Source organism: Mustela nivalis, assembly GCF_964662115.1.
Source record: "Mustela nivalis genome assembly, chromosome: 4".
In the NCBI taxonomy this organism is placed as follows: Eukaryota; Metazoa; Chordata; class Mammalia; order Carnivora; family Mustelidae; genus Mustela; species Mustela nivalis.
Window position 1 is genome coordinate 151942421 of NC_139023.1, and position 118063 is coordinate 152060483.

General features: G+C 46.6%; 2 protein-coding genes across 9 annotated transcripts; both read left to right on the forward strand.

The window, feature by feature from the left end:
* The first annotated feature begins 4255 nt into the window (after window positions 1-4255).
* Window positions 4256-86981, forward strand: GATA4 (GATA binding protein 4). Of its 6 annotated transcripts, none has more exons than XM_082726923.1 (8): window positions 4263-4375; window positions 21272-21387; window positions 36405-37509; window positions 76421-76590; window positions 77992-78117; window positions 81781-81868; window positions 83515-83663; window positions 85149-86981. In XM_082726923.1, exons 3-8 carry the CDS (start codon window positions 36894-36896, stop codon window positions 85329-85331), a joined length of 1332 nt encoding a protein of 443 aa, XP_082583049.1. In that variant the 5' UTR covers window positions 4263-4375; window positions 21272-21387; window positions 36405-36893; the 3' UTR covers window positions 85332-86981. The 6 variants fall into 6 exon arrangements, with proteins under 6 accessions (XP_082583051.1, XP_082583049.1, XP_082583050.1 ...); XM_082726924.1 differs by lacking the exon at window positions 4263-4375 and adding an exon at window positions 20008-20089; XM_082726925.1 differs by lacking the exon at window positions 21272-21387 and having other exon boundaries at window positions 4256-4375.
* An 8653-nt stretch (window positions 86982-95634) lies between these two features.
* NEIL2 (nei like DNA glycosylase 2) lies at window positions 95635-112537 on the forward strand. 3 transcript variants are annotated; one of them, XM_082726930.1, is made up of 5 exons: window positions 95635-95830; window positions 97399-97538; window positions 102967-103322; window positions 109098-109294; window positions 111466-112537. In XM_082726930.1, the coding sequence occupies exons 2-5, from the start codon at window positions 97401-97403 to the stop codon at window positions 111777-111779; spliced, it is 1005 nt and encodes a 334-aa protein (XP_082583056.1). In that variant the 5' UTR covers window positions 95635-95830; window positions 97399-97400; the 3' UTR covers window positions 111780-112537. The 3 variants fall into 3 exon arrangements, with proteins under 3 accessions (XP_082583056.1, XP_082583057.1, XP_082583058.1); XM_082726931.1 differs by lacking the exon at window positions 95635-95830 and adding an exon at window positions 95837-96371; XM_082726932.1 differs by lacking the exon at window positions 95635-95830 and adding an exon at window positions 95837-96064.
* Window positions 112538-118063: the final 5526 nt, after the last annotated feature.

Here is a 118063-nt window from a genome sequence, read left to right on the forward strand (position 1 = left end):
ATTGGGCTCCTTGCTCGGAGGGAAGCCTGCTTCTCCTTCTCCCACTCCCCCTGCTTGTGTTCCCTCTCTCACTGTGACTCTGTCATATAAATAAATAAAATCTTTTTTTAAAAAAAAGAAAATATTTTTTGAAACCCTCATAGAAACCCTACAAGATAAGAACCGCTATCATGCCCATTGTATAGATTTGAAAACAGAGGCTTAAAGATGTTAATTAATTTACTCATGCAAGAGGAAGAAATGTAATTTCTGGAGATTGTCTCTTCATCATAAGTTCACTGTCAAATACCCCAGAGAAAGAACAGTCTTTAGAAGGGAAGTCAGAATTTAAGAGTTATTTGGTGAGAAAAGAGGGGCAGGTAGGTGGTAAGAAAGACTATCGCTTTCCACCTTCTAGAGTACTTTTATTTTTTTTAAGATTTTATTTCTTTATTTGTCAGAAAGAGGGAGAGAACAAGCAGGGCAAGCAGCAGAAAGAAGGAGAAGCCGACTCCTCTCTGAGCAGGGACTCTGATGCAGGGCTCCATTCCAGGACGTGAGCCGAAGACAGACGCTTAACCGCCTGAGCCACCCAGGCGTCCCTACTGTCTATAGTACTTTCAATTTTAGCAATAAATATGTAACACTGATAATAAAAAGCTAATGAAAACTCTGTGTGTGTGTTTGCGTGTGTGTGTGTGTGTGTGTTTTGAAGAATAGGGAAAGCAGATCTAAAAACAGATGTTCCAGGCGCCTGGGTGGCTCAGTGGGTTAAGCCGCTGCCTTCGGCTCAGGTCATGATCTCAGGGTCCTGGGATCGAGCCCCACATCGGGCTCTCTGCTCAGCAGGGAGCCTGCTTCCTCCTCTCTCTCTGCCTGCCTCTCTGCCTACTTGTGATCTCTGTCTGTCAAATAAATAAATAAATAATCTTTAAAAAAATAATAAAAATAAAAAAATAAATAAAAACAGGTGTTCCTGAGATCCTCGGAAAGTCCGTCTCAGGCTCTCTCCCTGGTGTAGGTCTTGAGTGATTTTTAGAGAGTTCTGGCTGCTCTGATTAGTAGTTCTGTCATCTTCTTCTCTGGGGTTACCTTCTGACTGAATAGGACAAGCACATGAGCATGTCTGATACTCTGCTTTTTTCCAGATGTGCACACTGAGTAGTAGCTGGCAGGAGGCTTTGCTAATTCTGAGCCCAAAGCATAGCTGACTTCCCTGGTCCTGTCTCACCACGTCACCCTTCACCATTCTGGTCAGTGAGGGGCCAAGGACTCCTACCTCTTCCAGGAAAGGCCTGTGGTAGCCTGGACAGAGCCCCAAAGCAAGTCTCAGGACGGTGAAGTTTCAGGTTCCCCCAAATACATAAAAACCTTTGGAAAGTTTGAAACCACAGGGGACTAAAATGGGCTTTCCTCCACCTCACGCACACACACAGAAAAAAATCAGAAATGGAGGGAGAAATGAAAACATGTGAAGTTTCATGAACTATCCCATGATTGTTTTTATTTTTAAAATTTCTGAACACACACAAAAATGTGCAGTCTATAGCTTGCATTTCCTGGGCATTGCTGGCCCCAGCGGTTATGCTGGGAGGCTCCTGGGTTCCTGTGGTCACGTGTAGAAAATCAAGGCAAAAAGATGTCAGAGCTGGAATTCAAGCCCAGATGCTGTGGTCACTGCACCTTGATGTCAGAAGGCACATCCCTTAATCTTTTAATAAAGAGGTAAGTGTTCTCTCTGCTGCAGTGTAATTCACAAGAGAATCGAATCTCATGCGCTACCTCCTTCTGTACTGCAAAATCCTTCCCTTTGACAAACTTCTGAGCAAGCAGGGCAGTCTGCCCCTGGACAGAACCCTAACTAGGATAAGTGGAAGTTGCTGCTTCCAGGTCTTTGCTGCTTAAAAGGATGGATAGCTCCTCTCCAAATTTTAGATCAGAACTCCATAAGGAGTGGGAAACAGTATAGCAGTTCCTCCAGAAATTAAACATAGACTGTTTTATGGTCCAGCAATTCCACTTCTGATGATATGCCCATAAGAATTGAAAACAGGTATTTGCATACCCATGCTCAGAGCGGCATTATTCACAACAGCCAAAATGTCCATCCATGGATGAATGGGTGAACAAAAGCCATCTATTTATATGATGGAATTTTCTTCAGTCTTAAAAAAGGAAGAAAATTCTGGCACATGCTACAACACGATGAACCTTGAAGACATTATACTAAATGAAATAAGCCATTTATAAAAGGATAAATTCTTTATGATTTCACTTATCTTCCACATAGAATACTCAAATTCATAGAGACACACAGGAGAATGGGGGTTATGGGAGGGGCTGGAGAAAGGGGAATGGGGAGTTAAATGTTCCATGAAGACAGAGTTTCAGCTTGGGAAGAGGATACATACTTAAAAATGGTTCTGATGGTAAATTCTATGTTATGTATATTTTACCATGATGATTTTTTGAAAGTCCATTAAGGGAAGTCACGTGGGAACAAGGCAATCCTCTCGCACAGACACCCTGCCCCAGGAGAAAGAAGGTGGACCCAAGCTTCTGCATCTCAGCCTTATACTCTACAGCTCACTCTTTAGGAATTTTAATAATCTGACACCACAGAGAGTTTTACACTAAAATCTTCCTGTGGCGTAGTTTCTACAAGCTATTTGGCGGGGGAAGAGTGTAAAGACAGATAACAATAATAGACACCTTATTCATCACTTACGAAAACATTCATAACTGAAAATTCTTAGAAGAGAAAAATATTCATTTTCCCCTTATGTTTTCCCTTTTTTTCCCAGGCGTTCATCTCCCTTATTTCTTTTCCACCGTACATGTGCTTTTTAACTTCTGGCAGTTCACTTCCCTTTTCTGTTTCAGGTTCCCTGGTCTCCATGTGGAAAAAAAAATCATTGCTTGCACGTTCTCTCCTCACTTTGCAGAGGATTGTTGTAAAGATTCTGAGAGTCTGGGAAGTGGGAAATAGGCTAAAATATAAAGGTGCTGTGTTTCTCCTTCTTATTAAGAATTGCCTTTGGGGGCGCCTGGGTGGCTCAGTGGGTTAAGCCTCTGCCTTGGGCTCAGGTCATGATCCCAGGGTCCTGGGGGTCCTGGGGGTCCTGAGATGGAGCCCCGCATCAGGTTCTCTGCTCAGCAGGAAGTCTGTTTCCCCCTCTCTCTCTGCCTGCCTCTCTGCCTACTTGTGATCTCTCTCTGTCAAATAAATAAATAAAATATTTTTTTTTAAAAGGAATTCTTAAAAAAAAAAAAAAAAAAAGAACTGCCTTTGGGAGATACCAACTCCACAGATGAAACTCACTCTAACTCATGCAAGGCCTGAGTGGGTAGAATTCTCACCTGGTTGCCTGATGTCTCCAATCAGGCCACAGCCACCACTTCATTTCTTCTTGTGTGACCGGCACAGCCCTGAAATCTTGCATCATTTGGGGGACTGGGAAGTGTGGCAGCCAATAGAGCTGTACCTCCATGCAATATAGAGTGATGAGCTCCCCATACCGGGAGTATTCAAACAGAGTACAGATAATCACCTCACTGGGGATTCCTGCTCTGGATAGGAGACTGGAATTCTGAGGATTCTTCCAACTCTAAAAACGTAGTGATTTCTTTATGGCCAGGTGAGGAATCAATGAATCACATACCCCTTCCTTGCCGGGTGACTGGGCCACGGTCCCATTTCTAACCTCTCTGAGTTCAATTGTCTCAATTCTCTCTTACTGTTACATGATCTGCCCACCTGCTCCTGTTGTGAGGAGCTCTGGAAATTCTACAGGAACTAGGGCTTTGAAAATCTGTTACTTTGGATTGCCATACTAGGAAGAACAGTACTGCCTTTATTGTGATTTTGACCCTCAGGGGTCGGTGGCACCAAAGCTGGCCATGGGAAGCAGTCAGCATATACCTCAGGAAGGCAGGAGAAGCCTCTGAGAGAGACTTGGGGTGAAGAAGCCTCCTGCTGTGAAGCCAGCACTTTTCCCCACAAATGGTGATTCCTTAAGTTTGCTTCCTGCCCGTCTCAGTCCTTCTGAGTGACCTTCCGGAAGCATCTCTGGAACCTTGTGAACATTGACTTTTTAAAAAATGTCCTACTAGGAACATGTTCCCTAACAGGGTTTCCTTCCACTTGTATACAAACCACCCCTCCCCCCCCCCAAAAAAAATGCTTGCTGAATTAATGAACCACTTCTCTTATCTATTTTTCCTGTTATCTAATTCCGAGGGGAAAGCTGGGAGCTCCGAGGGAGCTGGGAGACGCAGCTCACAACGCCTCCCTCCCACCGGCTGAGAGCAGCCTGGAATCCCTGAGACTGAGGGAGGGAGACCGCTCCTGAGAGTCTGCCTTGCACTCGGCGGCGGGGAGCCTCTCCCACCGTGGGTAAGTCCTTTCCTGGCCTTCCTGGGGGGACCCTCCCTCGGGGGAGAGAGGGAGATACAGGCTACCAGGAGGCCACCAGGAGGGCCCAGAGCCGCTAAGCGGAAGGAATAGATGGTCGGTGGGAGCGCCGAGTCGGAGACTGTGGGGAAAGGGGAGGTGGAGGAAAGGGGGAGAGAAAGGACCTACCAGTGCGTGCCTGAGGATGAGCAAGAAGCCCTCAGACTTTCGAGGACAGGAAGAAAGGAGGAGAATATTGGCGGGCCTGGCCGTGGAGGCAAAGGCAAGGCTTCCTTTCCCACTTTTTCTCTTTCTCTTTCTCACAACCTGGTAGCATTTTAGTTTCTCCATTTCCGGGTTCAGCCTCCCACTCCAACAACCAGAAATCGATGGGAATGGTCCATCTCCTAAGAAAAAGTAAACAAATACATACCACACAATGAAACGCATTTGACCAGGTGCTGGGGGTGGGGGGGGGGGGGACTCTTGCCTTTGCTTCCCCGGACACACCCAGATCACTAGGCTTCCCCCTCACCCAGGGGGCTGTGCTGCTGATGCTTGGTCTTGAGAACCCCTGAGAAAACTAAGGCAAACCTTCCTGACCCATGTCAGACCTGTCCAGTATGCTTTCAGGGCAGAAAGTCTCACCAGTGTTTCCTGTTGGCTTCATTGGCTAGATCGTGAATAGGCCTCAGAAGTTGACACTTTGCTTTGCCTCTTTATAGGCCAAGGGTCAGCCAGGATAGGTGTAGGGTTTAATTTTTCATTTATCCTGGAGCCAAGTATGTAATGGGGAGGAGGAGGAGTGGTGGGTTTTGCAAGTGAACCGCAATGATTGTACAAAGCCCACATCATGCTTTGAAGAGCTTGGCTGCATATGCTTTTGCTCCCAAGTCAAAATTACCTCTGCTTCCTCTAAATCCAGAGCTGGGGCAAAGGAGCTTTGAATTCTATCTGGCAGAGGAAAGGGCTGAGTCCAAAAGAAAAGGACAGATGAGGGTAAAGACAAGAGGAGCAGCTTTGAGAAGACACAGTGGAGAAGGAGAAGACTGGGAGTCACAGTGAAGCATTACCTGACAGCTAAGGCTCTGGCAGAGTTCAAAATCAACTGCTTGTCTGATAGTCCTCCCCTTGCCCAAAGACTATGGCATATTTTAACTCTATAGGACTAAGCAAATGCTATTTTGGAATTGGATAGGATTTAGTGCAAAGCTTCTTGGTGTCTGTGCACTGACTACAAATACTAGCAGAGAATCGAAAATTGTTCCTTCATGTTTCCCTCTCCCGAAGCCTTGCTTCCAGCAGGATGAATTAAAAAGCTGTTTCAAAATTTACACTCATCTGCTTTACTTATCTTCCCCCGACATAGCTCCTGTTCCCCCTCCCTCTCCCCCCACTTCTCTTTTCTTCCCATGCAGACATTCTCACTCTTCTGCATATTCGCCAAAATTAAACGAAATTGAAAGGTCTTTAGCTGTGCAAGATTAAGGAAGTGCTGATCTGAAAATAAGGGAAAACCTTACTGTGAAAGGCTGCTAGAATCTCACACTCTATCATCACAAAATCGGTTAGGTTTGTTTATTCGTAGTAGTGATAATTGTTTTGTTTCTATTATTCTTATTTTGATAAATCGGCCTGTAGTAAATGGATATTTTTAAATCCCAGTTTATGAATTTTTTTACAGAATACATTGCAGGTCATTTTTAGTGACATAGACATTCCCTCTGTCTTCTAAAGAATTTGTCTGTAAAAGTGATTTTGCATTGGCCCGTTCAATGCAGGGGGGAGGTAAGAGTTTTGTGAGGTTGGTATTGAGGAAATGGTAGTACATTGCTCTTTATCCTTGTTCTATTTTTCAAGCCCAATAAAATATCCATTTCAAATGACTTTCTAATGCCTAGTTATATTTGCCAAGCGATTTAAAAGACGTAAATTTACAGTCTGTATGTCTAAGCCCAGAGATGTTTTAGGGCTGGGGATAGTAGAAAAGAGGGTGTTGAGGGCTGAGGTAGGACAGATACTGAAGAAATTCAAGCGATCAATCTCCAACTGTCTAAACACAGCACCAAGTGGAGATTCGAGACAATTATCCGAATAATTGGGAGGGAGGGAGGCACTTTCACCTGCCTTATCTAGATAAAAGGGCGACACGGGAAAATGTCCGTGGCCCTCAAAGCTCTGCCTCGGTTCTCTTCAGGATCACAAGAATCAGGCGATTTTTCTGTGGGTTCTGGGAACGGAGTCGGGATGGGGCGGCAAGGACAGGTTTCTAGAAAAACTTAAGAAGGTCTCCCACCGTGCCTCTGGGGGTTGGGGGGTAGAGGGTGGTGGGTCGTGCGCCGCGGGACGCTCGGCCGAGGTTGATAAGCCCCGCAGCCGATCTAAGGTCAATAAACCCGGCGGCGTCAGGCTCTGGCGGAGGGTAGGAAAGGGAACAGCCCTCTTAAGGCTGCCGGCGGAATGAAAAGCAACCCCGGACTGCTGAGTTCCAAGTCTGGGCGCCAGCATCGGGCGCGCAAGGCAGGAGCCCTGGGCCACAGTACGGGAGGCAGCCGGAGCTGGGGAGAGGGACCCGGTCCAGCGGACTGGGTGGGATCCTCGTGGCGCGGCCTAGAGGGAATAACGACCTTGAAAATGTCCCGAGCAGGCCTTAATGGGCCGGGTCTGGGACGACCAGTCCTAACCGCGTCAAAAGTTTGGAGAGGAATTGAAAAATAACTTTTTTTAAGGGACAGAAGAGCGGGGAGTGGGTAATGGACACTCCCAAATAAGGTGAACACTCAATAAAGCTTCAGGGACCCCTCAAAGAGGCGGAGAATTGCCCCTAAAGCCAAAAAAAAAAAAAAAAAAAGAAAAAGAAAAAAAAAGAAAGAAAGAAAGAAAGGCGATGGCCGTATTAATCAGTGATCAGTTTTAAGCCCTTTTGGATGGTGCTTCAAAGTTTACAAATTCATTTCACATCGAGGTGGTGTTTCTCCCACACCTCGTTTGACGGGAGAAGTTACTCTGCCCAAAGTTACATTGCTGGGGTGTCCCGCAAAGGGCCTCAAATCAAGGACCCCTGATCAGAGACGACCTTGCCAAGAGCAAGCCCCAATGAGAAGTATGCAGCCTGGGATGGAAGCCCCAAAGAACGCTACCGTCCCGTCGGGTGCGTTTAACTTCCCTGAGCCTCTGGTCCCTCCGGCTGAGCCTTCCGTACAAAGCCCGAGTGACCAGATGGAGAAAGAGGCGGTGGTGGTGGAGAGGGCTCTTGGAATAACAGGAGGCTCAGAGGAAACCCTGAGTGCGCGACACTACCTTCTTGAACCAGCGGATCTTTGCAAATAAACAACTAGACCGTTTGAGTTCTTTGCCACTTAGCAGCGGAACTTCCTCTTATCATTTCTATTCCTGGCGAGGCCGACGTTACATTGGTTTGAATGCCTTCAACCATTATGGCGCCGCATAGGTCAGGTCACCTCGGACGGGGATCGCTCCAGCTGTCTCCAGGGTCTCGTCTTGGATCCAACGTCCCCGAACAGGGCTAATGGCTGAGAAAGCCCAGGCCGCAGACTGCAGAGTCCAGGTCTCGATCAGTCTTGTGACCTCGGGCCTGGCCCTGATACTGCTCAAAACGCGTCCGGGATCGCCCTATCCGTGGGAGCCCTTTGGCGGAGCTCAGAGCCCGGGGGATGCTCAACGTGGAGAGGGAACCGGGAGCTGCGGAGAAGGGGGACAGAGCATCCACCCGCCGCCTGCACGCGCCTTTCCAAGTGCGGGGGCTGGAGCGACCCTGGACCCGCTTGCCCCAACGTTGTTGCCCCCATTCGGTCAGGGCAGCAAGGAGGGAGCGAAGCCGCGTCCCTCTGCTGTCTTTCCAGGCGCTACCGCCCACGTAAGGTTCCAGAAGAGGCCAAGAATTACAACAGGAGTTTCATCTAAACGGGAATTCCTTACACACGCGCGCGCGCGCACACACACACACACACACACACACTCCCCACGACTTAGGCTGCTCTACATTTCAACATCCCTGTGCAGAGAAACAGCTCCTTCCCATCCTAGTCGAGGGTCACAGCGAATCCGACTCCAGTCCGCAAGGCACTGGTTCAGTCCTTTCTCGGAGGACTACTAAGGGGCATGGATGGCTCCCCGAGCAAGAGGGCTTAGTGGCTACAGACACAGAGTTCAGAGATTCTCCCTCAGCCCGGTTCAAAGAGCCTTAATATTTTCGGTTCGTCCCTGGCCGGTGCGGAGGCCGGAAGTAGCGATTCTCGACGCTTCGGGACCTGGGGCTTGTGCAGAAGCCACTGCATTCCCAGGCCCGGGCAAGCTGGAGTTCTGGGGAAGGACACTGTCTTTTTTTTTTTTTATCATTTCTCGGCCGCAAACTCGACAGTTCTCCAGCACCCGTCCTCCCGGTCTTAGAAAAGACTGTCCGCAGACCCTTCCCAAACCACACAGTTCGCTAAGCCCAGGGGCAGGGGCGGCAATCCCTGGAGCAGATGCCCGCGCGGGGGGCCGGGTGTCCAGGCGCCGGGTGAGGCGTTCGCAGGGGTCGGTGTTCCGCAGCGCGGAGTTTGGAATGGCTGCGGCTTTTTTTTTTTTTTTTTTTTTAGATACTGTGTTGTGTTGTTCTCTCTCATCCAGCCTACGCAAGGGTCTTAGGGATTTTCTTTATTCGTTTAGTATTGTCTTAACTTTCCTTGTTTTCTCCTTACCTTCGTTCATCCTCACCCACCCCCGCCTCCCTCTAGGATTCTCGTTCTTCTCCCTCTAATTCAATTCCTGCGTTTCCTTTCCTAGCTGAATCAAAATCCTTCCCCTTGACTTTGTTCTTTATCTATAAAATTTGCCCGCTCTTTCTTTCTTTCTTTCTTTCTTTCTTTCTTTCTTTCTTTCTTTCTTTCTTTCAACCTGAGTGCCTTTCCGTTGCGCCCGGTCCTTGTCGGCTGCAGACCCTGCTGATTTTAGCGACTGCGGGATGATTCCGGACACAAGTTCCACCTTTAAAATTTCCAGTGTCTCGTTGGTTCTTTTCTCATCCTAATTCTAGATGATTACTCCTCATGGTAAATTCGTTTTTATTAATTTGGATGTGCTGCTTCCATGTAGAACTTACTGGATATAGATGTCTTGTTGGGTGAATGAGAAGCCGTCCTGTTGGCGAGTTATTTTAATTTCTGGATATTGAACTAAACAGTAGCTGTGGGTTTGCCCTTAAGAAATTTCTTAAATTTCCACCTCTAAATAAATAGCACACTATAAAATCATTTTCCTATGACTAGGTGGGGTGCCACTGATTCACAAAAAAAAAAAAGAAAAAAGAAAAAAAAAACCCACGATGCAGGGTTTTTTCTTTTAATGTAGAAACATTACATACTGAGCCAGAAGATTTGTCCTGCCACACCATTTATTATGGCTTTTCACTAACTGCAAGATTTAACAGGAAATTGATATGGTATAAATAGATAACTTTCCCTTGTTCACCAGCTAAGATTTTATTTGCTTTCTGTTATATCACAGTAATTCTATCTTAGTAACGATAGAACAATTAGTATATCCTTGTAGATAAATAATGATTTTGAGCATTTGTCATTGTTTTATGTAGAATTTGTTGTTAGAGCATACATGAAATTTTCTTTTTATAAGTGTTAATAAATAGATCTTTTTTTTACTTTTAGATAATAACTGGAGACAGAAAAAAAATAACTCATAAGAAAAAAAACTTAAGGTTTCTTTAAGACACATAAAACTAAAGAAACTTTTCCTTAAGAAACAGTCATTAACAGGTAAAAACTTGAGCACAGAGAATTAGGAAGGGAGATCAGAAAGGCAGCTATGCTTCCTCTGGGGTAATTTAAAAACAACAAAAAATTTAGGAGAGATACAGCCCTCCTGATGTAGTAGTCGCTGTGCAAATGCGCCTCTCTGATATCAAGGGTGGGGGGGATGTCTTCCAAGTGTTCCTAGCTTCTTGAAAGTTGACAAGCAGAATTCAGGAGTTACTGTCTTAGTACTCCCTAGAATTCAGATAGTAACTACTGACCACATCAGATATTTGCTTCCTTAAATGCTATGGGAGTGGGTACAGGATCCAGGGTCCTGGGCAAGTTCTGAGAAGAGGCTCTATGTGGAAACAGCCTTGGGGCCCCAGGATTTGTCAGCAGCTCTCTGCTCTCCTTTGGCCTCTGGATTCCCCCCCAGGCTTCTCAGGGCTGCCTTAGAAAGCTCTCATCGTAGTGGCCGCCGGGGTTTGCTCCAGCCACGATAACGAAGGGGCTTGCTATCTAATCTGGACAGCGGCTTGAACAATCCATTAGACCTCGGCATTTATCGGGGCGGGGGTAGAGGGAGGGATGCGGTCTGGCTGCCCCACCCTGTTCTAGGAGGCTTTGAGTTGCCCCATTTGGCGACAGAAAGGATTAATGAAGTAGAGAATTTTGTGTGGACTCAAAACTGACAGCTGCATGGTATGCTTCTTGACACTGGTAAATAAAATTCTACCCATTGTCAGTATAAAGATGAATTAGAATCCCTTTGGGTTCAGGGGATCGCGTTTCCTTTTAAGAAGTTCAATATATTTTATACTGTCTCTTTCAAACTCCACACCAGTCAAAGGGCACTGGAAGAAACCAATATTCACCAGTATTCCTCGGGACTTGAGAGACTTAAATCCATCCACCATTCTTTCGTTCATTCATTCAGCAAACATTTACAGAGCTTTCCTCTGCGCCAGGCATTGTGCCTTGTACTGACAGGTTAAATTATTTGCCCAAGATGAGAACTCCACTGGCGACTGGGGTGGGACCCTAAATCAACTATTCCAGTCCCGTGACTGCTCACTTCTTTACTCCAACACATACAAATCAGAGACGTCGGGAGCTAGAAGGGCCCCAGAGGTTATCTGCTTCAGCCTTCCATTCAATGCAGGAATCCCCTCCCCAGAAGGCCGGCAACAGTCTCTACCCTCAACTGGCTCAGTAATAATCACTCCTGCCTGGGTTTTCCACTTGAAAGTGACTCACTGGACTGGCAGATCTTTCCCCGAGAGAAGACCATCACTGCCTGCCCACACCTAAGCTCACAGTGCTAAGTCTCCCAAGCTGCTGCAACCCACAATACCCCAAGAACCCAGCTGTGCCACTTACCCTTCAGACTTCTCTTGGGAAGGGAGATCCCAGGTTCTGGACACCATCCCCGTGAAACTTTAAGGCTCTATGGGCCTTAGTTAATCCTCATTTGTCCAATAGAGGATATCTGTTAGCATGGAAAACACTATAGGCAGTAGCCAAAGAATCACCAGAGTCTGTTTCTGGTCCCGATGCAACCACCTGCAAACTGGGTGACATCAAGAGAGTTATTTCTCTTCTATTTCTGGCATATGCAAGAAATAAGATGTATGAATGTGCTTTTCAAAGTTGAGAGCCACCTTCTTCAAAGATAAACACTCCCTTTGTAGATAATCCGAGATTATTCTCATTTGCTGGTTAAAAACATAAAGTCTATAAAAGGCAATTTCTGGACAATACGATCATGACAAAGAATGTCCTGGAAACTTTAGATCTGATGAAACACTAAGTGCAAATTGTCCCTGGGTCAGAGGTAAAAGTTTGGACTCCAGTGTTACAATAATATGATTTGAATCCCATCTGTACTACTTACTGGCTGTGTTATCTTCTGTAAATTTCTTAACATTTCTTTTTCATTTATGAATTCCTTATAAACTTTACAGTACAGGGCACGTGGGTGGCTCAGTCCTTTAACATCTGCCTTCAGCTCAGTCTGTCCTGGGACCAAGCCCTTGATCAGACCCCCTGCTCAGCAGAGATTCTGCTTCTCCCTCTCCCTCTCCCTCTGCCCTTTCTCCACTCAGGCAGGCTCTTGCTCTCTTAGTCTCTCTCTCTCTCAAATAAGTAAATAAAGTCTTAAAACAACAACAACAACAACAACAAAAAAAAACTTCACAGGACAGGCAGAACATCCCTGGTCCCTGAAATAATCTTCATAGTGGGATTTATTCATCTAGGCACCACTATCCCCCTTGGTTTCATGTGGTTTTGTTTGTTTTGTTTCTTGCACATAGTCTCAAAGCCCTTCAGAAATTAAATTTGTCTGGTAAAGGATGGAAATTTGCCTGACAAATTGATAAGTATATTTTTAAGGTATCTTACACAAAATTGAGTGCTGCTGGTGGTACTGGAAATTTTGGAAGCAACATTTCTAGAAGGCAAGTTTGCAATATGGATCCAAAACCTAATAAGTGTTCATATTCTTTGACCCACTTTTCCAGCAATAGAAATTTACCCCAAGGAAATAATCAGAGGCTTATAAGGTGCTCTACTTACCAAAATTTATATCAGTTTGACAAGGATACCTCAACCTTCTATTTATTGTAGCAAAAAGCAGAAAATAACATGAACTCTCAATAGTAAGAGCTTGTTTACATAAGGCAAAACCCATAGTTAGCCATCATACTGTTTCCTTAAAATACTTAATGACATGAAGGGACACTTGGGTGCCTCAGTCGGTTGAGCCAACCTTGGGTTCTCAGTTTCAGCTCAGGTCATGATGTCACGGTTGTGAGATATAGTCCTTCATGGCAGTGGGCTCCATGTTCAGCGCTCAGTCTGCTTGTGCCTCTCCCCCTGTATTCCTGAGCACAATCTCTCTCAATCTCTCTCTCTCAAATAAATAAGTAAACAAAATCTATAAAAAATAGTTAACAGTATAGAAATGTTACATATTTAAAAAAAATAAAGGGGCACCTGGGTGGCTCAGTGGATTAAGCCGCTGCCTTCGGCTCAGGTCATGATCTCAGGGTCCTGGGATCGAGTCCCGCATCGGGCTCTCTGCACAGAAAGGAGCCTGCTTCCCTCTCTCTCTCTCTCTCTCTGCCTGCCTCTCCATCTACTTGTGATCTCTCTCTGTCAAATAAATAAATAGAATCTTTAAAAAAATAAAAATAAAAAAATAAAAATAATTAAAAGAAGATTGCAAAAACACTATGCAGTGTGAAACTGGTGGAAAGAGGTGGGGGAAGGGAAAACACTATTGTCAGTGGGTGAGTGGTGAGGGATAGTTTTTCTTGTTCTTAATATGCTTTCCTGTAATTTCCAAATGAACTACAATGAGTTCCTGTTTCTTTGAAATTAGAGAAAGAAATGTTTTGAGAGGGGTGGGGAGGATTGATCAGATTCAACATATGTCTCTTTCTAAGATTTCATGACTATTGTGCTTACAACATAAGTTTATCTATTTTAGAAAATTCAGGGTTCACTTTCCTAAAACTCAATGGACTCAAACTCCAAGAATAGTTCTCCACACTTGATTCCTGGCTGAAGACATTTACAATTGGTAGGAGTGATTTTTCCACAAAGAGATCTCCCCTCCCCCCTTTAGAAAATGTTTTCACAGCCATCCAGATTGTCTCAGAATTTCACTTGTAACCTTGAGTGTTTCTGAAATTGAAAACATAGTCTAAGTTCTTGTAACTTTTTGTCTTCTCAAAACTCCCTTTGCTGGCAGAAGGATGTGCAGGAATGTAAGGCCAGGTGCTGGTCCAGCTGCAAATAAAAGCTGATTATTCTGGAAGAAAGGGAGGAGAGTTTGAACAGGGGAGGGAAGTCCGACCTTTAGGGGTGGCCCAAAAGCTGGAGAGGGTATTCAAAAAGAAGACCTTTGTGGAAGCAAAGTTAGCCGCTAAGAATGAGACTGAAGACCAAATGAGTTACAAGACAAGTTTTAATGAATGTCAGGTGCCTCTATTGAACTGAAATAGTTTTAATTTGTAGGTAAAGGAGTAGTTTATAAAGGAGCAGTTTATAAAGATGAAGGCTGCTTTCCTCCCGCTTTATAAGCAGAGTGTGAAATGGAGTTGGGGGAAGGATGGTAACAAAATAAATTTAAACTTAAGGAACCATAAACTTACGGAACCTTCTGGATGTCTGGGAGGCTCAGTGGATGGAGCACGGAACTCTAGATCTTGGGGTAGTAAGTTTGAGCCCCATGCTGGGTATATAGAGTTTCCTTAAAAATAATAATTATAAAAAACTTCAAAAGATCTTTTACTGAGATTTTTAATTGAATGTAACACATTTGGTCAACAGAAGATAAACGTTACATCAAACTAGAGGTCTGTTTCATTGTTGTTAGTTAGCCAATAAACATTTAGCAACTAAAAATTGTAGTCTGAGTACAGCAGGAAATATAGACTTGAAATACCACTCCTATTCTCTTTCTCCACACTTTTTTTTTTTAACACCGATGTCAGCCTTTGTGTGTAGGTTTAGTTGGCTGGTTGGTGGTAAGGGAATATAAATAGAATTTTGGTGGAACCACCAAAATTAGTTTTTGTAGAATTACACTTTCACAGACTATTCATCTCTTCCCTTCTCCTCTACAAGGCAGCAGAACCCAGTCAGTCACCATATTTATCTTCATGTCACATTTGCTAGCCCCTGCACATTACAGACATGGTGGTAGTTCTGTCTTGAAGAATAATTCTCAGAGGAGGGATGTTCCAGGCACTTTTGCTGACTGAATTCACTATAACAAAAATCTTCCACAGTTACTGTCTTCTCCACACTTGTCTCTGAAGGAAATCAAACCCAAATCCTTGGGCAGAACTTATGTACTCTTGACATGGCCAGGGTGCATCCCAGACCAAAGGGTAGGAGATGTGAGGAGAACCAGAGCTGGGAAGGGCACATATTTTCAAAACCTTTGGAACATGCTTTATTTTCTACTAGCTGGGAGTTCCTAAGTCTCTAGGCCAGTAAGATATTGACTGATTTTCTTACCACTATGACTATCCCAGAAATTTCCCATCAGACACCAGTTTTTCTTAAAGACTCAACCTTTCTATATTTTTTATATAAAGATTACATAATCTCCATATAATTTTTAAATAATTTCAATATGTAATCAAAGTAGAATAAAAGAAGTCAAACAGTTTTTCCCTTGACCCTGCTACAGACCAAACGGTACCTCAAATGGTTCTCTCATATGTAAATTTGGGGAGAGTGAATAACATCTATCAAAGTGCTTTCACACACAGGTCACACTTATCTTCACAGTTGATTGCTCTCTGGAGTAATCCATGTGTTATTGAAGTATTGTGTCCGTTTTATAGATGAGGTCACTGAGACTCAGAAGTGTTGCATTGCCAAAGGTCACAGCACTAATAAGTAACAGAATGCAACTGAAAATGCCCTGCTCTAACTACCAAGCGCTGCCTCCCACACCCACCAGGGATATGCCAAGGATTCATGGGATAGTCCATATAAACTGATTTGTAATTGCTCTAATAGGTGTTCCCAGGATCCCTTAATTTCCTCATTTGAAAATCATGGAATAAAGGAATAAGAGAGCTGCACGTCTCTTAAAGCTGATCTAGCACATTGCCCCCCCTTGCTGCCGCACCCCCCCCCCCCGCCTTCATTCTGCAGGTGAGCCCCAAGGAGGTTAAGTGATTTGCCAAAGGTCATCCCATGAGTTAGTGGAAAGTGACCAATGTAATTTTTAAAAATTAGTTTAAAAAACTGCCTACCAAGCCCATTTTTATGGCTTATTTTAAGCAGGTTAATAAGTATACCAGACATAGCTTTAAACCCAACTGAGTAAATGCTGACACTAGTTTATAGATTTAGCAGATAAGTAGCAATAAGGAATTATTCATCTCTCATTTATCATCCAGCCTCTCCAAGGTGCAAGGTATAAAGTGAAGCAAATAGCATTTTAAGAGCCCCCACACACGTGAGATCAAAACAGTAAAAAATAAAGTGGTTTACAAAGTCCTATGTTTACAATGTGGCTCTGCCTGAAATGTGAAAAAAAAAAAGAAAGAAATTGAGGCAAATTTTTGCATTTCACAAAAAGGCAATTTCTTATACAGAACTCCAGATTCGGACTCTAGATTTCCTCAAGCATTAATTCCTTCTTTTACGCATGTACTGAGTACCTACTATGTGCAGGGCATTGTGGGAGATCTGGAGAATTACTAGATACTCTTCCAGCCATCAAGGACTTCTTAAGCTTAATGAATGACAAAATAAAGCACACACACACTTGAATTTCGAAGGGAAGAGTCAGTGGGTGTAAGGGGAATGTTTATATGGGAAAAGGAGGAAAGGGGAGACTGCTGACTGCTGGGGTAGCCACAACAAGGAGCACACTGAGGTGGCCTTGCCACAATCTTGTCCCCAACACCATTTCTTTATCATGAAAACGGGGTTGTGAAACCACATGGGCAGGGGAAAAAAAAACAAAAAACAAAAAACAAAAAACAAAATATGAGACAGTGAATTGACTACCCCAATTAAGAACCAAATCAGAAAATCCTGTCTCTTCCCTTTAGCTGGATATTAAATACAAACAAACTGGTAGGGCAATGGAAGAAGGACTCACAGGGGGCCGAGAGCAATTATAATATTTGTAACATATGCCAAAAGTAAATGAAATTAACATGATTTGTTCCTTCAGAAAGTGAGCTCTAATGAATTCTCACAAATTATTCAGAAGAGCTGGTTTATTTTATTATTTTTAGTCAATCCCAGGTTGTCAATGGTGAACCTGAAGCCCAAAGTTCAATGTCAATAACAGCAATCACCAATCCATAGGTGACTTTGCTCTCAGCTGCCCAGACAAAAGAAGCTAGGAGGGTTCTTTTGAGCTCCACAGTCATACAATTGAAGCATTTTCCAATGAAAAGAAAACAAAAGATATTTACTCAAAACCCTTTACTTTGTAGATGGGGAACTGAGGCTCAGAGAGTTCAAGTGACAAACTGATTATGTATGCTACTAATAACTGCTCAGGATAGCTGGCATAAAGTGGAACACAGGATCACTCTGTGAAATGATGAGACTCAAAACTTGATCCTTGGATCAAGTCCAGAACCCTGCCCATTACATGGCCTCCAACATTGCTATCTTATTTTCTTTATTGTGAAGCCTGGAATATTTGTAAGTCCACAGGGTATTTGGAAGATATTCAGTTTGGAAATGTAATATGTATTGAGAGCCCCTTTTGTCTTGATTTATCCTCAGTCAAAAAGAGGCTTGGAATGACTGGAGTTTGAATATCTATGATTCCTTGAGACCCTGGACCACATCCTCATACCCCCTTCTCTCCCCACTGCAGCTAGGCCAGACTCACTCCCCTTTCCAGCAAAGGGCAAGCCCAGCAGTGCTACCCCAGAGCTCAGGGCTGCCTTATCGCTAATCTTCTCACCCAGGTGATTATATCAGGATGAGGAAAGTGTGGCCTTGGGGTTCAGATTTATAGAAAGGGCAGACAGCAATTCCTGCAGCAGCATGTTGAAATGGAAGAACAGGGCACACGACCTGGGTTTCAGAACTCCTGTTTCCAGCCCTGCCGTGAATTGAATGAGTGGTTTAGACCAGAATCCCTGAGGTCGCCTGCAACTCCAGCACACCACCTCAATGTTAGTGTCAGAGAGAGGCTGTCCTGTGACCAATAAGTGAACCAAGGGTATACACGTGGAGCCATAGTCACCCTACCAACAGGTACACTGGGCATCTCCTGCACGTGAGCTTTTTTAATGTTTTCACTCAGTTGCTCTTCATCAGTCATAAAGGAGAGGGATTTTACACTATGGAACAACAGTTTTCCCAGTTTAACTCAACAGACCTCTTAAAACATCAGCTACCTGTTAGGAACTATGGAAAATACAAAGATATCAAATATAAGCTTTCTGTCCTCAAGAAGAGTGAAATTTGGGGGAGGGGGGATGTGGAGGCAGGCCAACATGTGGAGATAGTAAACTGAAATGCAGTATGTAAAAGGTTGTGAAACCAGAGGGAAGAAAGGGATTGATTCTGGGAATAGACGTTTAAACTATTTAGAAAAAAAAAATTTTTTTTAAGATTTTATTTATTTATTTATTTGACAGAGATCACAAGTAGACAGAGAGGCAGGTGGGGGGGTGGGAAGCAGGCTCCCCACCGAGCAGAGAGCCTGATGCGGGGCTCCATCCCAGGACCCTGAGATCATGACCTGAGCCGAAGGCAGAGGCTCAACCCACTGAACCACCCAGGCGCCCCATAGAAAAAATTTTAAGAAGGATATATAAGGAGGAAGCCCTTGCTTTTTGCCTTCTGTGTCCCTCACAGTACCAGTGCCTTGTTCATATTGACGGTGTTTGAATTCTGAAGGCAAATTACTTGCCTTTGAATCTTGGCTCTGTTATCTATCAAGCTGGATGAGTTAATAGCTTTGTGCCTCAGTTTCTTCATCTATAAAATGGGGGAAATAGAGTGATCGTGTGGATAAAAGAGCTAATCAATCCATGCAACAGACTTGGCACCATGCCTGGCATATAGTAACAGCACAGTGTTAGCTGTTACTCAATAAATGTCTGCCTAGTAAATGGATTGAAGTTTTCCTCTGCAGTCCAAGCCTTTTATCATACACACTCAGACGGGTCTCATATTTTGGGTTCCTTGCTCAACATGCTCATTATCTGTGGCTAAGATTAGGTTTAGCCTTAGAGGCCTGGCATACTCACCCTTCTCCTGTGCAGGATCAAGAATGAGCCTCCTGGTATCAAATCTTTGGGGGGCACAGAAGGGAATGTTTTGGTGATCTCTACTCCAGAAGCCTTTTATGTTACAAATGTTGATGTAGGAAGGGGTTCAGTCTCTTCATCTTACAGACAGGAAATTAAAGCTTGGACAAGTTATGTGATTTGCCTGCAGTCTGGCTGCTCACTAGGTGGCAGTTGCCCTATTTGAACTCAAACCTCAGGACTCCCAGAGCAATGAGCTTCCACTACCTGCTGCCTCGACTTTGCTTGACCCTGGCCTAAGGGGCATACTCCAGTGAGTTTCTTGGGCCACATCAACCTCTGCTCTCTCTACTCTCCCGCAGAGAAAAGACTACCAGTTTTCCAGTTCTTAGGTCACATCTAATCTGGAATTCGGGCCATTCACCTGTCAGCCTAGTCCTGCCTCAAGGTGGGGAAGACAACAACTTGTGCCCTTTAGTTCTTCAGGTTAAGTTGTCTCCAGTGTTGACTGACTTCTTTAATTCCCATTAGCTGAAGGTGCTTTGCAGGTAGCCTGTCCATGATCCTCACCTTCCAGACAGAGAAGGTGGCCTTGGGCGCTTTCACTAGAAAGCCAAGGGGCTAGGGCAACCTGCCCCTGTTCTGCAGCCTGTCAGGCGCCCACCCAAGAGCCTGGCAACCTTTCTTCTCTTCTGAAAGGGCAGTGGGAAGAAAAGGAGGCAGAGCAAGATGGAATAAGGAGGAACTGGGAGAAATGAAGCCGTTGGCCTGAGAATGAACGAAGCTCGGTCGTATCACAAGGAGAGCCAGGGAAACGTCTTTGCTATTGTAAAAGAATATTTGCTCAATTAGAAAATACGTGTACAAAACATGGGGGGGGGTGCCATGTGGGAACATTACCGTCTTTACGTGTAGATGTACTTACTTTTATTTATCTCTGTATCTTCTTATCTATCACTGTATGAGTGTCTAATGAGCTCTTGGAATATTCGCCGGCGTCCTGACTTCTCTCCACCCACGCACGGCTTCATTGCCATGAAACTGACTACTCGCCTCCTAAATTGTGTCGCCTTTGAGACGTGTGGCGGCGGCCGAGTCCCGCCTCGCTGGGCGCGGCCCCTCCGCTTAGGGAAAGCACTCTTCTCCCCGGGCCGCGCCGGCGGTAACCGCGGCCTCAGACGCCAGCACCGGCCTCGCCGCCCGGGGTAAGAGCGGAGGTCCGGGCGCGGGCCGAGCCGGAGAGGGGGCTCCGCCCGGGAGGTGCCGGCACCCCGACGAGGCTGCGGCCGCGGCCCCCGAAGAAAGGCTCGCGGGCGAGCGGGGGGCGGGAAGCGAGGTGACCGCGGGGAGGAAGCGGGCCCCGCGCACCGGGGCGCCAGGCCCCGGGAGGCGCTTCCGCACTGGCCGCCCCCTCCGCGGAGCCGGGCCGGGGCGCGCCGGAGGGGCGGGCGCGGCCGGCCGGGGGCTGACCCCGAGCGCCGCCGAGTCTGCGGCCGCCGGCCGCCCCGCGCTCGCCTCCTGCCGCCTCGGGTTACGCGGCGGCCGTCAGCGCGCACCTCATCAATAAGGCCTGACAGGCCGCCGGCTCCGCGGCCATCCATCACGCCCGCCCCGCGCGGGCTGCGCGGGCGGAGGCGCAGGGCACCCCGCGCGGGGGGAGGGGGCGGGGAGGCGGTGCGCGCGGCCCGGGAGCTGGCGACCCCCTTGGAAGAGCGAGACCCGGGAGAGGCTTGCGTTCACCAGGGGGCCGGGCCACTCTCTGTGCGCCCCCGAACAGCCCCGCGTGGCTCGGAGGAAGCATTTTTCTATCAATCAACAAATATTTGACTTTATTCCACCTCTTAATCCTAGTGTCTTTTAAGGATGTGTTCATTTGTTTTTAAAGAGCTGCAAGGGAGCTTAGAAATGATCTAGCACAACATAGGACATTTCACAGATGAGGAAACTGAGAGCCAGATGGGAAGTGTTGGGGGGACATGTCTGAGGTCACACTACCAGGTGGTGATGGAACCTAGAGCCCACATCTTGGGACCCCGACTCCCAGCCCTTGCGCTGGGGACACTGGCACTGTGCAGGAACCATGTCGATAAGCATGTTTGACGTCAAATGTATGAAATGGGCGAAGTCGTGCAACTTGGAAGTTTTGGATGTGCCTGTCAGTGCATGAATTGTGCTGGGTCCTCATAATCCCTACTCCCAATTCAGGACACCGCGTCCCTAGGTCTGGAAAGACAGTAATTAATAAGGAAAAGTATGGGGGGAGGGGAGAGACACCTACACAGACAAATAATACAGTTCCTTGATTCATTCACTTCCTCCTCCCACCTCCTTTCCTCCCACCTACAAAGAGTTTACATGGTTTCTCTCCATGCACTTATCTGTTTCAGAACTTTCTCCCGTTGCCTGTTTGCTGGACTGTTTCTCACTGATCTGAATATTTCGAATATAGAGGCTTGTGTTCATCCTTACATCTCTCCAAAGTTTGCAGGGTGCCTGGCACATAGTAAGTATTCAAAAAATGTTTGCTCTATGAATTGCAACATTTGTAAGAAAATTCAAATAATTAAGATGCAGAAAACATCGAGGCTGAATGCACTATCAGATCATGGTGTCCAATTTCATTTCATAAGAGGAAGACTGTGACCCACAGCCCAGTCCTTGATTTACCCAAGGCCTCCCAGGGGGTAAGGTCAGATCCTTGGTGGTCCCCAGGGTTCCTTTCCTTGTTTCTCAGGATGCTGCCTGCCCTCATGCTCTTCTAGTTGTGATTCCTGCATCCATTTCACATCTGTCTTTCCCTTCCCACCTTTTGGTTCTTCCACTGATTAATTAGCAAGCTCTGCAAGGATGGGGATGAGAGTAACAGGGAAATCGACAAAGCCAAACTGTTTGCTTTGTTTCTAACAGGAAACACGGTATTTTGTGGGGTTTTGTTCTGTTTTTGTTTATGATGGTATTTTGTTAGTGTTGGTATTTTGGTTTTTTAATTCAAGTGAAAAGGATAAGATTAAAGCTAATGACCAATTGGTGCCTGTTAACCTTAACATTCATTTTCCTTCCATGACCACAGTGGTTTGGGAGTTGGAAACAATGATATTATCAACAACTCTGGGAAAGGGTAGAAATCAACACACACACACACACACACACACGCGCGCACGCGCTCTCTCTCTCTCTCTCTCTCTCTTATATTGAGCAGAAAAGGTAGCAGAGCCATCCTATGGCCCAGGAAATCAGTGGCTTTTGGGCTCCCCTGTGATGACCACTAGACTATGATTTCTATAAAATACATGTCCAAAGTGTGGTTTTATCTGCCACAGGCCACACTGTCTTCCCATCACCACCCACTCAATGGTTGCCCATCCCTGCGCACTTCCCAAACTGCAGCTGGGTGTAATGACAATGGATGTAAGAATCAGAGTCAGTATCACTTACTCCGCAGAACTGTTGTGTGGGTTGGGTAGAATCGTGTACCAGAAAGGCCATGTTTCAGCAAATACTTTTTCTTTAGTCCATTCAGAAATATAGTCCCACTCTCAGGGGTAAATTCATTTTTTTCCAAGGCCATGCCTTGGCTTATTCTTGCCTCATGGGAACCGCTGGACAAAACCCAGTCTCCCTAGAAAGACTGGGTTCTGGCCAGCTGGGTTTTTTGCTCTCCATCCTCCACGTCTGCAGGTTCCCTGGGGAATGGTGGTGTTGCTGAAAGTGACTTAGCAGTTTCTGAGCTTCTGATACCTAGCTCCAGGACTCTCCAGATGAGAGAACAGAATAACCCTCCCTCACATATCACCTTCCCTGCAGCCCATGGTGAAACATGAATGCTCGCATGGGACATGTGTGAAACAGGCCTCGGAGCTGTGTCCAGGAGAGACTGCTGTAGAATTTCCTGCTGGCCTCCAGGAAGGATGAGCAATAGGGAGAACCAGCCTTGGAAACTGGATCCTTCTGAAAAAGATGCAAAGCTTTCTTTTGTATATAAATCACTCTTCTGAAGTATTTTAGGTGGGAGTTGAACATGTACCAGGGATGCAGAGTCTCGCTAAGGACTGGGGATGGGTGCATGCACAAGAGTGGGTGGGGGGTGGGGAGAGAGAGAGAGAGAGTATAGGGCTGAACAATCTTATCCTACCCCAGCAATACTCGATTTTGCCCCTGCTTTTGAAAAATCTGATTTATTGAGATGAACTTTCCTTACAGTAAATTCACCCTTTTTAGTGTACAGTTCTTTGAGTTTTGACACACATGCAAATGATGTAACTACCTTCACACTCCAAATATAGAATAGCTCTAGCATGCCCCCACGTTCCCTCCTCCTCCTTTGTAGTCACCCTTCCCCCCACCCCCTGCCCCTGGCAACAACCTCTGATCTGTTTTCCATCCCTATGGTTTTACCTTTGTGGCAATGTCATATAAATGGATTCATTTAGTCTTTTGAGTCTGATCTCTTTCGCACAGCCCTAGTGTGTTTGAGATTCATGTGTTTGCTGTGTGCATTGGCATTTCATTATCTTCTGTTCCTGAGTAGTATTCTGTTGTATGGACATATACCCTTTTATCTATTTCTTAGTTGAGGATCGAAGGTCCTGAGATCAGTCTCATATTTCCCAGTTGAGAATCATTTGTGTGGTTGCAAGTTTGGGTCAGTTTTTGTAGGTTTTGAAGATACCAGCAATTCTCTTTTATAGATTAAAACACAACTTCTGTTGAGCTTTTTCTTATCCTGAAGCAAACTGCAAAGAATACATCTCCTGAGCAACCACATTCAAAGAGTTTGGGGTGAAGATATCGGAGTCCCTGACAATAGTCGTATATGGAGGTTGGGGGGAAAGAGGGGGGGAAAGGTATGAATGAATGAATCTGGGGAAGAATGAGTGTGTGCTAGCTGCTGAACCAGAGAGGGGTAGAGAGAAAGGTGGTGGGGGAAGATGATAATTTAGGGCTTTTGAAGTGGAGTGAAGACACTTCTCACAAAAGGGTTGAGAAATTGATCACTCTTGACTGATGAGGCTCTGTCTTATACTATCTGCTCTCAGCCCTCCAAGCAGAGTGTGGGCTTCTCTGCAGACTTTCTGGAGGGTGAGTGGGAGATTCTTCCCCTGCCCAGGGAAAGGCTCCAGCTCTGGAGGCGAGGTGGCATGAGATGGGCGGAGGGAGGGTAGGAGAAGGTTAGCAGAAACTCCTGGAGTTAGCTCCACACCTTCATGAGTGAAAAGCTCCCCTTTATCTAGGTGCTGATTATTCATTACATTTCATTCAGACCTTGGCTTCTGGCTTTGCCTCCCAGTACTTCCTTGCCATGTGGCAATTTGCTGTTTATTAGCACCTCTGCAGAAGAGGCCCTGGGGTTTTGGAAGAAAGCAAACTTTAAAGGTAGAGCACCCCTGTCTTTCAAACACACAGATACTCAGCTGAAGACGCAGGAAAGTTGAAACTGGTGGGAAAGAATTGGAATGCCAGGGATCTTTCGTTCTTCTTTTTCTCTCAGGTCAAGGTTTAGAACTTACCCTTGGAGAGAAATATGTCCCTCTAGTTGTTGCAAGCTCCATGCACTCCTTTCCTCCAGCTGGTGCAAGAAACCAATTATTCCCAAACAATAAATACCTCCAAGCCCTGATGGGTGTTAGAATGAACAAGCCACTCTCTATGGGCACCTGCTACAACTGTGGGGTGGTGGCGTGTGAAGCGAACTTTTGTCCGTTACAGGAAAACCCAGGCCTGTGTGGAGTGGGTCCTCACAGGCGTTAAGGACCTCAAGGCCTCCAGCCGCCAGCACCCCCTGCCGTCCCTGCCCCCTCCCGGTACCCGCCCCCCTCCCCGCGCTGTTTTCGCACTTGGGCTTCTGCTTCCTTGACACTTTCCTGTCTCTCGCTCTGCCGCGCCAGGTCGCGGCGCCTGCCTGGGCGTCTTCTCCAGCTCCGGGTCACCTCGGGCTCCGTGGCCAGGGGAAGGGTGCCGGGGCTGGCGGAGGAGGGGGCAGCCTGGGCGGAAACGCGCGGGAGCTGGCGATGGGAACATCATGTGTCCTGGTGGCCCCACAAGTCCCCCGATATGTGTGTCGGGGTCTGACGACTGGAAGCGCTCCAGCCGCTGGTGTCCTCGTCACCACCACCGCCCGCCCCGGGAACTGGGCAGGGTGGGGGTGGGGGAGCCCTCGACTCCGGATTGACCTCGTCCCTATCTGGTCCCTCCCCCCCACCTCCAATCGAGCTCTGGCGCTTTCCTGCCCCTTTTTCTTGCTGGCTTTCTCCTCTCCCTGGGGGTCTCGATCTCTTTCTGTTTCTGTTGCCCTGTCTCCTGACTCCTATCTCGATTCTTTCTCTGAATTTGTGTTTTTCTCTCCTATCTTCCCCTCTTTCTTTCCTCTGGTCTCCGTCCCTAATTTCTCTCTCTGCATGTCCATTCCCTGCTGTGTTCTTCCCATAAGACTTCACCATTTAACACTACAGATTTGACTTTTTTTTATTGTCTGGCTTCCTCTTCTAGAATGGAATCTCCTGGAGACAGAATTTTCTCTATTTTGTTCCATGTCAAATCCAAGCTTCTGGAAAGTTCGAGGGCACAGAGTAGGTGCTCAATAAATAGAGAAGGAACGAAGGAAGGAACACATGAATGATTCTGTCCCTCTCCGGCTTTCTCAGGCCTGTCTCACTCTCTACCTGCTCCCTAGGTTTTTCCTCTGTCCTCCTTCTTCTTGTTTCTGTCTCTCTCCATAAACCCTCTCCTTCGTTTTTTCTCAGTCCTAGTGTTTGACTGACTTCCTCCATCTTTTCAGAATTTATGGGTCTGGGCTTTCCGTGCCTCGGGAGACGCTGCACCTGGCGTCCTTTGTCAGTCCTTGGTCTCTGTTCTGGGGAGCCCCGTGTCTCCCTTGCCAGCTGCCGCAGTCTCAGTGCCTAATCCGGGTTGTCTAGGCCAATTTAGCTTCCAAAATCCTGACTGCATGCCCGCGCCCGGAAATCCCTTCTTCTGCACACCCCAGAGTCCGGGGACTCCGGGGTCTCCTTAGAGGCAACGTAGATATGGACAGGAGATTTGCAGTCCGTCTCGGTGGGGCTGAGCCGTGCAGATAAAAGCTCTTGAGTGGCCCAAATCTTGGTGTCTAGCCTGGGCCTCCGTGTCCTGGTGGTGACCCTGGGCACCCACTGTGTGCCAGGAGACCTATTCCCCTTGGAGGGGAGTGTTCCATTCTCCAACTCCCATTACCCTTGAGAAATGCCATTAGCAATCCCTTTTGTAATTTTAATCCTTCAACAAACATTTATTGAGTCTCTACTAGGTGCCAGCCACAGTTGCTGCCCTTCTGGAGCTTACCTTCTGGGGAGTGAAGTGTATAACCAACCACAGATAAACGAATTTATAATTCCAGGGAACATAAGGACTGTGGGTAAAGCAAATTAACATGTTATGGATGCCCAGAACATTTATCGAGTTCTTGCTCTAGACCCAGCATGGCCAGAGCTGCAACTTCTAAAAGTCCCTGACAGGGAAGGAGGAGGGAGGACCCACAAGTGAACATACTCTGGCCCAGATCACCAAGAGATATCCCGGAGGTGACAGTTTTTGTCCCCAAAGAGTAGGTGCCCTCGTGACACTTCGGAGAGTCTGCAGGCCAGGAGTCGGTTTCCCCACAGCTTGGAGAGCAGCGGCAGGAAGCTCCCGTTTGCTGCGGGTTTCTTAAGGTTCTTGGGTGAGGAGGGAGAGAGGGAGCCAGGCTGGGAAGGGGGAAAGGGGCATGTACTAGAGTGTCAGTATGGCCACAGCAAGCTGACATTTCCCTGCTCCGCACCCGCTGGCCCAAGTGTCCGGACTTGCGGGCGCGCCAGGGCTGGGTTTCAGTTCTGTCCTCTGCTGCCCCGGGACTGAGGAGCATGCTCCCCATTTTAAAAGCCTCTGGCATCCTTCCCAAATTTAATGAAAATGTGGAGCCTCCTTTTTGCTTTTCTTTTTTTTCTCTCGGGCTCTTAGATTATGAGACACGACCTGCATTATTTTAAATGGATTTTAATATTTTTTAAATAGGGAACAGAATAGCTTTGGGATGTATTTTTTAAATATTTTATTTATTTTGACAGAGAGAGATCCCAAGTAGGCAGAGAGGCAGGCAGAAAGAGGGGGGGAAGCAGGCTTCCTGCCTAGCACAGAGCCCGATGCAGGGCTCCATCCCAGCACCCTGAGATCATGACCTGAGCCAAAGGCAGAGGCTTAACCCACTGAGCCACCCAGGCGCCCCATGTATGGGCTTAAAAAAAAAAAAAAAAAAAAAAAGATTTTATTTATTTATTTAACAGAGAGAGACAAGGAAAGAGGGAACACTAGCAGTTCTGTTAGGCATCCTCATTAAAGGGAATTTAGAGATATTTGAAAAACAAAAGGCAGGTTTAAAAAAGTGTTTCAGGGGCCCCTGGGTGGCTCAGTTGGTTAAGCTCTTGATCTCAGCTCAGGTCTTGAGTTCGAGCCTCACACTGGGCTCCATGCTAGGCATGGAACCTACTTTTTTTTATTTTTTTAAGATTTTATTTATTTATTTGACAGACAGATCACAAGTAGGCAGAGAGGCAGGCAGAGAGAGAAGGGGAAGCAGGCTCCCCGCTGAGCAGAGAGCCCGACGCGCTGGATCCCAGGACTGGAGATCATGACCTGAGCTGAAGGCAGAAGCTTTAACCCACTGAGCCACCTAGGTGCCCCGGAACCTACTTTTAAAAAAATTAGAGAGGCACCTGTGTGGCTCAGCCGTTAAGCTTTTGCCTTTGGCTCAGGTCATGATCTCAGGGTCCTGGGATCCAGCCCCGAATCAGGCTCCCTGCTCAGGGAGCCTGCTTCTCCCTCTCCCACTCTTCCTGCTGTGTTCCTGCTCTCACCATCTCTTTCTCTGTCAAATAAATAAACAAAATCTTTAAAACAAAATAAAATTTAAAAAATAGAAAAAGCATTTCATTATAGAAACTCAATATTAAATAAGAATGGAAAAAAGAACTAAGACTCAGGAATCTAAATCTGAGACCTACTGTCCAATGCACTGGATTTGCCACCTCAGAAAACTGTCTTAACCTTTCTGGGTCTCTGAATTTTTGTTCCTGTGAGATGGTAACACCTCTCTTCCTTCTTCTAGCTCCCCAATGTTGTTGTTTCCTCAAAAAAAAAAAAAAATGGAGTTTGAGAGTGGTAATTTGGAAATGACTATAAAATATTAAGGGGTGTGTCAAAAACTCGGATCCTTAGGGCCAGAAGCACCGAGGAGGCTTTAAAGGAGGTCTGTGAGCAAGACTTTGGCTTCACTTTGCAACACCGAATAGTATTTTTAAATTATTTTTAGAGAGGAGGAGGGGCGGAGGGACGGGAGCGAGAGAATATTTAGTGGGCTCCACGCCCAGCCCGAAGCGGAAGAGGGACTCAATCTCAGGACTCTGTGATCAAGACCTGAGCCGAAATCACGAGTCCCAGGCTTAACCAACTGAGCCACCCAGGCGCCCTATGGAATAGTATTTTTAAAAACAAGACGGAGTAAAAGAGCGTTACTGCCTTCTCTCCTCACATCTGCCAGCGGGAGGCTGATTATCACTTCCTGGGGTGCTGAGCTCATTTGGGTGGTAGGGGGAGGGTGTTTTTATGTCCTCGATACCCCCAGCCCCACGCCACAAAAAATTCTGGGTGTTGAAACGCCAGGCACAAGGAGGGAAAAAAGGTCTACGTAGTCGAGCAGCTCAATTCATTCTCCAACTTTGCGTCAGCGGGGACTAGCCCGGCTCCGCAATTTGGTTCTCCCAGCTCCGCCCAAGGCGGGGGTGGCACAGGGGGCAGGGTGGGTCACGCGAGTGAGGATTAGGAGTGGCAGAGAAGGAAAGCCCAGGCCCGGTGGGGAAATTCGAGGGCCGTGTGGGGGCCAGACCCAGCCTACGTTCAGCGCGGGTCACTCTGCATGTCTGTCATGAGTCCTTGCGCTCAAGTCCACAGAGAAGCGTCTACATCTCGGAGAATTCGTTACGAAAGACTTCCTAGTCCCTAGGAGGGACTTCCTAGTCCCCTCTCTGGTTCTCCCTCTCTCTCTCCGAGGGTCTCTTGTTCCGATTATAAGACTGAGCGAGCCCCATGTTTTTCCAGGCGTTGTTGGCTTTTGTAAAGGCGGCCACGGAGGCTGATTTCCGCGTGGTGCTGAATGGCTTTACCAACCCAGATCTGAGATTCTGACACCTAAGGTTGCGCTGCGTTTACAATAAGCTGGCTCGGGTCCCGCCAGGAAATCCGGTTACCCCGCAGGGGAGACCCTGGCTGGTGTCTTCGTGGTTTCCATCGTCCACAGTTTATTAACTCTTTTGTTCAGGGAACTAGAGTTCAGATTCCTCTGTACACCAAGTCCAGTCTACAGTTGGGATTTTACTAGGGTATGGACCAGCTCAAGTCCCCGAGGCCTTAAGGGAGCAAGAAAATGCAGTTTATTCTTGTATCCTGGGGAGTTTTTTAAAAAGTGTGCAATGAATCTATGTAATTCTTATTTGTCTAAAATTTCATGCCATGACTCTTCATTAGCCCAGGCCCTTAGTAAAAAGAGATCAAAGATTTTTACAGTATTAAAATTTCCCTGTTGACTATGGGAAAGAAAAGAGGAAAGAGGACGTGAGTGGGGTTGGGCCACCATCCCAGGCCAGCCCAGGGACACGTCCTTAAAAATAGCCAAGAATCCGAACCTAAAAGCACCCCCCTCCCCCGTTTCCCAGCGGCCTCCTGAGCGAGAGAGAAGCCTGGGAACTTAGCGGCAGCCGATAAACCTCCTCCAGCCGGCGGGCCAGGGAGGCCTTGAAATGCTCCGTGCTCCTGGCAACAGCGCGGCAGACGTGGGGGCTACTGCCTTGCCCGAGCGAGGGAGGGGGCCGACCGAAAGACGGAGGGAGGGAGCGAGGAAAAATCAAACACCCGAAGAGAACAGACCGCTCGCCAATCACCTTCTGGACAGTCTTTGAGCTAAACGCTTTGGGAAGAAAGTTGGGGCGCTGGGCCCAGAGAAAAGAGCCGCAAGAAAGAAGACACAAATTTCTCTATCCCCGGCGCATTCCTAGAAGGAGCGAATCTCTCAAGGCTCCCAGGCCTCAGCCCACCTGAACTGCTCCAGAGTGGGGCGTGGATAAAAGGGCTCTGTCGGGTCCCTTGCCAGAAGAGGACTCCCGGTGAATATGGGGTTCCTAACAAGCGAGCTCATAGAAAAACCAGGCTCTTCCATCAGGGGTCTCACAACATCCACTTAGAGCAGGCAGGGCCCGTTCTGCGCCCCCCCTCCCAACCCCCTTCACGGAGGAGGAGACTAAGGTTCCGGGAGGCCTTGTGGGGGAGCAGTAGACGGGGGAGGCTCGTCCCAGGGCACCCAGCTAAAGCAAACCTCAGCACACGCGCTCTCGCGCCGTGGGCCATCCAGCACTGCTAATAGAAGCCCGCCTGGGAGTGGTCTGTGTCCTTGGCTTTGGTGAGGACGCTTGGATGGCCACTCCATCAGATGCTAAGCCCCAAGCCCTTGGTGTGTTGCTAAGAACATCCTCAGGGCACAGGCTCAGCTCTGAGGGTCTCGGGTGCAAGGCGGATCTGAGACCTAGGGCTTCGCTGGAGCCACAAATCCCCACCGAAAACAGAGAGGCTACAACATCTTGCCGCTTGTCCAAGCCCACACGTTTAATTCTCCAGAAAGTCCTCATAGGCCAATGGGGATGTCCTTTTAGACCAAGCAGGGGTCGCGTACTCTTAGCCGCCATTCCTCTGAAAGTGCGCCAGCTGAGTGTCCTCTACAAACCTCTCCAGTCTCCCGGGTCCCCAGGACACCTTCCCTCTTAAGTTCCCAGACTTCTGGGATCTGCCAGGGCTAAAATCTGCAGAGGCGCTGGCGAGGAGTTGAAGGAAGCTGGAGCAGGGTCCCTAAACAGACCATTCCAAGTTTCCGGGGCGCGAAGGGGCCTAGGTGAGCAGGTGCCTGGGGGCCGGGTGGGGGCGGCGAGGGTGCGTCCAGCCCCGACGCAGACCTTCGGCAGCTCCGCGGGGCGCGCCTCAGTTTTCTCTCCTGCCCTCGGGCCCCTCTGATCCTCCGCACATTTCGCTCAGGAAAAAGAACTCCCCGCGCAGCCGCGATCAGTTCTTCCTCCGGGATTTTCCTGAGAATCCCCACGAGTTGGCCACGATCCCTTTGGGGTTTTCCTTCCAATCAGCCCCGCGTACTAGTCTTGTCCTCTGCGCCCGGGTTGCCCTCGAGCAGGCCAGGAATACACTGCTGATTACCAAAAGCGGAAGCTGGCGTAACCCCTTACCCTTCCTTCGCAGCTGCACCGGTTTCGTGTAGGGTGGTATCCCGGCCCCCTCCCGACCCCTCTAATCCGGTATGAAAAACCTGCTCTTGAGAGAAAATTCGGCTTTAGGAGAGGGAAAAAAGGTTTAACCGAAAGCGTGAGAGCCACCGGCCGGCTGTTATCTGGGGCTGAAGGCTGCGGTAATCGATGGGTTATTTTTACGCGGTAATAGGGCCCTGTGATTGCTCTATTAACCTTTAGACCTGTCTGAGGGACTCTCCGGCTCGCAGCCCCGCTGCGCGGGGGCCTCTAGGCACTGACGCTGACTCCAGACTCAGGCCTACCACCCTTGCCGCCCCCAACTCTGGGTGTGTTGGGGCGGGGAGGGGGGGGTTGCTGAGCTGCCTGGAAGACTCCTGGTTTCCTGGGGCACTGCCAAGCTCCCCAAGCCCCTGCCACGTCCTTTGGATTGGTGCAGCTGCGCGGCAGGCTGCAGGGAAAACGGAAAGGTCTGAAACTTAGAGGCCATACGAGATGGGAAGCGTCGACAGGAAAGGGTGAACGTTTTGCATAGATACATAAAATTGAGGGCTGCAGAGGCCGCCTCGCGGACTCCCCAGGCTGCTGAGAAGGCGAAAGGGAAGCTTCCTTCACTGCGTTCTGACTTCAGTGGGCCAGTCCCAGGTTTTGTGTCTTTTCCCCTAGCAGTCCGAGGCTAGCAGGATCCCCGCTGTCCACTACCTCCCGGAGACTCGCAGCCAGCCGGGTTCTCCTGGTGACCCGGTGCTCCACAGCCAATATTAGGGGTCTCTCTCAAGAGGTCACCTTTCCTTCTATCAGCCCCGCCCCTTGTCCCGCGAGTCCAGGGCTGCGGCAAGACCCGGACCACCCGGAGGCGCGGGTGGGGGATGGGGTGGAGGGAGGAGGTAGGAGGTAGGAGAAGGGAGCTCCTGAATAAAGCTGACCCTGAGCAAAACTGCAAACCGAATCGACCTCAGGCACGGCGGTGGGTGAAGCCCCGCGCCCCGGCAGTGGCGCTTTAGCATTTTCCGAGATCCGTGCGCCTGGACTTTGCCTGCTGGGGGAGTTTTTTGTACAGCCCCGCAGCCGGGCGCCGAGCGGAGGTGCAGCCTCTGCGGCGCACCCCCGCCCCTCGCCCTTGCACGTGACTCCCACAGGCCAGTCAGCGCCCGGGAACGCGAGCGCAGGGGCGAGGGGACCCGCGCTGGGAGCTGGGGGAAGCGGAGGCGGCCGGCACAGTGGCTGCGAGAAGCACCGCTGCTGCGGTAGCTCCCGGGGCGCCCAGGGGAGCGCGCGCCCGCCCTCCAGGAGGCTCAGGTCCCGGCAGGTACGGCTTTTTCTTCCGTCGCCATGCTCTCTCCCGCAGTCCGCGAATCCAGGGCTCCTCTGCGCTGTTTGCCTAGGAGTAGAGAGGTAACTGGTGGATGGAAAGGAGACATTGGTCACCCCCTCCGCCCCCCAATTGGTCAAAGACTGCTCAACTTCGGGCATTGGCTTAATAGCGTCTTTAAATCAAAGTAAGATTTGGAGGGAAAGCGAAGAGGGGTGTTCGAAGTGCTTTGGGGTGTGTGTGTGTGTGTGTGTGAACTTGAACGTTTTTAATCCCCGCCACCGCGTGTATACTCCAGCCCTTGTTTCTGCACCTCTCAGGCAGGTCCTGGATGGGGATGATGGCCGTGCGAAATCACACTAACCACCTGATCCGGGACAGGCCTCACGGAGGGGCTCAGACGGAGCTGCGTGGCCCGTCGGGACTCCCGGGACTCTATAGAGTGGTGGTGGGAGGCAGCGCGACTGGGCCTCGGGCCCCAGGGAGGCGCTTCCAAGTCGGGAACGGCTACTGAGCGCCTGGACCTTTTTTGCCCTTCTGGTCAGCCTCCTAGCCCTCCCGACTGGGGTCCAGGGAGTCAAACACCACCCACGAAGCTAACAACCCCACCCACTCACACTACTTCTGGGCGAAAGTAGCGGAGGGCCGGAACCCGAGAGGAAAGCAGTGACGGACGTCCCTCCTCCAGCCACGGCTAGCTGCCGAGTCGCTTGGCTTTGAGCTGGGAGTCAGGGGGTCCTTCAGGGAGAGCAGGATGCCTGGGTGGTAAACTGCCACCAGGCTGAGGGAAAGAAGAGACCTTTCGGTTGGGAAACGGTGGAGAGGGACCGAGGGCTGGTAGGATTTGGGGCAGCGCTGTGACCCTGAGGGGAAGGTTGGGGAAGCGCTGCAGGAGAGTATTTCCTGGGTTCCTCAGAAGAGGAATAGACAGCCAGGAGCAGGTTTCAGGCTTTTAAAGAAAGGTTCCATTGGGATACCACCCCCCCGCCAACTTCTGAGTCTCCACCTTCCCCAGCAGCGGCCAATTTTATTATTGCTGGCGAGTGTGTTGCGTTGGTGTGTGACAGTTTTCTGCACAACAGGCCGAGAACCGAGACGCGAGCTGAGCTGAAAGAGCTGGAGTGACTTGTATATAGACGGGGACATTAGGGCAAGCTTTCAGTCCTCCCGCAATCAGAAATAAATCGGGAAAGGGCTGTCAGCTAAATCACTAAGAAAGCATTTCCTGTTTGGTCTGTGATTTTGAGGTGACTGGAATGCGTGGCCAGAAAGGGAAGAAAAACCGGGGAGCAGGCCTGAGCCCCCATGGCGAGGCCCGACCTGCCATTCTCAGTGGCTGGCGCTGCTACCTCCGTGGATGCCTGAACCCAGGCTTAATAATAGAAACAGGCAGAATGATTTCTTGTCTTTCTAGAAAGATATTGAGGGGTATTTTCTCCACCTTCTGTTGTTCAGTAATCCAACGCCCAGGTAATGTACCAGCCATTTAAAAAAGGCAGAGCATGTAATAAAGACAAATGCTAGATTTATGGCATTTTTAGCATTTACATTTTAAAGCTTGTAAATTAGCGTCTGTATGTATATTGGAAGTTGTCTTACAAAATTATAAATCTTCCTTTCCTGCAGTTATGTGAGAAACAATTATGATGTTATGTTTTAGAACTGCAGAAGTTGAATATTAGAGAAAATACAATGAAATAGAAAAACTATTTGATGTAAAAATTAAATACTGAATATTTTATCAAAATAAGCCTATGTATTTACTTATTGAAGCCCAGAGATTTTTATAAGTTACTATTTTTTATCTTCATTTTCAAAGAATGAAGTTAGTTTAAAAAGTTAGTTAGTTAAAAAAATTTTTTTTTAACATTTTATTTTTAAGTAAACTCTACACCCAACCGTGGGGCTTGAACTCACAAATAGGAGATCAAGAGTCACATCTACGGGAGCGCCTGGGTGGCTCAGTGTGTTAAAGCCTCTACCTTCCGCTCAGATCATGATCCCAGGGTCCTGAGATCCAGCCCGGCATCGGGCTCTCTGCTGGGCAGGGAGCCTGCTTCCTCCTCTCTGCCTGCCTCTCTGCCTACTTGTGATCTCTGTCAAATAAGTAAATAAAATTTTTAAAAAAAGAGTCATATCCATGGACTAATACGGGTACTCCTCAGATCAAATTTTTTTGTATCCACTGTCTAGCCAGACTTCTTACTGGAAAGAAATGTCCAACAAACCAATAATTTGTTTATAGTTTTGAAAGCAAAAGACAAATTATCTAGGAGTTAACATGTGACTATAGAATACAGTGCTATTAACTCCATTATCATTAGTGATGTTGCAAAAATGGTTAAAAACATTATACAGTGTGTATTAGAAATTCCATTTTCAGAATTTTTTACAATAATTAAGATGCCCATTTATTATAGTATGATTATATCTGAGGCACTGTCTTCTGGCACACTAGAAATCTGTAATAATAATAGCCAACAATTGTATAGAACTTTGTGCCTGTTATAACTTTTATAAAAACCCTGTTATAAGTGCTTAATATATAATAATCCTCACAATCCTCAAGTGACTCTACAAGATAGATGCCTTTAACATTTGCATTTTTGCAAATGAGAAAACTGAGGCACAGAGGTTAACTAATGTGTCTAAAGTCATCCATTCAGTAAGTGATGGAGCCTGGATTTAGTGTAATAAGGGTCAATTAATATCTTTAATTCTACTATTGCAGTGAAAAAGAAACTACTGCTAAAAGTGACTACCTCATCTTAAGGAGTAAAGTGGGAGTGTCTCAGTCAGGCTCAAACCCTGGAGGCCCACACATTCTGTCCCTCACCCCCCTTAATTGTATTTTGATCTTTTGACAAGTTTCAAAACTCTCTAATGATGCTTCAGTTCTATCTTTTGTAAATGGAGGTGACACACTTTTCCTTAGTGAAGCTGTGACAATAAGGACCTGGAACAAAGCAGGTGCTTCAGAAAGTAAAGCCCTTATTTTATCAGAAAAAAATGGCCTGGGAAAATAAAAACACAGGATATAAGGATATAACCAAGTCCCATGAATGGTTCTTCCCCCTCAAGCAGTGTCATTGGTGTTCTGATTCCCTATGTGGGTGAACCAGGAATTCTATATGGAAAAACCCATTCAGTAAATCCAGATGACCCAGGGAGTAGTTCTGTAAAGTGAACTTGGACATTCCTTTCACTTTTCTAGTTTGGAAACCCAATCTGCAACATTGCTAAAATATTGTTTGCAGGAAAAATATCTTGTCTGATTTGACTTCCACATGGTAAAGTGTGTGGATGGATAAGAATTTTCACAATCCTTTTCACAGAAATTCACCAGACACTGTGCTCATATATAAACATTTAGACTCTACCTCTACTTAAGGAAAAAAAAAAAAGATTACAAAGAAAATTTTCCTTGGTTGCTGGTTTTTATAGAGTTTGTCTTTGTCTTTCACGGGCAATCTAAAGTTTTTTTCACGCCCGGGACACTTGGGGTTAGGTGGGACAGAGATATTTCTTGGGTCCCAGGAACTGCCCTGGAAACCTGAAACCCTTGAACTTATAAAATACAGTGACTAGAATATGCTTGAAAAATAAGGCAAAATTAAAGACGTTCCTGACAAGCAATACAAAAAAAAAAAAAAATGACCTGGGTCACTACCCATAATTACAGGTCCAATAACCATGAAGCCCCATGTCCCTAAAACTGCCCTCCCTAGGCTTCCACGAAGCAGCCAGATTCCCGGGCCTCCGCACGACAAAGACCGCAGCTTCCTTGGGAGCCGCAGGCTTCTTTGAGAGAGAGTGCTGTTTTCTTGGGTTAGCAGTTCGAAAGAAGCAACCTCGAGCATAACGAGGCTCCTAATGAACTTCCTCTTTTTGTTGTTCCCCTTTTAGGACCTGTAGAAGGACGCAGCCGGTCCCTCTGCATTGGAACCAGACTATTGCACCCAACGCCACCGGAGTCTGCGGTGTCCGGAGGACTGTGCGCGGCGACAGCCGCCGGCGTGACCCGAAGGCCCGTGCCCCACGCAGGCGCCCAGGCACCATCCCGCGTCTTCTGCCACTCATAGGCGCTCGGGACCTCTAGGCCCAGGGGTAGATTCAGCCTCTCCTCCAGCACCTCCAGGAAGAACCAAAATTTCAATTTGGGATTTTCCTATAAACAAGAGCCTAGAGTCGGTTTTGCTCGATGCTGGATTTAATACGTGTATGTTTTTGAGAGATTGGTTTTTCTTTACTTTTGATTTTTGATCTGCGTTTATGTGACAGACTCTCACCTGTACCTTATTATTATTTTTTCTATCATTATTATTATTGTGTCTTGCTGCATCGCGCCTTGACTCGCGAGTGACGGGACTCCGAAGCGTAGAGCTCGCGGGGGCGATGTACCAGAGCTTGGCCATGGCGGCCAACCACGGCCCCCCTCCCGGGGCCTACGAGGCGGGCGGCCCCGGCGCCTTCATGCACAGCGCGGGCGCTGCGTCCTCGCCAGTCTACGTGCCCACGCCGCGGGTGCCCTCATCTGTGCTGGGCCTGTCTTATCTCCAGGGCGGAGGCGGGGGCGCCGCGTCCGGAGCCACCTCTGGCGGCAGCTCCGGTGGGGCCCCGTCGGGTGCCGGGCCCGGAACCCAGCAGGGCAGTCCGGGCTGGAGCCAGGCGGGAGCCGAGGGAGCCGCCTACACGCCCCCGCCGGTGTCGCCGCGCTTCTCCTTCCCGGGAACCACTGGGTCCCTGGCGGCCGCCGCCGCCGCCGCCGCGGCCCGGGAAGCCGCGGCCTACAGCAGTGGTAGCGGAGCTGCGGGTGCGGGCCTGACGGGCCGCGAGCAGTACGGGCGTGCGGGCTTCGCAGGCTCCTACTCGAGCCCCTACCCCGCCTACATGGCCGACGTGGGCGCGTCCTGGGCCGCGGCCGCCGCCGCCTCCGCCGGTCCCTTCGACAGCCCGGTCCTGCACAGCTTGCCCGGGAGGGCGAACCCCGCTGCCCGACACCCCAATCTCGGTGAGTACTGAGCGCAAGCACCCGGGCTGGGTACTGGAGCAGGCTGTCGTGAGCACTGTTGGAAACATTGAATTTTTCACAAGTGTGCGTGTAGGGTGGCGGGCGGTAGGGAAGGGACAGACGCGTGAGTTTCCAAGGAAGACCCAAGCTGGAGGCTCCGAACGCTGGCGGCAGTGAAAGTCACAGCCCCTGAGAGCCCAGATTCTGTTAAGCGGGAGGGAGCCTACTCTCTGGTGCTTTTCTGAAAGAGAGAGGACTGCAGGGTGGCAGGGTCTGAGTGTGTCCCCGTTAAGCCCCAAACGTCGGGTTCGTATGACCCCGCCAAGCCCATCTATAGGTGACTGCGGGAGGGTGACAGGCTCACTGGAGAGCTGGGAGGGGCAGCTCCGAGAGCCCTTGGTGGACAGCGTTCGCGATCGTGGGGTTTCTGCTCCCATTTCCTCTCGGCCCTCCCTTGGTGTCCCCAGCAGGGAACTGATTACATTGGCGAGGGCCCAAGATCTTTTGGGCCATTTGTCGGCCCAGTTGGAGGATCCTTCCAAGTGGCAGATGATTCTCCTTTCGGGATTTCACACCTGGTACAAAGGAGGGACTGGAGCAATGGAGATGGGTTGAACTGAAGCTGGCACCTTGTGGGTGCCCCGGGGCCAGAGCGCACTGCGCCCTGCGCGGGTCTGCGGGGGCACGTGTGCTGGGTGTATCGAAAGCGCATACCTGATCAGCGTCCAAGGGAGCCACCGGAAGCCCAGAAGGGCTTCTCTATAATATCTGACTTAAATGGAGATTTTGCAGCAGTTTCCCTAAGTTGAGCGTCCTCTTGTCCTGAGGGCTGAGGTTAGAAATAACAATCCTAATGGGCACCATTGAATATTTTCTGTGAAATGGCAAAACTGGGAATTATGGCAAACGTGGGCACTCTGGCTCCAATTTATAGACTGAACAAAATGAAATCTGAGAAAGGGTCTGCTTGCTTTGGAAAGGCAAGTAAGGGAAGTGGGAACCACTAGTTCAAAATGCAGACGACCTATGGCCTGTGGAATTTCAGGAAGGGCCAGTATTGGGTTTGGTTGGAGATGGTTTTTGCGGGGGAGGGGAAGCGCAGACCTGAGAAACAAAGTTAACATTTATTGACTACCTACTAAGTGCTAAATCCTTTCACATTTGTTCTCACTTTGAAGAGTAAAGCTTGTCCCTCCCAGGTTTCCAGTCTTAGGCTGGCTCTGAGAAGGGCCCTGGCTTTGAAGAGCTTTTAAATTATCCTCTGACCCTGGGTGGCCAGGGAAGGTCCCCAGGGGGGTCCAGCCAAATACACATCCCAGGTAAACTGATTAACCATGGAAGTGGCGCCGGGGCTGGGTCTGTGGCTCCTAGTTTCCCCCTCCCCTTCTCAGGGGAGCCAGACGGCACCCCCCAGGGGAGGAGGGGCAACTGGCTCTGGAGCCTCTCTTAGGGCCTGAGCCAGATAGCTTGCTTGAAGCATCTCCATACAATGGCAGCTGGGAGTGGGTAGTTGGGTGTGTGTGTGTTGGGGTTGGGGGTGGGGCATGAGTTTTGGCTCTGTTTTCTCAGAACTCCCCGTTGCCTCTAGAACTCTCTCCCTGGACATTATGTTTTAAAATAGGGAGAAATGGCCCCAGAGTTCCATTTCTTGTAACTTGTGGTGGGAGTGGAAAGGTTGCTTCCTAACCCCTGTAACCTGGAATGAGAATTTGGTGTTTGGTTAGGGAAAAAAAAGTTCAAAGTCCAAAAATGGAGCATATGCTTTTCTGGTCATCAGAATTACAACCACAACAATGTTTAAAAAAAAAAAAAAAAGTGCTGGGTGAGTACACACAGTATTTAAATTCTAACATGTAACCCATACTATTTAAGAGGATGCTGGAGTAAGTAATGTTTCCCAAATTTCAGGGTCAGCAGATGACAAGCTAAACTCCAAGGGGCATCTCTGTGCTGAGAAGTGTGGCCTGTCTTCCCAGTACTCTGCTCTGTTCCACTAGTTCAGGAAGTCCCACCTGGCGTAGCAGCTGGATTATCTCCTCTATAGAGAGCCAAGTGTGTTAAATGGTCTTCATGAAAGCTTCCATGTTATCTTTGTGAGAGAACTTGGGACATGTGGAACCTGCTGGCATTCCCATCCTCAGCATGTTCTGTAGGTGGCACTTACCTAAAAGCAAGTTAATTACAAAAACAGTGCATGTAAATAAATATATATTTTTTAATCTTTTCATCCTATCCCTTGACCCCTCCTATAAATGCCTGCTAACTTTATCGAGGACCAGCTCCGACATATTAGCTGATGCTGAGGGATAGAAACATGATGACAAGTGATTACTGATTCCATGATATTTACTGAGAGCCTGTTGTTTGGAGTGGCCACTGGGCCCCCAGATGGCAAGAGAGCATGGTAGAATGACAGGCAAATGTTCATTCAATCTCAGTAACCCTGTGATCTTGGGCAAATTACTTACCTCTCAGTCTCCCCTCTTTTTCTGTGAAATGGTATAACCCTAACTACCTTCAGTGTTGTCTTATATTAGAAAAATAATGCAGTGTTTGTGAAGTAGTTGGTTTGGGCCCATAAAAGATGGCTATTTTGTTAAGCAGCTACTCATGGTCATGTAGAGTGATCTATTTTTTTCTGATTTTCTCAGGACTGAAGGGTTTCCCAGGACTTGGGATTTTTAGTGCTAAACCTAGGGCAATCCCAAATACACAGGGATGGTTGGTGACCCTAAACAGACATGAAAATGGGTAGATGACCCAGTAGCATGCTGCAGTAATGAGCTGAGAGGAAAAGAGAGAAAACAGAAGTGGTTCTTTCTTCTGCCCAGGAATCTGGAAGTCTTCACCTAAGTGGTGTCATCTGCATTTGGTCTGGAAGGGTAAGTAGCAGGAGTTGGCCAGGGAAAGCATAGCACCTACAATTTAAAAAAAAGGAAAAAAAAAAGAAAGAAAGAAAAAAGACAGGAAAAGTTAAACTCTCATTTGCCATCACATTTTGTGGTACTGTGAAATGGTACAACACAGCTTGGCTTTCGTGTAAATAATATATTTACAGCCATAGGTAAAACCACACAGACTAACACACTCTTCATCTCAGAAACTAGTTTCAATTTCAGTGAGAAGAAAGAAGAGAACAGCTTTATTTTTTTATGAAGTATTAACTACCTTGTTTTTAACAATAGTTAATATCTTGCCAGAGTTCTTATGTTGGTTATTGGAAAAGACAAAAATCAAAGTACAGGAAGCTAACAAGGGCCTCTGTAAGGCCGTGCACTTAGGTTGGAAGGAGTTATTCCACCTTGACTGCAATGTATATGAACTTAAGTTCATTCCAAGTTCAATATGAGCCTGACCCTGAAACAACCATTGACATCATTAATTAGGCTGCATTAGTGGAATTATGTGACCTTACTGAGGGCAGGTAGAGTCTTAGTCATATTTAAGTGCCAGGCACATGCTGGGCACTTGGCAAATATTTGAGTAGAGATCTAGGAGGTAATTGCCACAGTACTCTGCCCAGGTCAAAACACACAGAGTGGCTGCTTTAAAGGCCCACTGGGGAGCCTGGGGACAGAGGGAGCAGGATGGGAGAGCATTCTGGAACCCTTGAGAAACCACCGAAGTTGTTTTAGGTTGGTTAAGAAGGAGAGAGAATGACTGTGTAAAAATAACTGATGGGGTGTCTGGGTGGCTCAGTAGGTTAAGCATCCAACTCTTGGTTTTGGCTCAGATCATGGTATCAGGGTCATGAGATTGAGCCCCATGTCCAGCTCTGAGCTAAGTGGGGCGTCTGATGGAAACTCCCTCTACCTCTCCTTTTGCCCTTTTCTCTTAAGTCAATCAATCAATCAATCAATCAGTCTTTAAAAAAACATCTGAAAGGCAAAAGCCTACGTCCTTTCAACGTTGTGTTGCTCCAGGTGAGCGAATATTAGGTTTGGCAAGAACGCTTTCTCATACATGATTATAGTTGTTGAGTTGGAATATGGAATATGGCTTCTCTTAATAATAACCTCCTGGGCACTGAGAGTGCTTAAGGGGATGTGGGTTATCCTCTGCCCGAGGAGCTGGGCAGGGGATTCTTGCATTTCAAGGGCTAGAGCCCATGTTTGTATGCCCAGGAGATAGCTAGAGGGGGGTAGGAGAGCTGTGTCTCCTTGTGAAGGAACCAATCAGAATGGTTACAAAGGTATATCAGTTTGTCAAAACTCATGGAAATGTACTTTTAAAACAGGAGTCTTTGACTGTATGTATGTATAGCACGATAAAGTTGATTTTTGTTTTAATTAGTGCCTGCAAATACTTAAAGCAGAAAAGGAGGCAGTGGAAATGATGTATGCATATGCCATGAAGGAAATAGTATTGTAACAGATGTGACTGGAAAAGCAAAGAAAATATGCTTTATGATGCAATAACAATTCTTTTTAGGTAACAGAGAAACAAGCAATTATAATGCTGTCAAAGGATCTCAAATTTTTAAAATAATTTTAAGGGTTGATTAAAAAAAATAACGCAGTCAAATACATGTATATTATCCAGGGTCAGCGGGGTGATCTCTTTAAAAGCTTTGCTTCATTCGTGGGGTCATGGGAGTTTGTTTATGGTACAGGTCAGTGGAAAACTCTCTCAAGTGTTTTCTGGATCTTTGGGGAACTGCTTATCAATGAAGCCGTTTTCTTTCAGAGCCGGTTCATTTATATAGGGAACTTTGCGAGATCAGCTCTGAAGTAGCTTGTTTGGCTAGAGAATGATTTGTCAGTCTCCGAGAAAACCAAAGTTGTTTGACTTTCCGGTTACCACCCTAAGCAGGTCAGTCAGAGCTGGGGCTGGTCTGTGGTGCTAGATTGAGAACCAATGAAGTGGGGCAGGCGTGTGCAGGGTGGCCAGGGGTGTGTCACTGCTTCCAGTGAAATCTGTCACCAGCCCAATTGTGTCCCATCAAAAGGTCAGGCTACATTTGCTAGGCACTTTCTAAGCACTCAGGTAGAATGATGCACAGGAGACAGTTTTAGATAACACTTTCTTCTGTATCCCTTTCCATTTTTTTTTTGTTTTGTTTTGTTTTCCTAACTTAAATGAGCTAAGAAAACAAACATACTCTGAAATGTGGGGAAACAGGAACTTTGATACCTGTTGGGGGGAGTGTACATTGTTACAAACTTTACAGACGGCCCTCAGTGATATCCAACAAATTATAAAGTGGCTATCCTTGATCCAGAAATTTAACTTCTAGGAATTAATTCTGGCCCAGTTGTGGCCCAGTTTGTAATAACAAAAATTGGGAATAATCTAAATGTTTATTATCAGGGGACTGTTTGTATACACATCAGACATACAATAGGATATCACATAGGCTTAAAAAATCGGGAAATTCAGGGGCTCCGGGGTGGCCCAGTCATTAAGCATCTACCTTCAGCTTAGGTCATGATCACAGGGTCCTGGCAATGAGTCTCTCATCAGGCTCCTTACTAAGTGGGGAGTCTGCTTCTCCCTCTCCCACTCCCCCTGCTTGTGTTCTCTCTCTGTCAAATAAAGAAATAAAATCCTTAGGAAATTCATTATATGATGGTATAGAGTCCTCTCCAAAGATACTTATAAGTACAGGATATGTATATTGCAAGTTACTTGTGTTGAAAGAAAGGAAGGAAGGAAGGAAGGAATGAGCAGGGCACGTGGGTGGCTCATTTGGTTAGGGGTGTGACTCTTGATCTCAGGGTCCTGAGTTCAAGTTCTGTGTTGGGTTGTATGCTGGAGCCTACTTAAAAAAAAAAAAAAAAGAAGAGAGAGAGAGAAGCGTATATGTATTTGAAAATGTTTAATCTATCTCTGGAAATACAAGGAATTTGTATTGTCAGTTACCCATGGAGAGGATAACTGGATAGGTGAGAATAAGGATGGGGAAATGCCTTGGAACCTTTTGATTTTTTTTTTTTTTTAAATATTTATGTATTTTCATTTAGAGGGAGAGCAAACAGCGGGAGGGGCAGAGGCTGAGAGAGAATCTCAAAGGGGAGGGGCAGAGGGAGAGAGAATTTCTTTTTTTTAAAGATTTTATTTATTTATTAATTTGTCAGAGAGACAGAGAGCACACAAGCAAGCAGAGTGGCCGGCAGAGGCAGAGAGAGAAGCAGGCTCTCTGCCAAGCAAGGAGCCTGATTCCGGACTTGATCCCAGGACTCCGAGATCATGACCTGATCTTAAGGCATTGGCTTAACCGACTGAGCCACCCAGGTGTCCTGGGAGAGAGAATTTCAAGCAGACTTTATGCAGAGCTGGAAGCCTAGTGTGGGGCTTAATCCCATGACCCTGAGATCATGACCTGAGCCAAAACCAAGAGTCAGACGCTCAACCGCCTATGCCACCCAGGAGGCCCTGTAGAACCTTTTGAATTTTTAAGCAACTCAGCATTTTTAATTTTAATTTTTTAAAAAGATTATTTATGTATTTATTTATTTGAGAGAGAGTGCAAGCACAGGAGAGCACAAACAGTGGAGAGGGAGAAGCAGGCTGCCCATCCAGTAGGGAGCCGGATGCGGGACTCGATCCTAGAACACTGGGATCATGACCCAAGCTGAAGGCAGCTGCTTAATGGAATGAGCCACCGAGGCACCCCTTAACCATTTTTTTTCCCCCTTAACCATTTTTTAAATAGTCACTTCTATGCTTCTTTATTAGCCCATTAAATCATAAAATACTTTTAAAATATAAGGAGGTTAAGGTTAAGTTTTATTCAATTTTACTCTTTACCATCTTAGCCATTTTTAAGTGTATAGTTCAGTAGTGTTAAATATATTCATATCAGGGGCGTCTGGGTGGCTCAGTGGGTGAAAGCCTCTGCCTTTGGCTCAGGTCATGATCCCAGAGTCCTGCTCAGCAGGGAGCCTGCTTCCCTTCCTCTCTCTCTGCCTGCCTCTCTGCCTACTTGTGATCTCTGTCTGTCAAATAAATATTAAATAAATAAATAAATATTTAAAAGATTTTATGTATATAATATATATATAAATAAAGTATAATAAATAATATATAGTATAATAAATAAATAAAATAAAATAATATATATTTTCATATCATTGTGAAACAGGTTTCCAGAACTTTTCATTTTGCAAAACTGAAACTCTGTACCAATCAAACAATAGCTATTTCCTCCTCCCCAACCCGTGGTAACTGCCATTTTAATTTCTGTCTGTGTGAATTTGACTACTTAGGTACCTCAGGTAGGTGAAATCGTATAGTAGTTATCTTTTTGTGACCAGCTTATTTCACTTAGTATAATGTTCTCAAGGTTCATCCATATGAACCTTGAGGTGATATGTCATATGACTTCCTTCCTTTCTAACACTGAGTAATATTCCATTGTATGTATATATCATATTTTTAAAATCCATGCATCCATCATGAATAGTTGAGTTGTTTCCACCTCTTGTGAATAATGTTGCTGAGAAAATTGGTGTGCAAAGGGAACCTTTTGAATTTTGAACCGTATGAATATATTACCAATTAAAAAAAACACATTGAACCAATTAAGTTATTAAAGAGACATACAGCACTCATGAAGTAACTTCCTGAGATTCTCCCTCCCTCTTTTTGCTTAGAACAGGGTTCTATATTTAGAGTTATGGATGCACAGGAAAAGTACTTTGTAGTATAAATTGTTGTTTATTGAATTTAGCTTTTGGTTTTTGCTTATTTAACAGGAGATTGCTTTACCAAGGGGACAAAAAACCCTTATCCTGTGCTCAGTAATGTCTGTGGGTAGCACATCTCAGCAATTGTCAAATTGCTGGCGTTGGGGGCACAGACACAGGTGCCCTAGTGTGGCTGTTGTCCCTCAGGTTATACTGGGGCTAGAACCAGAAAAAAAGGCAGTGAAAGGATGACGTTAGAAAAACAAATTATCTTCCGCCAAGGCAAAGTAAGTCTTTTAACCAATTTTTTTCAGCCTGTCCTTTTTTTGTTGTTGTTTTGTTTTTTAAGTTTTTATTTGTTTGAGAAGAGAGAGTGCGAGCAGGAGCAGGGGGAGAGGGAGAAGCAGGCTCTCTCCACTGAGCAAGGAGCCCCATGTGGGGCTTAGTGTGGGGCTGAATCCTGGGAGGATGAGATCTGGACCTGAGCCAAAGGCAGCCCTTTATCCACTGAGCCCCCCAGGAGCCCCTCAGCCTGTCCTTTTAAGGCAATTGAGTTGTACCGAATTTAGAGCTGAAGCCTGTGGCAAATATTGCTGCTTTTGTTTGCATACGAAAGAGGAAGGACTGCGGGTTTTTCCATTGCCTTGCTCTAGAGCAATTCTTGGAGGCCCCTGGATGCTGCTGCTTTAAGAACTTGAAGGACAAGGGGAGTTAGAGAGGAGAAGGGAGTTGGGGGAAATTGGAAGGGGAGGTGAACCATGAGAGACTATGGAGTCTGAAAAACAATCTGAGGGGTTTGAAGTGCGGGGGGGGGGGGGGGGGGGGGCGGGGGGGGAGTTTGGAGGAACCAGGTGGTGGGAATTAGAGAGGGCATGGATTGCATGGAGCACTGGGTGTGGTGCAAAAATAATGAATACTGTTATGCTGAAAAAAAAAATTAAAAAAAAAAAGAGAACTTGAAGGAGCCTTTTTGCCATCTGAAAGTATTTGTCCGCTGGTGACTTTTTTGATCTGCACATCCTGAATAAGGTGCAGGTGACAAAGCCCTCTCATGGTTTGGGAATAGGTATTCCATTCTACTGACTTTCTATGGTTGATGACATGGTCTCATGTAGCACAGTCCCTGAAGGATAATTTTTTTTTAAAGATTATTTATTTATTTGACAGAGATCACAAGTAGGCAGAGAGGCAGGCAGAGAGAGGAAGGGAAGCAGGCTCCCAGCTGAGCAGAGAGCCCGACGCGGGGCTCGATCCCAGGACCCTGAGATCATGACCTGAGCCGAAGGCAGAGGCTTAACCCACTGAGCCACCCAGGCGCCCCCCTGAAGGATAATTTAAACATTTTATTGGCTATCTGTAGAGCTATTTCTTTGTCTCCTTCTAAAAAACGTAGGAATGATAATATGGGTGGGATTATAATAGGAGTAACTTCTGATCTGTTTTAGTTTGCACAAGATATATTTACAAGTTTGGATACATTCGTGTTGGGAAACTAGCTAACAACTTTTTAGGGACATGAGCTTCTATCTTGTGCTATATATGTGCCTGTATCTTGCTCTCTGTAATGTAATTTATATATAGTAAGTTAGATCCTTTATCAAGGGTCAATGGGGAAGTTGTCAGGTGATAGGGACTTTTAAGTCCTTCTGGAGAGGCAGATATGATCTCCATTTTGCCGAAGACGTAACTGAGCCTCAGAAAGATTAAGTAGTCTGCCCAAGTTGCCAGTAAGCAACAGCTCTGGCTTAGAACTCAGGTTAAGTTCAATTTCCAGGACTTCCATGCTTTCCTTTCATTTACCTTCTTTTGCCTTTGCCAAGCTTAAGATGAGGATGCTTATCCCTTTAGGACCATAAGGTGCAGGGTGTTTGAAAGATTCAAACTTTAGGATTTTTTTTTTAAAGATTTTATTTATTTATTTGACAGACAGAGATCACAAGTAGGCAGAGAGGGAGTCAGAGAGAGAGGGAAGCAGGCTCCCCACTGAGCAGAGATTCTGATGTGGGGCTCCATCCTAGGACCTCGAGATCATGACCTGAGCTGAAGGCAGAGGCTTAAACCCACTAAACCACCCAGGTGCCCCAAGGATTTTTTTTTTTTTTTTTAAGATTTTATTTACTTGAGAGAGAGCATGGGGCAGAGGCAGAAGGAGAGGGAGAAGCGCACAGCCTGGTGAGCAAGGGGCCTGCTGCTGGCTCCATCCCAGGACCCTGGGATCATGACCTGAGCCTAGGGCAGATGCTTAATGTCTGAGCCACCCAGGTGCCCCTTAAGCTTTAGGATTTTCTATTACTTGGTCTCCACCCGCTCCTTCTCCCCAGTGGAGTTTTCCCTCTGTGTTCCTACTTCCCACCAATGCTTCTTCAGGTGCCCTATTCTCTCTAGTGGTCTTCCATCTCATTCTGATTTTGCCCTCCCTGTACTCCGTGAGTAGGACATTAGGAATCCCTGCCTTGCTTTCAGCCTCCGGATTCTGCTGTGCAGAGAATTAAAGAGAGGCTTCCCAGAATTCAGACCCTCCAAGCTAGAGGATTCTTTCATTCTGGGGGGATTGCTGGCTGCAAAAGAAGGGCGAAACCATATGGCTCTATCAAAAAATCCCTTTCCTCTGAAAATCCTTTCCTCTGAAAATTCATATGTATCTGAGGTAGGAGCCGAGAAAGGAGGGGAGAAAAGCATTGTAGTAATTATGGTTTTAATGAAGATGAGAATAGGGGTGTGGATGTGTGTAATGAGGATAGTGACTGAGCCCCATGGAGTTGAGCTGAGCTGAACACAGAAGCCATGGATGGAAGCTTTCTTGTTTCTGGCAGGGGGCCTATGGTTTTATCTATTACTGCTCTGTAATCAGAATTGAGCCAGGATATTCAAACCTCTTATCTGAATGAAGGGAATTTGGTTTTCTGGCCTTCAGCATTTTGCAGAAGTCTCCAGACTGACTTCATGGCTCTAAGTATCCTTTTTTCCACCAAAGGAGGAATATAATCGAGACAGGTAAGCCATTCCATACCTTTAAAATCATGGAAAAGCCTCTGCAAGTGGAACGTGAGGCTGTCTTTCACTCTGCCTGCATCGAGTAGTCACAGATGTGCTTTGTTTCGGGAGGATGAGAAATGAAGGCGAAACCACCACAGTTTGGTAGATTATTTAAACCAGAGGCTTTGGGATTCCCTCATTGCAGATCTTCAAATGGAATTTGATTGCTAAATTACTTTTGTAGCCTTCCTTTTTCCCTTCCGGTTTAAAGCTCCATTTTTACTTCTAGAAATCCAGTCAAACTTTATCACCTCTATTCAGAATTGATCAATAGCAACTGGTGAGCAGGTTAATTATAATCGCAGAATAAACGCCGAAGTCTCAAAGTTCACCACTTCTGCAGTGTTTCCAAACCCCTCGGGGACCGTGCCAAGAGACTCTCATTGACCCATTCAGAGCAGGTGTGGGAGTTTGAACCAGGGGCAGACAATCGGATCTGATTCAAGACAGCTCACTTTGGTTTCTTATCTGCAGCTTTTCCTATCTTACGATGTCTGTCATTTCAGATAAAAAAAGTTCAGTCAATTGAGCTGGGAAATGGCAAGTTACGTGTTCTTCTGATAAAAGTTTTCAAGTTGTTGTTTTATCGGATTGGGTTGAAATTGTATGTTTCTGTCAAGGTCTGCAATGACCTTTTCAGATATTTTATCAGGTATTAGGTGGGGAGATCTTTTTTTTTTTTTCGTTCTCTCTTCGACCTAGCAAAGAATGACCTGACTTCCAAGATCATAAATCAAACCAGGTAAAGAGAGGCAATAATACAAGTTACCCCTTGAAATTGACTAGGTGGGGGGAAAACAAACAACAAATAAAACCTTTCCCTAGCCCATAGAAAGAACTTAACTTGACCCTAAATAAAGAATGTGGTTCTCATAGAGTACACACTTAATAGGAAAATACTGCTTATTTGAAAAAAGAAAATGTTTTCCAGGTCAAAGATGGCTTCAGAAAAGCAAATAGTATTTTTTTTTCAAATAGTATCAGTAACACTTAATTATCCTTCTTTTATTAAACTCCACGTATGTTTAATATGGAAAAAATAAAACTCATATACACCAGTACACAAATAGTTGGTAATCTTACCACCAAAGATAACCATGGTTAGGCATTAATCCTTGACTTCTTGGTTACCATACATATAGAGGCATGCATATATGTATGTATTTAAACAGTCGTAAAAGATTGTTTAGTTATTTCAGCACTGAAGAAAGTTTTTAAAGATCAGTGACCCAGGCTGGCTCCTGAAGTTAGATCCCTTAAGTAGAGCAATGATGGGGAATTGGCAGGAGGAACTGCCCATAAAAAATAGCCAATCAGATGGGAGAGTTGTATATAAAAACTCAGTTTTCCTGCCTTTCAGTTTATTGTGTATATAGCCTATTTAAGGCTAGAACATATGTGCGTTTGACGTGGTTCCCCCTCAAAGTGAGGCAGCCAGTTGCAGGGTATGTTGGTTTGTGAGCCCTGAGCAGTAGCTTTCAGCCCACTTTTCAGAAAGGGAAGTCAATGAGGTGAAGGACCCTGTGCTCTCCTTTTCCTGCTGCATGACTTTGGACACCTTAGCATGCCTCTCTTGGGTCCAGGGCAAGCATTTGTAAGGTTCAGATGCCCATCCAGGAGCAGAAATGGTAAGAAGGGGAAGGGCTGCTCCCTATAAGGCCCTTTGGGGTATTTAAAATCCAGGGTATTATACATCTTCCAGGATAATAGTTCATGTTGGCTTTGTCTTCCCTCATACCAAAGCTATCATAGTAACTTATAACCTTTCTGGGCTTGCCTGAGTATCAGACTCAAATTTGTGCAGTCTCTGTAATGTTGGTTTCCATGGCCACCTGCCTCATTTGAAGCAATGGTGTCTGTGAGATTCGGGGTTTGATGGGCAGTTTTATTTTTTATTAGACATAATAAATTACTTAGCTCCTAATATGTAAGAACAACTTTTGGAAACCTTGGGTTGTGTTACCTCAGAGCTGGTCTCAGTTTATTGTTCCTTTGGTTTTGCTTTTCTGTTATTACCAAATCCATTTGGTGTCTGAGTTTCTAGGAGCCCGTGGAGCTCCATTCCAAACACCAGACCCAGACACACCATTTGTTTTGTCAGTCAACCAGCCAACAGGTATTTTTGCCTGCCTCCTGTGAGCTGTGTACTTGTTAGGCTTTGGAGATCAAAAATGAACAAGATGGCCTCTCTATCCCAGCAGCTTACAGCGTGGGAGGGGAGATAAAAAGTGAATGTGCCCTCTTGGCGCTGGCAGGGTAAATCTGGGTTCCACGGGAGCCCTTAGCATACTTACACCGGCCTGCCACCCCAGACCAGGCTTCCTGGTGGAGGAAATTCCTATGTTGTGTCCACAAGGTGATGCCTGCCTCCCCGCTGTATTTTCACACCCATTTTCCCCAGTCAGAGAAAGAACTTGGATGGAAAGGAGGCCGCATGCTAGAAGGATATTTGGGAGGAGTTAGCGTATGTGTGTTAGCAGTAAGGCACCACATGGCTGTGTGGTTTGCCTCTAGGCTGAGGTGGAAAGAAGGTGCAAAATTCTAGGCCAACCCTAGTTCCCACACCAGATCTCTGCCCTAGGAAAAAGAGAGACCTGGTTAATCCAGGAGGTGGGGTCCTACCCTGTTTTGTAATCCCACCTGCTTCTGGCACTGCCTCTCAAGGTGAGGTGGGTGCTGGGAGTGGCCTCTATGAGGAATATAGATAATTACGGGGGGAATTATGGGGGGAAAATACTGTTTATGCAGGTGTGCATCCCTAGACCCAGAAGATGGATTAGCCAGAGCATCTACCTCCCAGGAAGTTTGGAGGTGAAAATAAAGATTTTAAGGTCAATACTCTTCATTCCCTAGCTTCAACAAATAGCAACTCATGACAAGCTGTTTTCATCTATATGCTCCCTTCTGCCATACTATGTTATTTTGAAGGAAATTCCAGAGAACTTATCATTTCATCTATAAATATTTCTGTATGAAAAGATACAAGGACACTTAAAAATATATATAGCTTCAATGCCAATGTCACTGTTATGAATTATCACTCCTTAATATCATTAAATGTCCTCAGTGTTCAGATTTTCTACTTGTCTAATTTTCTTAGATTGTTTGTCTAAACCAGGTCCATATTTTGCCTCTGTAGAGTCATATTTGCCTTTGTTAACGTGTCTCTCAATTTTTTTTTTAATCTATAGGTTCCCTTTTTACCCTTCTTTTTTTGTTGCAATATATTTGCTAAAGATAAACTAGGCTTCTCCTGTAGACTTTTCCTATCCTTCAGCCTAGATTCTGTTGATTGCATTTCCTGCATGATATTTAACATGTTATTCTGCCCTATTTTTTTTTAATGTAAATCTATATTTGGAAAGATAGAATTAATCACATTGAGCAGTCAATGATGGACGTTGCCCAAATCTATTATTCCATTAGGGGTTGCAAATGGTGATATTCTAATGATCTCATTTATTAGCTGAAATATATCCATAACAGTAAAAAATACTTCAGTTACCAAATATTTGGTTACCCTGAGATACAGTTTGTAAAGGAAAGGCAAGGTGAATGCTTGCTGCCTTCACCTTACTTTCCAAAATAATGAATTCGTTCCCTGACATCCTTCAAATATTACCAATGACATTTTTTTTAGTATTGTTAAGAACTCAGAGATTTAAACATATATGATGTGTTATAATCCATGTAGCTATTATCCTGTTTGAAGCTCAGATTGTTCTGTCTTTGCCAGTAGGAACCTGTCCAAGTTGGCTCCTGTGTTCTTTTGACAAAAATCTAAGTCTGATCCTTTCCGGCTTTCCACATGACAAAATATTCCAAGCTCTTCTTAGCATCTTCTCCTCCCAGAAGCTAACTCTGCTAGCTGTGCTTTTTGCTCTCGAGTTAGTCATTCCATGTAGAGTGAGGGAAAACTTCCCCATCCCACCCAAAGATAAGATAAAAGACTGCATGTGACGATACCACACTTCCCATTGAAATTTAGGACTCAAATGCTTTTACTTTCCTTTATGCATCTTTTTCTTTTTAACTGTGCTAAGATATACACAACAGAAGATTAACCAAATAACTATTTTAAGTGTACAGCTCAATGACATTGAGTGTGTCCGAATTATTGTACAACCATCACCCACCATTCCTCTCCAGAACTTCTTCCCCATCTGAAACTGGGTATCCATTCCCCCTCTCCCTAGCCCCTGTCAGCTACCCTTCTCTTCTCTGTCTCCATGAATTTGATACTATTTATTTCACGTAAGTGAAGTCATACAGTATCTGTCCTTTTGTGTCTGGATTATTTCATTTAGCATAGTGTTCTCCACGTTCATCCGTGTTGTGGAGTGTGCCAGAATGTTCTTCCTGTAAAGGCTGAATAATATCCCATTGTATGTGTAGACCACATTTTGTTGATCCATTCATCTGTGATGGACCCTTGGGTTGCTTCTGCCTTTTGGCAATTGTAAACAAGGCTACTGTGAACAGGGGTCTCCTCAAAATCTGTTTGAGCCCCTGCTTTTTGTTCTTTGGGGCATATACCTGCAAGTGGAAGTAGAACTGGATCATATGGTAATTCTGTGTGGTTTTGAGGAACCACTTTACTGTTTTCCGTGAAAGCTGCACCTTTTTACATCTTTCATGCATCTTTGCAGCTATAAATCTTTCATCCACACCCAAAATTACATTCTCAACAGCCCCATCATAATTTCACATTTGCTATATGCCATAACATCCATAGAGTCTCCAAGAAACAACATCAACACTTTGACGAACAGTCTGTTCCTGAAACCAGTTTTGTGTGTTTGTTTTGGTCATTCCTTGCCTTTTGATTTTGGGGTTACTGCCAATGTTTCTGGCTCTTGGCTTTGTACCCCTCTTCTACGACATGAGCTGGGCTACTCCTAGTGGACAACCCCTGCCTCTTGCCTCTTGATGTGGTGCTCCCCCTCTGACGGCCACATTGGGCATTTTGGATGTTATCACCCGTTTCTCAAAACTTTTCCCAGCACACCAGCAGCCTTGTTCCATTTCAGGGATTGACAAAATTGACATGGCTGGGGACAGATATGCAGGGCCTTGAAATTGGGCAGAGGAGTTTGGGGCTTTATGAATAAAGGGCAAACATATTGAATCAGTAAATTGGGAATATGTACACCCAGAGAGGTAGGGGTGTGTGTGTGTGTGTGTGTGTGTGTGTGTGTGTGTTTTGGCTGCCTGGCATGGAGACAGAAAGCAGTGGCTCAGCGATAGGCTGTCAGAAGTATTTTCTAGTCTGGAGAATGAGTAAATAAAGTAAAAGGCATGGAAGGAAAGGCAAGAGAAAATCACCAGGACAGATTGGCCAAAGAAGGGCATGGGTGAAAACCATGGTCATTACCTTTCTTTTGAGTCTCTGCAGCCTTCATTTGAGGACAAAGTGGTGTGGGAGGTATGTGGATGACTACTTTCATATACCTCTCATTCCCCCAGTTTACACAGGCCCAGAGGTGGTCATTCTGAAGCTGCCCACCAGGAAATTGCATTCAGTTTGCTTCATTTTTTTTTTGGATTTTCAGCTGTTCTTCCATGTTGTCATGGAGAGTGAGTCCTATTGTATAGCTCTCCTGCTTACCTGATAATCTCCTGGTGGCCGCGGAGGTGGGAAGGAGGGGACACACAGTAGCAAATGGGACGCAAGATCAAGGCAGGAACCCAGGGTTGGAGGCCTCACATCACCGTCCACTCACGTGGACCAAACCAAGTCATTTCTTCATTCTGTGGGATTCCACTTCCTATCAGGAGCTCATAACCAACCCCCCCTTTTTTCCTTTTGGTCCACTACCTTAATTTCCTGGATTGAAAGAATCTGGAGTAACTTTTGAATATGGAATGAGTAAATTGGAAAGTCATTTACTTACCCCACATTCCCTCCATGGCCTAGGGATTAGGGAATTTGATTAATCACTTTCCCCTTCTGCCTGGCAGCCTCTGACTGCTGGGTCAGCCTGGAAAATAAATGGCGCTTCTAGGAAGGGCACCAGGCAGGAACTGGGAGTCTCTTATTTGACTGCTTTCCTATGGAGGGAAGAGCACATTCTGTATTTCTGGAAAGTCCCTTGGGTTTTACCGTTTAGGCTCAGTGGGTCTTGGTCTTTGACAGGAAGGCCAGGGTAATTGGAGCTTCCGAATCTAGCTGTTGACTCCAGAGGGGAGAGTTGCTGCTGTCTGTTATGGTGGTGAGGAGCGTGGGCCCTGGAACCCTGCACACTGAGTACCTCCTGATTATTACCAAGCACCTTGGCAAACTATCTAATATCTGATAGTCTCAGTTTTTTTCTTAATACCTTGATAATTCCATAATGGCCTTTTTATGCAGATAGCTTTTTTCCTCTTGTTCTCGCTCACTTGACTGTAGAAGAATTGGAAACAGACAAGGAAGAATCAAAGAATACACGATCACACTGCCTCTTGGTATCAAAGAGGGCGCAGAAGGTGGATCTTGTGAAAGCAGGAAAGTTGGAAATGGGATCTTTCATTGGAATCTCGGCGGTGGGCTTATCTCTGCAGGCAGCCTTTGACATAACTCCAGGCAGAACTCCTGAGAATCAAACAGGGCCAATGTTCTCACTGTATCTTAAGGTGCTATCTTTTTCTTGTAGTTCCAGTAGACTGGAAGTGTTTTCAGGGTATACCTCATTCATTTTGGGGTTCGAGATATGCTTACATGGTAAATACTAAATAGATGTTCATTATCTGAAAAGATAAGGCCTGGAGTTCATACTAAAGTATATGTATATGGGTCCTTGGGCTCCTGTACTCATACCTGCGGTCTGGCCCGGTGGTCTGGCCCTGCTGAGACATTGAGGGGGAGGAGAGGATGCATCCTTGTAAGAGGACAAACCAAGAGACAGAAGTCGAGGGATGACTGTGTCCCCATCCATGACTGGTTGTACAGGGAGAGGGACCCAGCATGGGTTGGGGGGAGAAATGAGGAGATTGAGGGGTTGTAAGAATCTCGAAAAGGCAGCCCAAACTTAGAAGGCAGGAGGAGAGAGAAGAGCATGGAAGACCCCAGGGGTCTTCTCAAAGGTGACAACAAGGAAAGAGGCAGCTAAGGGTGAGGGACATGCAGGTGAAGTTTCCAGGGCACAGGTGGCATGGGCTTGAGTCTGTAGGCTCATCACCCTGATAGAAGCCTTGGGAACAGGAGAGAGCCCCTGGTGTATGGGGGAGAGTGATAGGGGCAGAGGAACTCTGCAGAGCTGGCCTCTGCTGAAGGTGGAGGGGTGGGTGTGGGGCAGTCCAGGTAATAGAAGCTGGGTAAGAGGAGCCAGGAGAGGAAGCTAAAAAAAATGGTTAGGTGCCCTCCAAGTTCTACCTTGTGAAAATCACCTGGGCTCATTCCATGATCCTATGGCGCTCTGCTGGGCCCTGATGACACACCCTTGGGCTTCCTAAGCACCACGCACAGTCTTCACATCCTATCAATGTTCTGGCCTCAGAGCCAGATCGATTATAATCTTTCCCTACTGGTTTACAGAAATTTGTGGAATTTTGCTCATCGAGTTTGTCCTTTCCTACCTATGGAGTGCCCAAATCCACTGTTTTCCTTCCTCCACACTTTGAACAGATTCCCAAGATCCATCTTAGAGAGCCTCTTGAGGCACCAGGGAGAGTTTTGTGTATGCGAGTTACTGCCTCTCAACCTCATCATAACAGACAGGCTCAGGAACTCCAAGAGTCTCTGTAGAAACAAACTCTCCCGTCAGACTCTGTTTAAAGGGTGTAAGTGCCTTTTGATTTGGGTAGGAGGCTGGTCCCCCCCTGCCTGAAGTGCTTCACAGAGGTGACAAGACACTCTCCTTCAGGGAATGTTGATATTAAGTTTCCTGCCCTGTGTAAACACAGCTCCAGGAATGGCATTAATAAAGGGGACCCTTTCCCCAGGGCTAGGCAGAAGGGGCCGTCAGGGGGAGAAGGACAAAGAAGACGGATCTGCTGGGGAGGGGAGAGCTGGCCATCTCACCAGCTGTTCATGGTGAAGGCAGAGCGCATTAGCCAGACTTTCTTCCATCATTTTCAAAACTTTTGCTTCTGTTCCTTGTTGGGACCTCCAACTTTTTACTATCAGGCAGCTGATAGTCGGAGGCGCAGAAGAATCTCATGGTTGAGGTCTGGAGTCAGCACCTGATTTATACTTCTAGCTCTTCTTGTGGTGTTCCCCAGTTACCATGTGCACATGATTGACCAGAGCCTACTTCATAACATTAGTGTGAGTAATAGGAAATAATGTTCATCAACCATTGTATTTGACATGCTGGGAGTATCTTTAAATATTAGCCATTAGTCCCCTGTTGATAAATGTTCGCTATTACCATTAAAGGGATCAAATAGGATCTGTTTGGTCCCACTAATAAAGGGTTAGCTTGCACAGGGTTAGGTTGCTACCAAGTTGAATTGAATGAGGGTTTTAGAATTTGCCCTCATTCCATTATCAATCTACATTTAAGGACAGAGACCCCACATCCAAGTTAGGTGTGTCTATAATTCCTTCCACGTAGGGGGGCATTTTACATAAACAGAGGCTAATTGGGGTTGTAGATACCCAAAGAGTGACTTTTGTCATAACTTTGGAATATTTTAAAAATCTTCGTAAGGGGGTTGGAAGCAGTTGTCTGCCTCCAATGAGATCCAAACAAAATGAAAAAACAAAACAAAACAAAACAAAACAACAACAACATTGAGTTGTGCTCAGAAATAAAAGGTTGTGTGTGGCTATAGCCACGGAGGGGAGTGTGTGTCCTCTGGGAAAGCCGTCATGGGGTCTGTTTCTGGGAATCTCCAAGAATAAGGGAGACCCCCCCCCCTTCCACTGTGAACTGCCTCCTGGAGTCTCTTCTAGGGTCTGAATCAGATAGTATTATGGTTAATGTGACCATGGCGCTACTCTGTGTTTGCTGAGAAGCAGGGGGGCCAGTCGCTTGGATTGTGGATTTCTGCCAGGAAATGCATCGAACCCATGGGGGCTGCCAGACTGTGAGGGTTTGGAGAAAGATATGAAGAAAAGGAGGAGTTGCTTATTCTTCCATTTTGCAGTTGCTCTAATAACCCAGTGTATACCCCTGCCTGTGCATTTGTCTCTGACGGATACTATGGGCTGGAGTCGGGACCTCGGTCTCTTTGTGCCTTTGCCTCTCCGAGAGGAGTGATGTGGACGTGGTGTCGCATCCTGCCTGTCTTCCCAGGAGTGCTGGCAGAAGCTGCACACTGTCCAAATGGGCTTTCTGGGCTTCCAGTTCTTTGGCAAAAATGAATGAATGGAAACAGGAGGGTGAAGACTTGTGGGAGTGTTTTAATGACTCTGCTGAAAACAGAAGAAGGTGAAAAATAGGAACTAGTGAATTACTTGTGCTACAGTAATCAGGAGCAGGGCCTTCTGTCTGGCCCTCCGTTTTGGACTGAGGACAGCAACTGGTTAGAAGCATAGGCCGCGAAGAGGAGCAGGGAGCCTGGGTCTGCACTCACAGCCATGCTCAGCCTGGCTAGTTGCCAGGCACTTCAGAGAGATTTGGTGGCAGCACTGAGGCCCGGCAGGCACTCTGAGAGCATACAGTGTCACTGCTCTCTTCTATCATTGTTTCATTATTCCCAATGCCTGTCCTGCGGGCAGGAGTTGCAGTGTCCGTTAGCAGGGGAGGAGACTGAGGCTGCAGGATGCCTAAGGCCACAAAGGGGCTGAGGCTGGCGGCCCTTGGGGGCCCTCCGGGGCCACTGCCTATCCATTCCTGGTGGCGTTGGCCACACTGATGGCGCACGCCCTCCCATTTCAAGGAATTGTCCATGCTGAGGCCACCACAAGTGCTCCCAAGCCCCTCTAGCAGGGCTGAGCCACTTGGGTGGTCTTCCTTTCCTCAGGATCTCACTGCCACAGGATCTTCCTCTCATCCTGGCTTTTCTGTGGCTACTGCTGCCTCTGAGTTTCTTCCGGGAAGAGTTAGGGAGACCCTGTCATGAGGACTGTCTCTCCCCAGCGGGTTCCTCTTTTTTGTAAAGATGAATACATTACTGACTAAAAAGAGTGAGACACAGTAGCCAAAAGGTGGGAGCAACTCAGGTGTCCCTAGATGGGTAAATGGGTGAACAGAACGTGGTATAGACATACAGTGGAATATTTGTTCAGAAAGGAAGAGGATTCTGACATAGTCTACAACATAGTTGAACCGTGAGAACATTATGCCAAGTGAAATAATCCAGCCACAGAAAGACAAGTTCTGGGGCACCTGGGTGGCTCGGTTGGTTAAGTGTCTGATTCTTGATTTCGGCTCCGGTCATGATCCCAGGGTCATGAGATTGAGCTTCATGTCGAACTCCACTTTCAGCACCAAAGTCGGCGTGAGATTGTCTCCCTCTGCCCCTCCCCACCCCAGCTCACACACTCCCTCTTTCTAAAATAAGAAAAAAAAAAAAAAGACAAATTCCATATGATTCCACTTATATGAAGTGCCTAGAGTAGTCAAATTCGAAGAGACAAGATGTAGAATGGGGGCTACTGGGGCTACTAGAGGGAAGGGAGTTCTCTAATGGGTACAGTTTCAGTTTAGTAAGATTAAAGAGTTCTGGAGGTGGGTTGCACAGCAGTATGAATATACTTAACACTATTGAACTGTACACTTAAAAATGGTTAAGTGGTACTTCTACGTATGTTTTACTGTAATTGAAAATAAAAAATAAAGAGACGATGTGTAAGCTTAGCAAATAGAGAATAAACTGTAGAGCTTCTCTCTTCTCAAGACCACATTCTGTGTCCTTCTCCAAAGGCGTGAGCAGTATGAATGTCTTAGTTTGTAGTCCTTCCTGAGTTTGCTGTATCATACTGCTGTTCCGTAGCAGCTTCACACTTTCCCCTAGATGTCTGCCAAGTAAGCGAAAGTTGTGAAAGGATGCATTGAACGACTAGGTCTTTGTCATCAAATATGCTTCCGGAGTGCTGGGACTCAGCCGTGGTGTTTTGGATGGGAGGAAAAAAGGCCCAGAGCTGAGGTCTCCACAGCCTCCATGCAAGGAATCTATCTCAACTTCTAGACTAGAGTACAAAAGGAGAGAGAAGATAAAACCTACCCAATAAACAAGGTGTGAAATATATCCTGATCTCTATGTGCTTATAATCTGGCTTAGGATCAAAATGTAGTTTGGTAGAAAAGAATAAAATAATGCTGAATGATCTAGACGATACTCCATGACAAGGATAAAATAGGTAATTCAGTATCAATGTGATTAATGGTCATGGAAACCCTGGGTTAGTCTAGGAAGTCTAGTGAGTGGAAGAGACCCAGTGATAGGACTTGAGAAGGATGTATTGTGAAAAAAGGAGTGGACACTTCATGTGAAAGAAGCTGAGGAAAGGTTTCCCAGGCCTCCCTGAATACCAATAAATCAGGTTAAAAAAAAAACAAACTGAACCCCCAAAAGTAAAAATTTCATCCCCAGTGAGAGTAGGAAACAACAACTACCCCATCTACAGAAATACTATCAAATACAATGGAAATGCAGACCCCTTTGAGGATCCATACCTCTCAGCTCTCCAGCAGCTTGTAAATTTCCCAGGTAAGAAATTTCCCAGGTAAGCGGGATTGGAAGGAAAGAGCCAAAGATTTCATTATCTGCAAATGAGAGAATGGTCAGCTCTGGTAAACAGATCTGCAAGATTGCTATGGAGAAAGCTATCAAAACTTTGATAAAGGATGTCAAAGAAGACATGACAGAATGGAAAAAGACACTTTGTTCTTGGATGGAAAATAGAGCAGTTTTCTTTCTTCCAAACGCCGCTAGCAAATCCAAGAATTTAATGCAGTCTCAGCAAACATCCCAACAGGATTTGATTTCTTTCTTTCTTTCTTTCCTTCCTTCCTTCTTTCTTTCTTTTTTTAATTTTATGTATTTATTTGAGAGAGAGCAATAGAGCAAGCAGGAGTAGGAGAAAGGGGCAGAGGGAGAAGCAGACTCCTCGAGTAGCAGGACACCCTACCAGGGCTTGATCCCAGGACCCCAAGATCACGACCTGAGATCATAACCTGAGCCTAATGCAGCTGCTTAACCAACTGAGCCACCCAGGTGCTCCTCAGCAGGATTTCTTAAATGCAGCCTGTCAAGCTGATTGTCAGATTTATATGGAAAAGTTATTGTACAAGAATAGGCAAAATAATTTTTTTTAAAAAAAGATTAGTTATTTATTTGACAGAGATCACAAGTAGGCAGAGAGACAGGCAGAGAGAGAGGAGAAAGCAGGCTCCCTGCCGAGCAGAGAGCCCAATGCGGGGCTCAATCCCAGGACCCCGGCACCATGACCCGAGCTGAAGGCAGAGGCCCCAACCCACTGAGCTACCCAGATGCCCCTAGCCAACATAATTTTTATAAAAAAGACAAGAAGCTAGAAGTTGCCTTATCAGAAATCAACAGGTGAATATATCCTGGGGCAGGAATTGATGCAGGGATGTTCATTACAGCCTTCTGTGTGCAGTAGTGAAAAACTACCTGCCAAAATAGGCCAAGGCATAAGAAATGGGGAAGCTGTGGCATAAAAAGACGGCCATTGATCACTGGATTCTTTCAGATACCAAAAGTACAGTGAAACAACTGTGGGAAGTAGGGAATAGAATTTAAGCGGCATGTACCTTGTTTTGTTGTATTTTTTAAGTGAAGTCTACACCCAGCGTGGGGCTCTAACTCACAATCACAAGATTAAGAGTTGCATGCATCACTGACTGAGCCAGCCCTGTAAGCATCATTCACTTTAAAATGTAACTAATAAATCTTCTTAAAAGAGTGGGGTAGATCTGTTTGATATGGGAGGATGTCTAAATGTGCTTCCCTGAAGAAACTAAGCTGCAGAAGAGTTCTTATGGTATGATCTTATTTGTGTTTAGGCAAATAACACTGTTCTTCCCAGAAGTCCCTTCCTGGGGGAGGGTTTTATCCTCCACCCTGATCACACAAGCTTGCCTATGGTACCTGCTTTGATTAATGACATGGGACTAGAAGTCACTTGTACAGCATCCAAGCAGAGGTTTCAAAAGCCATCATGACATAACTTTTTTGCCCCCTGCCATGAGGCTGGCAAGACCCAGATAGAGGTTGGACCTTTAGCCTGGATCTCAGGGTGAAGCACACACATCTGATAGAACTTCAGCCAATTTGCAGCTGACCTGTCCTGTGGAACAGCAAAATGTAAATCTTTAATATAGTAAGCCAGTGAGATTTGCAGGGTAATTTGTTTTAGCATAACTCACCAGAAGCTGACACATATGTTGTTAAACAGAACCAAAACCAAACATAAGTGTTTTGTAAATTTTAAAGCTTTTATTTATTTACTTGACACAGAGAGAGAGACACACAGCGAGAGAGAGAGAGAGAGAGCCAGCACAAGCATGGGGAGTGAGAGAGGGAGAAGCAGACTCTCCACTGAGCAGGGAGCCCAATGAGGGGTTTGATCCCAGGACCCTGGGATCATGACCTGAGCCGAAGGCAGATGCTTAACAAATGAGCCTCCCAGGCACCCTGTAAATGTATTTTTGAGCATGTCTATAGCATGTCTAATATATCCTAGAGAAACTTTTCTTAAGTATATAAACAGATATGAACAGGGATGCCTACTGCAGCATTTACTGCAACAAAAATTGAAATCAACCTGAATATACATCAATAAGGAAATGAAAAATTAAATGATGTTTAATGGAAACATTAGTGGAAAACTATAAAAGCAACTCAAAGTACCTCCCATGTTTATCAACATAATTAAAACTCAGAAACATAATAATAGGCAAAAATAAAACTTGCATGTTATTTCTATGAAGTTTAAAACACAAAAATATTACATATTGTTTAAAAAATACATATATTGCAAGAATAAAAACGTTCACATGAATCATAAACATGACATTCAAAATAGAGGTTATTTCCACTGAAGGAAGGAAGAGGCTGGGTTGGTGGGATGCACAGAGGAATGAACTGTATTCGCAATGTTTTTTGTTTTTTTCTTTAAAAATATCTGAAGCAAGTGTGGTAAAATATTAAGATTGACAAAGCTAGGTGGTGAGTTTAAGGGTTTTATTATTTTTTTCTGAGTTAGTGACACACTTCATAATTTTTAAAAAGTGAATTTGTAAATGTGATGGACAAGTGTGAAGGCTTTCAAGTAAACTTAAAAAACACAAAATCAGACTTACGATGTTCAGAGGTGCAGATAAATGTGTGTAAAAATACAAAAATGAATTGGAAGGATATAGTCTAAGTTCAAAATAGTGACTGGATAAGAGATGGTGACAGAATGCAATGGATAATTATTTTATTCTTGGTACTTTTATGTAATTTCTAAATTTCTAAAATACAAATTATAATTAATAAGATACAAAATGTCTGAAAAGATAGAAAAATTATTAGCCACCATTGCCTATAAGGGAGTGTGATATTGGAGTGCCTGGGTGGCTCAGTGGGTTAAAGCTTCTGCCTTCGGCTCAGACCATGATCCCAGGGTCCTGGAATGGAGCCCACATCCGGCTCTCTGCTCAGCAGGGAGCCTGCTTCCCCCTCTCTCTCTGTCTGCCTCTCTGCCTACTTGTGATCTCTCTGTCTGTCAAATAAATAAATAAAATCTTAAAAAAAGGGGGGGGGGCGCCTGGGTGGCTCAGTGGGTTAAGCCTCTGCCTTTGGCTCAGGTCATGATCTCAGGGTCCTGGGATCCAGCCCTGCATCGGGCTCTCTGCTCAGTGGGGAGCCTGCTTCCTCCACCTTCTCTGTCTGCCTCTCTGCTTACTTCTGATCTCTGTCTGTCAAATAAATAAATAAAATCTTAAAAAAAAAAAAAAAGGGAGTGTGATATTAGTAATGGGGAGACTTTTTCTTTTTCATGTGACATCCTTCTGTACTGCTTCAATTTTCATAGCAGTTAAACTTAAATTAAGGGGGAAGTTTTTTTAAATACATAAATGAGAAGGGTGACAAAGTGCCAAATTGGATGATTTCAAAAGTAGGGAGCTGGAAATCATCTTTTCCAAATACTCCTCTTTTGAGTTGTGGAGACCAGAGCAAGAGAGGTAGAATTACTATTGGTAAACATTTCCACCCCTGCGTGCTTGTGGAATTGGTTCTCACTGTTCCCAGCCTTTATATTTGGTAAATGTGATATTGAAGAAATGGACGGACCCCAGTCACATAACTGGTAAGTCCTGAGTGACGCTCCAGCAGCTATGCTCCTGCGCCCTCTAGTGGTTGGAGGACTTTCCTCAGGGCCATTAGAGGTGCGACTAACAGTATGCAGAGGGGCATTTGAGAAGAGTCTGGGACTTTGTTTCACCTCATTCGCTTTATTCTTCCGTTGTTTTATGTCAGACTTCCTCAAATAAAATTTTCTTTGAAGAAAGGGTTCCACAGCTCAAAAAAGCAACTGACAGAAAAATCACTGGAGCAGAGTAATTCATACATTTGATCTGACATTAATCTGGGTAATTTTCAAACTAGGAAGGACCTAGATTATCTGGTCTCACACCCTCATTTACAAAGCCGATCCTAGGCATAGACAGGTAAAATGAAGATAGCCCAGGCCCGTTGCTAGGGAGGCATAGTTTCCTAGCATGGCTGTACGCGGTCTTCATCCTGGTTTTCTGTTGTTTGTCTTAACTGAATTCAAAGCAGATCCCTCCTGATTCTCCTTCGACTCCACACTTCATGCAAAAAGCTTGTAGGAAAACTAGGTGGATTAGCAGAAGATGTAAAGTGGTGGTGACTAAATTGAACACTGGTTTGATCAAGTAATCCTCAAGAAACCCCCAGAGGGGAAAATAGCCCTCTGTATATGTTTCTACACCTTGGCTCCCCTCCCCTTCTAAAAGGCGTAAATCTCCCCTGAAATGCCTCCCTAGCATTCAGAGCAATAAAGAGGTCACATTATAACTCCATAAATCTCCCTGGCTGGCTGGCTGGCTGGCTGCTGCCATTCCAGGAGGCGAAGGGGAAGTTGTTTCCTCTTGACAGCCGCTGGGCTGGAAGGAAAAGCCTTTTCCCTCCAGACCCATTGTCTTGGTCCCTGAGGGAGCTCGTCTGGCAATTTGTTCAGTGTTTCCTTTTTATCCTGCCAGCGTATAACAAGCCGGAGAGGGGTTTCAGAGTCCACCGGGCCCAGACTGGCCTGGTTTAAGTCTACTCAAATGGCCCTGAGAGAGGGTCTGGCCAAAGCCCCTGCTCAGTCTTCCTAATTATAATAAAAGGAACGAGGTCTAAATGGGTGGTGTACATGTGTATAATTGAGCTTTAGAAGCCAAGCCAGATCCAGTGGGGCCTGGAACCTGAGCCTGCCTGTGGAAGACTGTCTGGGGAACCCCTGAGACAGGAACCAGGGCACAGTGTGGGACGACAGTGGGTGGTGAGACTGAGAACCCACTTGGAAAATGGGAGTCTACCGCTTTTATGGGAAATCAGAAAATGGAAACTGGCCTAAATAGAACCTGCTCTACATTAAAAATAATGCTTCATGAAACAGTGGTGATATTATGGCATATTTATTTACTTAACAATTTTACATACGAAAGAATTATTTATGGCAAATAGAAAATAAATGAACATAGTTCAGTATTCAAAAGAGTCACAAGAATATAAGAATAAAAGCATCCCTAAGCCACCTGGAGGTTCCCCTTAAAGTATTATCAGGGAAGTATTATCAACATTATCAGTTTTTTTGTCTGTCCTTCTATGGGTATTATTATATATGCAAACAGTGTGTGTATAGACTCCTCTTTTGTAAGAGGGTATCATATGTACTGTTCTGTACCTTGCCTCTCATATTTCAAAGCATATTTTGGAAAAGATTCCATATTAATACATGACAGATCTTTATTCTTTATGGCTACATAGTGTACTTTGAGTAAAACAGTTCCATGTTGATTAACATATAAGTTGTTTCCCAATTCTCTGCTATTGCAAAAACAAAACAAAACCCACAATAGATATTCTCATATATGAGCCATTTTACACAAATGTAAGTGCATCTGTAGGATAAATTTGGAATGAATATCCATCTGAAAATGGAGTTTCTAGATCACATGGCCCATGCTTTTGCTAAGATATTATCCAGTTGCTACTTCCTCTGTCCCCCAAAACCAGGCTATACTATGTCACACTCACCATCAATGCGGGGACTGCTTGTTTCCCTACAACCCCACTCCCAGGGCACACTTCAATGACTGACTGTTGCAGGTTGGCAGGAGGCGTAGAGAGGGACATTGACGCACCCCAGGAACCTGGAGAATGCAGGACCAGTGTTGGCCAGGCAGCTTTTGATTAGCTCTTTATATACATCCCCACACTTCCTCGTCCTCCTTGGAAAGAGCCTTTCTCTTTCCTTCTGTGGGATGGAATGAATAGCTGGTGCCGGACTGAACACTTGAGCCCAGAGGGGGGTGATCTTGTCGGGGGGGAGGCACTTGAGCCCAACATAGAGAAGGCGTTTTGTCTTTGGAATGAGAGGATCCCAGGAAATTGAAGACATTAAGTAGACATCTCCAATCCTCCCATTCCTAGGCAGAGATGCTTTTTAAAAATTTAATTTAAATTTTTGTTACTCATTTTCTAGGCACTTTATGTTCCATAAAGTTCACTCATTTAAAGTGTATTCTTCGGGGGGGTGGGCTGCCTGGCTCAGTAGGTAGAGCCTGCGACTCTGTCTCTCTCTCCCTCTCTCTCTCTCTTTTAAAGGATTTTATTTATTTATTTAACAGAGAAAGACAGGGAGAGAGGGAGCACAAGCAGGGGAGGGAGTAGGGAGAAGCAGGTTTCCCGCTGAGCAGGGAGCCCTATGTGGGGCTCGATTCCAGGACCCCAGGATCATGCCCTGGGCCAAGGGCAGATGCTTAATGGCTGAGCCACCTACGCGCCCCTGAACATGGGACTCTCGATTGTGGGGTCATGAGTTCAAGCCCCATATTGGGCATGGAGCGTACTTAAAAAATAAAATGAAAAGTGTACTATGCAGGGGATTTTAGTGTATTCAAGAGTTGTGCATTTATCTCCCAAGCAATTGTAGACCATTTTCAACAGTCCAAAGAGAACCTCGTACCTAGTAACAGTCACTGCCATTCCCTCTCCCCACTGCCCCTGGCAACCACTATCTATGTCCTGTGTGTGGATTTGCCCATTCTGGATATTTCGTAGAAATGGAACCACACACTCAGTGGTCTCTTGGTGTTATTGTTAACTGTCCATTTCCCCCCAGGCTCTGGATCTTTGCCCTGCTGTTCCCAGTGCCTCCTGTGCCCCCCCCCCCAGATACACAGATGCTTATTTATTAATTGCTTCATTAATGAATTTAAACTGTGTTATGGGAAGAAGAAATCTTATGTATTGTCATTTTAAAAATCAACTCAAATTTTCCTATTTTTTTTTTCTTTTTACTGCATCTCAGTTTTCTTACTCACTTCCCTATCCATGGACCTTGGGGTTGTTACCAGTTTTGTGCCATGAACATCTTAAAAATAAACATTTCCCTCTGTCTTTTGTTGGGGGGTGCCTTTGGTGTGATCCAGGGTATTATTAGAACAGTTTCACGGAGTTCTTTTCTGTATCTACCCATCCATCTGTTATATAATTATATAGACACACATTATATACATATGAGAACCTCTGACCCTGTGTATTTACCTCAGTTGAGTTATTACGTGTGTCCAGGAGTACAACCAGACTGTCAGGCAGAGCCTTAGATTTATAGCATTATTGCTGTCTTGTTAGAGACTTCAGGATGCTGGATTTTCTTGAAATCTGATCGGTCAATGTGCACTGGTTTCTGCTGTATGCCCAGTGCTGCAGATAGAGTGAATCAGCGTAAGAGTGGTGTGGTGCTGGGGAGGGCAAGGATCAGGTCACAGAATGTTCTGGAATCTCAATCTCACGTGAGTCACTCACCTTCTCTGGACCTTGGTTTTTTCCCTTGAATGTTCATGAAATCACCCAAACATCACTTCCAGTTTTTAAGACCCTGGGCCACCTGCCCTCCAGGAGACTTAGAGTTTAATGGAGATGAGTCAGCCCAAGGGGACCAATGATTAGGGGATGTTCAGAGCTAACCGATGGCCATAGCCAATGAAGAAGGGAAGGGAGGGTACAGTTTGGGCTCAGTACCCAGATTCCAAAAAGTGGCAGACGTTTTCAATTGCTGATGCCCACTCAGCCCACTCTTGGCTGGAGCTGAGCCTAAGGCCAGACCCAGGGAGCTGAAGCAAACCAGAACCCTTGGAGCTGTGAGATATCAGCAGCCAACTAGGGAGCCCAGCATTTTGAGTATTTTACACACCTCTTTCCTTGCATTCTGCATGCACCCTTTGTGGGAGGCAGTAAATCAGCCCAGTGATAAGTCACTCGGTGACACTGGGGAGAAATGAGTGCAGGGACTACAGAGGGAATAAGTGAGATGGTCTCACAGCCAGCAATCTGCTGAGACGGGCCACACATCCTGATTTTAAATTTGTTGTCCCAGAGTAATTACTTATCAGCTCCTCTCCCTCAGAAGTGTCCCATTCTGGAGGACGAATGATGTGGCATCCTAGTCAGACCTGGCAGAAAAGAGGCAAGCCAGTGGTTCCAGATTTAAGAGGGTTGGTGTGTGGGGCGGGCATCAGGACTGGGTACCCACTGGACACAGCAGCCTGTGGAGACTCAGGCTCTTGCACGCTAACTGGTCTTAGCTCACACTCCATGGGCCTCTTCCCGAGGTCCCACAGGGAGGACTCTAGACTTCTCATCCACTGGATGGCAATGGGCAGGAAGCAGGGAGAGTGAAGCCCAGAGAGAGAAGCCCAGAGGAGACAACTGGGCAAAACAGTGTTAGAAGGACAAAGTAACAACATTAGGGAAAGTTTTACAAATAGGAATTACAACACAATCTTTGAGTATTCCCTTCTTTGCTTTGTTCATTGGGCTCCTTTAAAGATGGTATCCCACCTCATGGATCACAGTGAGAAGGGACCATGGACACCCTCTCCTGGGAGTGTATGAGGGTTTAATTTCCAGATCTGGCAAATGAAGTCATATGTCAGTCCCTAACACCATAGAGCTTTTTTTTTTTTTTAAAAAGATTTTATTTATTTATTTGACAGACAGAGATCACAAGCAGGCAGAGAGAGAGAGAGAGAGAGAGAGAGAGAGAAGGAAGCAGGCTCCCCGCTGAGCAGAGAGCCTGATGCGGGGCTGGATCCCAGGACCCTGGGATCAGGGCCGGGGCCAAAGGCAGAGGCTTTAACCCACTGAGCCACCCAGGCGCCCCCACCATAGAACTTTCAATAGCAATGTGGCAGTCTCTGTCATGAATGGATTTAATTTTGAACAATGCCAAAGGCCCAGGACCCAGTCATCACTGAGGATCAACTTCAAATAGTACAACACCAAGAAATTTCTTCTGGGGCTAGAGAGTGACCCTGCACTTTGTGGGGAAATCTTTATGCTATAATTCTAGTCTCACATATAGGGATTCTTGAAGGTCTCAAAATCTAATCACAAAAATGAAGGCTAGGGAGCATTTCCTAATTTGGTGTGCTGAAGAGCATTGAAACAGATGTGCCTTCAGATGCTTCTGTGATCAGATGAGTTGGGAAAACAGAGCACCTGGTCCTGGACTTTTTGAGCCCCTGCTGCTAGCATGTGATATTGTGACCTTTAACTTTCTTCCACATTCCGATTTTTGGACTGTTCATGTTGACACTGCTGCTGGGGGAAAGGATTGTGTCCCCAACAGGATGGTGAAGTCAGGAGCTGGAGCTCGTGGGATTCTGGGCCCATGGTTAAGAGACCAGTCAGTGAGTGTGGGTTTGCAATTCTAGCTGTGCTGTTGATTCAGCAGGATCTTCTCTGAGCCACGTTAACCACATTAACGTTCTTCATTGCCTGCTCTCTGGCCCAGGTTCCCACTCTGCCCCTGCTAGGAGTGTAGACCACATAGGACTGGGGACAGATAATCGGGGGCTTAGTAGATCTGCAAGGGAGGGGCAGTTGGTCACAGAAACGAAAGACAAATGGCTGACTCTTTCCATAGTCCCTTCAGGGATGGGGCTCTAGTCACAGATTGGAGCCTTCGTCTCATCGTTCCCTTATAATTTGTTAGTTCTCTTCGCGTGTTAGGGGCTATCAGTTCTTGGCAAGGGGCTGTAAATGTTTCTTTCCAGTCTCATTTGTTCTTTTACTTCCTCCTTTTGCTTTCTTTTTTTCTCTCTTCCTCCCTTCTTGGTTTTGGTGCTTTTTCCTTCCTCTCAAAATGTTCGTGCTTCTTTGTGGGTGGGTTTTTTTTTTTAAACCTGAGTCTCATGCTTTAACTTTCCTTCCAAGCTTGAAGCTGGGCTCCTAGATGAATGCCAGTATTTTTTGTTTGTGTGCATGCATGTGTGTGTGTGCATGCACATGTGTGTGTAAAGGTGAAAGTTTATTTCCATTACAATGACAATATTCACCTGGAGAAAAGTTTAAAGGTCTCTCGTATTATTCAGTGACTATTAAGAAATATAGCATGCTCCATGTTTCATATAGATCATTGTCTGTTTCTTGATTGTAAGATACTAAAAATGTTCTGCATCTCATGGCACCGCGGTCAGAATGGAATGGATAATCTCCATGAGGCGCTGCCATTTTGTCCCTTAGCACCTGGAAGCAGAGGCCATGGGCTCCGGGCTGGGCCACTCTGGCCAGGCCTGGCAGGAGCCGCTGCTGTTCAGTGGCTGCAAGAGCTTTCAGATTAGGTGCACTGATCCTTGCCAGCCCAGACGCTGCCTGAGTTGTGTCCGCCTTCTCCTTGGCAGCCCCTGTCACAGGCCAGGCCTGACAAAGCCCAGAAGACCAAAGGCTCAGGCTGCCAGAAAAACCTCAGGATTTGTTTGCTCCTTGTGCCCCAGCCCCAGGCGCCGGCCTGAGGACAGAGCCAGGGTTGTCAGGAAATCCACGCACAATCTCTGGTGAACTTTGGATGGGACATGGGGCTGGGGTTCAGCAAGGGACATGTGGGTGGGGCTCGGGACTTTGATCCTGAAGCCCCTTTGGCTCTGGGGAGGTCTCTGGGCAGGTACCTCCCCTTTCACTGCCCAGGCCTTGCATCCCCTCTGGCCTCTGTTTCATAGCCTTGAATAGCTAGCTGCCCAGAGCATGGGCAGTTTCCATTGTGTTTATGTGTCTTACCTCCCCAGATAGGTCGTAGCATGGTCTTGGGCAGCGGAAGGTGTGCAGCCAAGGGTGGAGGAGTGGGGGTACGTGGTGGACCCCAGGAGCCATTGCTTCTGTCACATTTCATGTAATTTTTTGTTTCGAGTTGTGTATCCCCAGCTAGACCAAAACAACTTGGAGCAGGGATGTTTGCCCCAGTTTTTCTGATATATCTCTGTGCCCAGCCCTTGCTGCAGGGGCAAGGAGAGCAGACACATGACAGATGTTGGGGCTTCAGGGCCCCCCCAGAAATAGTGAAGGGCCTGAGGTCAGGTAGTGTCAGGAGGGTGAAGGGTGAAGGTGGAGCTTTCCCTAGTGAGAGCAAGCCCCTCAGAAGACAGAAGGCCCGAGGGGCGCCTCCATGACTGAGCAGAGCTGGGCTCTGTGGCACCCACCCGGTGGGTTGGCACTCACATTGGCAAGGTCCAGCGGTTGAGAGACAAATCCAGCTTTCAGGCAGTGCCCAGCAGATGTTGCTAAGCATGACCCTGGCCTCTGACTCCTTTCCCTTCTTTCTCCTCCGTTTCTCCTCTCCCTCATCCTCCTTTCCTTCTCCCAGTGTAGCCGGGGCGCAGGGGTGCTCTTGTACCTTTGCTCTAGCCCCCCCCCCCCTTCCCTCACAGACCAGGTCCAGCCACGCCCCACAGACAGAATCCAAAGGCAGAGAGATGGAGTGGTGGTAAAACAGAAGGGCATTTATTTTGGTGAGGCTGACAGCAGGAAACAGTGGACTGGCATCTCAAAGACTGTCTCAAAGGCTCAGAAAATACTCTCAGGTTTAGGTAAGGAAAATGGGGAGGGGGCCACCATGGGTGGGTGCGTGCAAGGGGACAGGGAGAGTCAAAGCATCATTGTCCCGGCACCGTCAGGGTCAGGATCTTGCTGGCCTGGGGGTAGTCCTCCTTATGAAAGGGGCTAGTTTTGATTCCCAGCATGGGATGCTTTGCCCTTCAGGTCTTCCGTCTGAGCCCAGAGACAGGCTGGAGAAAAGAACCCACCTGAAAAGTTTGAGGTCAAAATGGAGGCAGCCGAACTCCTCCTTCCCCTGCCCTGACTTGCTTGTTAGCCCTGCCTGTGGGTGGGTTCCCCAAGATGGATGGAGCAGGTCAGGGGAGAGGTCGGAGTCTTGCCTTTGATTGCGTCACTTCTCTGTGGGGAAGTCAGGGGTGGGATCCTTCAACCTCCTGGCCCACATTTTTCTTTGCAGGCACTTGGGTAGAAGTAATCTGCCATAATTCTTAGGAACGTCCCTACGAAATCGGATGCCTCAGAAATCAGGCTGTGTTTGCTTCCTTCTTTAAAAACAGTGTTTTCCTAAGTGGCTCATGGATGGAGGTGAGGTGTTTGATCCCCATTTTCAGTTCACTTTGTGTGTCTGATCGCTAAATGTCATACATTACAACTTCCCATGAGCAGCAGCCTTGTGGCCTCACAGGGATACGCTGTCAGCCGTGTGCTGCCATTCCTTCTCTTCTGCAAGTCTCCAAGTTGGCCAGGTCTGAGAGTGGTACACAATTTACATTCTGAGCCCGCATGGCCCCCACCCTGTGCTTTGCTTTGCGGGAAGGTCAGATTCCCCAATCTCCTAGCTCTTTTATCTATCCCCTCCCCCTGCAAAAACCCAGCACCAAGATTTGTCCTGGGTCTTCCAACTCCCTCTCCACCCCTCCAAACCTAACAATAATCCATCACTGTTATCTCATTTGGTGTTTACAAAGCACTTTACAGCCATTGTTGCGAGTTTTTCCTCTTATTTGCAAAGTACTTTACAACTATTATTACAAGTCTGTCCTCGGAGATGGGGTAATGCTGACCCATTTCCGAGAGAGTCGGGTTCCCACTGCCTTCTAAGTGGCTGGACCCATTCCTATGATGCCCAGCACTGGAAAGGTAGGGCTTTCATAAGTGAAGGTCACAGCTGCACCCTTAGAAATCAGGCAGAGAAACTTGTTTCGGGGCCCCTGCCCACTTGCCCTTTGGGAAGCTCCACCCAGCATGTTTCTAATGAAGGCATAAGAGATGATGGTTACCAGGGTTCACACGGGGAGATGTTCCTGCCGCTGGGGCTCACTGCCTATTACCTCCCACTTCTGGCAGCCTGGCTGCTAAGCAGCAGGGTTTGTACTCCCCTTTCTTCTGTCCAGGGTAGGGGTGTATGTGTGTGATGCAAAAGAGGAAAATAGTCTCCCCATAGTGGACTGGGAGCTGCTTAAGGTGATCAAAAGTATTTGTTTTTGTTTTAATTTTTTATCAGATTTTTTTTTTTTTTTAAAAGAGGCAACTATGGCATTCCAGAATGGCATTTTTAAGAAAGAAAAGACCACTTTATAATAGCTAGTCTACCAAAAACCCCCTCCTCCCTGGGGGCCTTAGCTGCTATCAGGGTGGGCCTAGCAGTTTATGCGTTGCCCTTTTCATTTAAGGTGAGGGTTAAACATTTTCCTCGATTGTTACCGTGTCTTCGTAATAATCATTTAAACTTCTGTAACATGTTGTTGAGTAGGTTGGATGGCAAGCCTTTCTGATAGAAAACATGGAAACTTCTGTAGATTTGGAGGGGTATTTGACTATAGAGAGACTGGGTACATCTGACAGGGTGCCTTGAGGAACCATGGCCTTGACCTCCTATCCCATTTTTTCCTTTGGCTACTGTCATTCACAGCAGACCCTTTAATATGGGTCTGACTTCTGCACTTCCCACCCTAGACAAGAAACATCTGCCATACAAATCCCAGCTTGGTTAAGGTGGGTTCTGAAAATGAGTTGAGCCTTATTATTAACTCATTATTGGTATTTTGGCCCAATTTGCCCAACTCGGTTATTAGCCTTCTGAGAATAAGTTTCCCTCTTAGCTTTTGGGACATCTATCAGAGTGCTTAAATAGCAGATGCTCAGTAAATATTTGTTAGTGACAAATACATATTTGCCAACCTCCAGGGCCTTTTCCTGGCCAGTAAAATAATTGCCTTGAATGTAACCTATTCTGTGAGGCAAGTGTGAAGGAGTTTCTAAGGCAAACCTTTGTGTCGGGGTTTCAATAAGGCCAGTAAGTAGCAGAGAAACCTGTAATTGCCAGGATGGCTTCTTCGATGAGATTCTGCCCCTGCATATAAAACCAGAAGTGTGAAGAGAAGAGGAGCTCTCCCCTTTAAAAGAGGACCAGATTATGAGGTTTTTGTCTCTAGGGTCTTCTTGAGATAAACCAGAACATGGGAAAGACGCTGATTTGTCTCTCTCTTTTTTAAAGGTATTTTCAAAAAGGTTTTATTAATTTATTTGAGACTTAAGAGAGAGCATGAGCAGGGAGGAGGGGCAGAGGGAGAAGCAGACTCCCCACTGAGCAGGGAGCCCAATGCGGGGCTTGATTCCAGGACCCCAAGAGGCAGATGCGTGACCGGCTGAGCCACCCAGCGACCCCTGGTTTGCTATCTTTAAGAGGAGGAGAGTGTGATTCTTTATCTGTGAGATCTACATACTGGAATATTTATGAATGAAATGGTAGAGCGTCTGGGGTTTTCTTCAGTTATTCAGGACGGAGGAAAGAGGGTGGAGAGATTCATGGGAAAAGACTGGCCACAAATTGTTGGAGACTGGAGGATGATTAAATAAGAGTTCATCCTGTCCACTTTTGAGTGTGTTTAAACCTTTCCATAATTAAAAAAAACAGAAACAAAACCAACCAGCCAACCAACCAACCAACCAACCAAACAAACAAACAAACAAAAACCCAACGGAACAGGAGGGTTGCATTAGCTTTGGCCTGGGAAAATGATCTAAAACAGTCCTCCATCCCCAAGCACGATTTAGGCTGGAAGACCATGTATTGGTTTAATTTTGAGGCTGGAGTGCCATCTAGTGTTCATTGCAAACACCCATCCAAAGGACGACCTTGCAAGTAAGTGCCTCTCCTTGCTCTAAGGTCCTTCTGTGAACTCCCGGTGAACAGGGTTGACTGGCTCCCGGCAAAGGCAGCACTTGCGGGTTTGGAGGTGGAGGTGGCTATGATGGTGGCAAGGGTGGTGTGCGGGCTCATTCCTTGCCTCACCCTGGCTCAGAGCAGCAAACTCGGACGGGACTTGTTTTGTATGCGGCTCTGAAAGCAGGTGACCTTGCTGGAGCGTTCTCAGTGTGACCCAGGTGCAAAAATAGCCTCTCTTGTGACCGGTGTGTGCTCAGCTCCCTGGCCTGAACAAATAGCCCCTCACACCTGCACATTGTTGACTCGGTGTGGACACACAGCTACTTGTTTGCAGGTGCAAATGACTGTTTGTGTACCCAGAGTTGAGGGAGGGCCCCCCACCATCCTCTTCTTCAGCCCACGTTCCCTTACAGCAAGTAACTGGGCCACAGTACTAGGAGAATGTGTGACCTTAAAATCCAGTGCTGGGTCCTGGTGGAGGGAGAGCTCTTAAAACCCCTCCTCTCCAAGTATCCCCCGCACTGTTGTGAGAGAGGAATCCACTCTTGCCTCTGGTAGTAGGACAAGAACGGTCCAAATTCCAGGGTAGCTGCATTTAGGGACAGAAAATATGGGTGGAATATAAAATATTCTTCAAAATAGGAAGCGGTGTATATGGAGTCAGGGAGATTTCTGGAACTTCTGAGCCAGGCTTTGTACAGATCATACGGAATAAGAAACCTGGCCCAGCCTATCTCAGCAGGGAAACTGCAATGGGCATGAGTGAAATTTGTCAATTGTAAAACTCAGTAGACCTGGACAATAGAGTTTGGGGGGTGAGTGAGTGTAGGAGACTGAGAGTGGTGGCAGTGTGCCCAGGGAAGTGAGTGACCCTAAGTCACTGTTGCTTGCAATATGGACCTATATTTTATGGACCAAGAAGCAGGAAAATCTGTCAAACTCTGATACAGCATATCATACAGATGCACTGAAATGACAAAAATGAGTGAAAATGAATCACAGCCTTTTTTGCAGGGAAGTTTGAAAATTTTGAAAACTTTCCAAAAATGTAGTCCCTTTGGTTAATTCCTTAGGAGACTCCCCTAGGAGTAGAATTACTAAGGAATAGGCAGAAATGCTAAGAATTGTACACAAAAATGAGCAGAAACTGGGTAGAGATTAAATAAAAGTTTAATGATAATGAAGGATGGCACATTGGTATGATGGGATTCCGTACTATGCTGAAATGAGTTGATGAAAAATTTCTAATTTGGGAAAAATACCTTGGTATCATGTGAAATAAATAGGCTCAAAATTATGTAGCTTGACCTCGACTAGGCAAAGTATGTGTCAAGACATGAAGTATTGCAAAGGTTAGAATAGAACAAAAGGTTAATAACACTGGTGATCTTGGAATCAGAGGATTACATATCATTTATATTTTCTTTTTTTTTTTTTTTAATTTGACAGAGAGAAACACAGCAAGAGAGGGAACAGAAGCAGGGGGAGTGGGAGAGGGAGAAGCAGCCTTCCCGCTGAGCAGAGAGCCTGAGGTGGGGCTTGATCCCAGGACCCTGGGATCATGACCTGAGCCCAAGGCAGAGGCTTCATGCCTGAGCCACCCAGGCGCCCCCATTTGTATTTTCTTTACACATTTTAATTTCTAAATTTTATGGAGCAAATCTTTTTTGTTTGTTTGTTTTTTAATAATTAAAATAAAATAAAATATTTTTATTGAAAGCGAAAAGGAATCTGAATTTTGAAGGGAAAAAAGAGAGGAGAAAGGTCTGGGTGGAATTCAGTGTTGGGTGAGAACCTCAGGGCTAGGGGCTCTGAAGGAGAGAGAGGGACAAAAATGCAGGCTGCTGGTGGTCGCTGGCTGAGTCTTCCTTTCCTCGTGACCAGGGAGAGCCTTGCTGCGACTGCCCGCGATGCCCAGAGTACAACTGTCTACTTCCCCTGACAGTCCTGGGAGCTGAGCCTCCAGTGCTTGAGGTCCGAGCCCAGAAAATGGAGCCCCCCCTCCCAACCTGATCCTCCTTGTACTCCTTGCAAGGAGAGGGCATCATGTCCTCGGCCTCTGGATTCTCCGATGTCAAGTTTTCTGGGCACAAACAGAAAGAATTAATCCTCCATCTTCTTTTCCACCCAGTAGATATGTTTGATGACTTCTCGGAAGGCAGGGAGTGTGTCAACTGTGGGGCCATGTCCACCCCGCTCTGGAGGCGCGACGGGACGGGGCATTACCTCTGCAACGCCTGCGGCCTCTACCACAAGATGAATGGCATCAACCGGCCCCTGATCAAGCCCCAGCGCCGGCTGGTAAGCACGGACCCCAACTAGGCTCAAGTCCCCTAGTCATTCCCTCTCTTGGCACCTGGCGTCGGGGCTCACGCTTGGTGGGAAATTCCCAGGGTCTGAACTTTGGACTTAAGTTTGTTTGTTTGTTTGTTTGTTTAAAGATTTTATTTATGTATTTGACAGAGAGAGATCACAAGTAGGCAGAGAGGCAGGCAGAGAGAAGGAGGAAGCAGGCTCCCTGCTGAGCAGAGAGCCCGATGCGGGACTCGATCCCAGGGCCCCGAGATCATGACCTGAGCCGAAGGCAGCGGCTTAACCCACTGAGCCACCCAGGCGCCCCTGGACTTAAGTTTTTACAAAAGATTTTATTTATTTATTTGAGAGAGATTGAGCACAAGCAGGGGGAGGAGCAGAGGGAGAGGGAGGAGCAGACACCCCGCTGAGCAGGGAGCCCCACAAGGCAGGGCTTGATCTTGGGATTCCGGGATCGTGACCTGAGCCATAGGCAGAAACTTAACCGACTGAGCCCCCCAGGTGCCCCTCAAGTCATCTTTAAAAAAGAAGGTGTGGGTGGGTGGCAACGCAGTAATTTCTGATATCTTTAGAGTTAGCTTCAGCAGCTAGGATGTTCCAGACCGTCTAGTTTAAGCCCTTCGTTATGCAGAAGTGAAAAGTGAGGCTCACCACAGCCAACAGCCTCGCCCACGGTCACAGGAATACCGAGTCTCCCATCTGGAACCAGAGTCCGGGCTTCCTGGTTCCCAGTCCAGCCTTGCCTTGGACATCTCCTGTTTTCACATCAACCCCACAAGGAAGGGGAAGTCTTCCTTACCCTGTTTTCAGCTGAGGAGTTAATAAAACCCAAAGCACAGGGGGAGATTAAGCAGGGTGTGCTGGGCCCTACGGCTGGGAAGGTTTGTAATGGGGTTTTTGGTTCTTGGCTCTGTGGTCTTTTCTAGTATAATTTGATTTGGGCCAACACAAGCTAGGCTTCATGTATATTAGGGAGGGAGGAATAAAGGGGTTAAGCCCTGATGGTTAACTTTCTTGGGGTCCCAAGGCCCATCCAGCCCCTGATGACACTTGAATGCAGTAATTCTTCCTCACATTTATTCTACTTTTGAGGAAAGCTTTTCTGCCTCAGGGCCCTGCCTGAGGAATGACTGATATGCCACTAATGCCAGTGAGGGTTAGAATTCACTGTCCTCCTGCCGCTGAAGTCCCTGTTCTGCCCCGCTCCCAGCCAGGAGGAGCTAACGTGAGGGGAGAAACCGGTCCTTCAGCTGCTCGGAGGTTCTTCAGGGCTCTGCTTGATGACCTCGCCACCCACTCAGGGCGGGACAGCCCCTCGGGGCTCCCCCTGACGTAAAAGCAGCAGTGGGCCTTCCGCTTGGACATGAAGGGTCTGCTTCTCTGTTGCAGTCGGCTTCCCGCCGGGTGGGCCTGTCCTGTGCCAACTGCCAGACCACCACCACCACGCTGTGGCGCCGCAACGCTGAGGGTGAGCCGGTGTGCAATGCCTGCGGCCTCTACATGAAGCTCCACGGCGTGAGTAGCCCACCCCGCCCCCGCCCCCCAGCCGCACTGGGGGTCCCATCCCCTAGCTCTCACTGGTCCTCCCACTTGCAGTCATGACGTCATTGTTGCCAAGACACTGAGATTTGGAAGGAAACTTACCGGCTGTCTTGGACCGTGTGGGCTGCCATAAAGCACCGCAGACCCAGTGGCCTGTATACAACAGACATTTACTCCCACATTCCTAGAAGCTGGGAGTCCGAGCTCTGGAGCCGGCGTGGTCAAAGGCTGGTGTAGATTTGGAGGATTGCTCTCTTATGGAATTGATTGGCATGTGACTCTTACTGCAAGTGTTCATGGGGAAATTTCCCTCAAAGTAACTTTTTTTTTTTAAGATTTTGCTTATTTGACAGACACACACAGACAGAGAACACTCAAGCAGGGGGAGTGGCAGACAGAGGGAGAGGGAGAAGCAGACTCTCCTGCTGAGCAAGGAGCCCAATGTGGTGCTTGATCCCAGGACCCTGAGATCATGACCTGAGCAGAAATCAGGAGTCTGATGCCCATGAACTGAGCCACCCAGGTGTCCCTGGCAGTACTTATTAAGGATAAAAAACACATGTATCTTTTGACCAGCAGCTCTGCCTTTGGGAAACTGGCCTGTAAAACAATAAAAGAATCAGTATGTAATGATGTTTGAACTGTTGGCTGCTGCAGTATTTGTACTGGCAAAATCTAGAAACCATCTTAAAGCCTCATAAAGGAATGGTTGATTAGATTGCGGCAATACTATGTTGGGGAATATTGTACAGAAATTTAAAGAAATACCAAATTAGAGCCATGTATCTTGACTTGGAGTAACAAAAAAGCATACTGCAAAGTAATATACATACTATGCTCCCATACTATGGGGGTGTGGGTGTGTTAAACACAGACAGATACAGATGGATGCATGGATGTGCACACATGTACATACATGTGTAGATCTGTATGTGTGCGTACATGTTGGCAGATGTTTTCAAGTGTAAGAAACATAAGAGGCCGGTCCTCCAGTTGCCCCATAGGACAGGATTGATAACGGAGGGATGTTTTCTTTCTTTTTTTTAAATTAGTTTTCTTTCTTTTTTTTAAATTAGTTTTTTAGTTTTAATTCCAGTGTAGTTAACATATGGTACTATTTTAGTTTCAGGTGTGCAGTATAGTGATTCAACAGGTTTGGGTTTTTTTTAGTTTATTTGAGGGAGAGGAGGGGTAGAGGGAAAGGGAGAGAGTATTAAAGCAGACCCTGTGCTGGGCAGGGAGCCTGCGCCAACACAGGGCTCAATCTCACAACCCTGAGGTCATGACTTGAGCCAAAACCAAGAGTCAGACACTTAACCCACTGCACCACCCAGGTGCCCCAGTGATCCAACAGTTCTGTACGTTATTCAGTGCTCATCATGAGATGTGTACCATGTTTTCTTGTTAGCGAGAAAGAAAAAAATAGCCAAAATATAGTTAAGACCAGTCATAAGAAAATATACTTCTTTCTGCAGAAAAGTTTATCAAGGATGTTTGTTGAGTCACTGTGATAGAGAGAATGGAGGGAAAACACCTTCAGTAGGGAAATGGTTGAAGAAACTCATGTTCTTCAATAGGGGAATGGTAGAAGAAATGGGGAAAGGAATATTATGCAGGTATTAAAAAGATTTTGTCCTAAAAAATTAAAAAATAGAATTAGCATATGACCCTGCAATCCCACTTCTGGGTATAGATCCAAAAAGAATGGAAAGCAGAGCCTTGAACAGCTGTGCATGTCCTCATGCCCACAGTAGCATTATTCACAATAGCCAAAGGTGAAAGCAACCCAAGTGTCCACAGTTGGGTAAGCACAATGTGGTCTGTCCATGCAATGGATTACCAGTCAGCCTTTAAAGGGACATATGTCCGGGTACACAGTACCAGGTGGATGAACCTTGAAGTCATCATGCTAAGTGAAAGAAGTCAGTCACAAACGGACAAGTTTCATGTGATTCTACTTCCACGAGGTACCCAGACTAATCAAACTCATAGAGACAGAAAGTAGAATAAGGGCTGCCAGGGGCTGGCAGACGGGGAAATAGCAAGTTTGTGTTTAATGAGGACAGAGTTTCAGTTTTCAAGATGAGAAATGATCTGGAGAGAGACAGAGGTGATGGTTGTATGACATTGTGAATATCCTTAACACTACTAGAAAGAGTTGAGATGATAGATTTTATGTTATGTGTATTTTACACAATTTTTTTTAAAAGTATTGAGGTTGGTGGGGATAAACATGAGGGCTATATTCTTCTGAGGTCAGGATGGGCTTCAAGTGGGCCAAAGTCAGGGTGGGGTGCTAGAGAGAAGAGAGGACACTTTCCTCTAAAGGTGGGAATACTGTTGGATCCAGCTCTCAGTTGACCAGGAGGCAGGTTCAGGTTCACCTAACCGGCAGTAATTCTCTTAACCATTCCATTTTTTTTTTAAGGTTTTATTTATTTATTTGACAGAGATCACAAGTAGGAAGAGAGGCAGGCAGAGAGAGAGAGGAGGAAGCAGACTCCCTGCTGAGCAGAGAGCCCGATGGATGTGGCGCTCCATCCCAGGACCCTGGGATCATGACCTGAGCCGAAGGCAGAGGCTTTAACCCACTGAGCCACCCAGGCACCCCTTAACCATTCCATGTTTAATCTCTGAAGTGGGTAATTACTTTTCATTCAGTCTTTCAGGCATAGCCTTTATGAGTCCCATCCAGGAGACAAGCACAGACCAGGAGTTAAAAGATTTGGTTGACCTGGCCTAAGAAACCAAATATGGGGAAGCCATGCTATTTAAAAATACTTGAAAGATGATCTAACAATTCTCTTCCCCAGACTGTTGTCTAGGCACCTGTGCGTGGTTCAAGAGCATGACACTTGACAGTCACTGCTTGTTTATGAGAAGTCAGTGCAATAAAAGTGTTGTCCATGGACAGTTTATCTCAGGACCTGGCCACAGGGCAGTCTCCCCAACATGATCTCTTGTTGCTCCCCACGGAAAGACCACATTTGGCTCCAACCAGACTTAATGCAGTGCTGAACTGCTCTAAGTAGAGTGACTTGAACTCTCAATTCACGGGGGCTGGCCCAGTGTCTGCCTATTTTCTCGGCATAATTATTAATAGCACCCCCCTTGTCCTTTTCATCGTGTCCTGATTTTGCTGATAAACTAAAGGTTTTTGCAGAAACTGTTCCTGCTGCCTGAAATGCCTGCCCCTTGTCTACTTGCCGACCTCTCACAACTTAGGCATCACCTCCTGAGTGAAGCCTTCATTAATATGGTCATGTACCACTTCCCCTCCTCCCCAGCTGGGAACACAGTTTAGTGTTTCTTCTCCATTCTCCCACACCACCTATGAGTTTGGTTGTTTCCTGCTTGTCTGTCTTTCCCAGTCAACTGAAACTCTGGAGGGAAGGAATGGTGTCTTTACGCCTCTATTTCTCTAGGTGAGTGGAACACAGCAGGTAGTATAGGAGCTCAATACATATTTGATTTCTTTCTCCAGGTGTGCCGGGGGCTGACTTATCTATTCCCAGCCCCAAGGTTGGTAGAGGAATTGCTTAGATGTTGCCTTCTCATAGTGTGTGTGCATGTTTAAATACTGTAGCAGATCATGTATAAGTGGAAAACCATATATATTGACTTGTAACCCTCTAGGTCCCAAGGCCTCTTGCAATGCGGAAAGAGGGGATTCAGACCAGAAAACGGAAGCCCAAGAATCTTAATAAATCTAAGACACCGGCAGGTGAGGAAAAGAATTGTGTGTAATTGTATGACTAACTCCGTAGCCCCCGGAGTATGTGAAAACCAGGTTTTCTTGGCTGGGTGGGCCAGCCCAGGCTAGGGAGGCATGAGAGCATTGTGCAGCCCCCACTATTCAGGACAGAATGATAACTCAGGGAGAAGTAGCATCACCATGCAACATCTGGGGTGCTTTTAAAGCAGGCTCAATTCAAGGTGCGTGATGACTGCCAGTTGCAAAGGCACTCGTGGTCCAGCTGGACCAGTTGGGGGCCAGAAACAGAAAAGAACACTACTTTTCGCTCCATCTTCTGTGCTGCAGCTGGCCATTCAAGAGCTTGGTTCCTTTATGTTCTCCTTGAGATAACTGGGATCTAGGAAAACAGGACCCCATTAGTAAACCTTGATTTGTAAGCCAATGCACAGTTAACATCATGTAGTGCCTAGCATTTTAGAAAGCTGTTTCACCATTAGTAGTTCATTGGTCCTTAAAGTTCCCCATATGACTCATTATCCCCATTTTACTCCTGAGCAAACTGAGGTGCAGAGAGGTTAGTAACTTAGCTAGAGTCACACAGCTGTGCGTGGGTAGACCTGGAATTAAACCCCACTTCCGGGTCCATATTCTGTCGCAGGTACCACTTTACCGTCTCAGTTTCTAGGTGAAGAGTGAGGACGACTCATGTTTCTATCAAGAGTGCTCCCTCTTCAACACTGCTACCCAATTAAAGTTTTCATGGGAAATACTGCCATAGAAAGTAAATCTGCATAGAAAAGTAAATCAGTAAATACTGCCATAGAAAGTAAAATACTGCATAGAAAGTAAATCAGCTGATCCGATGGGAACTTTATCTTTTAATCTAAGGCATGACAAACAGATAGATTTCCCCTTTCCACTGCTGAGACCATAGCCAAAGTTCTCCTTTCCCAAATTCCACAGCACTTACCCCTTCGGGCAGTAAGTCTCACTAAAACTTTCCATGTCTCACCCCAGTGGCCCTCTGCCTCTCTGCCTGTATCCGTACTGTCGTAGAAGTACAGCACCATGTCCTGGGGAACGTCATCACCTTATATGCTGCAGGGACAGGGAGAGCAATCATTTAGTTCAGGGGAACAGCCCCATCTTCGAAATACCAGATCCAGGGAGCCAGGTTAGGCAGCAAAACCTCATGTGAACAGATTCCACTATTTATTGCCTTTATTTATCTCATGTGTGGAGATTCACATCTTTTGCTGCAGAACCGTGAATGTATTTCATTAAGGGATGTTGCCTCCGGCACCACTGGAAAGCATTCTATAACATACAGTTATGTTATAGAATATAACATATATAACATATAGAATGTAACATATAGAACATACAGTTATGGATTTTAATACCAGACACTTTTGAATCCTGAGACTAATGTGGTCTCAAGGGTTTGGAATCCAGGGTGGTGTGCCTGTCCCTTGAGAAAGTTCCCTTGACATTCGGGTATTTTCATGGGTCCCATTTGACAACCGCTGCCCAGCACTCATGAAGGACCCTGCCTCCCTCCCTGGCAGCTATAAATAACGCCGTTAGCATGGACCTACCCTGGCTGTCTCCAAGGACTGCCATCTGTTTGCCCCTGCCCCTGGTCTGGGTGTCCTGACTCGGCCTTATTCTAGGTCCCTCGGGTGGTGAGAGCCTTCCTCCCGCCAGCAGCGCCTCCAGCAACTCCAGCAACGCAGCCACCAGCAGCAGCGAAGAGATGCGTCCCATCAAGACAGAGCCCGGGCTGTCGTCCCACTACGGGCACAGCAGCTCCATGTCCCAGGTACCCCCTTCCCCAGGCTGGGGTATAGGACCGCGGGTGGGACAGTGGTATACCTCCAAGGACCAGGTGGCTGGGTCAGCACTGGAACACGGGAGCTGTAGCTGGGCCCCAGCAGGTGGCAGCAGGAGCTGCTTGGTGGCCTTGGGGCCCCACTGAGGCTAGGGGTTGTCTGCATGAGGGTCTATTATTTTTTTTTAATTTTTAATTTTTTTTTAATTTTTAATTTTTTTTTATGAGGGTCTATTTTAATACATCTGGTCAAGTTAGGATGATTTGGGCACACAGCTATGACGCACAAATGTTGAGTAGCTCCTCCATGCTGGGACCTTTGGATACAGGGAATGCGAAGGGACACATTGGGATACAACCCACAACCTGAGTCAGGCTGTGTGCCTTGAGGGATGGCCATATGACTGTAGCGGGCTGTATAAGGTGGCACATGGGCTTTCTGGGCAGGCTGTCTCCTAAGTGAGAGGTGGTTTGGCCTTCACCTTGAAGGATGGATAGATGTTTTTTTAAGATTTTATTTATTTATTTGAGAGAGCGAGAATAAGCGCATGAGAGAGCACAAGTCTGGGGGAGGGGCAGAGGGAGAAGCAGACTCCCCACTGAGCAGGAATCCCAATGCCGATGCCGGGACTCGATCCCAGGACTCTGGGATCATAACCTGAGTGGAAGGCAGATGCTTAATGACTGAGCCACCCAGGGGCCTCAGGATGGATAGATTTTAACAGGGGGAGAGGAAGGAAGATGACCCTCCTGGCATGGGCAAAGGTGTGGAAACTACAAGGGGCAGGGTGGGTGGGCACGGAGGGTTGGTGTGGAGGTCATGGGCAGGGTGCCATTTAATGAGGGTCAGCTACAGCTCCGGCCTCAAATGTGTGTCCTGAAGATGGGTCAGCAATACTGTCATTTCCCTCTTTCGAATATGATGGCATTCCTACTCCCCAACCCCTTCCCTCTTTGGTTCCCCTGTTTGGGATGAGGATAGTCCCACACTTGGTCACTGTTTCCTGTTAGTCCTGATCTGTTCTCTACGTGCACTTGAGGGAGGCTATATCCTAAAAAGCTTTTTACTGTCAAGGTAAAGGAGCTGGTCTCATAGAACCAGGAGAGCCAGGAGCCCCTTCTGGGTATGGAGATCCGATGGTGATAAAACCATGGAAAATGTCTCATGTAACTATCAGAGACTTCTGAGAAACCCCAATATCCACACCTCTACTGGGTCCCAGTGCTCAGAAGCAGCAAATGAATCACACAGACCCTTCACATCCCATGGCACAGGGCTTTGGAAAAACGAGACACGTGCTGCTTGGTTTCTTATCCTGACCTTGTCCTCGGGTCCTCTCCCCTCATCCCTTCCCTGGCGGGGGAGCCAGCCTGGGGACATCTGTGTCATGGGGCTCCCTCCCCGGCCCAAACCCTCCCCATCCTGAGTCCTGAGGAATGATCCCATTGAGCTCATCTTATACTTTTTGCTTACAGACGTTCTCAGTCAGTGCGATGTCCAGCCACGGGCCCTCCATCCACCCGGTCCTCTCGGCCCTGAAGCTCTCCCCACAAGGTTACGCATCTTCTGTCAGCCAGTCACCGCAGCCCAGCTCCAAGCAGGACCCTTGGAACAGTCTGGCCTTGGCTGACAGTCATGGGGACATAATCACTGCATAATGTCACCTCCTTCCCTCCTCAGATTCCTGCATGGACTTGGGACTTGGAGGACGGCAGAGATGAGGCTCTGGGGCCCCAGGAGCCAGCCCGTTCTGTTGGAGAATGACTCCAGAAGAACAACTGGGAAGAAACTTGAAATTGACAGTTTGGTTAGGGGAAGTGGGTGTTGGATTATATCAGATGCCTTTCAAGGGTGGACTCCTGGGAAGAACCCAGACTCTGACCTGGAAGAACCCACCCTTTACCATGAGCACATTTAAGCCCCTTCTGTGGACTAAGAGACTTCTCTGTTGTTTTCCAGCCCACCCCTCCCCCGTAGGGGACTCGATGTCCTTTTGCCCTACCCTTTCACCACCGTGGCTGGAGATGGTGGTTTTTCCATGGTGTTCCCAGCACTGGGGTTCTGAGGGTTGGTGGAGGGGGCTAGGCGCTGGGACCTCTGGTCCAGCCTGAACCAGGGCACCTGTTTGACATGTGTGTGGATACAACAAGCCCCAGGCTGCTGCTGCCTCTGTCCAGCACTCCCCCTTGAGGCTTGGCACACCCCTGCATTCCTCAGTACCAAATCTTGACCCAGGAAGCGTCAGGTGTGGCTCCGATGCCACTGAATGCTTCATGGGGACACGGAGGAGAGGGCTGCTTCACCCACTGCAAGGTGTGCCTTGGCCGAATGACACCTTGGCAACTTCACCTCTCCCAAGTTCCTTTCCCTGGCTCTCGACTCAAACCTCCAGTCCCTTCTCCTCACCCCCCAAGGCCTCTGAAAATAAAAATCCCTCCACTGCTGAGTGATTCAGCTCTCCCTTCAGCTTGAACAGGTGTCTCGCTCTGCGAAACAGGAGCTCAGCAGTCTAGCCACAGCAGCCTCCCCCTCAGCTGTGCCCCAAATCCTTCTTCCCTGTCACCCACAGTCAGGGTCTGAGGAAGTACAAAAAGGTTCTGCTGCTAAAGCAAGTTTGACAAACACTCATCTAAGACTTGAGATCCTTCAGGAGAGCATGTCTGGTAGACACCGTCTCCCTGGGGCTGGGGCCGGCCCCTGGGCCCGGCAGGGGCTTTCCATGGATTCTGGCTCTCTTGTACTTGGAGATGTGCCTCTTGGTCAGACAGCAGGCCAAGTTCATCCAAGGGGTGTGGAGCTCCAGCACCCACTTCCTTTCCTCGGCAGGAAGTCTGAGTCTCTTGTCCGGGAATCAAACAGCTTGGGATATTGCAACATCAAAGGAAACACAACAAAACCGAACTCAGATGGAAAGACGATGACAGAGAAGACACCGAGGGTGGGCCCTGAGGGAGCCTCCGGCCCTGTGCTCTTCTGGAATTGGCCTTCTTCTGTCCATGTTGCTGTTCCTGCCCGTGATGCTGGGCCTCACAGAGACTCCTCTCTGCTGGGCCTCCTCAGCAGCAGAGCTATAGCTGACTGTGGCCTTCCTACATTCTCCCCCCAGAGGCCCAGCTCCCAACCCCCAAATCCTCCTGGCTGTAGCAGAGAATATTTTTAAACCAAGATTCTGTTTTAATCATCATTTACATCGCTTTCTTCCGTGAAGGCCACCCTCATGTACCTTCCTAACCCACAAACCTGTTAACATTGTCTTAAGGTGGAATGGCTGTAAAATCAGTATTTAACTAATAAATTCATCTGTACTCCTCTTCCTTCTCCTCCCTCAGAGGTCATTACTGGGAGGCTCGATGCTGCCCTCTGCGAGGTAGTCCCGAGTCACAGAGGCCCCTTCGCCAATCTGCCCACAGACTGCACAAAATCGTGTTCTCTCTTCACTCATGTATGGCAGTTGGCCAGGATTTCTTTATGAGACGCTGGCTAGTGAAAAGAACCCTCGTCCCAGCCCTGCTACTGACTAGTTTGCCACCTTTCCCGGTAACCTCTAGGCTTTGGTTTCCTAACAGAGGGTCGGGCCAGCTATTAACTAAAGTTCCTTTCACCCAACGGTTGCTGCCTGATGAAGGGGGCCATTTCTAGAGCTTTCCTCAGGGCCAGCGGGGTTGGGGGTGGGGCGTGAGGCAGAGCACAGAGTGGTGGTCTGTCCAGCCCACCTGGCTTAAGATCACTCTAACCTGTTCTTGCCCTCGTCCACTTCTTTATGGTTTGATCCAAACCAGCTTCTAGAGGGGAGATGAAAACTTGTCCCTTATCCATTTGTCTTCACCTGCTTAGGCGACAGAATGGCTTAATCACTTCATTGTAAAAGTGGGCTAGGAGTGGGGGTAGTGGGCCTGAGGCCACCCTCTGACTCAGTACCTGTGGGATGGAACCCACACAAGCAAACCCGTCCCCGTTCAGAGCTATTCGTGGTGGCCGCCTGCTGCTCTCACCTGGCTTTTGCCAAACCCATGGGCAACTGTGGCCTTGGCTTTTCAGAGCACCCCCATTATTTCTGAGCAGGTAAGGGGAAAAAAACTTAGGACAATCAAATTTTATGCAAAATTAGAAAAGCTTTTAAATTTGCTAAGGAACAGTTAACCTACTAAATAAACATAGGTATAATCCAGAAGAACGTGTAGTGGATGACTGACAACTACGAGTAATAAGAGATTCAAAAACATAAACCCTAGCAGGATTTATGCTGGTTTTGGGAAGCACACGTTTTCTGATGACTAAGTCTTGGCTGAAGACATTTGCCACTTCCCTTTAGGAATGGCTTTTTTTTTTTTTTTTAAAGGTTTTATTTATTTATTTGACAGAGACACAGCAAGAGAGGGAACACAAGCAGAGGGAGTGGGAAAGGGAGAAGCAGGCTTCTGGCCAAGCAGGGAACCCGATGCAGGTCTCAGTCCAGACCCTGGGATCATGACCTACGCCAAAGGCAGATGCTTAATGACTGAGCCACCCAGAGGCCCCTAGGAATGGCTTTCAGAACAACCTCATTCTTTATAGAGACATAACTTGCTCTTCAGCTCAGATGGTATCAGCAAGCTGGATTCAGCTTTCCTGCTCTCCAGACTTGGTTGCTTCCCCAGATCGCGTCCATCCTCAGAAGAGGTCAAGTTGCTATCAATCAGGATATTCTAAAGGATGCAATTCTCCGAGGGGCAGGAAGTGGCTGGTGTGGGAGGATTGGAGGTGGGGAGGCTCTCTCAAGGACGGCATCATTACAGTGATGTGGTGAGTGAAGCAGACAAGGCATGTGTCCAGGTTAATCAGTCCTTCACATTCTCACCTCTTGCTAGGGCGAAACCTTTGGAAGTGCAATTTAAAGTAATAGTCGGAGAGCATTTTTGAATTTTTGTAGCATGTTTAGCTGTGATTATACCTGGCTTGGGATGGTAAGAGTGAAAATATGTTTGTATTCACTGGACATGCATCTCATGGAACTGGGTACGGGTTATTTGGAGGAACCTCCCACCCCTTGAGCTCCTAGAATTTGACACACCTGAATACTGAGTGCATAAGAAATAGCCATTTGGAAAGCTGCTTTTGGAGTGGAGGGGTTTTTTATTGTTGTTGTTGTTGTTTGCTTTTTAATCATTTTCCGACATTGGAGACTACTCTTCAGATCGTGTCCTTGCCCTGCTTGAAGCTAGAACCAAATGCCATCTCCCGTAACAACCCAAATAGGTGTGTCATCCCATAACCAAGGATCAGCCTCAGAGCTTCAAAGTTTAGCCTGGGAGGTGGAACCTGGATTCCCAAGGTCTCTGCTCCCTGACGCTTCTTTCATTTCAGCCACTGAGGCCTCTGTCCTGAAGCCTCCTGGGGCATGCCGCTATTCTAAACCACACTGGGTCCAGGACGATTTTACTCTCCCCTTTAGGGGCTGTGGCATGTCGCTCGCAAACAGACTGTTCAGTAACTGTGAGAACTAAACAATCCAAGTGCAGAGAACATGAAAACAGACCTCATTTTTCCAAGTCCGGTTCGATTTTGGTCTGAAGCCTGGGAGGGCATGAGTTCAGTTTTGCAGAGGTGATCTACAGTGGTGCTGGCAGTTACCAGGAACAGAGGAGTTCAGATAAAGCCTGCAAGGCACCCAGCGCTCGGGCCCAGCCTCTAGAAGTGGTTGCAGGCTCTTTGTGGGGAGGTCTTCAGATGGACACAAAAAGGGAACTTCTCCTGCTGAGTGAAGGGTGATAAATGAGACCCCCTTGCCTATACTTCATACACACACACAGGCATGCACGCACGCACACTCACACACATACACACACTCCATCCCCTCCTCTTCCTGCTCTCTGGTGATTGCCTTCTGTCCTACAACTGCGGTGGCCCCCTTTCACCTGAGAAACGAGGATGGGCCCACCTCCACCTATCCTTTCATAAAGATTTTATAAGGTTTAGAAGAGGTTTTTAAATAGGGGCACCTGCTGTTCTAATCATGGAGCAGTGGCAGGTTTCTAACCAGTGAAACTGATTGCGAGGAGTTACTCAGAAGCAGCACAATACTGGTAAATAGACCATACTGCAGACCCTTTACAAGGGCTGCAGTCTCTCGTGCGGCCTCTTCTTTTTTTTTTAAGATTTTATTTATTCATTTGACAGATCACAAGTAGGCAGAGAGGCAGGCAGAGAGAGAGGAAGGGAAGCAGACTCTCTGCTGAGCAGAGAGCCCTATGCGGGGCTCCATCCCAGGACCCTGAGATCATGACCTGAGCCGAAGGCAGAGGCTTTAACCCACTGAGCCACCCAGGTGGCCTTTGTGCGGGCTCTTCTTTAAGGTAGAGTTGCTCAAATGAAATGGGTTCTAATGAGAGATGTAAACAATTTAAAGATTTTATTTATTTATTTGACAGAAATCACAAGTAGACGGAGAGGCAGGCAGAGAGAGAGAGGAGGAAGCAGGCTCCCTGCCAGAGCAGAGAGCCCGATGCGGGACTCGATCCCAGGACCCTGGGATCATGACCTGAGCCGAAGGCAGCGGTTTAACCCACTGAGCCACCCAGGCGCCCCGAGATGTAAACAATTTAGACTTTTCATTTCCTCCCTTGTTCTTTTCCTTTGGAACTCAAGAAAATAAAAAATTGGCAATATCTGTTATTTCTAGGGTTTTTGATTATCTGAGACGTTTCAGCTGGGATGGGCGACGGGTGTGGTAAGAAAAGACTGAATAGGCCCAAGACCCAACCTCTGCCGAACAAAACAATAGGTAATGTGCTTTTCATCCTAAAGACAATGCTCTATTATTCAAAGAATCCCGCAGCACTGCTCTAGTCATATGGGTGGGAAACACTTCCGGGAGGTCAATACCACCCCCCCAACCCCCACCCCCGCCTTGACATCCTTGACAGCTGTTTCCTGGGGCAACTTGCCTTGCAGATATCCTTAATATATCTTCCAGCCTTATCACAGCCAAATTCCCCTTCACCCCATCCCGCACCTGTCATAATTCTCATGATTTGAAACGGTTTTATTTACATGATTATTTAAGCTTTTCCTCATTTTTCACAGATCAAAGACAGAACCACATGTAAGTGACACCTCCATTTTCAAAAGAAGGAAGACATAACTGCTAATCCCTGCTAACAAGCGCCAGATAGCTGATACACTGAGCTGGTTGACCTCCCATCCATGGCAAGGACATCCAGTTTGGTTTGCTTTATGATCCCGGTGTGACAATTAGATGGATGGTTACCTTGGCCCATTTTGACTATTTAAAAACGGCTTGTGGGTTCTTACTGGGTGAATCACAGGGCCCCAGGGGTTCTAGAAGGGGACTACTGTTGTATATTCCTGCAATGAATTCCATACCCATCTCTATCCATGCTTCTTCCTCAAGCACTGAGGGAGGAAGTCTACCAGAAAGAGCCAAAGATGGAACCTGCGATTTCAAAATTATAGTTCGGTTTGGCTGTCATCTAGCTGCAATAGTTGGGGGCAGTTCACCAAAAGGCTCTTCCCCTTAGCATCTTTATCTGTGAAATGCTTTGGACCTAGGAGATCTTTAAGGTCCCTTTGAGTTCTACGCAGTCATGATTGCTCCAATAACCTGAAATCATCCTTGCCATGCAGCCTTTCCTTTTTGTCATGTTGTGAGAATGGTCAGGAAAAGACATAAAGACATTATTCCCCAGACACACACTGAACTTGGTTTAGCATCCAGGATTGGGCCAATGGCTCTGAAATTATAAGAAAGGGGCTCAAATCTCAATCTTTTTTTTTTTTTTTTAAGATTTTATGTATGTATTTAAGATTTTATGTATGTATTTATTTATTTATTTAGGAGAGAAAGCACAAGCAGGGGAAGGGGCAGAGGAAGAGGGAGAAACTGAGTCCCCGCTAAGCAGGGAGCCCAAAGTGGGGCTCAACCCCAGAATCCCAGGATCCCGGGATCATGACCTGAACTGAAGGCAGATACCCAACTGGGTCACCCAGACACCCCACCTCTCTCTCAATCTTACGTGCTCTTGTTGATACAGATGAAACCTCAGCGTCCCAATATCTGAAAAGTTTCCTCTGGAGACTCCAGGCTGAGGTTCTTCAAATGGAAAACTGTACCTTTTTCTTGTGACCTAAGTAATGACTTAAAAATGTTTCAGTAGCTATACGTACAATAAGTATTATGTCACAAAGTAGCCATCCTGGAGACTACTTTTGCCAAAGTTGCAGCCATTTTATAAATACATGTTCGAATTCCCTTTAGATTCCCTTTAGACAATTTGCTCATCTCAATCTAAGAGAACCAGGCTATGGCTTCTTAGCCACATTTAGTTTGGGGCCCCAAGTAGAATTAAATTGCTTGACCGATTTTTGTCATCAGTCCTTTCTAAATGTCCCTCATAAGGTTAGGAATTTGTCATCGGTGACAAGCTACTAAGGAATGTTTTGCAGACTCTGAAAGGGTCTGATGCCAGCAAAGGAGGCAGGGGAAGTGGGAAACATTTTTCGGGTCTTCTGCGGCAGCCACACTGCAGAGGAAAGCATGCTGTATGTTAGTTCTGGTGCATTTTCTTAAATCCAATGATGCAGGTGTGTTCCCTCATTACACAGCTGCACTGAAGAGGTTTGAGAGGGACCATAGGTCATGGAACTGAACACACTTCTGAGGCTTCCTGCAGGGTCCTGCATAGAGAGCATTCTAAGTAAGTCATTTCTGCAATTTGGGGTTTTTTTTTTTTTTTTTTTTTAAGATTTTGGGGGTCCAGACCTCTCTGAAAATATAATAAAAACCAGACCCACTTTCTCAGAAAGGTACCCATACCCTGAGATTTTGCACACTATTCACTATTTTAAGGGTTTTATAAACTCTGGAAACTTCTCCATACACCCCAGGTTAAGAACTCCTGCTCTCAAGGCTCTGGTTTAGTCTAGTGCTGCAAGACTCTGTTGGCCAAACTGACCGGGTCAACTCCATCCAGGGTATCCTGGCCCTTGGTAGGACCTTTCTATTAAAGCTGTGAAGTCAAGCAGTCAAACAATCTCAGGGCAGTTGTCAGGGGCCCTGGTGCTGCTTGGCGCCCAGGAGGCCCTGCAGCCTAAAATCTAGCTATTCTCATGAGGACACCCTCACTAGGAATTCCTGGGAGCTTCTGGGTCTGAGTCTGTGGGAATACAATGCGGCTACAAGACACAGGCTGCTAAGGATTTGGGGAAGTTAGTATTGCCAAGGTTTCCAGTAGATGGCCTGGGAGAGTCAAACTGAAAGAAAACTGGACCCCGCTAGAAGAAAGGATACCTGCATTGGGAGACCAGGTCTGACTCATTTACAGATCATGAGGGGTCTCGGGGATCATCTGGTCCAAGCCCTCCTGTCCCATTGTTGAGGGAATTTACCCAAAGCCATGGAGCTGGTGTGAGGAAGAGCCACTCTTAAGCACCTACCGTCTAGGGAGGCTCCTAAGAGGCTCCTGAGACGGGCACTGAGGTCCCATCCGTGCAGTTACTGCACTCACCATGTGGGGGCACCAGTGTTCTCCTCACCTGTGGTCACCAGACCATAAAAGCCTGATTTTCAAGCAGAGTTCAGCCCAGAAATCATGCTAAAAAAATGTATCTACTGCTTATTAAGCACCAGTGCAGGTCAGACTCTGCTAGTAGATTTATATATCCAGATAACACATGTATATCCCTCACAGTCATGTTTCCAGCACAAAGAAGATACGACCCCTGGATTTTAAGTAACTCACTGAAGGTCACAAAACTCATATGCCTCTAGACACAGGTAAAACCTCCTCTCTGTGGTTCAGAATCCCCAAACTCTTTCTTTGGTAGTCTGAGTCCTCAGCAGATTCTACTGTTTTTCTCCTATTCCTTTTTCACCGACTTTGAGGTGGCTGTATATTCGATTTTCATGTTCACTGTAACTTTAATCATGTTGGAGAAATCAGAGGCACAAAGGAAGACAGAGAAGTTGTTTGCATGGCCCTTAGAAAGCTAGGTGCTGAGACCCAGGCTCCTGTGGGCTTTGGGGTTGCCCCAAATCCAGGAGGCGAATAATAATAACTAAAACATACTGAACTCTAGGCCAGGCCCAGTGCTAAGAGATTTATGTGAATCATCTCAGTAAGTCCCACACTGGCCCAGTAAGTTACACATTTCACTCCATTTTACAGATGAAGAAACTGAGGCACAGAAAAGTAAATTACTTGCCCAAGCTCCACCCACTGAGTGGTGAGATTTGGACTCAGGTAGTCTGATACAGAAACAGTATTCTTCACTTCACTGCTATTCTATAGATATACTCTTTTAGGAGTTTGTCCTTCTCCAACCTTATTGTCTTAGAATGATGTTTACATACACTTCCAGAGCACTTTACAGTTTATGAGTGTTTTGCATCTAATATCTCCTTTAATCATTCATTCAAAGAATACTTATCACTGAGTGTCTGCCAATTGCCTACCAACTGTCAAGTCCTTGCTGCTCCAACTGCAGTCCTTGGACCGAGCAGCAACAGCAGCAGCCCCTGGGAGCTTGCTGGAAAGGCAAAATGTTGCACCCTGCTAAAAAGCTGAGTCAGAATCTTCATCTAAATAAGATTCCCAGGTGATTCACTGGCATATTAAAGTTTGAGAAACCCTCCTTTTTGATATTTCCATGATAAATCCATATATATATCTCACAACATGAATAGATACAGAGATACTGTGACTTGCTTGTCTTCCCACGGCTGACAATGTGGCAGTTCAACATAAAGAGCTTACAGCTGTGCTTTGCACATAGTATGTACTCAACAAATAGCTATTAGTATAAATGACGGAGTCAAGCTGTGAACCATTTGATTTCTTAACACTAGAGTCCTCTGACCTCTGCAGAGCCTTCTGAGGCATCAGGCATTCATTCCAAGAGGCAAGGCAATGATTGTGGCTCTGGCTTCCTTCCTAGCTCAGCCAGGGTCTAGACAATGTGGATTTAGGGCTCCAAAAGCTACTGTTTGTGTACATCTGATCCTAGAGCAGGGGCATCCCAGTGGGGATGTTGTTCTCCAGAAGAGGCCAGATATAGAAAGAGGGAGACCAGAAGGTTCTCAGGGGATCCCTCCTGGAAACTCAGCACCAGTAAACCTCATGCCCTCTGTCTCCAGGATTCCGCTGTGTTGAGGAACTTCAGTACCCCAAACCTTCCTAGACTTCCTGTCTTCACTTCCTGCCGCTATTCCCTTCAGGCCACCTGTACTGCTCCCTCTCAATCAGCCGTTCACAACCTGAGAAAGAAATGGGCCTATCTCCCGTGCTGACCAAGTCCTCCTCCTCAGGACTCTCTCCCGTCCGTGGTGCCTGCCATCCTGGACAGTTTCCAAAACACGTGCTCTGACACTTCCCCAAACATCCCTGTTGTCTTCTTGGAAACTGCTGGCCCCCATCCTCTTTGGAGAACTAACAATGGAACACAATTATTTCTGAATAGTCTACCATTTTATCTTTATTACTCTCTGAAACAAAAATTTAAATGCTCCTTTTGATAAAGCAAAAGTTGCTTATGACAAAATCAATAATACCCAAATAATATAAAGTGAAAGATCCCACTCTTTAAAATTTTCCTGAGAATTTCTTGACGACCTCTTTCCTTTGCCAAATGACCTGAGCTTGGAAACCGTTCAAAATCAACTCAAAGAAAAGTTCTCATCAGACACTTCACTTTTCTCTATAACTTCATGTCTCCGTAAGACAATAAACGTTCGTTCCAAATGCGATTTGCCTCTGCCACGAGCCGGATCTCTGACCCTCCGCCCTTCTCCACTCTCCCTGGTCCTCAAGAGCGGCCCCGGCCCCGCCTCCAGAGACCCCCTCTCTCAGGGGAGGAGCCTCGCGCCCTCCCCAGTCCGAGCGGGGCCCCTCCCCTCCCCGCCCTAGGGGCGGAGTCCCGCTCTATCCCACGCCCCGGGGGAACAGCGAGCACTACCCCGGCGAAGGAGGAGCCTTGCGTCACCCCGCCTCTCCCCACTTCGAGACCTTTCCCGGCTCCCTACTCCCGGGACCGTTCCGCATCCATCTGCAGGCGGGGGGTGCGCGGACGCGGCCCGGCCGAGTCCTCTACGCCCTGCGCCGGAGGCGGCGTGCGGGCCTCGCCGCGGTGCTGGGGCGGGCCGAGGGGCGCGGGCCCGGAGCCGGTGAGTGCAGCCGCCCGCCCCCCGCCGCGGCCGGCGCGGGCGGGGAGAGGGGAGCAGGCCGGGGGAGGCGGCGTAGGCTCCCTGCGCAGCGGTGCGCGGAGCCGCTACGGTCGGGAGTGCCCGCCTCTCCCGCGGGCTGCGCGCAGTCGTCGCCTGCTACCGGCGAGCCATCGCAGTGACCGGCAGTTAGAAGAAGCGTGCCTTATGGGACTGCACCCCTGGCCCAGTTTTTTGGTTGGTTTATTCACCACTGTGCCGCCCTGCATTTATCCCTGGGAGCCTCCCCCAGTGTCCTTAAGCCTGTCTCCGAGACCCCCCATCTTCTCCCCTCACCCCGAGAAAGAGTTGGGAAAAGCAGCCGTTTTAGTCTCCCAGGGGGAGTGAGTGCTTAACCTCAGAGAAGAGGACGCCCTGACGCCCTCTTCTCCGCCACTGTCTACTAACTAACCAGCCTCACTGCCGTTAGCGTCCTGAAGTCCTTTACGCATCTACTCCCTTAAGGCTAGGGCGGAGACAACTTGCTGCCCGCCTTTATATCTCCGTGAGTATACCTTAAATGTGCCCTCTGTGAAAGAGATTTCAAGGATTAGGTGCATTTCAGATGAAAGCCTTTCCAGAAACTTCGTTTTGTTGGAGAGGACCCGGGCACTGAGAGCTGGCTGAGGTTAAAGTAGGCTGCAGTCAGGAGGTCTCCTTGCAACCCAGCACTTTTGTCAGTATGGACTCTCCAGTGTCTTAAAGATCTGACGGGGGGTGGGGGGGGTCTAAAGCACCACCAGGTGTAAAGTACACATTATTGGATGTGCTGCTAATTCAGCTGTGAGAAGGTGTGGATATAGTAAGAGGCATCCTCGTTTTAGAGATAATTAATTGTGTTTTATTTTATTTTTTTTAAAGATTTTATTTATTTATTTGACAGGCAAAGATTACAGGTAGGCAGAGAGGCAGGCAGAGAGAGAGGAGGAAGCAGGCTCCCCGCTGAGCAGAGAGCCCGATGCGGGGCTCGATCCCAGGACTCCGGGACCGTGACCCGAGCCCAAGGCAGAGGCTTTAAACCACTGAGCCACCCAGGCGCCCCTTAATTGTGTTTTAGAATTGCTGAACTGCGATAGCTACCCCCTGCAACGTATCCACGCAGTCCTTCAGGTTTTCATCATAACTTCCAGTCTTGTGCAGGGGGCGGGGGTGGGGAACAGGTGGTTATGCAGTGTACCCTGGGTGAGAGGGGCGGGAAGGGACTCTGAGCTTCCAGAAGCCAGGGTACACACCACTCAGACTCAAACATGTCAATGCTTTATACATAAACTCTGAGTGAACTTCGATGATTGGGGGCAGAGATAGATGGGGTCACAGATAACCATATGTCAGGGTTAAAACAACCCCAGCTGTATTCAGTTCCCAGGAGCAATTATCTGCAGTTAGGCTTGACGTAGCCTTTCCATGCTCTGAACTAACATGACCCCATGTCTGCACTTGTCATAGTCTTGAACTCCGCCTCCTCATCACACAGTGCCCCTATTAGTGGTCCTGGAAAGTCAGTGGCTTCTTTTCTCCATTTCTGCCTGTAGGGATGCCAGAGGGACCCTCTGTGAGGAAGTTCCACCGCTTGGTCTCCCCCTTTGTGGGGCAGCAGGTGGTCAAGACAGGGGGCAGCAGTCAGAAGCTGACCCCTGCCAGCTTGCAGTCTCTGTGGCTCCAAGATACACAGGTGAGTTCCTATGGGCTTGTTTGACACCTCAGGTAAATGGGTGGACTCCATCACCACATCCTGTGATTCCCTTCGAATTTATCTCAAGACTTTGGTGCCATCACTGCCTCGAGCCCAGGGCAACCACGCGAGGACTCCATAGCGCTCATCCCCTTTAGGTCTGATGTTTAGGTCTGATGTTAGCCAGGAGTGGGCATTGCAGTGGCATGTGGAACTAGATAAAGTATTCGGTGCAGGCATGAGCTGTAGATTCTGATTCAGAGAGTCTGGAGTGATTCTGGTCACCGAATGTGCTTCTGTGGTTGGGAACTAGCAGGGATGGAAGGAAAGAGCATAGCCTTATGATCTGGATTCTGGTGGCCTCATCCATGCCCTTAGCATCAGGCAGAATTGCCTCCAGGGGCTCCCAGGGCTTCTGTGGCCTGGTTTGTGCCTCTTTAGGCCTGCTTCTTCCCCTGTGCCAAATCTCTCTTCCAGTCCTGTCGAACTCTCTGGGGTTCCTCCGCCAATCCTTATTGGGGTTCCTCCGCCAATCCTTATTGCCCATGGTTTTGATGTGCTGCTCCCCTGCTTGGGCAGATCTTCCTCCCCCCCCCCCCCCAACTCTGCTCCCTTTCTCATCCTTTCACATGACCATGGTAATTCCTCGGCTTCAGGATTCAGCCTCTCCATCACATCCTCTGAGAAGCCTGGCCTGCCTGCTCTGAGGGTGGAGAGAGACTTCTCTGGGCTTGCTGGGGACCCCGTACTTCCTCCTAATAGATCCTTATTGCTGAGTTTGTCCTGCTGGTTGAGTGGAGGAGACCAAGCAACAGGGTAGATGCATGCCCTCATCAGTATTGTATGCCTAGCACTTCGCTGAGTGGCAGCTCTTAGGAAGCATACATACGGTAATTGTCTATAGAAAAAATAAATTAGCCTGCTGTTCAGCTGTGAGCTCCTCAGCAAGTTGCTTAATCTCTTAGCTGTAGTTTCTGCAGTTGTAAGATGAGGATAAATACTTAGCAGTTACAATTGTATTAAACAGACTTTATGTCTGACACAAGTGCTCAATAAATACTGGTTCTCTTTTTCCCCCGCCTTGTCCTTCGCACACACCTTGGGGGTTATAAAACCATTCTAGATCTGAAAGAGGTCTTCTAGACCTTCACTTACCTTTTCTACCTTTGGAGATGGGGCCTCAGAGGGAGAGCACTCCATCCAAGTTGATGTCGCTTGTGGGGGCCCAGGTCACCTGATCTCCAGGTATGCGCTCCTACGCTCCTACCGGGAGAGTTTTTGACCAGACTGCTGCAAGCTTGGCAGGGGCAGGATTAGATCCTTTGATCTCTGGAACCCCAGCACTTAGCTGGTGCCTGTTACAGAGCTGGCTCGCAGAGATTATTTAAGGAATGGCTGAATGGACAGACAATGTGTGGACGGGGAGCCTTGAGATGGAACTGGGAGCTGGTCTTCTAGTAAACCAAGGCAGAGATTGGTGTTGTAGGAGCCCAAGAAGCCTGAGGGACACAGTCTTGAATTGCCTGGCATGTAGGAGGCTAAGTTCTCATCACTGTGCTCCCTTCTTTGCACCTCTGCCTCCTAAGGATTGGAGAGTTGAATTTGGAAAGTAAGACCTGTATCTCCAACAGGGGAAACTATTAGGTAACAGTGAATGGGAAGGAGGGGAGCATATGATTAAGGCTCATTTGAGGGCCTCAGCAGAGAAGAGGTGCTGATAGCCTGGAATAAAAGACTTCATAGGGGTCCTGGGTGGCTCAGTTGGTTAGGTGTCTGCCTTCAGCTCAAGTCATGATCCCAGGGTCCCGGGATCAAGTACCACATCCGCTCCCTGCTTTGCTTCCTCCTCTTTCTCTGCCCCTCCCCTCTGCTCCTGCTCTCTCTCTCAAATGAAAAAAAAAAAATAAATAAATAAAATAACATAAAATCTTTAGAATAAAAAAGAAGGCTTCATGAAGGAGGTGAGATTTGCGTTGGACCTTGAAGGATGGAGGATTTAGATCGACCAAAAGGAAAACAAAGGGCACTTCAGGTTTGAGAAGCAGTTATAGACAGGCACACTGGGCTAATGAAGGAGGGAAGAGATTGGCTCCACTCTGTGCCACCTGTTTTTTTCTGGCAAGTTCCTTCCCTGTCTTTACAGGTTGGTTCTCCAGTTTCTGTATTAGGATTGTGTTTGCTTACTCATAACAAATTCAGAAGAACAGATTATTTGTGTCTGGAGTGTGTGGGTTTTTTTTTTTTCCTCCCTTGACATAATGTCAAGTCCAGAGGAGGAAGACCAGGATGTTATGGGAGCAACGTGTGATCACTGGGCACCAAGCTCCTTCCGCTCTCCCCTCCCTGGGGGTGACCCTCATTTTCATGGTGATAACATGGCAGCTGAGATTCCAGCCATTACATTCTAGGCAGGAAGAAAGAGGAAGGAAAGGAGATAGGGCAAAAGGGACCTAGAAGCCTGTTCATATATTTTAAAGAGCTTTTCTGGAAACCACATTTGAGCACTCCTGCATATGTATCACTGGCTGCCCCATCTCTAAGAGAGTCTGGGAGACAGATTTTTAGCTGAGGACGTTGAAGCACCCTAAATCAGTAGCTGAGGTTATTGAGGTCCCTGTTAATTGGTTAGTAGGGAAGAGGGGAGAGGGATATTGGGAAATAGTTAGTAGTCTCCCTGTACCTGGTTCATTATCTTCTCCTGAGAAAGAGTGCATGGGGGATAAGTATTGAGTCCTTCCTTACATGGCTATTAATGTTTCTATTCCATCCTAGTTTGGGTGGAATACTGAGACTACATACTGAGACTTTTAACCAGTCCTCCAACTTTTAAAAAATATGTAACAGCTTTACTGAGATATAATTTACATAACATACCATTCACCCACTTAAAGTGTGCAGTTCGGTGGCTTTTAGTGTCTTCACACAGAGTTGTACAACCATCACCACAATCGATTTTAGAACATTTTCATCTCCCCAGAAAGAAACCTTGTGCCCATTAGCAGCCCCTCCTCATTTCACCCTTGCCTTCTGCCTCTAGTCATAAGCAGCCACTAGTCTATTTCCTGTTTCTATAGATTTGCTGTTTGTTTGGTGTTTTTTTGACATTTTACATATATGGAATTATACAACGTGTGTTCTTTTGTGAGTGGCTTCTTTTTTTTTTTTAATTAATTTATTTGTCAGAAAGAGAGAGAGACAGAACACACAAGCAGACAGAGAGGCAGGCAGAGGCAGAGAGAGAAGTAGCCTCCCCACCGAGCAGAGAGCCTGATGCTGTACTCGATCCCAGGATCCTGGGATCATGACCTGAGTTGAAGGCAGTGGCTCAGCCCACTGAGCCACCCAGGCATCCCGTGAATGGCTTCTTTTACCGAGCATAATGTTTTTAAGGTTCATGTAGCACGTGTCAGAATTTCCTTCTCTTCAAATACTGAGTTTCCAGAGGGAACGAGTGGAGCCTTCCTCATTTGTATGCCCCTCTGAACCTAGCACACTGCCTGGCACATTGTAAAAGCTCAGTTAAGGGTCAGCTAATTGAAATAACAGTGTCCCAGGAATTTAAAAGAGGGACAGTAGAAATTGCCATAGTTGGAGAGGACACAAAGATGTCCTGACCTAGGCATTTTTGATCCGGTAAATATTTTGATCCTGAGGGGCATTTGGCATATATTTTCATCAGCATTATACCAACATTGCTGAATTTGCATCAAGAAAATATTTTCTGGAGTGAATTCTATCATGCCCACTTAATTCTTTTTTTTTTTTTTTAAGATTTTGTTTATTTGACAGAGATCGTATTTAGGCAGAGAGAGAGGGCAAAGCAGGCTCCCCGCTGAGCAGGCTCCCTGCTGAGCAGAGAGCCTGATGCTGGTCTACATCCTAGGACCCTGGGATCATGACCTGAGCAGGAAGGCAGAGGCTTTAACCCACTGAACCACCCAGGTGCCCCATGCCCACTTAATTCTTGCTCAGTTTTTTATGTAGTTCAGTTAGCCATTTCTAATATGTGGCAGCAAACTGCTGTGCTCACATTTGCTGATAAGTTATTCTGGAATTATTTAGAAATGCCTTCTTTTAGGGCATTATTTAGTAATGCCTTCTTTTAGGGAGAGGATTTCAAAGACTACTATAGTTAAAATTTTTATACTAATTGACAAATTGGAGATCATATCAGAACTGTGGTCTCTAAGTACGTACTTTTGGAGGCCAAAAAAGTAACACAGGCATTTCCATTGTTGATGCCAGGTGTTTTGGTTCTAAAAGGCTGCTGGAATTTCAGAACATGCAGAACAGGCTCATCCTGGAATCTGGACTTGCACATTACATAGTAGGGCTAGCTATGGAAATAGAATACAAAGCACACAGAACATTCTTTGATATACATTTCCTGTTCTCATCCACTTTTCTTGAAATCATTTTCATTGGGGATGAAGTTAATTCTTTTCCTTTGTACATTTTATATACATTGTTTGTGTCGATACTCAATTTCTATTGATTGTCACTTTCTTTTTTATTGTGAGTTCTCTTGTGGCCATTTCTTCTACCAGATCCAGTTTCATCGAGTGAGAGGTACCAAATTCTACAATGTGTAAAATACGTTGTGTATTTACAGCATCTGAAATGTAGTGTACTTTAGCTGCCATCCATTAGTGTATGGGGTGTGCGTGTGGGTGTGTGTGCTGCTTATTTCTAACAAAGAGGAAGTATTATGAATTAAATACAGGATGACAGTTTGTATTTCTTTCTCAGCTTTCGTGAACACATCGGGAGCTTTTCCCCTCCCTTATTCTAGGGTGGTCCTGCTCTCTAGCATGGATCTATGTTACTGCTAATCCAATTCTTCTTGCTTTCAGTCACTTTGAAAACTGTGTGCTAACTGCCCGTACCACTGGAGCAAAGGGCCAAAGGCAGGTCCAAAATACTAAGCTTGGGAAAGCTTCCTTGAAGAGGCAAGAAAGGATAAGTTTGCATTATAAACATTGGCATATACATATCTCTTTAGTCTTTCCTTTTCTGGGTCTGTAAGGCTTAGGCCGTTCAGGCTCCTATAGCACAACAGCACAGACCGAGTGGCTTGAAACCAACAGAAATTTATTTCTCCCAGTTCCAGAGGCTGGAAGTCTAAGATCAGACAGCCTGGCAGTTTTGGTGTCTGTGAGAGCCTGCTTCCCAGTTCATAGACAGCCCACTTCTTGCCTTCTTCATATCACATGGTGCAAGGGGCAAGGGTGCTCCCTGGGGCCTGTTTTATAAGGACACTAATCCCATTTGCAAGGACTTCACCCTACTGACCTAATTACCTCCCGGAGGCCCACCTCCAGATGGCATCACTGTTGTGGGTTAAGTTTCAACATATACATTTGCACGGGAGGGGCACAAACAAGTCTATAGCAAAGACTGAGATCGTGTTCGTTTTTTTTTTTTCTAGGTCCATGGAAAGAAATTATTCCTTAGATTTGAGCCAGATGAAGAACTTGGTTCCCTTGGCAACATCTCACTGCCAGAGTCTCTAGAAAAAGGAGAGAGAAAGGAAGAGGCCCAGGACCAAAAGCAGGCCTCGGGGCCCAGCAGCCAGAAAACCTCTCAGCCGCCCTCTCAGTCCCTGGAGCATGTTGCTCCGAGTGGAGACAGTGGTTTGGAGGGTTTGCGGGGAGATGCCGCTGTGGGAGCTGCGGAGAGGTGGCTGCAGGTCAGCTTTGGTATGTTTGGCAGCATTTGGGTGAACGAATTCTCCAGAGCGAAGAAAGCAAACAAGAGGGGCGACTGGAGGGACCCCATTCCAAGGTAATGGTGTGGTTGGGCAGGCTGTGGCTGTGGCTCTGCAGGTCTGTGCTGTTTGACACGGCCCCCCGTGTGCAGGCTTGGGGCTGGGCTTTGTGGGCTCACTCAGGTGGGTGTCCCACCGGCTCGCCGGAAGCCCGAGTCCTAGCAGAGAGTACCTGTGCTAGAAAGGAGACTGTGCCTGCATCCGGAGAGGGCTGGAAACATTCTGGGGCAGATTAGAAAAAGGGAAGAACTTTCCCAACAAGCATGACTCTTGAGAGTGGGATGGCGCTGAAGGACGTTTTATGGCTTGACGAATGCACTCTGAATTCAGGGACAGAATTGTCTTGGTTTTTTGTCTGCCAGTGGTGGGAAGAATATTTTGGTGTGTAAAACTCAGTCCCTGTTCAGGATTATTACCAACGTGTTGATTTCCCAGAGGAGTCACTGAGAACGAACATCCTCACAGCTTTGCGTAAGTGCTCCTTTAGCCGAATTCTTAACTAGCTTCCTGTTGTTTGTATACTTTTTTTTTTTTTTTTAAGATTTTATTTATTCACCTGATAGAGATCACAAGCAGACAGAGAGGCAGGCAGAGAGAGAGAGAGAGGGAAGCAGGCTCTCTGCCGAGCAGAGAGCCCGATGCGGGACTCGATCCCAGGACCCTGAGATCATGACCTGAGCCGAAGGCAGCGGCCCAATCCACTGATCCACCCAGGCGCCCCTGTTTGTATACTTTTTATCAGTTTGTAGAGGCTTTTGTATATTGCGTGTTAATCTTTGTGATATGTGATGCCAGTGTTTCACGTCTGCCTGTGTCCTTTGACAGTGTTTGTGCCTTTTGCCATTCAAGATTTAAAGCCTTTTTAGTTTTTAGCGAGTTAAGTGTCTGACTCTCTGTTTCAGCTTAGGTCACGATCTCATGGATCATGGGAAGGAGCCCCGCGTCGCATCAGGCTTCACGTTCAGCAGGGAGCGCCCTTGAGATTCTTGTCCTCTGCCCTCCCCCCACTCATACCATCCTGCTCTTTAATCTAAAACTTTTACAAATTTTTATTTATTTTTAAAGATGTTTATTGAAGTATAGTTGACATCAATGTTATATCAGTTTCAGGTTTAGAAAATAATCATTCAACAATTCTAGACATTACTTAGTGCCTACAATAAATGTGGTCATCATCTGTCACCAAACAATATTATTACTGACTATATTATTACATAATAATATATTATTATTTATTATTGTATATTCTTATAGAATAATATTATTATTAACTATATTCCCTATGCTGTACTTTTCATCCCTGTGACTTCCTTATTTTATAACTGCAAGTCTAGACCTTTTTTTTTTTTAAGATTTTTATTTATTTATTTGACAGAGAGCAATCATAAGTAGGCAGAGAGGCAGGCAGAGAGAGAGAGGGAAGCAGGCACCCCGCTGAGCAGAGAGCCCGATGCGGGACTCAATCCCGGGCCCCCTATATCACGACCTGAACTGAAGGCAGAGGTTTAACCCACTGAGCCACTGAGGCTCCCTGGAAGTCTAGATCTCTTAATCCTCTGTACCTATTTACCCATCCCCCCACTCCTTGGGATTTTAAATTTTTATATAGTCAGTGATCAGTATTTTTTTTTTTTAAGATTTTATTTATTTATTTATTTGACAGAGATCACAAGTAGGCAGAGAGGCAGGCACAGAGAGAGGAGGAAGCAGGCTCCCCATTGCGCGGCTCCATCCCAGGACCCTGGGATCAGGACCTGAGCCGAAGGCAGAGGCTTTAACCCATTGAGCCACCCAGGCACTGCCTGTGTGATCAGTATTTTTCACAATAGCTCTTGGGTTTTTCCTTCTTGCTAAAGAAGGCCCCTTCTACCTAAAAGCCATACTATTCTTCCATCTTCTAAAGTTTCATAGTAATATGATTTTATGTTCAGAACTGTAGCATTTATTTACAGTATGATTTAGGGCTAGTAAGATGCTTTGGACTGTAAAGATAACTGAGACTGGATTAAGTGTGGAGATTTTTTTGGCTCACATAATTGAAAGTTTCAAGCGAGGGTGGGTTTTGATGTTGACTCAGTTCCCTGCCTTGGGCTTCATGTTCTTGTGACTCTCCTGGGCCTTTTCCCGTATGTTGGTTTTGTCCTTAGACCAGTAGCAAGAGGCTCTTTTGCAGTTCCAGGCCTTCCGTCTGCAATGAAGAGAGAAGAGGCGAAGAGATAGTCATTTTCTAGAAGTTCAGATGAGCAAGCAGAGCTTTCTCAGAAAATCCCAGCCAACCTCTTATGGCCTGGAGCTGGTTCACCGGCTGATTGCTAAATTAGTCACTAGCTAGGGCAGTTGAAATGCTCTTCACGAATAAGACTCAACCCTAACTAAATTTTCTGAATTTATTGTCACAGAGTTAACACATATCATTCTCTTATTTTTAAAATTTCTTCTTGTGAAGTTATGTCTGCCTTTTCCTTGTTTTTGTTTTTTATTTTCATTTGTTGCTTCCTCCTGTTTCTTAATTAGGCTTAAGTTTTATCAGAGTTTTATCAATTTTGTTGGTCTTTCAAATAAATATTATTAGTTTTATATACTCTATACGGGAAGAGTATTTTCTGATTTTCCAGATGTTTGAGTGGGGTCATCATTTTGTTGCCCTTTTTTTATTGGATTGTGATCAGGATATCAGTCTGTAAATTTTCTACTTTGGGCATATTTGCAGTCAAACACGTCATGGGTCTTTGCTTACGTTTTGTGTACGTAAATGAAGACAATATGTTCATAAAAAGCAAAACCTTGTATAACTATTAAGAACAGGTTTTTGCTTTGGTAATTTAAACACTCTATTCTTGCTTATTTTTTGTTTACTTAATATGCCAAACATGGGAAGAGGAGCATTAAAATCCTCTAGGGTGATTGTGGTTTTATGGTTTCCCCTTGTCTTTCTAGTGTGTTTATGTGTTTGCTGCTCTGTTGTTCAAAGCATCAAGGTCTCTGACTTCTTTGCAGCTTTTTAAAATAATAGCATACCCTTGGAGTGCCTGAGTGGCTCAGTCAGTTAAGCATCCAACTCTTGATTTAGACTCAGGTCGTGATCTCGGGGTTGTGAGTTTGAGTCCTGTGTTAGGCTCCACACTGAGCACGGAGTCTGATTAAGATTCTCTCTTCCGCTCCCTCTGCCCCTGCCTTCCACCTCTCTCACTCTCTCTTAAAAAAAGAAAAGAAAAGAAATAAGATAGTAACAGACCTTCTGTTTGCCTTTGGTCTTGAACTCTGCTTTGCTTGATGGTAATGATGCCACGCTGTGTTTGACTGGCCCACATAGTCTTTTTCCACTTAGTGTGTGCTTTACAGGTGTGCTTTTTCACTTATTTTAGCTATATTTCTTACAAATGGCGAGTTTCTGGCTTTTGTATCTCTTTAAACTCAAACTCCTTGTTTTGAAATGAGGTGACTATGGTATTTGGATTTTCTTCCATTTGCCATTTTATTATACCTAGTTTATTTTTTTCTGTTGGATTTTTCAAGTTTTTTTCTTTTCTCCTTTGCCCCCACCATCTATTATTCCTTTTGAGTAAGTAGCAAGTACTGCTATTCATCTTCTTTCTGTTGGTAATAATGTTCCCTTTAAATTAGACTCATATTTTTCTTGGTTAAGAACGACCAAATGTTTAATAACATTAAACTAATAACATGTCTCCCTTCTTATTGAAATTGGTTTTTTGCTCCTTTCCTTCATCCTTCTGAGAGGAGGCCTTTGAAATAGTTCCATTTCACCACTTCTTTTGTCTTGTCCACCCTGTTTCCTCCGGGAATAAGGGAGGGGTGAGATAGTTCAGAATTTTAATTCCAGATTGTTAACTATATATGTTATTAATTATGTATAATTAAGTTAATTAATATTAAATATACATTAACATTATATCTTCTTTTTTTTTTTAAACATTTTATTTATTTGACAGAGATCACATGTAGGCAGAGAGGCAGGCAGAGAGAGGGAGAGAGAGAGAGAGGAGGAAGCAGAGAGCCCGGTATAGGGCTTGATCCCAGGACCCTGAGATCATGACCTGAGCTGAAGGCAGAGGCTTAACCCACTGAGCCACCCAGGCGCCCTATCTTCTTTGTTTTTATTCAATTTTGCAACCCTTTATTTTTGTGTGCATAATGCTTATTAACAAATCTATTCAGTAAAGTTAGAATTCTAGTGAAAAGCAGTTTTTCCGTGAAAGCCTCAGGGCTCCATTATATGTCAGACACCTGGAAGTAGCACTGAATTTGGTGTGAGACCTAGTGACCTTATTTACAGCCTCCAAGGAATCCTCCTGGGTAGTGATTTTTCGATTTTTCACTGTGCTCTCATGACAAGCATACCAGCTTCTGTGCAGATGCTTCTCATCTCAGCAGCAGAGCGATTTGGACACAGTCCAAGTCCACACTGATTATCTTTGTACACCTAGCAATCCTCAAAGGCTGTTCACTCTGCAGTGTTTGCTTTTCTGCAGCCAAATCCCTGAATGCTGGTGGGCCAGGCCAGTGAGCTATTAAGGGTCTTAAGACGTTGTCGCATGTCATCTTCAACCCGCTCTGTCTAGAGTCAGTGCTCTGACCAGACGTGTTCAGCAAAACGCTGTCCCCCTCATCCAGAGTTAGGCTTCTCCTCCTCCTCCTCCTTGTTTTCCACGGATCAGCACTGAGGTAATCTGCCATTTTAGGAGCTCCAAGTGCCTCAGCTCCTTAGTGATCACACAGCACCTCTCTCGTTTCCAATGGTCAACAAGGGTATCTTCTGATTTCCAGAATTCCTTCTTAATGCGCTACAGTTCTCAACTGTGCTATCATCCAGTCCTCTGGATCTCTCACAATAAATATTGTGCAACCCAGGGCTGCCCCTTCTGTCTTACCCTTTTCCTCTGCCCTTGGCTTGAGGTCCCTGCTGCTCTCATTTCCATTGGGCATTTATTTTTCCTTGAGTAATTACCTCAGATACTATGGTAGATGTGTCTCTGAGGCCTTTTCCTCTGAAGTTGTCCTGTTAGGGGCACCTGGGTGGCTCAGTTGGTTGAGCGTTCAATTCTTGATTTCAACTCAGGTTGTGATTTCGGGTTGTGGGATCAAACCCCAATTGAACTCTGTGCTCAGCACAAAACCTGCTTGTCCCTGTCCCTCTGCTCCTCCCCACAATGACACACATGGGATCTCTCTTTCTCTCAGATAAATAAAATTAAAAAAAAAATTGCCCTTTTGTTTCCACGCCAGAATAAGATCTAGATCAGCTACATGGATATTTCCCTTCAGATAATGGAGTCTGGCTGATTATCTGCCCTTACATAGTAACCCATTGTGTCTTTATCAAAGATCAGAAAGTTTTTTCGTGTCCTTGGAATTCAGGAAGTTCAGGGGCATACGGGTGGGTATGTTATTCTTGTTAAATCTTGCTGGGACTGGGAGTGGTACCTCTCTAGTGTTCCATTTCTCTGTCCTTTGCAACAAACTCTGCTTTTGTGCAGGTACACACCTCCTGAGCCTTTAGACTTCCATAGGTCATGTTGTCTTTAGTGAACATGTATGGCCCTGATCAGAAAGAGGGAGCGATATATATATATACATATATATATATATTTATGTTTTAATTACTGCATTTAGCCCTGAGAACCATCCCTTTTCTCTCTTGGCGTCTTAGCTTCTCTGGGTGAATCTTGACTGTGGAGTGGGAGCACTATGAACGTGTGACTTAACTCTTGAGTGGGAGCTGTATGTATGTGTGCCCTGAGCCGCACGCACTTAGGACCTTTTCTTTCTTCCAGGTTGGTCCTGTACTTTGGTGGTGGCGGCTTCCTGGCATTCTATAATTGTCAGATGTCTTGGAGCTCTTCCCCAGTGGTCAGACCTGCCTCTGACATCTTGTCGGAAAAGTTTGATCGAAGACAAGCCTTGGAAGCTTTGAGCCAGGAGCAGCCTGTCTGCTATACCCTGTTGGACCAAAGATACTTCTCAGGCTTAGGTATGAGTGACGGGAAAGGGATGAGACCCGCCACCTGTGTGCTTGAGGCAATCACTTAATCTCTTCAGTTTCACTTCTTCATTTTTTAAACTAAGGGAGTGAGGGATACCTGGATGGCTCTGTCCGTTGAGCATCTGCTGTAGGCTCAGGGCGTGATCTCAGGGTCCTGGGATTGAGCCTCACATCAAGCTCCCCCCTCAGCGGGGAGTCTGCTTCTCCCTCTCCCTCTGTCCCTCTGCACCACTCATGCTGTCTCTCTTTATCCCCCTCTCTGTCTCAAATAAATAAGTAAAATCTTAAAAAAAAAAAAAAAAAAGTAAATAAACTGAGGGAGTTCGATGAGGCAGTTTCTAACTTCTCTCCAGGCTTCAGAATTCACATCCTAATTACATTATCACCTGGAGTCCGCCCATGGCCACTTCACAGAATAACTTCCTAAAGGGCAGGAGTCCTGTTTTCTTTCTCCTTGAATCCTCCACTGCCTGGTGTAGCGCCTGGCATAGCGGAGGTACTCAGTTACTCAGTCAGTATCTGCTGGGCACCAGAAGCTCTGCAGTTTACTGAGGGAGAGCAGTGCGTTTGTAAATGGGGACTCTCGGGCAGATGGGGCTGCCTGCTGGCAAAGCACAGATGCCTCAGGCCTCCGTCAGGATCTTAAAAGACATGGGTAAAGCAGCAGGTTCCCTCCCTCTGTTCAGGTGTCATGCACAATGAAACTGTGAGCATTTTCCAGGGGGAGGGAAAAGGAGCTGAGTGATCTGAAAACCAGAACAGCTAACTCGCAGAACTACAAGAACTGATTGCTCTTACTACCTCAGCAGAGGCCTTAGTGCCCTGTGACTGGCTGCTGAGGCAGTCGAGGGAACTGATGACAAAATCACCTCATATCCAAGGCCTGATGGTGCCTACTGCTGGCACAGCTCCCCTCAGGAGCGGGGAGGAGGCCCGGGGGCTCCCCAGACAGCGGCCTTGCATTTTCACATTAAGATTGTGGGAGCCCTTGTGCCCTGAGGGACAAAGAGACCTCCAGAAGGAGCCTTTGGGTTATTTATAGCAGGACCTCAGGCTCTACTGACTAGTCATTGTTACCAACAATATTAGTAACAGCTGACATTTTTCGTGTGCCTTTTAACGTGCTAGTTGTGGGGCTTCAGCCTTCCTGCTATTCTGTAGGATAATGACTCGTTAGTTTTCCCTTTCCTCACACAAAGAAGCCAAAGCAAAAGACACATTGCTGGTATGTGGTACGGCTGAGATAGTAATCCAGGTAGTTTACCAGGAAATTGTAGAGAAAAGTTGTGTATGACTAGGGGTGTGATTAGGAAGCCCCAGCAAAGAGCAGTGATTTCATTCATCCATTCATCCCACACAAGCTGAATGCTTCCCTTCTACCGAGTTCAAAGTCTCACCTTCAGGAGGTTATTAATGGCCCAGCAAGCATGGGCTCAGTTCACTGCAATTTCAGATAGATTGTGACAAATGCCTGGTAGAAGTTAAAGTGCACTGTTGGGACATTTTGAAGAGAGTTATTGATTCTAGAAGGAGGGGTCAAGACTAGCTTCACCAAGAATGAGGCAGTAGTAGAAAAATAATTAAATAATACTTCCTAAATGATTTATATCTCAGGCATTACCCTTGACATTTTAAATAATAGCGGCTAATATTTATTGAGTACTCTCTACATACCAGCCACAGTGCTGAATGTGTATGTGTGTGTGTGAGAATTCTCATTTACTGCTCACAAAAGCCAGGTAAGCAATTGCTATTTTACAAGTGAGGAATGTGGAGCATATAGAAGCTAAGGAACCTGCCAGGGTCACGTAGCTAGGATCTGGTTGAGTGGGGTTCAGATGCTGGCAGTCAGCTTCCATAGGCTGTTTGGATAACCCCCCTCCTGTAACATGGGCCACACACAAGTTTTATTTCCTTTCGTCTCTACAACAGCCTTAAAGGTAAGTATGAGCAAATCCATTTGGCAGACAGGGAGGTGGACTCAGAGTAGGTGACTTGGCCGAGAGCCCGCAGGCCATGACAGGGTCGGCCTCAGTCATCTGTAGGAGCCCTCCCACCACCATCATGCCAGCTTCCATTTGTTTTGTCAGTGTTGTGGATGAGGCTCATGACCGAGGTGTTCTTTCTCCTTCCCTTGTCCTCTTCCTGCCTCCCCGCAGGGAACATCATTAAGAATGAAGCCTTGTACAGAGCGGGGATCCATCCCCTTTCTCTCGGCTCGCTCCTCAGCCATCAGCACCTCGAGGCCCTCGTGGATCATGTGGTGGAGTTCAGTGCGGACTGGCTTCAGGGCAAGTTCGAGGGCAGACAGCAGCACCCGCAGATCTACCAGAAAGAACAGTGCCCTGGGGGACACCGGGTCATGAGAGAGGCGTTTGGGCCTCCGGGCGGCTTCCAGAGGCTCACATGGTGGTGCCCGCAGTGCCAGCCCAGGTTGTCTCCTGATGAGCAAGGGCAGGTCCAGCTCTCCTAGGGGACTCCCGCCCATCTTCACAGAACCTGGCCCTTGGGGGGCTGTGATTCCTGAATGTCCGGAGGGTGGGTGTTGTCGGTGCTTGGGCTTGGCTACAGGAATAGAGGGTGGGGGGATGGGTGTCAGGACTGTTGCAAGCCGTCTCACTGGACTTGGGTTGAAGGCTGTTCCTACAGGGTTAGATGTTTTTTTGCTTCTCTCATTTCTATTAATTCTTCCATCTAATTCTGCCATTGTGGAAGATGAGGAAAAGTCATGAGGACGGTACAGGGAAACACCTCCCAGTGGGGCACTGAAATGAAAGCGCCTGCAAAACAGCTCTGCCTCCACATTGCTTTGTATGTGCTTGGTTTTGTGTTTGAAACCTTGGTTGGTTGTAAGGCTCTCCATTTGAGAAATGGGACAACAGAAGTCTTTTTCTTTGTTCCCCTAGGGGGATCCAGGGGTGAGGATGAGTCACACAGGAGAGGAGGCTGAGGCTGACTCAGCTTCCTGCGTGGATCCTTACCCATGGGATGGAGAGTGGGGATGGAGAGAAGGGCCAGAAGAGGAGAGGGACCAGGGAATTGGCCACCTTCCTGCTGTGCCCAGTGGGATTTAGAAAAAAGCTACTTCTCTCTACAGTAAGGTGATACTTTTGTGACTATTGGTGTGTTGAACAGTGCAGGAATCAAGGGTGGTAGAGACACACTGTCAGGCTGTTAGCGATAGCCAGAAGAAAGTAGGACAGTGACATGAAAATAAATCTTTTGTTATTTTCTGTTGTCATCTTTATTTGGCGATCAATGCTCTCACACTGTGAATAATTGAGCTCCCAGTGAAGGTGGCTGTGTAGGGCTCGCTGAGTTGGCCTGATGGGTCCACTTAAAAGGAACAGGGTAGGGGGGCGCCTGGGTGGCTCAGTGGGGTAAGCCTCTGCCTTCGGCTCGGGTCATGATCCCAGGGTCCTGGGATCGAATCCTGCATCAGGCTCTCTGCTCAGAGGGGAGCCTGCTTCCCTCTCTCTCTCTGCCTGCCTCTCTTCCTACTTGTGATCTCTGTCTGTCAAATAAACAAATAAAAAATCTTTAAAAAAAAAAAAAAAAGGAACAGGGTTGGGGGGGCGGTGAAAACACACCTGCTCTTCTGCCCATAGGTGCCCTGCCAACTTGAAATCTGGCAGAGCACAGGATTTCCTCCTGTTGGATCAGCCTCTGGCCTGCAGCAGATAGTGAATTGCATGAGCAAAATTGAAAACAGTGGCTAATGTTTCCATCTTCCTTTACTCTCATCTCTCTTACATCATCAAGATTTGTTACTGGGGAAAGCCACTTTATAGCAGACCTATAACCTGTAGAATAGTTCATCTGTACTTAATACTTCCCAGTGGAAAGCCTTTAGCCTAATTCTTGCCATATCATCTATAGAAATCCCCATGGTGATAAGTCCTCTGTCACTGTGTATAGATGAGGAAACTGACCTCCAGACTAGAGGCTGAGGAACTTGCTTAAGATCATACGGTTAACAAGGCTCAAGGGTGCGCACTTACCACCCACCACTTCGTGGTCCCCTCTGTATCAGGCCTCCGTAGCTGTGCCCCAGCCCTGCCCCAAGCGCTGGCTGCCATCACTGGGGGGATGTTACTGAAAGCAGCCAAGCTTCCTTTGTTCCATCTTCTCTGCAGATAGGCCCCTGGGAAGAAGCAGCAACTGTGGTGTCTCATAGATGAAGGGTTCTGTTATCAAATAATGCTCTACCCCCTCTCAGAGCTTGGTGGGCTCATCAAAGCCTCCAAGAAATTCTGCAGTAGAACAAAGTAAAACACTTTGTGTTTCTAAACCTTATTTTACCATGAAACCCATTTTACCTTTACTCATCTTTGGAACAGGGTGTAGAAAAGGCTGTAATCCATTAAGATCCAACCTTCCTACATGCATCCTTTGAATCTGCTTTCAAATGTCCATCTGCGAGGTCTGTTTCTTCTTGGGGTCATTGTCTGCAACCAGTTTCAGCAACCCCCTGCAGTCATGACAGTTCTTACATCGAATCTAAATCCTTCCTGCTTTGTTAAGTATCTTACTCACTGTACCTCATTTATCTCTTTTACTTGGCAGACATGCCAGTTCTTTGGGCCTTAGGTTACATATGCCTAAGGAAACAGCATGGTCTGGGAGACTTAAACGACGGAAATTGCTGCTCTCGCAGTCCCGGAGGCTGGAAGTGTCCCATCAAGGTGCTGAAGCTTTGCCTATGCTGAGCTTTCACTTAAGGCCTTGCAGCTGCCTTCTGTGCCCAGGCCCTTTTCTCTATGTGTAGGCACTCCTGGGGCCTCTGCCTCTCCCTGCGAGGAAACCAGTCCTATAGATGGGTTAGGACCCCATGCTTATGATCTCATTTCACCTTAATTACTTCTTCAAAGGTCCTATCCAAATATCCTACATGGTAGGCTAAGACTTCAAAGTCAGAATTGGCTGGGGGTGTGTGTGGTGAGGGTAGTGGACACAATTCAGTCCATAACAGGATTCAAAGGGGTTTTGGAGAGAATCTTCAAGTTTTCAGAGGCCATCTCTCTGCACTTTTGTTCTTTCAAATTAGTTGGTAAAACCCTACTTCCAGACCAGATGGTCTGAAAATCCTGTTTGAGTAATAGATTGCTGTTTGTATCTACAAGAATATATTTACTCGTGTGTGTGTGTGTGTGTGTGTGTGTGTATGTATGTATGTATGTATGTCGTGTGAAGATATATGTGGGGAGGCACCTGGGTGTATGTACACATATACACATGGATGTGTATCCTTAATTCTAATTGACCTTTCTAACCCATACGGGTAACAGAAGTGTGAAATGTTAGGCATAAGCTGGGGCAAAGATGGTGTCCAGCCCGTTTGCTCTAAGTCAATATCTGATCAGTACAGTGGGTCCAGAGTATAGGAGGGGAATGAGATGGGGAAGGTCTGGAGATATGAGGGGAGGACTGGGTGCCAAGACCCATGCGTGTGTCTATATACCCATTGTGATTGGTAGAGAAAGAAAGAGAAGTGCTATTGCTGTTGTTGCTACAAGTGCTAGAACTGGAAATAGCAGTGGAAATGGAGAGGAAGGGTATAATGGCATCATGGGGTCGGGCTCCTGGGTGAGCTGGGAGTCGGGAAGCCGAAGATACTCAGGCCTGGCACTCACACTAGAGGAGGCCAGCTGCTGACTGACAGGGGAAGTCAGCTGGGAGCCGAGCAGGTTCTGTGGAGGAAGGTGATCAGATGTGAGGCATGTTGAGCTGAAGGTACCTGTGCGGCACCCCAGCTTGGGGGAGAGCGTAGTTAGGACATAGGCTGGGAGGCACAGATTTGGGAGCATTCCTCATAGTGGGATGGTCAGTGAGAGAAGGTTAACAAGGGCCGTCACATGGCATGAGAAAAGATGGCAATCACTGTGGAACCATAGAGAAAATCTTGTGCTTAAGTGGTAAGAGTAGGAAGAGAAGCCAGTCAATGAAAGATCAAATGTAACAGGAGGAAAAATAAGCTTCAGGTGGAAGTGAATATTCCATAAAAACAAGCTTCTGGTAGAAGTGAATAGTCCATAAAAATAAGCTTCATGTAGAAGTGAGTAGTCCATAATACTGGCTTATGCTGAGTTGAAGGAGAATGAGAAGAGGCTTTTGGATTTGTCAGTCGATCACATTTGAGGTCATGATCACCTCCAAGAGAGCAATTTGTGCAGAGCGGCTGCCAAGTCTGAAGGGGCTGAGACCTGCATGGGAGCTGAGGAAGTAGGAGCGGTGAGGGTGTTCTGCCCTTCAAGATGGCTAGTCCTGAAGGAAATGAGGAGAATCACTTATTAAAGGGTGGTTATAACGTGAGGATTTGTATATGAGGTGTTGAGAGCAAACAGTAGGAGGGCGAGAGCACACCAGCACCACCAAGATAGCTGGGCAAGCACAGGAAGACAAAAATAGATTCAGGGAAAATTTGCTGAAGGTGAGGTCTTTTGAAGTACAAAGGAGGAAGGGGAAGGTTTGTAACAGCTGTCCTGGGAATTTAGAGCCGCTTAGGGTTCCAGGGAAGGGTTATAGAGTCACATTGGGGATCCAGGCTAGATTGCTTCACCTCCCAACTTTCTCCTGCAGGATCCAGTAGCCGAGGATCAAATCCAATGATACAGATGCTATATGAACCCCTAGTCAAAGGTGATCAGGGTAAGAATGGTAGAAGGCCAAGAGGTGAATGAGAATATTTACTATTGAAAAATTTTATTATTATTTTTAAGTTACAGATATCAAAAGATTCAAGTGATATGAAAGTTTACAGAACAGAACATGGAAGAGTAACTCTCACACCTGCTCCATCCTCTCAGGAGCAGACTTCTTCTGATTTCAGGGACTTAATAAAGTCCATAGAGTGGGGGAAATAGAGCAGCTAGCCGCTGAGTTGTAGGGGTTGTCTTTGGGACCATCAGAATTAGAGCGAAAGTACACTGACCGGGTTCTGTGTGGAAGAAATGTAGAAACAGAAATGTGGACAGCTGAGTGAAACCACAGCTGCCGTGCTCCCTTCTGAGATTTTATCCATCATGGCAGGAGGTGCTCAGAAAGTTTCAGTTAGTCCCCAAAGGAGGGAGGGAAAGGCTTAAGTGGAGTGAATGAGGGAGCTAGAAAAGAAGTAATGGGGGTGTGTGTGGAACAGTGGGAATTACTCAGATTGTCCATGTGCCTTCTGGATGGAAGGAAAGGTCTCTTGCTTGGCAGAATTACAGGAGAGGGATGGGATATATAGATACAGGTTTCATTCAGAAGTAAGGAGAGGTGAGATTTGTACTCAACAGATTCTAGGGGAAAGATTTATTTATCTCCTGAACTTGAGTTTTGTGATAATTGATATAGTGAAAAACTTGATATTTAATGTTAGGTTTCAGTGGCCTTAGCCATTCGGTAAGTATTTCTGACATGCCTCTTAAATGCTGGGTCTGGGAACACAAGGAGGAAAAATACCAGAAAACCCCTACACTAACAGGAGGGGGTTGGCTTATTACCAAGAGTGTTAAAAGTCTTTCAGTAGGAGGGCACCCGGGTGGCTCAGTCATTAAATGTCTGCCTTTGGAGCAGGTCATGATCCCAGGGTCCTGGGTTCGAGACCCATTTCTGGCTCCCCACTCAGTGGGAAGCCTACTTCTCCCTTTCCCACTCCCTCTGCTGGTGTTCCCTCTCTCGCTGTGTCTGTCAAATCTTAAAAAAAGAAAAAAAAAAGTGTTTCAGTAGGTTAGAGAAAAAATAGTGTGTGGGGTGGAGAGAATATAAGTGTGCTCTTAAAGTTCCAGTTCAGGGGTGTCTAGGTGGCTTAGTCAGTTAAACTTCTGCCTTCTGTTCAGGGCATGATCCCAGGGTCCTGGGATGGAGCCCCACATCCTGCTTCCTGGTCAGTGGGGAGTCTCCCTCTACCTCTGTGCTCTAGCACTTTTTTCCCTGTCTCTCTCAAGTAAATAAATACAATCTTTAAAAAAGTTCCAGTACAGTCCCAATATAATCAAGTGTGTGTTTTAGATAAATTTACTCAAGTTGTCACATGGGAATGCATGAAGAGAGATGGAAGTGGACTTGAAAAATAGTTTGGGATTGGGAGAGAAGATGGGGCTTAAACCAAGACGGATCAGAGAGGAGAGATTAAGACGAAAAAGGTTTGGTTCTTAGGCTCCATAGACTTGAATGATTTCAAAGGGGGCAGGTGTAGGAAGAGAAGGGAGTTAGGGATGACAGCGGGATTTGATAATTAGGCAGCTGGGACGCTGTTAGTGCCATTATCCGAAGAAGCAGTTTCAGTGGGGGAGAGATTTCACTTATGGACATCCTAACTTTGGAGGACATCAAAGAGGAGGAAGTACTGGTCGGTTCGGTAGATACTCACTGTGCCCCTAGTGTGTGCCAGGCACTGTTCTAGATGCTTGGGGGTATGTTAGTGAACAACATAAAGAGGTCAGTCATTGAGCTTACGCTCTAGCAACCAGAAACCGACACCGAATATCCCGAGTCCATTTTGGATTGTATTAGCACGTGATAAATACTAGGGGAAAAAACTAGAACGGGATTGGGAATGAGCAGCGGAGGTGGGTGGGAAGATGCAGCTCGGGGGTTGGCGGGTGGAGAATCCCCGCCCTGCCAGGAGTCCGCGTCTCCCTGTTGGCTCGCGCGCGTTCTCAAATCAAAAAACAAACGAAACTAAAAACCAAAAAGCAAGGATGGAGATATAAATTTCCGTATCATACACTCTTTACACAGGGGTAGAAACGCTTCAGATCCATTTGGGGGATAAAG

What these genes read in the sequence shown, in the direction of transcription:
- GATA4 (XM_082726925.1), top strand. Translation starts at nt 36,894, where the DNA reads ATGTACCAGAGCTTGGCCATGGCGGCCAACCACGGCCCCCCTCCCGGG. An exon ending in TCTACATGAAGCTCCACGGC is followed by an intron (nt 78,118 to 81,780) that starts GTGAGTAGCCCA and finishes GTAACCCTCTAG; the next exon opens with GTCCCAAGGCCTCTTGCAAT. An exon ending in TAAATCTAAGACACCGGCAG is followed by an intron (nt 81,869 to 83,514) that starts GTGAGGAAAAGA and finishes GCCTTATTCTAG; the next exon opens with GTCCCTCGGGTGGTGAGAGC.
- NEIL2 (XM_082726930.1), top strand. Translation starts at nt 97,401, where the DNA reads ATGCCAGAGGGACCCTCTGTGAGGAAGTTCCACCGCTTGGTCTCCCCC. An exon ending in TGTGGCTCCAAGATACACAG is followed by an intron (nt 97,539 to 102,966) that starts GTGAGTTCCTAT and finishes TTTTTTTTCTAG; the next exon opens with GTCCATGGAAAGAAATTATT. An exon ending in TGGAGGGACCCCATTCCAAG is followed by an intron (nt 103,323 to 109,097) that starts GTAATGGTGTGG and finishes TCTTTCTTCCAG; the next exon opens with GTTGGTCCTGTACTTTGGTG.